General features: G+C 43.3%; 2 protein-coding genes across 3 annotated transcripts; both read left to right on the top strand.

Annotated features, from left to right (window-relative positions):
- The first annotated feature begins 8,176 nt into the window (after positions 1-8,176).
- On the top strand, positions 8,177-63,792 carry HIF1A (hypoxia inducible factor 1 subunit alpha). Of its 2 annotated transcripts, none has more exons than XM_063118189.1 (15): positions 8,177-8,376; positions 37,085-37,275; positions 39,782-39,927; positions 40,063-40,147; positions 43,735-43,847; positions 45,447-45,649; positions 47,623-47,729; positions 49,387-49,534; positions 52,393-52,613; positions 52,803-53,083; positions 53,942-54,067; positions 55,823-56,223; positions 57,741-57,849; positions 60,688-60,814; positions 61,719-63,792. In XM_063118189.1, exons 1-15 carry the CDS (start codon positions 8,330-8,332, stop codon positions 61,868-61,870), a joined length of 2,457 nt encoding a protein of 818 aa, XP_062974259.1. In that variant the 5' UTR covers positions 8,177-8,329; the 3' UTR covers positions 61,871-63,792. The 2 variants fall into 2 exon arrangements, with proteins under 2 accessions (XP_062974259.1, XP_062974257.1); XM_063118187.1 differs by having other exon boundaries at positions 57,738-57,849.
- Positions 63,793-80,501: 16,709 nt separating this feature from the next.
- On the top strand, positions 80,502-91,316 carry SNAPC1 (small nuclear RNA activating complex polypeptide 1). The gene is made up of 10 exons (XM_063147669.1): positions 80,502-80,678; positions 81,800-81,959; positions 83,024-83,164; positions 84,227-84,334; positions 85,833-85,991; positions 86,942-87,010; positions 87,572-87,634; positions 88,686-88,830; positions 89,821-89,922; positions 90,820-91,316. Exons 1-10 carry the CDS (start codon positions 80,551-80,553, stop codon positions 90,852-90,854), a joined length of 1,110 nt encoding a protein of 369 aa, XP_063003739.1. The 5' UTR covers positions 80,502-80,550; the 3' UTR covers positions 90,855-91,316.
- Positions 91,317-121,896: the final 30,580 nt, after the last annotated feature.

Here is a 121,896-nt window from a genome sequence, read left to right as displayed (position 1 = left end):
TTTCCGATGGTCTTAGGAAACTGTATTGACTGAACTATGTCATGTATCATCTTTTGTATTATTAAAGCTATTGTTATGTATTATTTTCATTAGCAAACCATCCCATGACAATGAATCGTGTAGAGAAGAACGAAAATAATTTTATGGTTGGGGGTCACCACAACATGAGGAACTGTATTAAAGTGTCGCGGCATTAGGAAGGTTGAGAACCACTGCACTTGGGTGACTTTGGGCCAGTCACAAACTCTCAGCACAACCTACCTTACAGGGTTGTTGTTGTTGTGAGGATAAAATGGAGAGGAGGAGGAGGAGGATGTACGCCACCTTGGGTTCATTGGAGGGAAAAAAGCAGGATATAAATGCAATAATATGACAACCGTTGTGATGGAGAGGGAATTTCACCAGGTGCTGCATGCATATCAATGATACCTGCTGAAATTCCCTTTTCAGTACAACTGTTAAGGGTACAGGAGCCCTGTCCTCCTTTCCATACGGTCACCCTAAAAGTTTACATATTACTGGCATAAGATTGTACTTTGGCCTGCACCTGTTTATAAAGAGGTAGACTTTTTGTGTACATATTTAATTTTGCTCGAATTTGCAATTATGTTTGTTTAATTATACTTGACATTTCTTTGATACTAAAAAAAAAACTTTATAGTACATTGTTATAGAAGATAGCCTAATTCTTAAAACAACCACCACCACCCTTTATGGGGTTGGACTCGATGGCCTTATAGGCCCCTTCCGACTCTACTATTCTATGAAATAAACTCCTGACTTTGAATTATAGTGAAATCCATTGGTATTCGAGGAATCTGCAGGTCAAGAGCTTTCTAATGAAGTGTGTTTCCTGAGAATCGGTCAACTGGAAGGCAGTCAAAAAAGGATGACCAACTAACTCCCGACTTTGAATTAGTTCTAGTAATTTTCATCCGCACTAGGAGCAGGTCTTTTGTAAAGCTTTGTTGTTGTTGTTTATTCGTTCAGTCGCTTCCGACTCTTCGTGACTTCATGGACCAGCCCACTCCAGAGCTTTCTGTCGGCCGTTGCCACCCCCAGCTCCCCCAAGGCCGAGTCTGTCACCTCCAGAATATCATCCATCCATCTTGCCCTTGGTCGACCCCTCTTCCTTTTGCCTTCCACTTTCCCTAGCATCAGCCTCTTCTCCAGGGTATCCTGTCTTCTCATTATGTGGCCAAAGTGCTTCAGTTTTGCCTTTAATACCATTCCCTCAAGGGAGCAGTCTGGCTTTATTTCCTGGAGTATGGACTGGTTTGATCTTCTTGCAGTCCAAGGCACTCTCAGCATTTTCCTCCAACACCACCATTCAAAAGCATCTATCTTCCTTCGCTCAGCTTTCCTTATGGTCCAGCTCTCGCAGCCATAGGTTACTACGGGGAATACCATTGCTTTAACTATGCGGACCTTTGTTGTCAGTGTGGTGTCTATGCTCTTAACTATTTTATCCAGATTTGTCATTGCTCTCCTCCCAAGAAGTAACCGTCTTCTGATTTCCTGGCTGCAGTCAGTGCCCAGAAATACAAAGTCTGTCACTGTCTTTTGTAAAGCTAATGGGTCTTAATTCCCTCATTCAAGAGCAAGCTGCCCCCAGAACACTTGGTATTACAACAGGGATAGCTCACAATTATATCTTGTTGCTCAGAAAAATCATTTTACCGACTGCAGTTGAGTTCAGAGGGAAGAGGGAAGTCTGAGTGGGTGGCAGATAATGTCAGTGTGCCTGCTAACCAATAGTTCCTGGGGCTTCAGCCCTGTGAGCCCTGCCTCCACTACACCACTCACATAGCTGGGGAGCAATGTTATGCTTGTAAGATCAAAAGCCCTGCAGTCTGTTATTTGGATGAGTGCAAGAACACAAGCTCAGATCTCTGGTATCTCAATCCCGGTGATATTTTCCCCTTCTAATCACAATTTTGCATCAGCAGTCTTCCAGGCGAAAGGTCTGCAGGCTTTCCCCTGACTTTTCCCCACTCACATTTCCTGTCTCCGGTCCTCCTGACCCTGTGCTCTCTTCTAGATGAGTCAGGATCTTGCGTAAGCCATACCTTTAGTCAGGAAGTTTGGCTATATAAGAGAGCAAACTTTGTACATCTTCGGCAGAGGCCAGGAAAAGCCAGTGAGTCATTGCCTGCTGCTTGCATCATGTTTTTACCCCCTTAAAAAGGGCGGGCCAAGCAAGCAGTACATGATTTGGATTTTAAATTTTTTTTTAAGAGGCATGGCAGAAGAGTCCGTGAAAAAGAACATTCAGAGAGTGGAACCAGTAAGGAGAAGTGAAGACGATTCTTTCATTTTCTTTATTCAATGTTTATCCCATCCTACCTCCGAGGAGATCATGGTGGTATATGTAGTTCTATACACACATGCACCTGCACACACCATTCCATCCTCACAACAACCCTGCAAGGAAGGTTAGGCTGAGAGAGAATGACTGGCCCATAGTAGCCCAGTGAGCTTTAGGGTGACCCTATGGAAAGGAGGACAGGGCTCCTGTATCTTTAACGGTTGCATAAGAAAGTGCAAAAGCTGGGTTGCAATTAAACCTCAAAAAAACCAAGATTATGGCAACCAGCTTGATTGATAACTGGCAAATTGAGGGAGAAAATGTGGAGGCAGTGACAGACTTTGTATTTCTGGGCGCAAAGATTACTGCAGACACTGACTGCAGCCAGGAAATCAGAAGACGTTTACTTCTTGGGAGGAGAGCAATGACAAATCTTGATAAAATAGTTAAGAGCAGAGACGCCACACTGACAACAAAGGTCCGCATAGTTAAAGCAATGGTATTCCCCGTAGTAACCTATGGCTGCGAGAGCTGGACCATAAGGAAAGCTGAGCGAAGGAAGATAGATGCTTTTGAACTGTGGTGTTGGAGGAAAATTCTGAGAGTGCCTTGGACTGCAAGAAGATCAAACCAGTCCATACTCCAGGAAATAAAGCCAAACTGCTCACTTGAGGGAATAGTATTAAAGGCAAAACTGAAGTACTTTGACCACATAATGAGAAGACAGGACACCCTGGAGAAGAGGCTGATGCTAGGGAAAGTGGAAGGCAAAAGGAAGAGGGGCCGACCAAGGGCAAGATGGAGGGATGATATTCTGGAGGTGACAGACTTGACCTTGGGGGAGCTAGGGGTGGCGACAGCTGACAGAAAGCTCTGGCGTGGGCTGGTCCATGAAGTCACGAAGAGTCGGAAGCGACTGAACGAATAAACAACAAACATTTGTAGGCATGCAGCACCTGGTGAAATTCCCTCTTCATCCCAACAATTAAAGCTGCAGGAGCCCTGCCCTCTTGACCAGATACAAAACAGGGCTGGGCTCCTGCAGTTTTAACTCTGCTGAAATTCCCCTTGCAATACAACTGTTAAAAGATACAGGAGCCCTGTCTTCCTTTCCCTATGGCCACCCTGTCTTGAAGAGACCCATCAAGTCAGCCCCTGGACAGCAGACTGAGCAGGCACACAGGTCCCCTGGTCACAGGATATGTATTGTATTTCCATTAAAATTATAGCGATTGTTTTGAAATGTTCACCTACGCCAATAAATTAGCACTCACACATTTTATGCTTATCACTGTTCTCTCTTTTCTGGCGATGCATAAATGGCTACCCTACAGGCCATTAGTCCCTCTAGCGCAGTATTGTCTATTCAGAAGTGCAGAGACTGAATGTGGAACCCTCTGCATGCAAAGCGTGTGCTTCAGAAGACAGTGGGGCTCACTTCTGAGGAAGCATGTTCCAGGCCTTGTGTCTTTCACAGCAGCTTGATCTAAAGCCATTAGCAGATGATGGTCCTGCTTAGATCTCCATGGTGTGAAGAACTTCACTTGCTGATTTCTGAAGATTAAACTGTAGTTAAAGGCACAAGAGCAGGCCAGGCCTGATAATTTTCCCACCTGCCTCTCTGCTCCTGAACTGGCAACCCTAGAGACAACCATCCCTGAGCTAGGGTGGCCACGTGTCCTATTTTGCAAAGGACAGTCCTCTGTTTGAACGGCTGGGCTGTCCAAGTCCTGTTCAAAGATAAAACAGTATTTAGCTCCTGGACACAGATTGAGCAGTCACACAGGTCCCCTGATAATAGCCTTCCCTGCTATGGTGAGATGTATTGTATTTGTATTTTAATTATAGCAATTATGTCTAAATTTGCACATATACACACACATTAGCAGATGCAACTGTAATGCAAAGCTCTAGTCTTTTCTCTCTTTTTGGCAGTGCATTTTCTCCTTTGGGATGATGCATATGTGGCCTCCCTCTGCTAAATGATGCCCCTGTTTCCTCAGCTGCAGCAAAAAAACCCGAAAAGTCTTTTTAGGTGGTAAAGGCTAACACATTTATGATGGCATAAGCTTTCCTGGACTACAGCTGTTGGGCTGAATCCAATATTAGTTTAACTTAAGTCGATCTACCCTGAGCAGAACTAACATTGGAGACAATCCTTGGTTTAAAATATTTGCTCTGTCTGTTCCATTCTAGCATGGCAAGATTATGTGTAAACCTGGAGTTGCTTAAGGCAGTGCAGGTGAGTTTAAATGTCTTGCAACAGGCTGCTCTAGTATTTTTGGTTAGAATCGTAGATTTATGTTTATGGAATATTGTTCTTAGGTCCAATGCAGTTTCCCTACATATCATCATATGCAACGTATAGTAAAAACTAGGATGACATAATTGATCTACAGACTCTGAACTACGACCTTAATCTGGAGAACAATTCATAAAAACAGGCAAGGCTTTTATCATGCCATTGCTCAGCCTCATTCATGGAATTTTACAAGCGGTCCTGACGCCGTCTTCTACTCATATCCTTCCAGTATTGTCCCAATTCTTTTTCCATCTTTTTCCTTACTGCAGAAAATCCAGTAAAGAGGGATAGCCGGAATTGCGGCACAATGCCTTCTGAGTGGTAGTGCTAGGAGCCCTCTTCGTGAAAAGAAATAGGAACGGAAAAAGCAATGGGAAAACTTGGGAGGCAGTCTGTGGCAAGCAAATTCATCTGCACATGAATAGCGAAGGATTCGGATTTTGGTTGCCTCTGAGCAGCTGCGTTCACACCAGCTCAGATGGCAGAGGCTTCCAAGGGTCTGTTTACAGTGTGCATGACACATATTTTCTCTTTGCATCTGAGAAAATGCAGCAAACCCTCATTCTGGCTTTTCCTTTCCCTTCTGAAAAACTAAATTCCTTTTGGGATCACTCCCCACCTTGCACTAGAAGTATTTCAGACAGCCGGGGAGGGCCGCTGACCTCCATTAACTCTGTGGAAAGGAACGCTAAGTTATGCTCAGAGATGATGTGTATTGGAAGGATGGCGAGTGTTTATGAGCCTGTGGTTACAGAAGAGCCTAGCAACATCACGGGAAGGATAGGAAGGCTGTGGTGTCAGGATTTATGAGTTGGTGGCTCTCTCTCTCTCCCCCCACCCCCCACTCCCCACTCAGCAAGGTTTTTTTTTGTTTGTTTTTTTTTGGAGAGTTGGAGAGCTTATTGCTTTCCGGCTGTTTGAAAAGGAAGCGTCTCTCAAGCACAGACATGTTTTCAAGTTATTTTCTAGGGAACAGCAGGTTTCTTTAGCACCTTATCAAGATTTCTGCAGCTGTAAAATCAGTAACCGTGGTCAAACTTGCTTACAACCACCACTTTTCATCTGTAATGTGCTGATGCAGAGGGAATGTTTAGCTAGTCACTAAACTTAAGTTTAGTGTGTTCTAGGTCAAACTCTCAATTCCCACAGAACAATAGTGAGGCCCAACAGCCCTGGCCTGTACCCTACATGCATTAAGTGTGTATTCTTGAACATGTGCAGCAGTTCTGTGGCAGGTGATTATGAGCTGATGTGAAAATGACTGGATTAGCGAGTGGTGTCTGTTTTTCCTAGGCCTTGAAGGGGAACATTTGGGATGTGCTTCCTACACACATCAGTGATAGGATCCATGTACTGACGGCAAAACAAACTCTCGCCTTGCACAATGTGCGAAGCAGTACCTGATTTTTCCTATAGAGTGGTTATTCCTATGTAGGAATTGGCCTGGTTTGCACATCACAACCCAGGGTTTTTTTTTTAACCCAGGGTGAGCAAGAATGAGTGACCATGCTGGCTCCCGCCACTCAATCACTCCCAATGCAAGCAGCAGGGGCTAAACACCCAGATACTCTGGGTTGTCTCTCCCCCAACAACCCAGCATTCACAACACTTAATAACCCAAGGATGCAATAGCCCCTCCTGTTTGCAGAGAGAGTGATTGGGTGGCAAAAGTCAATACGCTCACTCTCTCTGGCTACTAGCCCTGATGGCTGTGTGCTATCTCCAGTATTCAAGGCAGTAAGCCTGTGTGCACCAGTTGCTGGGGAACATGGGCGGGAGGGTGCTGTTGCACCATGTCCTGCTTTGTTGGTCCCTGGCCTACAGCTTACCCACAAGCAGGACATGAATGCACCAGCACCCAGCAACTGGTGTATATAGGCTTATTGCCTCTGATAATGGAGGTAGCACATAGCCATCAGGACTAGTAGCCATTGATACTTTCTCCTCCAGGAATTTATCTAACCCCCTTTTAAAGCCATCGAAATTGGCGGCCATCACTACATCTTGTGGTAGTGAGTTCCATAATTCAATTATGCATTGTGTGAAGAAGTGCTTTCTTTTAACTGTCCTGAATATCCCGCCAATCACCCCATTGGGTTCTAGTATTATGAGAGAGGGAGAAAAATGTCTCCCTATCCACATTCTCCACACCATGCATAATTTTGTGCACCTCTAACATTTCTCCCCTTGGCTTCCTTTTTTCCAAGCTAAACAGTCTCAGCTGAAGTAACCTTCCCTCATAGGGGAGATGCTCCAGCCCCTTGACGATTTTATTTGCCCTTTCCCCAGCTCTACTATATCTTTCTAAAGTACGGTGACCAGAACACAGTATTTCAAGTGTGGTCGCACCACGGCAATTTCATTCTCAAGCCATCTGAAGTGGTGGCTGCTGCTACATTTTGTGGCAGTGAATTCCATAGCTGAACTGTGTGAAGAAGTCCTTCCTTTTTATCTGTCCTGAAACCCCACTGGGTCCCAGTATTAAGAAAAAAAAACCTCCTGCGGTTCAGGAGGCGGAAAATGTAATACCTTTTAAATGCCTCCTAAAAACGTATCTTTTTAAACAAACCTTCCCTGATATGTAACTTACTCTGGCTTCACGTGATTTTAAATTGGGTTTTATGGCTTTAGTTGTAAACTGCCCAGAGAGCCTAGGCTGTTGGGCAGTCTAAATATTCAATCAATCAATCAAGAGTGTAGCAAAATGTCCCCCTATGTGAGGGGACTAGTTGGGAAACGTGCACTCTTCACATGCTCAGAAATGCTCTCGCTGCTTGAGGTTGGCCCGGGAGTGCCGAAACTTGGGGCTTCGAAAGGGCCCTCAACGAAACCACGGAGCCCCTTTTCTCACACAAGAATGCGTTATTATAGTGTGACCATATGAAAAGGAGGACAGGGCTCCTGTATCTTTAACAGTTGTATTGAAAAGGAAGTTTCAGCAGGTGTCATTTGTATATTCGGGGAACCTGGTGAAATTCCCTCTTCATCACAACTGTTAAAGCTGCAGGTGCCCTGCCCTCTTTTAAATCTGGCCACTCTAGTATAGCTCCTGCACCTTTAACTGTTGTGATGAAGACGGAATTTCACCAGGTTCTGCATATATGCAAATGACACCTGCTGAAATTCCCTCTTCTATGCAACTGTTAAAGATGCAGGAGCCCTGTCCTCCTTTTCATAGGGTCACCCTAGCTATTATCATTTCTGTGAGAAAAAACGCTCGCGCCCTGGGCTGAGGAGAAGCTGTTTGAAAGACGACGAGGAGGAAGAGGAGATGGAGGCTCGACCGGGCCGCTGGCTGCTTCTCAGCCCCGCACACAGCCCCACACGTGAAGCGGGCGGGGCCCGGCCAAGCCCCCTGTCTCCTGCCGCCTCGCAAGGCCCTGGCGGTTGGCTCGCTGGAGGCAGGCGGCGAGGGGGCCGGGCCGCCAGGCGGCTTCTCACTGGCGCAGGCCGCGCTCGTGACGGGAAGGCGAGGCCTGAGCCGGCCCCGCTTCGGCCCCGCCTGCCTCGGCTCGTCTTTCCCCTTGCCTCCCCGTTCAGCCTGCTCCACTCCCCCTGCCGTGTGACTGCCTGCCTGCCCGCTCGTGAGGCGACTCCGGCCCGCTTTGGAGGAGCTCCTTCCAACCCCCGCCTTCCGCGCGCCTTCCTCCTTGCAGGCCTAGCAAAGCCCGCCGCTCTGTGAGAGCCTCCCACGGCCAGCCGAGCTGGCCTCCTCCGCCATGGAGCCCGGCACGACGACGGGCGGCCCCGTCGTGGAGAAGAAGAGGTAAGAAGGCGGCCCTTCTCCCTCAGACTCATTCGCGGCCTGGGAGCCTTTTCGACATTCGTCTCTCCATCACACCCCCACATTTGTTTGTTTGTTTGGGATTTGGCGAGGAGAAAGGAGTCTTTGACCCCCATTTTATTTTATTTTTAAAAAACAGCCCTCAATTTATTGTGCGTTTTGTCTTGTGCGCGGATTCTCAGCAAGGAAGGAAGCAAACAAAACAGTGTGCGTAAATGTGGGGCAGAGGTGGAAGGAGATCCCCTTTTCTCAGTTTTGCCTCTTTATCGGGCCTTTCTCCGTCTCCACGCGCGCAGCCCAGAGTCGAGGGCAAGGGCTGGTGGTGATTTATAACCCACCATCCCCAAATCTCTCCTCTCCTCTCTCTGAGCTCTTCCCCCGCCTGGACCAGGTTTCTCCCCCCTTCAAGATTTCTGATCTCCATTTGACCCATCTGGGTTTCAAGAAGATGCTTTGCCATTTTGGAAGAAGGGGAGGGGTTGGGGGGTCCTGGAAGACCTCCCCCCTCCATCTGGGAACCCACCTCCAGGGTCTTCTCAACATTGCCTTCACAATCCCCTATTCTTTATGCCCCCCTCTCTTTTTGTTCCTGGCAGCGCCCCCTTTTTTTCTCCCCACCTTCCATCCCTTTCCCTTTATTCTTTCTTTTTCCTTCCTCTGAGATCCCCCCTCCCATTTCTACCTTTGTCCTCCTATTTTAATTTCCCCCCCACCACCATCCTCATCTTTTATTTTATTTTTCACCCTTGTCCTCATCTTTTAATATTTTCCTTCCTCTGCCTTCTTCCTTCACTCCCTCTCTCTTCTCCATCCTTCTTTCTCTCAGGAGAATATTTCACTTCTTCGCCTCCTCCTCCTCCTCCTCCCAACTGTACACGTCGCCATTTTGTGTTGGAGGGGGTTAGGGGGGGTGAGTGGTGAGAGCCTGAAAAATATCAGTATCCAGGAGTTGAAAGTGGAAGGTCCTCTTGACTTGTTGTTAATCATGCAACTTTCCCTTACAATATTAATTTAATCATGCCGGTGATGTTTGTAGCTGCCCTGCCAGAGTGGAGCCCAAACGTTTAAGGTGGTTGATTCTCTACTAACATGTAGGTTTAGGCTGAACATAAAACTTGGCACTGCTGTTGATTTTTGAAATGAGAGGAGACAAGAATTGTGGTCTGTGTGATGTGATGAGCATGTTTCTTAGGCATGCACACAGTGTGGAGTTATGTTCATGTGTCTTAAGCATTTAAAGATGGATATTTAATGGAGATAAGTCTGCCTTGGTCTGGTTTTGATTTAGAAAGAACAGAGTTTTGCTGTGTGCTGTTCTTACAAGTTCTTTGTGAGCAAGCCATAAAGGGGGGGGGAGTCATATTGACGAAGGGTCTAAAAGAACTTTTGGTAAGAGAGATGAAAATATGTTGCTTTTGAGTGACTGCAAATAGAAGGGAAGTAATGTTTTTAAGATTTTTTTTAAAAAAATAGTGGTGGTGTAGAAATAAGTAAAGCAGATAAGAACTGTAAATACCCTTATGTGCTGTAAGTACAACAATGAGCTTTGAGAGGAAAAACAGATGCAAGTATTTATTCAGAAATATGTAGGAAATTGGAGTGTGGAATGTTGGTTTGTATTGTGTATTGAACTCATTGTTTAGGATGGGTGGGAGAATGATAATGGTCCTTTCATTCTAAATGTCCTGGTTAGGTTTCCCTAAAGAAGAGTTCAAATAACTTTTTGAAAATTCCTATTACCATTCTGTAAATAGTTCTTGTTTACTGTAAATATAAGTAGCAAAAGAACTTGGAAATAACAGTTTTAGCTAGAGTGTCCTCCAATGAACTTGTTTGCCCTGTGTGATCAACTGTGATTTTACAGTCATAATCATTTTAGATGCCACTTGTTCTCCTGTATGCTGTAACTGCTTGTGCTGTAGTCGTTCTCCCTTTGCACAGGGTTCTTCCATCTACTGCTTCATTCAATAGTAAAATGAATCACAGAGAATGGAGGACGCTCAGAGAAGGACAGTGTAGCTATTTCTTTTTGACAAGGATACAAGAATTAAGCCCTAGAATTACCTACACATACCCTTTAATTGCTGTTCCCTTTTGGTACTAAGAACTAGTTGGATCTTCCTGTGCTAATGAAATTGGACTTCCCTCCAACCTACTCCTGAAAAAATAATGCTACCCCTTTGGGGGAGAAAATAGTTGTTATGGTATGTTATACTAGCAGTAATTTGTTGGTGTGTAATAAGGTTTGGCACTGTATATTGCAGGCCATTGGGTGGTCTATTTTTAAATTAGACAAAACTCCACCAATCCTTTTTATGGGGGATTAAGTTTCTTAATCTCCCATTGGCAGAAGGCAGTGTTTGTTTATATTGATAGCCAGGCCGTTTTTGTAATTTCAGTAGGTTAAATGAGTTCAAGATATAAAATACCTTGCTATTTAAATAATGGAACTGGATGTGGGTAAAATGCTCGCTGCCCTGTCATATGTTAGTTTGGCATAGAGGATTCTGGTTTTGTACTGAACAGGGCCTGCTTCGTGCATTACGCTTATAAATTATATCTGTAAAAGCTTTTATGTGGTATATGTGCTTGATAACAGTGTGCATTGTACAGGTGTATTCACTGAGGAGTCAAAGTTGGCTGTGGTTCTGTATTGCACGAGCTTCCCCCATGAAGCAATTTTTAGAGGATGTACAAAGAATGTGCAAAACTTGCAAGGATCAAATTATTTATTTATTTATTTATTACATATAAATAGCCGAGGCTCTCCAAGCAGTACACAAAACCATACAAATACAATAAGTATACAATAAATTAAAAGGTAAAAGTACAATATAAAATCAGATAAATTACAGCCCAGGGAAAGCCTGTGTAAAGAGGTACTTTTTAAGGAGGCGTTTAAAAGGTATTACATTTTCCACCTCCTGAACCACATGAGGGAGGGTTTTCCAGAGGGTGGGTGCCCTCCAGATGTTTTGGACTATAATTCCCACCAGCATGGGCAATGATCTGGGATGATGAGGGTTGTAGTCCAAAGCATCTGGAGGACACCAGGTTGGGGAATGCTAAGCTAGGGTATGAGAGAGAACCGTTTGCTGATGTATAGAAACTCTTCCCTGGTTTAGAAGGAATAAGTACATGCCTTACACCTTCAGTCTTTTGAGACCAGTTTGTGTGAAAGCCAAGTGTTGGTAATAAGGGCATTCCCCTTCTGGGTTGTAGTGTGAACACTCACAGTTTGTAACTGAAGAGGTATCTGAGACCAGCTTGCTAGTTATTCATGTAAGGCCTATAGTTACTTACTATGATGGCGGAGAGTTATTTCTACAAATACCGCCCCCCTCATGATATAAACTTGTAAGATAACTACAGAATTCTCAGAAGGAAAACTCTGGGCTGCTTCACCAGGTTCAGAGGCATCACATTAGGTGGGTGCAATCCTATTCACATGAGTGCATTGTGAAACTTGCAAGCTCCTCAGGATCTTGCTTTATTACTTAGTATTTTATTTATATTCTGCCTTTTTTCCTCTTGTGAGGAACCCAAGTTGGCTAACATGCTCCTCCTTTCTATTTTATCCTCACAACAATTCTGTGAGGTAGGTTAGGATGAGAGTCAGGCCGGCCCAAAGTTATCCAGTGAGCTTCATGGCCAAGTGGGACCTTGAACTTGAATCTCCCAAGCCCCAGTCCAAACTGTAAGGACTATACCACACATTCCTTCAGTGCTCCATCTCTCTAACCATTACACCACACTTGGCACATCAATGCCATGTTAAATTGTTATGTGAGATTTCAGACATTGCAGATCTATAATGGAATGATATTTGTATGATGTTACTTCCTCTCTCTCCCCCCCCCCCCCCAGTTCAGGGTAGCTTGTATGTAAAATAGGTTTTTATGGGATAGATATTAGATAGCCTTGCAGGAAGGCAGACTTACTTCCCTGTCCAGGTACTCTCCATCTGCCCCAGCTGCATTGCCAATCAGCCCATGAGTCACAGGCAGCATCTACAAAAGAAGAGTACAGACAAGTGGCGCAGAAGTGCCGAAATGGCGTCAGGAAGGCTAAAGCTGTGAATGAGCTGAGATTAGCGAGGGATGCTAAAAGCAATAAAAAGGCTTTCTTCAGATACGTGAGTAGTAAAAGACAGAGGAAAGAAATGGTGGTTCAGCTGCTTAATGAGGATGGCAAATTGATAACAGATGACAAAGAAAAGGCTGAAGTGCTCAATTCCTACTTTGCCTCGGTCTTCTCCCAAAAGCGGGTCTATGACCCCCCTGGAAAAAGTGAAGCAGAAGTTGAGGGGGCAGGATTGCAGTTTGAGATTGATAAACAAATGGTCAAAGAACACCTAATTTCCTTGAATGAGTTCAAATCTCCAGGGCCCGATGAACTGCATCCAAGAGTAATGAAGGAGCTAGCGGAAGAACTCTCAGAACCTTTGTCTATTATCTTTGCAAAATCATGGAAGACGGGTGAGGTGCCAGATGACTGGAGGAGGGCTAACGTTGTCCCTATCTTCAAAAAGGGCAAAAAGGAGGAACCTGGGAACTACAGACCAGTCAGTCTGACATCCATCCCTGGGAAAATTCTGGAGCAGATTATAAAGAAGTCAATCTGTAAACACCTTGAAACCAATGCAGTGATTACTAGAAGCCAACATGGATTTGTCAGGAACAAATCCTGTCAGACTAATTTGATCTCATTTTTTGATAGGATAACCTCCCTTGTGGACTGTGGGAATGCTGTGGACGTCATATATCTTGACTTCAGCAAAGCTTTTGACAAAGTACCACATGACATTCTGATTAACAAACTAGCTAAAAGTGGGCTAGATGGAACAACTATTAGGTGGATTCACAGTTGGCTACAGAATCGGACTCAAAGAGTACTTATCAATGGAACCTTCTCAAACTGGGGAGAGGCAACGAGTGGGGTGCCGCAGGGCTCAGTCCTGGGCCCAGTGCTCTTCAACATTTTTATTAATGATTTGGACGAGGAGGTGCAGGGAACGCTGATCAAATTTGCAGATGACACCAAATTGGGTGGGATAGCTAATACCCTGGAAGACAGAAACAAACTTCAAAGTGATCTTGATAGGCTGGAGTGCTGGGCTGAAAACAACAGAATGAAATTTAATAGGGATAAATGCCAAGTTCTACATTTAGGGAATAGAAACCAAATGCACAGTTACAAGATGGGGGACACTTGGCTCAGCAATACTACAAACGAGAAAGATCTTGGAATTGTTGTAGATCACAAGCTGAATATGAGCCAACAGTGCGATATGGCTGCAAGAAAGGCAAATACTATTTTGGGCTGCATTAATAGAAGTATAGCTTCCAAATCACGTGAGGTACTGGTTCCTCTCTATTCGGCCCTGGTTAGGCCTCATCTAGAGTATTGCGTCCAGTTCTGGGCTCCACAATTCAAGAAGGATGCAGACAAGCTGGAGCGTGTTCAGAAGAGGGCAACCAGGATGATCAGAGGTCTAGAAACAAAGCCCTATGAAGAGAGACTGAAAGAACTGGGCATGTTTAGCCTGGAGAAGAGAAGATTGAGGGGAGACATGATAGCACTCTTCAAATACTTAAAAGGTTGTCACACAGAGGAGGGCCAGGATCTCTTCTTGATCCTCCCAGAGTGCAGGACACGGAATAATGGGCTCAAGTTAAAGGAAGCCAGATTCCGGCTGGACATCAGGAAAAACTTCCTGACTGTTAGAGCAGTGCGACAATGGAATCAGCTACCTAGGGAGGTTGTGGGCTCTCCCACACTAGAGGCTTTCAAGAGGCAGCTGGACAACCATCTGTCAGGGATGCTTTAGGGTGGATTCCTGCATTGAGCAGGGGGTTGGACTCGATGGCCTTGTAGGCCCCTTCCAACTCTGCTATTCTATGATTCTATGATCTCCATGGGTCAGTAAGGCTCCTTCAGGATTCCACCTTTCTCAGTCTGTTCAGCTCAGGGTTTTTATTTTTAATTTTGCTACTCAGCTTTTTTCACATCACTGCTATCAGAGAAAGGAAGTATGTATGTATGTATTATTGCATTTATATCCTGCCTTTTTTCCTCCAAGGAACCCAAGGCGGCGTACATAATCCTCCTCTCCTTTTTATCCTCACAACAACAACCCTGTGGGTTGGGCTAAGAGTCTGTGACTGGCCCAAAGTGGGCCGAGTGGGGACTAGAACCCGGATCTCCTGACTCCCAGTCCAACACTTTAGCCACTACACCACACTGGCCCGCCTACCAAAAAGATGAGAAGGAAGGGTCAAGCTACAGGTTTCATCGAACATTTCCTTGGGTGATGGATGCTTTGCTTTTTAAACTTTAAATAGCACCTGCAAAGGGGCCTTATCAGGATCAGGAGCATGGCATCGTGGGAAGTGGGAGCTAACTTTTTTCTTTGGTCCTTGGTCCTGGTGAAAATCGCTGGAGCTATTGTTTGTCTTAGGAGGGAAGCTCCAAATGACAACTTCTTCAAATAGCATCTGTGAATGTGTGGAGGCATTCATTGGGACCCTGGTGTGGGGAGGGGATAGTTAATTCTCCCTGCCTTGTGTGCTGCAGTCCCAATCCAGATAGGGCTAGAGATGTGAACCCTACCCCGGAAAAAATCAGGGGGAAAACCTGGTCGTCGTTCCCTTCCCCTGAGGACCGTTTTATTTTCCCTCGAAAAATTAAACCGCTTTGGATTGTGAAATATTTTCTGTTAGAATTTAAGACAAAAAATTATATTGTTACCAGCTTTTACTCTCCCCAATAAGAACACTTATAGAAAGACCAGAAATGTAAAATGTCTGGAAATAATGAAGTCATGGAGAAAATGTTTTTTAATCCTCTCTGAAAGATTCCCAGCATAGTTATTTCTTTTATTACTTATTAAAATTATTGAACTAAAGTATATTTTCCCAACATGTGAATAGAGTCACCAGATAATAATTTTATGAGCAAACTTAAATGATTAATAAAATAACTTTAGGAACAAAAAGGCTAAAACAGCCTACCCCAACTTGGTCTGCTCTGGACAGTGCTCTACATTCCTGACCATTGGCCATGCTGTCTAAAGCAGATGGAAGCTGAAATCCAAAATATCTGGAGGGTACCACATTGGCAAAGGCTGTCTTAAAGCAACAAAGTGAGATTAGATATGTAAAGAGTACTAAAAAAAATAAAAAAATGCTTATTTTAACACCCACACCCACCCACCAAAGAACAGGGGAAAATGGGGTTTTTTTTGCCTCAAAACTTTTGGAAATTTTACCTCTCTTTAGGGCCTGACTTTCAGATGGCATTTAAAAAATAAGCTACAAATTTAACACAGGTTTCCCAACGTGGTGCCCTCCACATGTTTTGGATTATAATTCCCATGCTGGCTGGGGCTGATGGAAATTGTAGTCCAAAACATCTGGATGGCATCAGGTTGTGGAAGGGTGGTTTGGGGTGTGGAAGTAATAGTTATCTTATGACCTCAGGGTTTGACCCTGAAGGTTCAGGTCATCGGTTTTAGATTAGGCTGAAACAACACAGGCAATTCATGATCAGATCTCCCAATATTCATTGAAAAGCTAAACAGCAAGCTAAACGCTGCCCAAATTGGATTAGAGCAGTGCTGGGGTTTTTTCCCTTTCTCCAATCTCTTAATTTAATTTAATTTAATTTTTTTATGTTTTTATACCACCCTATATGAAGCTCTCTGTGAGGTTCACAAAAATATTTCTTGTCCTGTAGAGGGGCAGTTTGGAAGAAGAGATGGATACATTTTTTCATCAGGAAAATGGTATGGTGGAAAGGGTTAATTCCCCCTCCTTTTAAATTCCCATAGGAAAGTCAAGAGAACAGATGATTGATCTCTCACTTCCTGGCCTGGACCAGGATTGTTTGACTGAGATAGCGTCACAATGGCAATTGTACTTTAGCCTAGCTATAACTATAGTTGATACAGGGATCTAATTGCCCTTTCCATAGTAATCCACATCTGAGCCAGACAAAGCCCCAATGTTTACATTTGCCAAAGCAATTTGGGGGGAGGGGCTAACACATATGAGAAGTCGGAAGTGGGGGATGGACAGACCTGTGCACAAGGAGTATCTGACACTATTGGTAAGCAGGGATGTTGTTTCAGCCAAAACACTTTCAGGCTTTCTGCCAAAGGTTTGTCTTTCTTTGCAATAGCTTTCTGTCCTCAGTACATTTCCTTCCTCAGATTTCAGGAAACATCCAGTAGGTGAAAAGAAAATGCACTGATTTCCTTGGAGTCCTGGAGATTGAACTGGTTTGATACTAGGCTCAGTACATGGACTTCTTGAGCCATTCTACTGCTCTCTGTTCTAGCAGTGAAGTGACTGGCCAGATAGATTCCTTTGAGAAGCTTATGAAGTTGTGAAAGTTGATATTGCTACTGCTGCTGCTTCTGCTTCTTCTTCTTCTTCTTCTTCTTCTTCTTCTTCTTCTTCTTCTTCTTCTTCTTCTTCTTCCTCCTCCTCCTCCTCCTCCTCCTCCTCCTCCTCCTCCTCCTCCTCCTCTTCTTCCTCTTCTAACTGTGGCTCTTTTTTAGACTCAAATCTCTTGCACAGGGGGGATACACTGCATATTTAAAACATACTTGCCAAGAGTCTGAACTTACACTAACAGACAAATTCTCGAGAAGAATGAGTATTTCTTGGATTTAAAACCAGCTGTCAGTGCAAGGATCAGGTGTGCAGCAAAATTCTGCGTATGTTACTTGAAGGTCAACCAGTTGAGTTCACAGGACTTAATTTTATGCAAATATGTACAGTATTGCAGTGTTAAAGTGCGAGGATGGAAGATATATTGGTATGCTTAAGAGATAAATACTGATATTTTTAGATCCTAAGCACCAAGGTGCCTGCGATTTCCCAAACTTTTGAATAAAGTCTAATATGAAAATAGGGGAACATGTATTTATTTATTTATTTATTATTTATTTATTTATTACATTTTTATACTGCCCAATAGCTGAAGCTCTCTGGGCAGTTCACAAAAATTAAAAACCATGAAGAGCATAAAAACAACCAACAAATTTAAAACACACATACAAATACAATATAAAAAGCACAACCAGAATAAAACCATGTAGTCAGTAATTGAGTATTGTGAGCCTGTTCAGTTGTAACTTCTTCCTTTTTAATGTTTTAGCTGGAACCATTGACTCTTTTGCATAGTTTATAGACAGGTTTCGGTATATTGTTGACTGGTTTAGTTAACTGAAAGTTCAATCAGTCTATATGAGTCATAACTACAGTGTGGCATAAAGATCTGTCATCTAAAAACATGTGTATGCCTTTATTGGGCTCTGAAGATTTAATGCTGGTGCTTTCTAACTATAGGCAACAAATTGGGAGCCAGAATCAGGAATACAAGCTCCCCTTCCCCCCTTTGTCAGCACTGTTTAACTGAGTTATGGCTAATCAGGATTTACCCTTAAACCAGGATCTGAAAAAAAGCAATTTGAAGTGTGTTTCAGATCCTAGTCAAAATAACCACGATTAAGGGGTAGTGGATGAGATTTTGCCTGGGGAAAAAGTTCACATTCCTAAGGGTGACTTCTGATTTGCTAATTGCTGTTGTCAAAGAATCGGTATTACCTCTGCATTGGAAAGTAACCTGAAATAGTTCATTTGTATTAAAAGCAAACAAAAGTTACACATGTCAAGTCTCATGCTTGAAGTGGTCAAAGATTTTTTTTAGCATGCCATTTTGAATCAGAAATGAGCTTTGGTAATAAGTTTGTTAAGTCTTGTTTTAGAACAGATATTGAATACGAGGTTTTGTTTATCTGTCTGAGATTGTGATAATGGACTCTAATAGAAAGAGGCTTCTATGGTATCATGAGTGTCTGTATTACTTCCAGTATTTCAAATCCAACTGCATTTCAGGTTTTAATTACCAGTATGACTTGTGCAAATCACAAATCAACAAAGACTTCAGTGTTCTCCATCCCTGATAAGAACTTCACTGTATGTGTAAAGCAGTGTGGTTTGAACTAGATCACCCCTGTGTATTCTCCAGAATCTTAGAACAGTTTCTACTCTTTTGAATTTCCATCTGACTTCTAGTTATGTATTTTTGAGCATGAGAGATGAAATCTGTAATTTTTTTGATTTGCTTTTAAATAATTTTCAAACACTCCTTTCAGTATTAATTGCTAACATTAGCATTCTTTTCAAGAGTACTTTTGTTTCGGGAAAGCTACACTAATATATACTAGTTGTGGGTTTGGGCCATGTATGGCTGGGATTCAGAGAACTGTATTAAGTATGTGCCAAGGGTACGGATATGTCTTTTGGATTTATTTATTTAATAAATAAATTAGTAGATACTGCCCCCAATGTCATATCATGAACTGCTTTGGAAAGTCTCCACAATTTCAAAATCGTTTTTCTACATTGTGGAGGGGGGAGTTTTGTTTGAAATCATAAGTTACCTTGGACGTGTGGAACATAAGAAGAGCCATGCTGGATCAGACCAAGGTTCAGGATTCTGATCACACAGTGCCCAACCAGCTGCCTGTGGGAACCCCATAAGTTGAACATGAATGCAGTAGCACCCACCCGGTAGTTTCCCCCAGCAACTGGTATACAGAAGCATACTGCTTCTGATACTGGAGGTAGCACATAGTTACCAAGACTAGTAGCCATTGATAGCTTACCCTCCATAAATTTGTCTAATCCTCTTTTACAGCCATCCAATTTCCAATTACCAGATTGGGTGGTTGTTTGGAACTTGGTTATTACAGATGTTGGTTCTTTGTACACATTAAAATGGGATAATGCCTATTATTATTACTATTATTATTCTTATTATTATTAGTAGTAGTAGTATCTTGCCTTTTGTCCAATACTGGGCCTCAATTATGGTCAAACTGTCTGTGTTTGAGAAACTATAATTTAAGGTGGCTTCTTTCAGGATAAACTGGGCAATAGACAAACTATGAAGCTTCATAGTATGGCCGCCTTGAAGTCCAGTATTGGGCAAAAGGTGGGATGATGATGATGATAATAATAATAATGGTGATTCCTATTTATTTATTATTACATTTATATCCTGCCTTTCTTCCTCTTGAAAGGAAGCCAAAGTGGCTTAAAGGTCCACCTCCAAAACAGCTATTTCAGAGAAGTGGGCTAGTCATCTGAATGTGCCTGGGGCGCATGATCAGAGTGGGGATGGAGACTTGGCAGCAGACAAGACCAAGTGCCCCTGAGATACATGTCAGAGCTGGCTGGAGGACTGAGGGGGAAGGAGAGGGAGAACAATCCATGGTAAGACCAATCGTCTGTCATGCTCACCATGGGTTGTTCTGATGACAACCCACACTGTGAAGCTTATTTTGCATGGTGGGTTGTCGTTTCGTGTGAACTCACCCATCCTTTCCCCCTATTATTTTGAGTTGCAATTTCAGCAACATCTTCCGGGAAGCATCAAATTTGAAGTATTTGTTGGCTATTAAAGGAAACATTGAGGTCTGATAGGCTCTGTCCCAACAACTTTGAGGAGTCGCCTCAGTGGTTGAGCACCATTTTCCTCCCCAGGAAAGCTCCCTGAACCAGGTTTTTCCCATGCTGATAGGGCATTTACCCGGTTGCTGACATCACCAACAGAGGTATGGATTTGGACCAGTGACATGATGGATTCAAATTAGGGCTCATGGTGGGTTTACAAAAAGCTGTACAGAAATAGGGAGAAGTTTTCACCCCTGTTCTAAACAACATTACTTTGTGCAGTGTTCTGTATCAGGATCTTTAAAAAATATTTACTTTTTTAAAATAAGACAAATCCTAAACAACTTGGAGTAGGGTAGCCGCCTCTGATTCAAGTAGGTCGAGAAATGCTGACTGGTTGAAGTAGTTGGTTCAGTTCTCAGATCTCTATTTCCTATCTGTGCAGTGAAACCCTGTTTCCTTTATGGCACTCTCTTTGGTTTGGTTCTAAGGTCATGAGTGACTAGTCCCATGGTATGGGGAGTTTGTAGCATGCCTGGACCAGGAGCAGGATTACTTTTGGGCTTTACTGTAGTAAACTATCCAACACTCTTATATGCCTCTCCTGCAGTGTACTGCTCCTCAGCTCAGTAAACGTGGCATAAAGCTATCCAAGGCACAGCTCCATATGTACTGTATTACACAGAGCAGCACCTTGTGACACACCTACCCAAAAGGTTGGCTATGCTCTGCCCAAATTCTTTTTGGGTAGAGCAAATCCAGTGCCAGGCTTATAGCTACCAAGATACCAGGACCCATAAAAGGGTTTTCCAACCTTTTTGGGCCCATGGTCATATTTGGCATTTTGAAAAAGTGCCCTAGGCACCACCAATCGTAAAAATTGTTCCAATGAAAGATTTCCTTACCTATTTCAAATCTCTCATTCTCGGGGGTTCCTAAAGAACTCTTCTAGTATTTGAAATAATGGCCTGGATAGGTTATTGAGTTCTGGGTTGTCATAATGTGGGAAGCCAGGCCTGCAAACAACCCAGAAAGAAATCCCATGGTTTGTTGTTGTGAATTTTGGGTTTTTTAAACCATGGGTTGTCCTTATGCCAAAACCAAGCATTGTTCATGGGTTGTTTCACCAGGCTACAAAAGCAATGGACAGGAATGATAAAAAACACAACCTACAGCACTGCAAAGGCATTTGAGATATAGGGAAGGAACGGCTGAAGGAGGAGGGAAGCAAACAACCCAGGGATTAAAAATGCAAACCACAGTTTATTTGATAATTTGCCAGATAAACTCTTGGTAGAGCAACAAATTGTGGGTTAACTATGGGTTAAATAAACTATGGGTTATTGTTATGTGCGAACCAAGTTATTATGACCTAGCTGCCATCGTACCATAAAATCTACCTATCTGCTTCCTCCTTTGGGACTGAATCTAGCAATATCTCATTTAAAGACTACAGACATAAAAGAAAATAGGGTACTAGTGAATTGTGAGCCTGATTTCTGAATCCTGTAATGTCCAGAAAATAAATATAGATCTTTACCTTGGCTTGAAGGCACTGAAGCTTGTTTTAATCATTGCATCCAACTCCAGGTAACCAGCTGATCTGATTGTTTTGCTATAAGCTCCTTTGAATTTGTGGGGAAGTGGCCTATAAACATGTTTTAAATAAGAGAATTGTCTTGTTTACAGCACATGTGTTTTGGGAGAGTAGCTTACATTTTGAGATGTTAGGATTGTAGTTAAGACTGGTTCCACTAACCTACTACAGAAAAAAAAAATCCTCCTTTTACGCGGACTGTTTTGAACTAATTGGAACATAGTCTGGGCTTCTGAGCTGCTGTTTTCAGGCATTTTCCTGCACTAATATAATGTTAAGACTTGTTTAACAGGGCAGTACATTTGTTTGTCTATATGAACAATGTTATATTACTGATTGTGTGCCTCTCAAATCACCAAGCTACTTTAACCGTGTAGTTGACTTTAGTGCGATTTGTTGACTTTAGTGTGATTTCTAAGTGATTTTGAGGACTGTAATTTTAAAATGTTAGTGTGTTTGGTGTTGAAAAATTAAAATGTGAACTGTCTGTTCATTAACACTTCATTGTAGCTGCAGTTTGTTGTTTCATTTCGGAATAGAAACGTATAAAATTCACATCCAATGCCTGTGCAGTAGGCAGCCTTAGGATCTGAAGCAACTACAAGGGTGTAGTTCATACACAGATCTTGTAAAAGCCTCCACCTCAGTATATTATTATGCTTTGCTGGCTTGTGGGGAAACTGTGTGATGGGGTCAAGTTTTAAACAGGAATGGTATAATTTAGGCAGGATCTACACTACTGCGTTAAATCGGTTTATAACAGTAGTGACAACTGTTGGGGCACAGGACACACCCCATATACAGTTTTCAAAATGTTTTCAAAGTGTCATACCCTGCTTGGTGTAGATCTGGCCTAAGTCAAACGTAAAGTGGGAAAAGTCCTGGGAAAGAGCATGCCATGAGTGTGAGAATGACAGGAAGTCCAGGCTCCACTTGGCCCACCCAATTTTGAAAGTTCTGGCCTTTTGTTTTGTTCCCAGGCATTCTTTTTTTCTTTTTCTCTCCCCCCCCCCCAAAAAAGTAGCTGCTTGGTGATGTTTCCTGCTGATCATGATAAATGCCTAGCTTTTCTGAGCAAAGACCTTTGCTAGTCTTTGATTTCGTACTGTTTCTCAGGTTAGAACAGGTTACTGTTGTTCTAAGCTTAACAGTGAGTGAAAATAGATTAGCTTTTGTAAAAATTGGCTCCTGTATTTACAAATTATTTTTTTTTATTAAAGAACCCAAGAGCTGCATAACAAGATCTAGAGAATTAAAGCATGGTTTACCTTAAAAGCACAAAATTTGAAAATCAGCTGTTAGCATAAATTATATATATTTATTGCATTTTATATACCGCCCCATAGCTGAAGCTCTCTGGATGGTTTATAAATGCGGCAGGGTCTTGTTATTTATTGATTTACTCTGTACAGCACCATGTGCATTGATGGTGCTATATAAATAAATAATAATAATAATAATAATAATAATAAAAGTTCCTAAATTTTATGCTCAAAGAGTGATCACCTCTTTGTTGTTGGCTCTTTTTCCTGAGTTTTGACACCTGTGAGTAACAGAAGGGTGTTCAAACTAAAATTGGAAGAACTAATGCAGCTTCAACACATTAAATTGTGTTTCTAGGAGGGTCACCAAGGAAAGGATCTTGGGGTTGTGTTTGATATGCGATGAAAATGCTGTTGCAGTGTGTGGCAGTTGTGAAAAAGGTGAATTCCATGTTGGGGATCATGAGGAAAGGAATCAAAAATAGAACTACCAATATTGTAATGCCTAGTTTATACAAACCTATGATGCATTTGGAATACCTTGTACAATTCTTGTCATCACTCTTCAGAAATATATTGTAAAGCTGGAAAAGATGCAGAAAAGAGCAACAAAAATGGTTAAGGGGTTCAGGCAACTCCTCTATGAGGAAAGGTTACACCTTTGGGGCCTTTTTTAGCTTAGAAAATAGGCAATAAATGGGGGATGTGATAGAGGCAATTCCTTCTCAGAATCTAGGGTCACCCGATGAAGCTGAATGGTGTAAGATTCAGGACAAACAAAAGGAAATACTACTTCACATAGTGCACAGTTAAAGTGTGGAATTTGTTACCATAATATGTGTTGATGGCCGGCAATTTGGATGGCTTTAAAAGGGGATTAGAGAAATTCATGGAGGATCAGGCTGTCAATAGCTACTATTCATGATGGTGTTATATTATCTCTAGTATTGGAGGCACCATGCATTGGAATACCAGTTGCTGGGGAGCATGGGGGATGCTTTTGTGTTCATCTTCTGCTTGTGAGCTTTCCATAGGCAGCTGATTGGCCACTGTGGGAACAGAAGGCTGGCCTTTGGTCTACGCCAGATGAGCTCATCTTAAATGATTGAGGTCATTGCTAAGAGAAATTTAAAATTCTCTTCTCTTTCCCAATAAGCATCTTGCTTAGGTCAGAATATCAGCACGGCAATAAAATTTAGCAATTTCATAGTGCTTTTTGAGTGTTTAGAACTCTTTGCATACATTATTACTGTAACCCCTAAAACATTCCTGCTTACTATCACTATCCCCATGTTTCAGATGACTGACTGAGCCAAGAGTGTGACTTGCCTAAGGACCAGCTAATGGGTTTATAGCAGAGGCTGGATTGATACCAAGGACTTCATCATTTACAGCCCAGTCAATACCGTTGACCACATTCTCTGTCTCTTGTACTGATTAGTCTTGGGATGTGCATGAAACAATTGTGCTGTTTTTCTGCAGACATTTGGAATCCCTTGTGTTTCTCCTTTATGAGCTCAACTGCTGCCCCATTCCCTCCCTTTTCCTTTTATCCATCTGCCTCCAAGCTATAAATTGGGACGGCCATGTGTTCTTCTGTTTTTTAACACCCGAGGTGGCTTAAAAACTGGTTCTCTGTCTCTGTCAAATTTGAGAAACTGGAATAGTTTGAGATTGCTTTACGATTCAGAACGTACTCTGATCCGGAATGCACTCTTGCTGATCCAGGAGTGGAAGACCTCCTCAGTACACCAGGGATATATATGAGCTTGAGTTTGTAATTGCTTTGGAAATTATCTGCTAACTTTGCACTCTTCATTTCTGCTGACTCTACCTGGTGACAGCTTTGACAATCTATATTTACTTGCATAATTTAACTTTTGATCTTGGGGACATGTTTCTAGAGTCCTTAACACATGTACACTTAAAGAAAACACTGTGTGCTGGACTTCTTAATTCTACAAAGATCTTCTGAGTAGTCATGTTCTTTTAAGTCCAGCTTTGATATTTCCTTTCCTTTCCTTTTCTTATTTATTTTTGCATTTCTATACTGCCTAGTAGCTGAAGCTCTTCTTCTTCTTCTTCTTCTTCTTCTTCTTCTTCTTCTTCTTCTTCTTCTTATCATAGAATCATAGAATAGCAGAGTTGGAAGGGGCCTACAAGGCCATCGAGTCCAACCCCATGCTCAATGCAGGAATCCACCCTAAAGCATCCCTGACAGATGGTTGTCCAGCTGCCTCTTGAAGGCCTCTAGTGTGGGAGAGCCCACAACCTCCCTAGGTAACTGGTTCCATTGTCATACTGCTCTAACAGTCAGGAAGTTTTTCCTGATGACCAGCTGGAATCTGGCTTCCTTTAACTTGAGCCCGTTATTCCGTGTCCTGCACTTTGGGAGGATCGAGAAGAGATCCTGGCCCTCCTCTGTGTGACAACCTTTTAAGTATTTGAAGAGTGCTCTCATGTCTCCCCTCAATCTTCTCTTCTCCAGGCTAAACATGCCCAGTTCTTTCAGTCTCTCTTCATAGGGCTTTGTTTCTAGACCTCTGATCATCCTGGTTGCCCTCTTCTGAACACGCTCCAGCTTGTCTGCATCCTTCTTGAATTGTGGAGCCCAGAACTGGACACAATACTCTAGATGAGGCCTAACCAGGGCCGAATAGAGAGGAACCAGTACCTCCCGTGATTTGGAAGCTATACTTCTATTAATGCAGCCTAAAATAGCATTTGCCTTTCTTGCAGCCATATTGCACTGTTGGCTCATATTCAGCTTGCAATGTACAACAATTCCAAGATCTTTCTCGTTTGTAGTATTGCTGAGCCAAGTGTCCCCCATCTTGTAACTGTGCATTTGGTTTCTATTCCCTAAATGTAGAACTTGGCATTTATCCCTATTAAATTTCATTCTGTTGTTTTCAGCCCAGCACTCCAGCCTATCAAGATCACTTTGAAGTTTGTTTCTGTCTTCCAGGGTATTAGCTATCCCACCCAATTTTGTGTCATCTGCAAATTTGATCAGCGTTCCCTGCACCTCCTTGTCCAAATCATTAATAAAAATGTTGAAGAGCACTGGGCCCAGGACTGAGCCCTGTGGCACCCCACTCGTTGCTTCTCCCCAGTTTGAGAAGGTTCCATTGATAAGTACTCTTTGAGTCCGATTCTGTAGCCAACTGTGGATCCACCTAATAGTTGTTCCATCCAGCCCACTTTTAGCTAGTTTGTTAATCAGAATGTCATGTGGTACTTTGTCAAAAGCTTTGCTGAAGTCAAGATATATGACGTCCACAGCATTCCCACAGTCCACAAGGGAGGTTATCCTATCAAAAAATGAGAAATTCTTCTTCTTCTTCTTCTTCTTCTTCTTCTTCCTGGGTGTGGGGTGGACTCTATAGTAAACCTTGTACAAACACAAATTGTTGATCACCTTGCGCTACTGCCTTTCCTTAGGAATTTGTGTGTATTTATTGACAACTTCTGATTTCTCTCTATCACATTGTCCAGAATGGATTGTTTGCAGAAGTAGTGGGGCATGCTTGTGTAAATGTTAGGCTTAATATGAATGCATAAATGTGCATGACTCTGGCTAAGACAGTTCTTTGATTTTGATGTTTTTTTAATATTTCAACTCATATTTATTTTTGGCTCTAAATGTAAATTGCATGCATAAGAGACCCAAACTGCCCAGAGAGCTTCAGCTATGGGGCGGCATTAAAATGTAATAAAATAAAAAAATAAAACCCACTGGTACCTGGGGAGGGGATTGGGGCCAGCCCCTCCTTCTTGCCCTTCTTTCTCCAAATGGCCAGATTGCACTTAACCGACCCCTGAAGTTGCATTTGTTTTATCGCCTAGTTTTATGTGCATATCAGTCTCTGTTACAGCAGTATTGCACATTGGGAAATTTTTATTGCAGAGCTTCAGAAGTGAAGTTCACAATCATGTGATAGTGAAGATTGCATATTAAGACTTGGGACAGGAATGGTTATTTTCCCCATGGTAACTCTAGAATGGGAATGGGAAGAGATTCTTCATAGGGCAACAATAAGATAAATGCCCACATCAAATCCGTGTATTGAAATTTTGATACTTGTGTTTTATTATTTTATATTAAATTGTGAGCTGCCCTAAGGGGTGTCAGAATATATGAAAAATTGTGGGAAGGGTCATGAGTTCCTGAAGCTCAAGCAGAGGTGAATGTAACCTTTTAGGTAAATTAATTTGCAATGAAAGGAAACACTTCTGTGACAGCATATAACTATTAAGAAGGTCATTTATAATATTGCTGGAGTTAATACCTCTCAACAATGTTTACATGATCATAGCATTTTCTCATTTGGTAGGAATACTAACTTGAGGTGCAGCAAAGGCTTTTGCTTGATCCAAAGGCTCTTGCAAGGCATGAGTGCAGTTGGAAAGCATTTATACAATGATGGCTTAATTAGCATTGTTGCTGTTCCAGTCATAGTATTAACTCCAAAATCGATAAGACCACCTATGGAATGGGAAAAAATACTATTATACAAACAACGCAAGAGGAAGAAAAATCGCTGTCAGTGCCACTTCTGAACTCTATTTTATGTAATTGATTGCAGTTAAACCATAATACTTCCCTTAAGCCTAAAATGTGATCTATATGATATATAGATCACATTTTAGGCTTAAGAGAATTATTATGGGTGAAAGTCAGTTGACAAAAGCTGTGTGAACTTTTAAGGTTTATATTGCTGTACCAACAAGAGTTAAACAAAATAGATGTTTGCTAGACTGACGAAAGAGCAACCTAGAGCTGAGGTAAAATAGAAAAACAAGAACAGTAAATCTAAGGTGTAAGTTGAACACTGATCACACCCGAGCCCTATCCTCACCAAATGATAACTCATCCCAGGCTACAATTCTGTAAGTGTGCAGAAAAAGCAAAGAATGTGTGCCACTGGAGAAATTCTGTTTTTGGCTTTTTATGGTGGTGGTTATTATAGAGGAAGCTGTGAAGATAGACTTGAAAGTACGATTATGCAATGACTTCTGAATTCTGGAAGCCAGAAAGGTGGTTGGATATGATTTCAGGGCTAGAGGGTAAGGCTTTAGAAATTGGTACAGCTTCTTGTAAGAAGAGGCAAAATCAGTTATACAAAAATGAGAGAGCCTAAAGCTTCTGTGTGTGTGTGTGTGTGTGTGTGTGTGTGTAATGTATAGTGGCTGTAGAATTCAGAGAACCTAGATTACCTTGGCATGAGATGTAGTATTCACAGTCCCGACTATAGGGAGAATGTTGGCATCAAGCTAATATCTTATTTATTCTATGTCCTGTGCTTTCAGTCCTAAAGGGCCCTCAAGGCAGAATAAAACCAAAGTATGAATACCTTTTCTATTTTTGTATTGTGAATAAGCACACTCCAGTTCCTCTGGTCAATAAGCCTGAAGTCATGAGTTACCTTGACAGAGCTCCAAGGCTGTACGAAGTTGTACAAGTCCTGTTGACCTAGTTCTTTGTGTAACTTGGGGGGCTGCCATCCACATTGTTTTTGCAACACAGGAGTGCTCCTGCCTATCAGTTATTATCTCACAAAACATGATGTGCACAGAGTAGTGTATGTTGTCTCCAAGAATGGCATGCGGAGTGATGTATGCAAACACGTAGAAACAGAAATTGCCAAATGATATATGTGCATTTTGGCAGTAGCCAATTCTTTGTTAGCAGCATGCATGTTAACTGTTTCCAGTAAACCCAACAGGGAGTCGTGGGGGGGAAAGCCCAGCATCCAAAAGAGCTTGGATGCTTGCAGCCAAATATTTGCCTGTTTCAAACCAGTATGTAAACTTCACGTTTCCTTCCCTCTGCAGCTCTTGGCATATACTACACTCTCAGCCCATTCTCTTCCTTCCCCTCTGCTTTTTCCCTCCTGACCTTAGTTTGACTATTTACCCCTTCTTTTGGCCTACTGTCTTCTCAAGCCTGGTCTCCTGTCTTTCTATAGCTCTGTTTCTTGTATCCCTCCTCTGTTTGCCCTCCGGCCCTCTTGGATCAGCACATCTTGGCCAATATCAGTCAAAAGATCTTTAGCGCAGTTCAGTCAGGGGCAGCAGGAGGACTCCCTCTGCCCTCTGTGACATTAGGGCAATTCAGCCAATCACTTGTAGAGGCAGATATTGTGCAAGGCAACTCCCAGGGGGGTGGGGAAAGCTCAGGCTGTAGTGTTAATTCTACTATGAAAATTTCCTGTGCTGTCTATGTGGGTTTCCTGGTTATTTATTTATTTATTTAATAGCCGGAGCTCTCTGGGCGGTTCACAAAAATTAAAAAAAATTCAAAGTATAAAACAACAGTATAAAACCATAATATAAAATACAATATAAAAGCTCAACCAGATAAAAACAGCAGCAATGCAAAATTACAAATTTAAAACACCAAGTTAAAATTTATTTATAGACTGTTGAAATGCTGGGAGAATAAAAAGGTTATTTCAGCCATGATGATTAATTCCAGTAATTGATTATAAAATGGCCAAGTTTATCTCTGCCATAAAATGTGTACATATGTATCCTCAAACTCCTCTCCACTTGTCTACAAATAATTGAGACAACGGATATATAATGCAAGTGTAGAGGGTTTTGCTTGACTTATGAAAGTTCATGGGGCTTTCCCTTGTTAGGCAGTTCAGACCTGCTCAAGAAGTAATTGTTACACAGCCTGCCTTCTTGCCAGAAAATCTACATCCTGCCACTGTTTGTCACGCCTTCTCTTAAACTTTGTGCAATAATAATTTTCTGAATAGGCTTAATAGTAGGCTTTGGAATTAAATATTTCATTGGCTGAAGCAAAAAAAAAAGTGTGTTGTTTTCATTGTAGTCTGGTGGGAGTGGCAGTTCATTACATCAGAATTAATTTGGACACAATCTACTTGGTGCTGCTACTCAACTCCAGCTCATTTCAGTGGATGTTGCTTCATTTCCTTCTTGAAACAGATGGGTTGTATATCCAGCCCAACAGCAGTGGTTATTGGTGGATTTGTCCTTTGTTTATAACAACACATGATATCTTAGCCTTTTTTTTAATAGTAAATTTTGAGTGTTCAAAGGTACTTGGTAATTTTTTCAACCCTGTAAGGTAAGTTCTGCATAGTTATCCCCACATTGCAGATGAACATAATCCATGCTATCAGATCAAAGGCCCAACTATTTTACATTTTCTAGACCATGAAGGCAACAGCCCTCTTTTTAGCCTGGTTCACATATAATGCTAACATGATTTGGGTGGTTGAATTCTAGGTGATTGTAATGTGTGAATGCAGATGTGCTAACAGACCATGGTTTGTCTGACCCAAAAAGAGAATGCATAGTTTGTTACTGGGTTGTGAACTCTGGGCTGTTTAAACCATGGGTGGTTGTTAAGTGTGAACTCAGAACCATGGGTTGTTCATGGGTAGTTTCACCAGGCTAATGTGGTGGTAGGGAAGAGACGTAAAAAAAAACCCAGTCCCACTACCGGTACTACATCGTTGCAAAGGGATTTGAGATATAGAGAAGGAGTGGGAGATGGAGAAGGAAAATAACCCAGGAATTGAGAAAACAAACCATGGCTTGTTTAATCTGCTGCCAGACAAACCCTGAGTACAACAACAAACTATGGGTTAAATAAATAATAGGTTAGCATTATGTACAGACTAGGCCACTGACTTGGTTTGTATGACACAACAATCCACCATGGGTTAATTTATATGCATGGGCCATCACGACATGTCGGGAGCCCACAAGTGCCCTGCTGCAAAGTTGTGCAAAGCTAGATGGCTTTGCACAACATGGTAAAGCTGTCATTGCCACGTCCTTACAATCACTGTGGCTTAATCATGCCATGGTGGCTTGTTTAAGCCATGACATGTGTTGGGCATGGTTTGAAAAATCACTGCCTGGGCATGGCTTGTTGTGTTGTCTGGACCCAAGTGGCATGGCTTGTTGTAGGCCTAAACAATCTTAGAATAATCCATGAGTTGTTGGATCGTGTGAACCGGTGGCCCACTGTCTGTTCTGTACTGACTGGCATTATGTGGTATATTGCATCTGAAGCTGGAGGTTTCATAGAACCATTGTGGTTAATAGGAGTTGGGAGATCTGTCCCCGATGAATTTCCCTAATCCCCTTTTTAAATCATCTAAGCTAATGGTCATTGACACCTCTTATGTCACTGACTTCTATACATTAATTGTGCATTGAATGAAGAACTAGTGAGGCAGCGGCGGGGGAAGGTTTGCCTAAGTGAATTCTTTGCAAGATTTGAACTGGGGATGTCCAGATTTGCTGTGCAGTCTCTTATCCACTATGGTATTGTAGCTTTAATTTGGAGAAAAGAAGATGATCAAACTGTGGCTGAAATGTTAGGCCTAGATTCAGAGAAGTGAGCCAACCTGTACCTAAATTGATGCTCTGCACTATGACCAAAGTTGTTTTTCTATGATATGTCTAGAGCTGTACTGAATTGTAATGGGATTCTTTTTGTTTTGTTCTTTTGTGTGTGTAGGGGTGTGTGTGTGTGTGTGTGTGTGTGTGTGTGTGTGTGTGTGTGTGAAGTTTCCTCTTAAAGGCCAGCATTTTCGGAAAGACTCCTTTTGTTGCAAAATTGTGCCCCCTTTGCCTCTCTTGGCTTTGCCAAGGGGGCTCAAACTATAAATTGGCTCCTTTACAGTTGCCACCTTAAAGAGGGTGAAGTGAACACTTTCACCCTTGTTCAGCGTTTCCCTTCCCCCAGATGTTGCAGAAATTGTGTGTGTGTGGGGGAAGCTTTTCATTTGAGGTGGAAGACTTTGTAAAAGCGCCCCCCCCGCCCCATTACGGCTCAATACTAGATGTGCACAGCAAGTAAACAAGCATGTTTGCCTCTTCGTGTATAATTGGGGGAAATACCCCCCCCCCCCAGCAAAACCAAAATAAACATTAATTTTCAGAATCATTATTTGGACAACTGGTGCTTCCCCCCCCAAAAAAAAACCCCCCAAATTTCCAAAAGAGATTCTGTTGAGGTAAGGTTTCGCTCTTGTTTTTTCACACCTACTGTGGTTTTTCAAGAAACCCCAATGTTGCTCGTAATTACCACAAGTTTGGTAAATTGTAGAAGACAAATTATTAAGAAAGGAATGCAGATGGGGATGTTACAAGATATAAAACTTCTTTTAAAAAGAGCTGTTTTTACACATTGCCTTTATTTAGAAAAGAAAACGTGGAAGGTAAGACCCTACAACAGCAGAGGGGGGCCCCCTCCCCAAAGAGAGATCTCTGAATGGGGTTTCAGAGGAATCTTGTTAAGCCATGCATGAGGCATTTATATTCAAAGGGCATAACTGCTCAATTTCTCCATGAGTAAGTCATCTGAGAATAGTGTCTTTAAAAAATTACCCTACAAGGAAGGCTTTAAGCAGCTGTGAAATGCAAACTGTATTGGGTAAGAACTCTTAAGTGGAAAAAATTAGCTTAACCTTGCAAATTCATGATGTGAAGATGGTGCTTGTCCCTTACTTCTCTTTCCTCCACTGTTTCTGCTTTCAGACTTTGCATCTCAGTGTACTAGTGTCACTTTGTTACCTTCTCTCTGCCCACCAATGTGGTGGGGCTATCCCAGTTACCTGCCTGGGACTTATAGCAGGATAGAGCCATGATAACACTGCAGTGTTCATCTGATGAGGCCCTGTTTCCAGTGCTATTGTCTTCAAGGGCTGGGCTGGTGACAACAAGGTGTCTTTTGCTGTGGCCTATCTCTGTAGAATTCCTTCCAAGGGAGATCCAATCACCTCCTTGCAGGCTTTTAAGGAGACATAAAGAAATATTTTTTTTCTCAGAAGGCCTTCAATCTATCTCTCTATATAAAACGCTTAGGTATGTTTCTGTAAAGGCTTCAGCTGATACAGGTTGCTAAGCCCCTCGCCTGACTCCTCCGGGCTTTCCAAGGTAATCCTACCCCCTTTCTGCCTCTTCGCTCCCCCCCCCCCCACGAAGGGGACAGTGCCACGGTCCGGAGCATGAGTGAGGCACGGCCGGGGCCCTTGGTGGCCAGGTGGGAGGCCGCTCGCCTGCTGCAAGCCCAGGCCCCGGCCTAATCTCATGCGAAATGGGCGGGCGTCCCAAGTCTGACAGGAACCCCGGGTAGAGGTGAACACCTGCTCCCCCTCCCCCCCGACCTCCCTGCCCCCCCAGGTCTGCCAGACGCCACTGTATCGGCGGCCTCCAAGCAGCCCGTGCCCCCGCGATGATATTTAATTAATAAACTTTGAGATATGCTACAACAGCGTATGTTACGCCAGGTACAGCTAGTTTAAATTATTTTGATAAGGATTGTCATGATTTTGGCACTTCTGTTGGGTTTTAGCAGTTAGTACTTTTAACACTTTTAAAACTTTGGTACTTTTTTGTGCTTGAATCCTGCTATGGGTAAAATCTCATATTTCCTTCTCTCCAGAGCAGATTTGGAGGGCATATAGTGGGTGGCAGGGGAAGGGGGAATTGCTTCTTCCCCATTCTGCAAGCAGAAGTAATTTCAACAATGGGATGGACTAATTGGATAGAACCCTGGGTATTTTTGCTATATTTTTTGTCAACTGCCTTGGGGTCCTTGATTTAGCACAGAAATGCAGCTTAAAATTGTTAAAATAGTGTGCAGTGCTATGAAGACTATGTGTTTGTGCTCTTTTCTCCTTTCTAGCCTAAGAATCCCTAGCACTTGCAGAGTTAGAAGGGGAAATCTGTGATATGGCTGTCATGGCATGCAGGGCAGTGCTATGGTGGCTATACCTTCAGCTCCATCCCTGCTGCTGGTTGCAAATGGTCCCCTGGAGGCAGTCATTACTCACCAGAGGAGACTAGCCAAATGCTGAATTGCACTACTGTGAAGTAGTTGGTGTTTTCAGCAGCGGGAAAGAATCTAGCAAATTGAAAATGCAGCTGATCATTCTAGGAAGACTGTTTCCTCAGTGAGGATGTCTACTACTAGATCTTTCTATGTCACTTGCTTCCAAGAAATGAGAGAGCATTTAATGTATGGCTTTCAAAGACATAACACGTCAGAGTAACTGCTCTCTTGTTTAATGTCCCTCCTCTTCTCTCCCCTCCATGCTTTCACTGAACTTGAAAAACAGAGCCTTTGCAGTTAATAACACTGCTGTTTCCTTTTCATGTGAATGCAGCTTAAGAGATAACAAATAGAAAGCAGGCAAGTGAAAAGAGGAAGTGGTCTTGGGACAACAGAAATACTTTCTGAGGTCTGTTTTGTCAGATTTCTGCAGAAGACTTGGTGGAAGTTGCTCTGCAGTTCTGGTCTTTACAAATGAGCTCAACCTAGTAGGGCTGTTTCCTGAGGATACCTAATTCCACCCTCACCCCCTTTACTGGAGTTGGTCCTAGTCAGTGTCTCATAGGAATGATGTTTATAATGTGTTTAATGGGTGTGTGTGTGTGTGTGTGTCATTTTCACAATGAAGTACTTGCATTTGGATATGTGTTACAACATTATGTGGATTACAATTCAGTGTTATCTGGAGCTGCGTGAGCCAAATCCCAGGTCATTTTCATATATCATAACTGTTATTTTTAATAGCATTTTAAAGAAAATACGGACCTTAGTGGACATATTGCACATATTCTTCCATAGTCTGATTCTGAAATTGTTAACTTTGTTGTGGCAGACATAAACCAGTTCTTGAAAGTAGGGTTTTAAAAAGCGAATCAAAACAATTATTGTTATTATCTTCTACAATAGTAGTAAAACACAGTGGCTACAATAGTAGTAAAACTTCTACAGTAGTAGTAAAACATGTGAACCCATCATGGGTTAGCGTGTTGTTTGAATGTTGGGCATTTTCCGCAAGGTGTGTTAACATGTTATCTGAACTCAGTGCATTTTCTGCAGGGTGGGTTATCATGTCTGAACGCAGCAAGTTTTCTGCAGGGTGGCTTGTTAGCCATGTAGTGTGGTTTATTTTTCTTGAACAAGCTTAACTCTGAATTTAACTCGTGTTTAACCAATAGTGTCAGGGTTTGGACATCATTTAGCAACCCCTGATCAACCTGATCAGGTTGAACATTCAAAAAGGCTGGAGAAGGCGCCACTGCAATTTGTGGGTTAATTCACCCACATGCGAAGAACCCCAGTGTGTCCAGCTCCAACATATGTGTACATTTGGTTCAAAGCTTTGCTGTATCAAACTAAGGACTATTCCAACCCTTGTGAAACCAGGTTGGTTCACTAGTGAGTAATATGTATATGTTCCAGTCTTAACAAAGGAGGAAATGTCTAATTGTTTACAGAATTGTTGACTAATACTTCATGTTGTCCCAAGGACAAATTTGACAAACAATTCTGTTGAATAGCACTTTTTATTTTTATTTATTTGGTAGCTGCTGATTGGTGCTACAAATAGGGGTTAACTTTTTTAAATTGAAATATTTATATGCCACTCCTAGGATTGATTTCAGAGTGATTTACAGTCACATAAAACACAATACGTATAAAGCAAATAGGCAAATGTCTAATAAAGAGTGTCTAAAATGTCTAGCTAATACAGTAGAGCTTGGTGACACATTGCCTTGAACTTGACCAGACTGAACACACCCTTCAATTCCAATCTCCAACCTAGCCTCACTTTTAATTTGATTATGTGTTATCCATTTTCTTAGTTCTTCTTTGTTGCAACCCAGGTTATTTTTTTTAATTTTTTGCTCACAAATTGAAGCCAAATGCACTAAATAATCATCTGACCCAAATTGGGGACCTCTTTAAGGATGGTACCAATTGCAAGAGGGAGAGCCAGTGTGACGTAGTGCTTAGAGTGTTGGACTGGGAATCGGGAGATCTGGGTTCTAGTCCCAACTTGGCCATGGAAACCCACTGGGTGACTTTGGGCCAGTCACAGACTCTCAGCCCAACCTACCTCACAGGGTTGTTGTTGTGAGGATAAAATGGAGAGGAGGAGGATTATGTATGCCACCTTGGGTTCCTTGAAGGAAAAAAGGCGGGATATAAATGTAATAAATAAAAATACTCCCACTGCAGCAGTTTAAGTGTGTCTTAAATGACTCAGGAGGCAGAATATCTACCCAACCCGTTTCTTACAGATAGTTTATACTGGGAAATCTGTTTATGAGTTTCTAATCTCTGTGGGTTTACAAATACTATTTTGCAAATAAGGAGCTCCCCCTGGCTGTGGTACGCAAACCCTTGCTTTGGATTAGTCCAATTAAAGTGTGTGGGATCATTAACAGTAACTGCTTCAAGAACTGTAGCATCTTTCCAGGCCAGGTTTAGGATAAGAAGTGATATGCCTCCCCCAATCCCCGCCTCCCCCAATCCCTACCTCCCTATGTGCTCTCCCAGTTCCCTCCCTGGTTTCCTGTTTGTCAGCAAACCAGAATAGTTTCTAATTCTGGTTTGTAGGCTGGCTTTGCACAGATCGTAATTTTCCCTTTTCAGATGCCATGGCAAGTTATGATTTGATCAAACCAGATAGTCAGGGAGAAAATTAGTGCATGGGGGGGGAAGGAGATAATTCATTGGGTAGTCTCAAGGATTAGGCACAAACGGCTGGAATTTGGCTTTACTGATACCTGTGAATCAAAACATTATGTTATAAGCCAAGAGGTTTGTTTAGATAGATATATTTTTCCTGGTTCTCCCCCCACCCCATTTTTGTGTATTTATAATTCTAAAATGCTCTCATTATGACACCAGTGTTGCTAACTGTTGTTTAAAATGGATACTGTTTTATACTATTGTTTTAATATTTTTTGATGGTTTTAAATTTTGTATACTTTTTAACGTTCACTGTTTTTAATTTTTGTAAACCACCCAGAGAGCTTCGGCTATGGGGCGTTATATAAATTTAATAAATAAATAAATAAATAAACAAACTGTTGCCAAGTTTGTACACATCCAATAGGCTAAAATGAGCCTTTCCTAGATACTGGTCCTGAGTGTTGCCAAACACAACTTGTTCAGAAGCTTGAAGAATGATTATTTAAAGTCAAGGGACAGATGTGTGTTTTTGGTTAGAAGCAGTTCTGTGGAGATGGGCATAAGCTCCCCGTTTGCAGTGTCGGTCAGCGAATAAGAGACTGTGTGCAAATGTTGTGTGTCTATAAGAGTACTATGTGAATGGCAGGTGTGATTAGATTGTGTGTATGTGAATAGGGGCAGGTGGGTATGAAGGGGGGAATTAACATGGAAGTATCCAGCAACAACTTGTTACAGGTCTCCGCTTGTGACTTCTGATTATGTTCTCTAGTAGGTCATCCGCGATGGCTGTCAAACATACAATTATTATGTAATATTGTTAGTATTGTTCAATCACATATATGGGTCTGAATATTAATGTTTAACTTTATTCCTATAGGATTAGCTCAGAACGCAGAAAAGAGAAATCTAGAGATGCAGCCAGATGCCGGAGGAGTAAAGAGTCGGAGGTATTCTATGAGCTTTCTCACCAGTTGCCTCTTCCCCATCATGTGAGCGCACATCTTGACAAGGCCTCCATTATGAGGCTAACGATCAGTTACCTGCGCATGAGAAAGCTGCTTGATGCAGGTGAGTGTTTTCAGGGGCAGATAAGTGTAAAGGCATCTGAATATGGGTGAAAAGTAAGCTTCGCAATGGTCAGCAAATAAACATGTTGTTCTCTGGGTTGCAATGATCTGAAACTGCATCATTTCCTAGCAGCTTATCGCCCCCTCCTCTGGCTCAGGGAGGTAATTTCTTCTTTTAAAAAAATGGAGGGGGAGATAAAGAGCTTTATCTCACACTAGTGGAGCTCAAAGGTTAAGCTAGCTGGCCTCTTCCGCTTGTCTCTTGTTACCACCAGTATCACACTCCAAGAAAAGTGAACATTGCCTCTACAAAATGCTGGTTTCTAGAAGAGGTAAACTAAAACCTGCACTATTTTGTTAAAGGTTTTTAGCGACACCATTCTTTTGGAGTGTAATTTGTTTGCAGGCATTACCTGGCCTATTCAACTCTGTGTTTGCACCATATTTGCTTAGGTATATTTTTTATATGTCAGCCTCTGACATAACTTATATAATCTGCTTATTAGCATTTAATACTTGATGTGCAGTCATCATTAAATCTGCTCACCCTGGCGAGTGTGGTGCCATCCACTGATGCAGCTAGCCTTCCCCACAACTTTGAAGCTGAAGAAGTGGGCTTGAATTGGGTAGTTTTATGGTGAGCCGTGATCCTTCCTCAGCTCCAAAGTAGGGAGAAGTGAGCATTGGGTTCTTCTTACTGGCCAATTTGGGGCTTGGCCAGGAAGCCTAGCCTAAGGTTTCAGGTCCCTTTTGATTTCCTGAAAGGTTCAGGGTATGGTTTTAAGACACATGATACCCCAACCTTACTGAAGTTAAGCAGGCCTGAGTTTAGTCAGTGGCTGGATAGGAGACCATCTGGGAGTCCTGAGTACAGTTCCTTAAGTTCCTTAGAGGAAAGGCAGGATTTCAGTGTCATGCTAAAACCCTGCTCTTTTACATGTCTTTAGGTGAGAGAGCCAAGTATTTGTGTGTATTTGCCCAATCTCATCTGATTGAGCAAGTAGTTAATGAGGTGCAGACTTCTTCCTGAGAATTCTGTGTTACTGAAAGCTCTCTGGGGTAGCATAGGTGGCCATTACTTCTTAAATTTATTTATTTACAAAATGGAGAACAGACATCCTAGTGGTATTGTCAATATCAGTCCATATGTCTTCATTTTTTAAAATAAACTGGTTCTTCTGTTATCCTTCACAAATCTTTACTAGGTTAGTAAGTTTTACTAGAGCAGTGCTTATCCCAGATTCTTGAGTGTCGAGGCTATAATTGTTGTTTTTAACTCAACTAATGGGATCTTTCACTGCAACCGCAATGCAATCAATTCAGAGTCATGATATTTACGTAACTATTTCAGTTGTGTGGGTCACTGAGAATTGTATGGTGAATGTGCAAAAATATTAGTGATTGTGTTTATTCCTGTAGCACGTCCATTTTGTCTGTTCAGTGTGTACAATCCCCAAAGTTATTGTTTTTGAATTCCAACTTTTATACCCTGCTTTTCCCCTCTAAAAAGGGAGTTACACAAAGCAGTTCACAAAATATAAAAGGGGCATAAAAACAACAATTCACCATTAAAACACAACTAACAGAGTATATAGCATTAAAGTAGCAAAAATATAGAACTAACAAATTAAATTAAGCAACAACAGAATCAAAAGCTTGTTTAAAGACATGTATTCAATTGCCAGTAAACAATAGAGAGGAAGATAACTTAAACCAGGAGTAGGCTACGTGGTGTTTGTGCGCACCTTTCTTGACACCCACTAAGGTGCCCTACTCCTCCCAGCTTCAAAAACAAATTAACACATTTTCTTCCTGGCAGCTGAGATCACTTCTCCTGCTGTTGCTATCTCCATTTCTCATGAATGCCTCCTGGCTATTTGTTGGAACTTAGAAACATTCTTTGGAAATGAAGATAGCAGGCAGCTGCAGAACAGTATTTTCCTCTGCAGCGCTCCCAGGGACTAAGAAAAAGAAGGGGGAAATTAAAAAGTCACTGAAAACTGTAGGTTACAAGGAGTTGTTTAATGTCTTGTGGTTCAGACATCACCTCTACCTTCTACAAAGTCATTTGTTAGGTTACTTGTCCTTTGTGACTAGCCACGCCTCCCACGGCAGCCATTTTGTGGTGGTGCCATCAACAGTTATCTGTTGATTAAGGGAATTTGGAAATACCAATTTTCTGGCACTAGAATTTTTAATTTCGTTGGTCTGAAAGTTGTTAAGTGAGGCTGTGTCTGCTTGTAGGTTTTAGAGGTTTGACTTGATATTGTAACCTGTCTGATGAGTCTTCTGGTTAGGGTGCCGTAAAAGCTGCATAAATAAAATCCCCAGTGAAGCTTTTATGTAGGTTCTGTTAGCTCACATGTTTAATCAGCACCAAGTTTCCATCTTGAATTTATTTAATCAATATTGGTGTATTGTTTTTGCATAATTATGACTGGAGTCAAACAGTAAGCCTGAATATCGATGACATTCCACATTTGTCTAATCCATATTGGCTCTTCTAGGTGACCTGGAGGCAGAAGCTGAAATGGAGACACAGTTAAATTGCTTTTACTTGAAAGCTCTTGATGGCTTTGTCATGGTTCTCTCAGAGGATGGCGACATGGTTTTCATGTCTGAAAATGTGAACAAGTGTATGGGACTCACACAGGTATGAAATAAGCAATTCTTCCCACTGCTCTAGCCAAAGTCCCACCAATTTAAAAGTGCTGAACTTGGATTGTGTCCAGTGTTTTCTCTACTGTAAATACGCTCTGCTAGGCTAAGCTTTCTCTTTCTTTTACAGTTTGAGCTGACTGGACACAGTGTGTTTGATTTCACTCATCCGTGTGACCACGAAGAGATGAGAGAGATGCTCACACACCGGAATGGTAAGAGAGAAATGTTCTGGCTTTTGATTTCAGGCCAGATGGCTGCTCCTTAATCATCGGACTGTTTGCTACTACACCTAATTGTTTTAATTGGTTTTTACTGCTTTTTAATTCTATACTGGTTTTAGCTTGATTAATGGTTTAATTTATTTTTTGCTGTGTATATTTATTGTTTTATATTATTTGTACAATTTTATCTGTACACTGCCCTGAGATCCCAGTGATGTTTTCATAAATAAATAAATAAAATATCTGCTTGATTAATTTAATCAAGTTATCTAAATCAACTCTGCAGCACGGAAGTCTACTTTTTAAACGTTTTAAACTGCTTGTTGTATTTTTCTGATTATTGTAAGCTGCATTGTGAGGGTTTGTATCCTGAAAGGCAGGATTTTAATAAATATAATTTATTTAATTGTTAATAATTTTATTCAGTAGAAACTAAGGTCCCGTTCACATACTCACCCAGTCAAGGATCCTCTTTTTGCATGATGGTGAAATAGCCCAGCCTCTGCAGCAGCCTTCCCCAACCTGGTGCCCACCAGATGTGTTGGACTACAACTCCCAGCATTCCCCCCAGCATGCCAAGGCGAATAAAAAAGTCTTTAACAGGTGTTATATGTTGATTTATAACACCTGTCTTATGGATATTTAATTTATGGCCACTAGTTTTATTGTATAATTGACTGTATTGCCCTAATTTATATTTGCATTGGAAACCACCTGGATGTGTTTGTTTATTACATTTCTGTACCGGCCAATAGCCGAAACTCTCTGGGTTGTTCACAACAATTAAAACTATAAAATACAAGATGATGAAATAAAATTTAAAAGTTTAAAATTAATAATAACAAATAATAAATAATCAAATAGAAGCCAACAGCGGTGCAAAGATTTAAAATACAATACCATGTTTAAAACAGAAACTGACAAATTAAATTGCCTAGGAAAATGAAAGCGCTGAGGTCAGCACAATGCAGGCGCCAGGCGATCCTCTCTGGGAAGCTCATTCTGCAGTGGGAGTGCCAACAGAGAAAAAGCCCTCTTCTTAGTAGCCACCCACCTCTCTTCCTTTGGTGGAGGCTCCAGGAGAAGGCCTGCTGAGGCTGAGCTTAGCGTCCGGCCAGAGTATATGGGAGGAGACGACCCTTCAGGTAAACTAGCCCCAAGCTGTAGGGCTTTGAATGTTAATACCAGCACTTCAAATCGGGCCCAGAAATGGACTGGCAGCTAGTGTAGATGAAAAACTATTGGCATAATATGATCCTGCTGCTGTATTTTGAATCAGCTGAAGTTTCCAGACTGTTTTCGAAATCACCCCCTCATTTAATGCATTGCAGTAGAACATGAATAACTGTAGGTAGGATATCTCTATCCAGATAAGCCAGTGTGGTGTAGTGGCTAAGGTGTTGGACTGGGAGTTTGGAGATCCGGGTTCTAGTCCCCACTCGGCCATGGAAACCCACTGGGTAACTTTGGGCCAGTCACATACTCTCAGCCCAACCTACCTCACAGGTTTGTTGTTGTGAGGATAACATCATCATCATCATACATTTATTTGTTACCCGCCTCTCCCTCTGGATCGAGGCGGGGTACAATAGAAATGCAAATGCCATAAAATACATATAATTAAAACAAAACTAATACATTATTAAAAGCAGCACATTATTAAAAGGCATATTTAAATTTAACTGGGTAGGCCTGCCGGAAGAGATAAGTCTTTTACAGCTTTCTTAAAATCCGGAAGACTGTTAAGTTGACAAATCTCTCCCTGCAGTTGACAAATCTCTCCCAGCATGGAGAGGAGGAGGATTATGTACGCCACCTTGGGTTCCTTGGAGGAAAAAAACCGAGATATAAATTAATAATAATAATAATAACAACAACAACAACAACGCAGTTGGTATATCAGCCTAAGCTGATAAAAGGTACTCCATGCCAACTGTGCCTCTAGTGACAGTAATGGATCCAAGAGCACCCCAAGCTATGAGCCCGATCCTTTAAAAGGAGTGTGACCCTCTCCAGAACAGGTCAAACATCACTTATACATGAGAGGTTATATAAAAATATTTGTAGATAGAAAAAACTAACTAAACAAATAACATTGTGATATCAGTGCTCCACATGCAACATTTTTTACTCATAGTCCCAACTGACATAACTTTCTTCTCCAAAAATGGATTGGGGGAGTTTACATGGCCCTGTGGCCAAAGAAGATCCTTGGACTGTTGTTGAGCATGTGATCCAGCTTTGACTATGTAAAATGTCTGGCGATAGTAAGTCTTCCCTGCCTGTTTCTGCACCAGCAAGTCAATCACTTGAGATGCAGAACTACTGTTAATGTTAATACAACAGTGGATATATAGGAATGTAACAGGACCAACAAGCTATTCTTCAGAGTTTCTGTGGATCACAAATGTAATAGGACCAATGTGCTATACTTGCTTCTCCAAGGATATTGATGCTGCAGTTACTTCAGCACAAACTCAGTTGTGCAGCATTACAACAGTACTTACTTACTGATCACTTTGTAGTGCTGGAAACACGGAGCAGTTATGAGTCATGTGTACTGTTGTGGCCTACTTGAATTTCTCAATTCTGCAAAGCAGTTTATCTTAATGCTAGATCTGTTTTCTGTATGTTCTTGAGAAGAACATTAAGTACATCTTGAATATAAACCGAATCTGGTCTGACTTGCCCCTGGGTTTGTTTGCTTCCCGTTAATTAAGAGAGTGTGAGTATGGCAAGCCAAATTCTCCCTCTCTTGTTGAGGTTTGCAGGGAGACCTACCTGCCAAAACAAAACCTTGATATTAATCTGTTAATCCACTGTCTTTGGTGCTGTCCCCACCATATCCTGTAAACTCTTTTTTTTTTTTATCGTGAGCATCTGTCTCCCAGAACATTTATTGCTTCTAAGTTAATTGTAACCTTTTCTGAAGGTAGCATAGTAATTGTTACCATCAGCTTCCAATGCAACAGTGCCAAAGCTGAGTGCTTCAGCTTTTTTTAATGGGATACACTGCTGATGGGGGTGGGGGCATTCCATGATATTTTCTTGGCTCTGGCAGTGATTAAAATATTAAAGTAGGGGCAGTGTTTTGAACTCTGCTTATATCCTTAATTGTTACTCACTGCATTCATGCAGAACTGTAAGTTGGGATTCTGGAGAAGTCTGGCTTACCATGAGGAAGTTGCATGCTGATATACACAGGCTTGGGTCCTCCTGCCAGCGGGAGAGGCTTAGCATGTCATCCAGACACAGGACCCTGACCTGCTGCTGCCTTTACAAGCCAGGATTTGTTCAGGGAAGAACAAACATACTAAGTTTCTGATTCCTGGTTATTTTAACTGGACCTGCTGGTGGGAGGAGCTAAACAGAAGGATACCAGGCATGTAGTTTGTTTACTGTAAGCCAGGCTTCTCCAGAATCTCGGCGTACCATTCTGTGAGACACATGGCCACTGTTTCTTGTGGCAGAGCGCAACAAGACAATTTGGGTGGGAAAACGTATTGTGCTTCATTTGCTGGCTCCTGTGCTCAGGATTGTGTGAAGTGATAAATATCTGTTATACTCTCTTGCATTAGGTCCTGTGAAAAAGGGAAAAGAACAGAATACAGAACGCAGCTTTTTCCTCAGAATGAAGTGTACGTTGACCAGCAGAGGAAGGACTGTCAATATAAAGTCTGCCACATGGAAGGTAATCCTCCCCGTGATCTGAAAGCAATAGCTTTTTAAGTAGAATGGTTGGTGTCCAGACTTGTTTGAGTGCAGTCAGTCATGTGAACCGTCCAGAGAGCAAATGTAATAAAATAAATAAATATACAAGTGAGCGTTTCAGGAGTATCAAAGTAACACTTCTGAAAGAGGGTAAGAGAGAACAATAGTAATCACACCGCAAGTTGAGCACATCTTGTGCTCATTAATACACTGCTTTTGACTATTTTGGGTAATTAAAATTTTGCAACTACTCTTCAGTAACCTTCTTGTCACCTCTGCCCTAAACTTTGGCTTGGTCCCAGCCTCAACTCTGTGCACTGTATGCCAGATGTGGGGTTTCAGGGTGGATGTTTCCAATCTCAGTGTTCTTCTTAAAGTCGCTCTGCTTGGATTCGCCTTCCCCAATCTGGCAACCTACAGATATTTTGGACTTCAGCTCCTGTCAGCCCCAGCCAGCATGGTCAATGGTCAGGAATGCTGGGAGTTGTAGTGCAGTGCATCTGAAGGGTAGATCTACACAGGCACAGGAATGTGTACGTCACTTCCAGTTTATATCAGTTGCTTTTTGGCAAGCATGCTCCATGTTAAGTTTGCATTTGGAGAGTGTGCCACTCCAGCTCTATTGAGCTGTGAATCACAAGCACACACAGGTGCATGCACAAACAGCATTGGAAAAGCAGGCAGGAGCACATGCCAAATCCAGATCCATTGATCCTCCTACTCCTGACTTAGCGTGCCACAAACCACTACTGCTCTTTCCATTTCTGGCACCTGTGACAGGTGAAAGGCGCTCCATGGCATATAGTATTTCATCATTTTATACAGAATTCTCTTTCTCAAGCTTTCCATCAGGGTACAGCAGAGGAAAAGAAGGGGAAATAGATTCTATTGGCTTTGCTGAGAAGCCCCATTGCCTCTGGCAACTGACACCTAGCAGCACCTGTTCTGTCAGGCTGCAACAGAGAGACCATTTCTTTTTGGCTTCTCTTCTCCCTGAACTGTTATGATCCCAGCAGGTTGGCCTAAGAACTACCATGTATGTATTTATTTATTTATTACATTTTTATACCGCCCAATAGCCGAAGCTCTCTGGGCGGTTCACGAAAATTAAAACCATCATAAAACAACCAACATGTTAAAAGCACAATTACAAAATACAGTATAAAAAGCACAACCAGGATAAAACCACGCAGCAAAATTGATGTAAGATTAAAATACAGAGTTAGAACAGTAAAATTTAAATTTAAGTTAAAATTAAGTGTTAAAATACTGAGAGAATAAAAAGGTCCTCAGCTGGCGACGAAAGGAGTACAGTGTAGGCGCCAGGCGGACCTCTCTGGGGAGCTCATTCCACAGCCAGGGTGCCACAGCGGAGAAAGTAACTTTAGGAATTATTGCCTTATTTTCCTCTACCCTCCTCCTCACTTTTTTTCGTGTGCTTTTTTGATTGGAAGGCAGGAACTCTTTTTTGGTGTTTTTTTTTAATTTATCTGTAAGCTGCTGTAGGAGAACGTTTGGTTGAAGACTGAATAAACCAATAACCAGTCTTTCTCTCCCCCCCCCCCCCCCAACACCCCAGGTACTTCACTGCACAGGGCACATTCGTGTCTACGACAATTGCAACAATCAGACAGTGTGTGGGTATAAAAAGCCTCCCATGACATGTTTGGTGTTAATCTGTGAACCTATTCCTCATCCGTCAAATATCGAAGTCCCCTTGGACAGCAAGACGTTCCTCAGCCGCCACAGCCTTGACATGAAATTTTCGTACTGTGATGAAAGGTAAAGCTCGTGGTGGTGGTGGGAAAATGAGTGATGCCTTACTTTTCCAGTTGGTTTCCTATAAATGATCACAGTGAGGCCTGTGTGTGGTTACTGACCTAGGAATAGAGGAAGATGCCTTATACTGTGTCAGCCCACCTAGCCCAGTATTGTTGACACTGACTGGCAGCTGCTCTAGTTTCAGGCAGGTTTTTTTTCCAGTCCTACCTTGAGATTCCAGGGATTGAACCTGGGGCCTTCTACATGCAATCAGAGGCTCTACCACTGAGCTGTGGCCCTTCTCTTAACCTGTTGCATTCTTATTTCCTTCACGTTTCTTTCGAAAGTTCAACTATTTGGTCAGTAATGTGAATTCATGCACATCCTTAATTTCTGCAGCATTTGGAAAGTTGATGATACAAATACTTTCCAGATGAATTACATGATGGACACGGCATTTTTGAAATGGTTGCACCATTTCCTAAGCATATAACCCAAATCAAGCAAATATTATTGTATCACATCAGAGAGCATCTTACACATCAGGGACGGAATCTGTTAGAACAGCCTTCCTCAACCTGGGGCGCTCCAGATGTGTTGGACTGCATCTCCCAGAATGCCCCAACTGGGGCATTCTGGGAGTTGTAGTCCAACACATCTGGAGCGCCCCAGGTTGAGGAAGGCTGTGTTAGAAGCTGAACAGAAGCATTATGGGTACATTTCTGTCTTTAGAAGAGGGGTGATATTACTTGATTTGAGCACTATTTTCTCTGTGTCCTGAACTGATATTCTGTGCAATACTGCCATCAAGTGGCTGGAAAAAAAACAAGCTATTTGAGTTAATAACTCTAAAAGAAGGTGCTTCTAAATAGTGAGTGTTCAACTTGGAGCAGACGGGTTTCTACTGTGAATGCTAATGGCATTTAATGTGTTTTTAGTGGATCTTCTTAAAACAAGCACTGGAAACAGTTTACCTTAAAAATATAAAATCATGTAATTCACAACATCATGAAAAAGCCTAACAATTATAAAATGAAGTCAATGATAAAATAGATTCTAGGGTCAGGATTTTGTGTTTATGTACATCACTTTGAGTGCCTTCAAGCAATAAGGGAATGAATGAATGAATACATATATTTAAAAACACAATAACTCATCTTGCCTCAAAGTAACAGCTACATTTATGTGGTATTCTGGCCATGCAATTATTTCAGTCTCCTTCCAAATAGCATCTACTTGCTCAATCCACTTGTGGAACTTTTCTTGAAGAGGCTGCGAGCTGCGGTATGATGGGAGTATTGAAACATTTACTGATTGGTTCCCTGCATGGTAATGCCAATTTGGGCAGACTTCAGCACATTTGAAAGCAAGCTAAAACTGGTAGCATGAACTGGACTTGAGTCATGCTTGGATTCCCAGACTTAGAACTGCTGCGTACAGTGTTAGATTTCTGTTTGATGTGACTTCGAGGTGAATGTCTACAATGACAAAAATAATAATTTGGGAGGGAGACATACCTGCGCATGTTACTGAGCCAGACATGAGTATGTTGAGAATCTAGGAACACCTTGATTATCAGTGTCTAATTAGTAGATAAGTGCCTCCTAGTCCCCCTTTTTTTTAAAAAATGAGTTATTTACAGGGCGTGCTCATTTCATATGGGAAGTGACCTTAGTTCACCTTCCTTTTCTTAACAGCCACATGCCACTTAGGGCACTATCTTTAGATAGAAAAAAGTCCTACAACTCCCATCTGGCTGAGGAATGCTGCTAATTGTAGGAGTGTTTTCTGTATAAATTGTAGGACTGTTTTCTGTATTTTTAACTTGCATCCGAGGTAGTAATAATGATGATGTGTGTTGGCTGCAGTGGTTAACAGGCTGCTGTGGTTTTTCTTGCAGCCGTTTGTCCTTATGAAGCACTTGCCTTTATAGATAATGTATATTTCTAGATATTATTAATAAAGTTAACAGCCGTCTCCTCTCTTGTATAAAGAATTACAGAACTGATAGGGTACGATCCCGAAGAGCTATTAGGCCGCTCCATATATGAATACTATCACGCCCTGGACTCTGATCATCTGACAAAAACACATCATGACAGTAAGTTGGCGGGGGAAATTAGAAATGGGTCAGTTATTGAAAGCTGAATTGCACTTAGAGATGTAAAATTTCCGGAAATTTTGAAGACATGGGGAAAAAACGTTTTTGCTGGAAAATACCGAAAATTTTCAAGAAAAATGGAAATAATGCAATATTAGCACTTTTTTACTGATTGAAAATTACTTTACTTTAGTAACGTAAAATGTAATTATGTCCAAGTTGGTTTGGCATAAAATTATTGCATTTTTGTATTTCTGGGCGCAAAGATTACTGCAGACGCTGACTGCAGTCAGGAAATCAGAAGACGTTGACTTCTTGGGAGGAGAGCAATGACAAATCTTGATAAAATAGTTAAGAGCAGAGACACCACACTGACAACAAAGGTCCGCATAGTTAAAGCAATGGTATTCCCCGTAGTAACCTATGGCTGCGAGAGCTGGACCATAAGGAAAGCTGAGCGAAGGAAGATAGATGCTTTTGAACTGTGGTGTTGGAGGAAAATTCTGAGAGTGCCTTGGACTGCAAGAAGATCAAACCAGTCCATACTCCAGGAAATAAAGCCAGACTGCTCACTTGAGGGAATGGTATTAAAGGCAAAACTGAAGTCCTTTGGCCACATAATGAGAAGACAGGATACCCTGGAGAAGAGGCTGATGCTAGGGAAAGTGGAAGGCAAAAGGAAGAGGGGCCGACCAAGGGCAAGATGGATGGATGATATTCTGGAGGTGACAGACTTGAACTTGTGGGAGCTAGGGGTGGCGACAGCTGACAGAAAGCTCTGGCGTGGGCTGGTCCATGAAGTCACGAAGAGTCGGAAGTGACTGAACAAATAAACAACAACATATTAAAAGTACGGTGTAGTCAAACAATTATTACAAATTTAATTTACTTTTTTACTTTTTTTGGTAACAAATGGAGCTACAAGCTCCTGAACTGTTAGGAACCTCTTTGGTTCTGCCAGTTTATGAGGAGCAGGCAAATATATATATATAAAACAACAGAAGAAACCACCAACACTAGTAACAAAGAAAATTATTTATGTTTCCGCTAGTCTTCCAGTGTCAAGACATAAAGCCCCCGTTCCTATAAAAAGAACTGAGAAAAAGGGGAACCAAGATTCATTGAATATGCATGAAATTTAATCAGACTCATTTTCTGACCTATATCTATCAGAATTAGTTTCCATCTCTGCTTCAGTGGCAGTGCCCCCTAGAGGCAGAAATGCATCTTCCTCTTGCATTTGAGAGTTGTAGTCTCAGTTTGCAACCTAGGACTTGCTTGTCCTTGGTGCACAGACATTGTAGTAATCTGATACTGTACAGTTTTTAGAAATCATTTGGAGAAGTAAATATCTGAACACCTTGTCTTAAACATTTTATTCATCATGCTAAAATAAAACATCCCGTAATCCGTTTTTTCTCCATTTTTTTTCAATTTTTCAGAAAAAAACCAAAAGAGGCTTTGGAAAAAAATTGGTTTTTTTTCTAATTTTTCCGAGGGTTTTCCGGGCCTTCACATCTCTATTAGTGATACATATTGTGTGTGTGTGTGTGTGTATAGTGAGCGCATTGTGCTGAATATTACTCACATTTTCACTGTGAACATTTTTAGACACTGCTTAGCTGCATAAATAACGTGGGTCTCTTTCTGCTTCCAGTGTTCGCTAAAGGGCAAGTGACCACCGGACAGTACAGAATGCTTGCCAAGCAAGGGGGCTACGTCTGGGTTGAGACTCAAGCGACTGTCATATACAACACTAAGAATTCCCAGCCACAGTGTATAGTGTGTGTGAACTACGTCTTGAGGTGAGCTTGGCTGTTAGGTAGGGGTGCTTTACTTCAGGGCCAAAGATCATCAACCAGGTTTTAGTGACCTCGATGTGCCTGGACACTCTGGCTTCTTGTGGAATAGCTGCTATTTACTTTGTCTTTGATGAGAGGGTATCGCCTTTGCTACCAACATTCTCTCCTTCAGTTTTAAGAGAAACAGTGAAAACCATTACGTGAATGCGTAATGCATAAAACTGCTGTTGTGTGTATTGTCCATTCTCATACAATGTTATCAGAGATGTCCGTAAATGGAAATTGCTAACAAGACTGATGCCCGATCTACTTTGCCCCATTGATTACCTGATCAAGCTCAATAACACACACATATACAGTATATCCAATGGACTTCCGCTTGTGCTATGGGACTTTCCCTTCCTCTCCTTCCCCATACCCTTTCCCTGCCTACGATCTGCTCCAAAGAGGTCTGTAGAGCAGATTTGGGGAGGCACAGGGAAGGCTCCAAGGGGAATCCGTTCCGTCAGCAGTGTCTGTTCTGTTGGATACAGTCCCCAGTTTTGATTCCGCTGCACACTTTTGGGACACATATACTTAAGGTCTCAAGTTAATCTGAATCATGCTGTGTGTATATTAAAAAATAAGCCTAGATTCTTGCTCTTCCTACACTATTTTTATTTATTTATTTATTACATTTTTATCCCGCCCAATAGCCGAAGCTCTCTGGGCAGTTCACAAAAATTAAAACCATGAAAAGCATAATAAAACAACCAACAGTCTGAAAACACAAATACAAAATACAATATAAAAAACGCAACCAGGGTAAAACCACACAGCAAAAATTGATATAGGTTAAAGTATGGAATTAAAACAGCAAAGTTTAAATTTAAGTTAAATTAGGTGTTAAAATACTGAGAAAATAAAAAGGTCTTCAGCTGGCGACGGAAGGAGTACACTGTAGGCGCCAAGCAAACCTCTCTGGTCGCTAGCATTTAGGCAGGCCTTGAAGATCTTTCTGTCCATGGCTGCCTTTAATTGATACCATAGCTTATGCCTCCAGAGGAGCTTCACAAAATAATCTATACATCTGTTTTGATGGGATTACTTTTCAGTCTTAATTTGTGCCTCGCTACTTTTTTTGTACGTCACTTTGCGAGGGTGCCCACTGAAAGTGGCTTTAAAATACTTGAAATAAAGGTGTTCCAATTCCATTGCTGTCCCCTGTGCAGATTCCTATATGTGGTTTAGTAGCCCTGTTCCATCGTTGGCGCAACCAGCAGAGCTAGCCATTCCAGGGAGTGTGTCTCGCACACGTGTGTGCAGGTGTGCCATCCATAGCACTTTATCTCTGTGTGATGCAACTTACGCTCTGGAGCACAAGTCACTTGCAGTGTGCAGGGAGGGAGGGCTTAATGGAGGCACAAGGAGCCCTGCACAGTCCTCTCATTTCCTCTAATGACCTGGTGCATTGTGTGTAATAACCGTGTGTGTGTGCGTGTGTGTTGGGAGCAGGTGGAAAAAGGAATCCTGCATGGGACCCCTGTGGGAATTTTGTGTGTCTACAGTGCTGTGCATGATATCTTCCCAATGATATTTTCATGCAGAAGAACAGTTCATAGAAGGGCGCAAAGAAAAATGTGTATTAATAAATGGAACCCAATGTGTGTTATGCCATATTTAACCCTTCATCATGGCCGGCTATTTCAAACAAGTACAATTCTTTTTACAGTTCTATTAGACTTGATATTTTACACTGCAAAAATTGTACGCTGCTTGTAATCTTCTGTCTTGTAATAAATATTTTTAATCTATAAAACAAAATAGAGACAGTAAGCTTACAAAACATGTACATGAATGCAATTTTGAGTCCAGTGCGACTGACTAATTCAGCACAGGCTCCCTTGATGCGAGCCATGTGGCCTGACATGTTATGTTTTGCTTACGACTTCATATTTTCTCAGACTTGTTCTCATATTGTATTAGTCTGGGGAGCATTCTTCTTGCCATGCTACTAATGGCACATGCAGCCCAATTCTCTCTCCGTGACCTTAGCTAGACCTACCTTCTATCCCACGACGGAGGAGGGAAGATCCCGCGTTGTGATTAACGCGAGATCCCTCCTCCGCTTACACGTAAGGCGTGACGACCTCAGGAGGAGAGGCGTCGCGCCTGCCTTTTATTTTTTTTAAAAGACAGAGCGCATAAATGGTCATGCGCAAAGGTAAGGGGTTTTTTAAATTTAAAATTAATTTCCCCGGCTCCGTGTGAGTAATCGCGTGGAGCTGGATCAAGCAGCGGCAGTGGGCCCAAAGTGGAGGGCGAGATCCCGGGGCAAGGGAGGGATCATCCCTCCCTGATCCCTGGATCCCCTGTGTGTCATGTGGACGCACAGGGATGATCCCGGGGTTTGCCCCGGGATTTCGCCCGGTCTAGCTAAGGCCTCTGTGTGTGTGTGTTCACGGCTTTGTTCAGGCTTATTCCCAAGTAAGTGCTGGAGTGGTTTTTGTTAACTCTGTTCTGGAGAGTCCTAGGGTTCCTCAGTGAGAAACTGAGTAATGGTGGATAGGTTTCCTGAAAGATCCACCACTGAGGTTTATTCCCTGCTATCCACAGCCATGGGGGAATGTTGGATATGTTCTAACGTGCAGAGTGATGTCAAAGTGCAATTGGTCTGGCAAGATCTTTATATGGTCTAAGTTTGACCTCTATAGCACACTTCAGGATTCTCAGCAGTGACCAGGGGCCCTGTGGCAGATCCTGGGGGTGGGCAGTCTTCAGCAGGAAAGAGTTCCGTGAAGTACTGAAAGCCACTGTGTGATAAAATGGGCATTACAGGCCAGTAACCGCGCTCTAACATTTCCTTCTCTGCTTTTCTGCAGTGGTGTTGTTGAAGGGGACTTGATTTTTTCGCTCCAGCAAACTGAGTGTATGTTGAAACCGGTGGATTCACCTGAGATTGGAGTGATCAAAATCCTTGACAGTCCTGAACAGGAAGACAGCAGCATCCTCTTCGAGAAACTTAAGAAGGAACCAGATGCGTTAACCTACCTTGCTCCTGCGGCTGGAGACACCATAATAGCATTAGATTTCGGCAGTGATGGTGGGTGTGCATTTAGTGCAAAGAACCTGCTGATGAGTAAAGTTAGCTATAAAGTATGTTTTAAAAAAAACAAAACCCAATCTGCATGTTTTATCGGATGCCCTCGGTATCTGGTGCATTTTAATGAGGCCCTTGAAATGCGATACAACACTTCTTACTTAGGTCGATGATTTCTTTTAATTTTTGTAGAGTCTGATGAGCAACAGTTTGATGACGTTCCTTTGTATAACGATGTAATGCTCCCCTCATCCAGTGAGAAATTGCAGAGTATAAATTTGGCAATGTCCCCACTACCTGCTTCTGAAGCTACAAAGCCGCTCCGTAGCAGTGCTGACCCAGCACTCAATAGAGAGGTGGTGTCCAAGCTGGAGCCCAGCACAGAGCCCTTGGACCTTGCTTTCTCCGTCCGTCGGACGCAAGACCAGCCAGCCACTCCTTCCGATGGAAGCACCACCCAAAGCTCACCTGAGGTCAGTCGTCTGATAATCTGTGGCAGACCTGCAATATTCAACTGATTCTGACCTGTGAATAAAAGATTCGGTTCCAGTTTTAAGTCGTTGATAGCTTTGTATCCTTGTATCCTTGAATTCTTCCACGAAGCTTAAAGTAGTGTTCTTGGGAGTTACCCTATTTTGTCCTTGCAACAGTTCTGTGAGATAGAGCAGAGAGAGAGAGAGAGAGAGATTGGCCCAGCCTCTTCTAGTGAGCTTCCATGTTGAGTGGGTATTCAGATCTAGGTTGTCTGTATCTAGATCCAGCAATACAGCCAGTTCCCACACTACTTGTCCATCAGAAATCTTTTCTTTTTCAGCCAGAGGTGCGATAGCAATTTTGACTGTTCTGGATCAGCATAGAAGCTGAAGACTGATAAGGTCTAGAATGGGTCAGGTGATACCTCCCCCCACCCCACTTCATTTGACTCATCTGAGTTGACAGGTTAATTTGCATTTTGAGTTGTACAAGAATTCTCCATCGGACAACTTGCTACCTGCTCTACCAGTGGTCAAATGAAAGGTATCCCTAGATAACTTTCTGGGTTCTGTCCTTCAAACAAAAGGGTTTTTTTTGCGGGGGAGAGATTTGAGAAGTGATTGTGAATTTATTTATTTTTTACTTTAAGTGTGTCTTTAAATTTGTCTTGAGTTTTAGCAAGCCAGCTACAATCTAGTACTTCTATCACGCCTCATCCTAATTGTAGGAAACTCTTAACGTTTAAAATTTGGGGGAAATCTATGAATATAGGTACCACTTATTTCTATTGCATGAAATCAAGTTCATTACAGTTGGGTGAACGTTTTACTGAATAGAAATGTGTATTGTCTTCACAGCCCAGTAGTCCTCCCAATGACTATTGCTTTGATGTGGATAATGACATAGCCAGTGGGTTCAAACTGGAGCTGGTGGAAAAGCTATTTGCAATAGACCCAGAGTCAAAGATCCCGTACTCTATGCAGGTGAGCACATTAGCTAAAACTTGACATGAGATTTCTAGGCCGCTATGGTGGCATGGCAGAGGACACATTACTGTTGGCAGTTCCTAATGTGTGCAGTGTTGCTTAACAATGTTTTGGGCATAACTTCTCTGACACTAATCTGCATCACTTTTGACTGAGGGTGAAGGGAATAAAACATCATGGCTGTGATCCAGAACTGAGCACTGTCCATGTGTGCGCTGAACCTTTTCAGAGTGTTTTACTTCTTGATACATCCCATGGCTGTGCAGCCAATTTCTTCTTTAAATTTCCCATGTTTAAAAAGCAGGGCTGAGATTTGGTGCAGGAAGATTAGGAAAACCTCAGGTTAGTTGGTTGGTGGGTTGCTTATTTACTTTAAAATGTATACACTCCATAACCACGGGCAGCTAATACCTATATAAAATAACAGTAAAACCATTGTATCAGGTGCATGTATATAGTAGCCTAGCTCTGCAAGCCCCTCAAAGCTATGTTGCTCACCATCTTTCAGTAACCATAACAAGGTCTGAAGAAGCTGTGGCAAAACACATTTAAGAAACCGGAGGCCTGTTACATCTTACTTTGCTCAGCAACTGTATGACACATTTATGAATCTGCTTTGTGTAACTTGTTACTATGGCCTTAGCTAGACCTACCTTATAATCCAGGACGGAGGAGGGAAGATCTCGCATTGTGTTTAACGCGAGATCCCTCCTCCGTTTACACATGAGGCGCAACGACCTCAGGAAGAGAGGCGTCGCGCCCGCCATTTTTTATTTTTTAAAGGAGAAGCAGCGCATGAACGCTCGTGTGCTGAAGGTAAGTGGTTTTTTTTAATTTAATTTCGTTTCCCCACTCCCCCCACCCTAACCCCGATGGGTGCAGTGCTCCTGGCTCCGCGTGAGTAATCGTGCAGAGCTGGGTCAAACCACAGCAACGGGCCACACGTTCTGCGGTCTTGGGCTCACCATGGAAAAACCGGGCCCAAAGTGTAGGGCTCTATCCTGGGGCAAGAGAGGGATCATCCCTCCCTGATCCCGGGATCCCCTGTGCGTCATGTGGACGCACAGGGACGATCCCGGAGTTTGCCCCGTGATAAAGCCTGGTCTAGCTAAGGTCTATATATGCATACGTGTACACTTACATTAATTATACCCTGCTATCGTGTCGTAAAAAAATCTTTTACCCCATTGAATATTTTTGGTGCCGTTGTGTGCCGTTCGGCATTGTTTTTCTGGTGCTTATTGCAACTGTTGCCTCTGTTCTGCGTTTTCGCTCACCATCTTCATTCGTTTCACTGGGTCTCCCACATAAGAGCCTCGTGTGGCGCAGAGCGGTAAAGCAGCAGTTTCTGCAGCTGAAACTCTCCCCACGGCCTGAGTTCGATCCCAGCAGAAGCTGGTTTCAGGCAGCCGGGTTGAGTCGACTCAGCCTTCCATCCTCCCGAGGTCGGTAAAATGAGTACCCAGTTAGCTGGGGGAAAGGTAATAATGGCCGGGGAAGGCAACGGCAAACCACCCCGCTATAAGGCCTGCCAAGAAAACGTCAGCGAAAGCTGGTGTCCCTCCAAGAGTCAGTAATGACAGTGCTTGCATGAGAGGTTCCTTTCCTTTCCTTTCCCACATAAGGCTTTACAAAGCAGCAGTTCTTGGTGGACGTCAGCCCTAATTGCAAATTAACAATCACTGCAGTGTTGATTTTTCTTCTGCCAAATCGTGCAATTAAATATCCTTGTGTTGTTTTTTTACATTTCAGGAAACTGATTTAGATTTGGAAATGTTAGCACCCTATATCCCCATGGATGATGATTTCCAGTTACGTTCCTTTGACCAGCTTTCTCCACTGGAGAGCAGTTCTGCCAGCTCTGCCAGCTCTCCTTCCAACGTGGCCACGGTCACGGAATTTCATCCTGCTCCATTGTCGCCGCCTGCTACAGACAAGATAAAGCCAGTGACAATCAAACATGAGGATGACTTGAAGGCACTTGTAGCTCCTGTTCACATCACCGTGGACAGCAACAGTGCTCCAGCATCACCCTATACGGAGAATCCCAGTCGAACTGCATCCCCGGTCAGAGCAGGAAAAGGCACAATAGAGCAGAAAGAGAAACCGAGTCCAGGAGCACCAAACTTATTGACAGTCACGTTGGGTAAAAGGTAGATTTAAATAATATGGGCCTATTTGATCTTAAAACCAGTCATGTAATATATGCAATTACAAAGAGGGGAGCAATTAATTTATTATTTTATTTTATTGCATTTTTATACCACCCAATAGCCGAAGCCCCTTGGGCGGTTGTGTATGCTGTACTTCTGTTCAGCAAGGAATTGTAGCAAGGCTTTTGTTTGAGCTGCTTTTGTGTGTGTGTGTGTTTACACACATGCCCAGTTCCTGGCTTTTACAATGCTTTTATCATCTCTACGTCACATTCTCCTGCACAGAATGTTTTTATAATCCCTCAAGGTGGTTATTGTTTCCCGTTTACAGTTGGGGAACTGAGGCTCATGATAAAGAGTGACTTGCCCAAGCTGCCCACCAAATTTAGAGCAGGGCTGAGACTTGGAACCTAGAGATTCTAGGTCCGGCTCTGATGCTCTTAACACATGGTAATTGCTACCCTCACCCTCTTTCTCCCCTGTCTAATATTTTGTCCATTCCCAAAGCTGAACAATTTCCCAATGTGGTACAGAGATTATAGTTCAGTTTTTGAGTCATATGCAAACAGTCACACTCCCTCTGACATTCGGTTTTGTATTGTGAACCTGTAGCAGGTGATTACCATGAGGCTGGATGCTACAGAAACATGACTCCAGTTCCACTCTAAACACATGGGAGCAGGAAAAGACAGGAGATGCGAGGGCTGGCTGAGCATGGAAAGTGGAGCAGGGAGAACAGGTTGAAGGGAAGCTAAACCAATAGGGAGTGGGTTGTGTTTTGACTACACCCGATGGAGGCATGTACATCTGAAGTGCTGACTTGATCTCTGGTCCCTCTAAATGTGCTCTCTCTCTCTGTCTCTCTCTCTCTCTCTCTCTCTCTCTCTCTCTCTCTCTCTCTCTCATACACACACACACTGCCCTACACCATTTTAGCACAATCCTAAAATTCAGTGGCTATTTGGTGATAAGGAAAGACACTCTTCTCCATTTTGCTTCACGTGTACCAGGGTTCTATGGACCTAACACCCAGGGAGCTCACATTTTTGCAAAAGAGCATTGTGGAACTTCCTTTTATCTGAAAGATGACACATAGGCCATGGCTAGACCAGGCCTATATCCTGGGATCATCCCTGTACATCCGAATGACACACAGGGGATACCAGGAGCAGGCAGAGACGACCCCTCCATTTGCCTGGGATAATCCTTAGGTCTAGCTAAGGCCATATATGCCATTTATTTTAACATGAGACAGTTCTTCTAACGTAAGGCAGAAGCCAGAGCGTGTAGCTTAGTAGTAAAGCACAATCTTTGTGTGCCAAAAGTCCTAGGTTCAATTCCCAACATCTCCAGGTAAGGCTGGAAAAATTCCTGCCTGAATTCCTGAAGAGAGGGCTAGTTAGAGTGCCAGTCAATGGTCTAGATGGACCAATGGTCTAATATAAGGCAGCTTCCTATGTTCCTGTATGTGGATTGGGAGTAGAAATTAAACTGTCTGAATCTATTTTCCTCAGTAGATCAACTACAGTGAATGAAGAAATCAATCCAAAGTTAATAGCGCTACAAAATATTCAGAGGAAACGAAAGATGGAACAAGATGGCTTGCTTTTCCAAGCAGTGGGAATTGTAAGTTTTCAAAGATTCCTCTCTCCTGCCTGGTTTTAATTGAGGGTGTTATATCTTCTTAAATTTGGCATTTTTCTGACGTCGTCAAATTGTCATTACAATTGGGTCACAGTCCACCGTGAAGTTCTCCACTGAAATGAAAAGGAGCCGCCCAAAAGCAGACACCATACATGCTTCCACCACACAACACACCCTTTTTAGTGTGAAGAACTGCTGCTATTTAAAAACAAGTCTGAATATGCCCTCTCTGCACACAGAAGACTCAATCGTTTTTTATTTAACGTACACCTGCCTCTATTCTAAAACTGGATGGCCTATCGGTAGCCATCATTTTTTTTTCCAGACCACAGGCTGCAGAGTTTAGTGCAGGTTCTGCACTAAAGTCCATATTGCCTAGTGGACTCAAAGGCTTCAAAAGGTATGGACAAGGTCATCAATTTGTGCATGTGCACGCACAAAGAACAAATGCACTTCCTGAAAGAGCTCCTTAACGTGCTGTTTGACATAGAAATACACACAGAAATGTTATTTTCCCTAAGTGAAACGGAGCAAACATTTTAGCAGCACCATGACAAGCTGGAGGGCAACCAGGATGATCAGGGGTCTGGAAATAAAGCCCTATGAAGAGAGACTGAAAGAACTGGGCATGTTTAGCCTGGAGAAGAGAAGATTGAGGGGAGACATGATAGCACTCTTCAAATACTTAAAAGGTTATCACACAGAGGAGGGCCAGGATCTCTTCTTGATCCTCCCAGAGTGCAGGACACGGAATAACGGGCTCAAGTTAAAGGAAGCCAGATTCCAGCTGGACATCAGGAAAAGCTTCCTGACTGTTAGAGCAGTACAAGAATGGAATCAGTTACCTAGGGAGGTTGTGGCCTCTCCCACACTAGAGGCCTTCAAGATGCAGCTGGACAACCATCTGTCAGGGATGCTTTAGGGTGGATTCCTGCATTGAGCAGGGGGTTGGACTCGATGGCCTTGTAGGCCCCTTCCAACTCTGCTATTCTATGATTCTATGATTAAATTTAGATTAGGGCCATGGCAGTGGTGGTGATAGGGAATGCAGATAAAATTGCTTTTTTGGGGTGGGGTGGGGTGTTCTAGCTACGAAGTACCAAAAAGTTAAAAATTAGTTTGCAAACAAGCTGATTTTGACACTTTTGTTACTCTGTAGCTAATACAGTTGACATTTTTAAAACTTAGAAACATTTTTTAAAAGAAATTCAGCACTTGCAAATGGTGTGTGGCCTGTGCAGGACCCCTGAGTTGCTTGGCTGTTCTTCAATGTAAAAGGCTTTAAGCACTTTTTAAAGAGTTGTTAAAAATACCCCCCTCCCCCTTTATCACTGGCTTTTGACTGTCAGGCTGTACCACTTGGGTGTAATGTTCATAGCATTTTCATGTGCTTGGTTTTTTAAAAAAACTTTGTTTATTCTTTGTATATTTGTATTTTGATCATTGCCTCATGCCATGAACCTGTGGGGTAAGGGAATAAACTAGAGACATTAAATAATGAAGTGCAATATAGCAAACATAGAACGCTCATGCCTAATGCAGGTCTCCTGTAGTGGTCTTTTTTTAAAAAAAAGTTGTGCTGATAAGCTTGCAATAGGAAAAGGAATTCATTTTGACAACGAACTTCAGTGGCTTTTGGATTCACCCCTAAACTGTTGGTTTTAATATCAATGGTGGTGTTTATGTAGAAGTCCTTTAAAATTTCCCTTGCTGGAAATTGCTCAGGTGTCCAGTGGATGTCTTATGCATATCCACATGAAAGATGGTTCTCGGAGCACAGGGCCCTCCTTCTATGTATACTGTTGAGGATGGTAACTGTAGGATCAAGTTGGAACCACTCAGCCTGCATAATGAGATTCATGGTTCTGCCTTTTGCACGTTTGTATCTTGAGAGAACAATTCTCTTATTAGTTCAACACTTTAGAAATATAGGTGTTCCTCTTTAACGTAAGTACTACAGCAATTCCCAATTGCTTCTCCCCGGCCTTAACCTACTGGAATGCGTCCTGTAGAACAAGGGCTGGCAGACTTCAGGCTTTGCATGCTCTCCTTCCAGAACCTTGTGGTCCATCAATTGGAGCCAGCCTCAAAATGGTGTGTTGAAGCCAGGTACAGTCACCAGTTGTGTCTCATGAGCCATGCCTTGGGTTACCTTGAATTTACAAAAACAAATCCGTGTCTTAGTTACTATGGATCAGGGATTCTAACATCAAAACCCTTAAAATTCGCCAGGAGGAATATACAAAAATGTGGCCCAATGTGGCCCATTTTGCAGTTGAGGAATACTAAGGCTGAGAGCAGCGATGAAGCCAGTTAAACAGGGCAGATACTTCTTGCCAATTTCATCCAGCAAACATCCCTATGTGGATGGCTGGGGAACACTGACTGCTAGGTTCTATGCATTTTTACTTGGGAGTGAGTCCCAACTAAATGTGCTTAAAGTTGTGTTCTGAGGCTCCAAAATAAGCAGCACTCAAGGGTCAGGTGGAAACGTCATGCTGTGTCCTGAAGTTTGGAAGATGGGAAATGAACCAGGAATTGCTTGAAAGATGGTCAGTCTTCTTTCCCCTCATATACTTCACTGTTGAAGTCTCATCAAATTAAATAAAATTTGCTTGGCACCATTCCATTGGATTGCAGTGGGGTTTGCCCAGAAAGTGTTTCCTTGCTGTCTCAAAGATTTTCTTGTTTGCAGGACACTTGCTTTTAAAATAAGAGCCTTTTTTCCCCACATAGTAGTTGATTAACGTCTTCTCAATAGTATGTTTATGTAATATCTCTGGGATTACATTAAATAAAACTTCCTGTGTGTGTTTGAAGGGCACATTACTGGCACAGTCAGGTTCTCCTGGAACAAATGTCTCCCTGGCCTGGAAGCGTGTAAAAGGATGTAAACCTAATGGACAGAATGAGGTGGCAGCGAAAACAGTCATTTTATTACCATCAGGTCAGTGTCTCTGTGTGTACTGAACTAATATTGCAGTGTTCATGAAGTCGTGCCTGTAAAGCAAGTCAGGTCAGGTGCTCTCCCTTTCTTTCACTCTGACTTGTGCAAACCTCCCAAATGCCAGGGAGCTTCCATTCGTCTGGAAGGGGTCCCAGAAGGCGGAACAGACTGTATGCCCCTTGAAGGAAAGAATAGTGACTTCTGTATTCTCCATAAAAGATTGAAGGAAATCCGAAGCAGCGTAGCGGGAGGAGAGTAATGGAACGAGCCATTCCTGAAGGGAGAGCTATTGAGGGAGCCTTTTTATGTGTATGTGAGGGCTGGACTCAGGTGTCTTGGAATGGGAGTTAGAGAATGGGAGGCTAGGATCTCGCAGCCATTCCTTATCTGTTTGATTACTAATTCATATGTCCAGATGTGCTTTATATTGAAAAGAATAACGGTAAAGTTCTGCACTCAGATTTTGGGCCTAGAAAAGCTGGATTCTGCCACCTCTGAAAATGTGCATATTGGGTGGGTGGGTGGGTGGGGGAGCAGCCCTTTTCTCTCTCTTTTTGTTTTGTTTTACTATTTGGCTAGTTATGGGTAGGGCAAACTCCAGGACTGACTGCTAGAAATCTTATTCAGACGTTCCTCTCGCTTCAGATTACATAAAACATTGACCACACCCTTTTCCAAGTTGCCTTTTCATAGCCTTAAGTGACAGAAACATGCTTCTGTGCTTGTTTTCTCTACTCCCCCAGAAAATGGCAGCATACCCGGAGATCTAGTTATCAGGTGCCATTATTGAAATCTTTAGCACATCTAATGTGACTTGTACTTTCAGTTGCCAAATCAACATACTTAGGAATACTTCTGTGTGTGTGTTTGTGCAAATAACATACATTCCCTTTTCCCCTTTCAGATATAGCAAGTAAACTTCTAGGGCAATCGATGGACGAGAAGGGACTACCACAACTTACCAGCTACGACTGTGAAGTGAATGCTCCCATACAAGGCAACCGAAATCTGCTACAAGGCGAAGAATTGCTCAAAGCCCTGGATCAAGTCAACTGAGCATTTTTCTCCCCTTCACAATTGTTCTTTTTTTCTTGGACACTGGTGACTCACCACCTAAAAGCAGTCTATTTATATTTTCTATATCTGATTTTAGAAGCCTGGCTACAAATACTGCACTAATTCAGTTAGTTTGTGGTTCTGACCCCTTTTCTACTTTGGACAATCTCTTACGTAAAGAGCGTTGGGTTTTTTTTTTCTTTTTCTTTTTTTAACAACAGTAACTCAGCTAATGGGTGCATTTTTGGTACTTAAACAATCAAAGTCCAGTACATTTAGAACACGCTTGCAATGGCAGCTTTGAAGTAGGCACCTTTTTTTAAAGAAGTATTTATTTTTTATGTTGAGCTGGAGTTTGTCACTGAGGAAATTTCTATCAAATGATACATCACAACAGTAAAACTGTCTGAGCCTTCCATAGTGTGATTGCAGCCACACTTGAAGGCAACTTGTGCTCTGTTGCTGGATTGATGTTCAGATAAATTTTTACTTAACTTTTTTTTAAAAAAACAAACAAAGAAACATTGCTTTGCAGCAGTACATTTGTAGCCACAATCGCACAATCTATTTTCTTAAATAAAAAACAAAATGCCAGCAGTTCTTAATGCAATATATTCTGCATTTATAAAGCTAGTTTTTAAGGAGAACATTTTTCCCCTTTTCGGTTTTGCTTTTTTTTTTTTAAAAAAAAAAATTATGTTTATTGCCTGTGAAATCATGTAGAACAGCCTTCCTCAACCTGGGGCGCTCCAGATGTGTTGGACTGCATCTCCCAGAATGCCCCAGCCAGCTGGCTGGGGCATTCTGGGAGTTGTAGTCCAACACATCTGGAGCGCCCCAGGTTGAGGAAGGCTGATGTAGAAGTTTTGGAGTAACGTTGTTTTTTGGTCACGTTGTACTACGAGAGGGTTTTTAAATGCTGTGTTAATGTCCAAGTGGGGTTAGGGGGAAAGGAAGGGTTTGATCTCAAGAGGCTAGCAACGTCGGGGGGATTTTAGTTCAGGAAAAAAGATGACGGGGGGGGGTGTTCATAAAATTATAAACAGTTGTGGAGAAAGCAAATATTTTTCTCTTTTGCAATACTAGAAATTGGGTTCACCCAATAAAGTTGATTTTCAGCATAGGAAACCCACCCCCCGCATGCACACAGTTTTTCACATAGCGCATTAATTCATTGCTACCATGTGGAGACGGCCACTGGCTTTTAAAAAGAATAAAGGATAAGGCTATTTGCCACGATCGCTGAATGGACCCTCCGCGTCTAGAGGCAGCGTGCGAGTTTGCCAGGGGCCAAAGAACAGGGGAAGGGCTTCGGGCCCCGCTTGCGGTCTTCCTAGAAGCATCTGGCTGGACTAGATGACTCCTTGGCCTGATCCAGCACGGCTCTTCTTCTGTAATTTATGTGGATAAATTCTCTTTTAATTGAAAGTTAAAGAGGTTTTTGACGTTTCAGTTGCTTTGCCAGCTCAGAGAGAATTCTCCCCCTGCCTATAGCTGTGAAAAGTTCATGCTAATATTGTGCATCTAATAATTAAATGTTCCAGTTACCTATTTGGTAGAGGTGATATTTCAAGCCAATCATAAAACATCCTGCCTTGTTAGCAGAGTTGCCTAGTTTCATCACTGAGTTGCTTGGTAATATTTGATGTTTTGGTTTTTATGCACCTTGTTGCTATTAACATCCATGTGTTTTATTTTGTTTTATTATTTTATTATATTTTTTTGTTAACGATAGATTTCAGGTACACTGAATATATTTTAGGAACCTTTTTTATTTAGGGAATATGTCACAAAACATCTTATTTTCCTTCTCTGTGCTGTATAATAATTCCCCCCCTCCACTCATTCTTTTTTCCTCTTTTGTGGTTGGATCTAACACTAACTGTACTTTTATTACATCAATAAACTATACGTGGACCAGGCCTGCAACAAAGTGTTGTATTTACAGATGACACTGAATTTCAAGTGTTTGCAGTGATTCTTTGGAAGAGGTTCACGCAATTTTGCCTACAGCTCACAATTCAAGTCTACTGTGGCCACAGCTAGACCTAAGGTTTATCCTGGGATCATCCAGGGTTCGCCCCTGCCAGAGCACCGGATCCCCTATGTGTCACCTAGATGAACAGGTTTGACCCCTGGACGATCCAGGGATAAACCTTAGGTCTAGCTATGGCCTGTGTTACCATAAAGTTGCTTGGAGTGCATTGAGGAGTGATAGGTAGGGTTGGGTGGACTCACCTGTGCTTGTAGCCGCACGCCCCCGCTTGTGCAAGTCTCTTCTGAGCATTTGTGCCTTTTATCTTTGCGTCACTGGGGCCTTTAAGGTCGCCATGGTGTGTGTGTGTGTGTGTGTGTGTGTGTGTGTGTGTGTGCAGTTTATGGAGGCACCAGAAATTGTGCATCCCACTCACCCACCCCCTGTCCTAACTGGGTCCGGGAGGCTGGACTTGGTGTGTGTGCGTTCTGTCGGATTCCTGGGCCTAGTCGGGCGCTTGCGACATCCCAAGTGATAGATCTGGGGGGTGAATCAGTCTGACATGTGCATGTTCATCCTAAGATGTTGAAGGAATTCGCATTGTTTTTAACTTTTGTAAACCACCCAGAGAGCTTCGGCTATGGGGCAGTATATAAATGTAATAAATAAATAAATGTGGTCTGAGGGTTGGCAGAACATTGTTCTTTAAGTGCAATCCTTTATGTGTCTACTTGGAAGAAGGCTCCGTGGAATTCAGTGGAACTTACTCCCAGGTAAATGTGTATAGGGTTGCAGTCTTAGACAGGGCAAATTTAGAACATAGCCTCTAGGTCATGGGTGGGGAATGTGTGGCTGCCCAAATGTTGGACTGCATCTCCCATCAGTCCTAACCAGCATAGCCAATTGTGAGGGATGATGGGAGTTGTAGTCTCAACAGCTGGAAGATCACATGTTCCCCATAGTTAAACTATGGAATTCACTACCACAAGATGTGACGGCCACCGATTTGGATGGCTTTAAAAGGGGGTTGGATAAATTCCTAGAGGAGAAGGCTGTCAATGGCTACTAGTCCAGGTGGCTAGGTGCTACCTCCAGTGTCAGAGGCAGGAAGGCAATATAACCAGTTGCTGGGGAACATGGGTGGGAGGGTGCTGTTGCACCGCATCCTGCTTGTGGGTCCCTGGTGGACAGAGTGCCGTACTAGATGGACCTTTGGTCAGATCCAGCATGGCTCTTACATTCTTATGCTTTTCAACCCATTGTGCAGTGTATGCATTTCCATACAGGAATGAAATTCTCGTTCATACCTAAAACAAAATCTGATTCTGTCACTGAGCGGACGATGGAACGAAAGATGCCTGATTATCCAGAAAAACATAGATGGAAAGGGATTTAACAAAGCCCATATTGGAGACTAGTTTCAGCTACATCTCTGCAGTTAAGAGGCAGACTGTTTGTGTAGGTAGCAAAAAAGGGTGTGTGGGTGTAGGTAGCAGAAAGGCATTGCTAACTTTGTGCATGCTCCAAGTCACAGACTGCCAATCAATGTGCTGCTATCTGGAGCTGGTTCTTACATTACAGTTGCAAGCAGGACATGTCTTGTGACTTGATAACTGCCTCAGAGTGGCTATAACCTGAGGAATCTGCTCGGGAGGTTCTGTGCCACACAACCAGTGTAGTTCAGAAAGAACGCAATCTGCACACACACAATCCAAATTCTGCAACCTCTAAACTTTGCCTAATCTGATTTTGCTAGTTTGAGGGGAAAACAAGGTACTATCAAGTTTCATTAGAAATTTCCTCAGGCAGAGATTTCACTAGGTACGGTCCAAACACTTGCAAACATCTTTATGGCCACAGTGGCTAGAAACATGGTTTGGAGAATTACTTTTTAAGGAAGAAAGTGTAGGAAGCCATGCTCTCTGTCCAATAACACATTCTGTGCTCCCTAATGAATTGCAGTGTTCACATAATAGAAGATACTGTGAAAGTCTGTGATGGGCAAGTAAGCACAATAGCATTAAGAATACCAATGGGATTCTCCTGTATATCCAGCCAGATTTTGGACATAGATAGTTCCTATGTTTGTCTTACAGTGGTAGCACACTACAAAAAAATATAGGGAACATTTTTTTGGAAAGGCAAAAACCTTTCACCAAGGATACCTTTTTCACATGCCAAGAAGCCTTTTACACTGTTTTAAAAGAAATTCATGTAGATTTAACATGCTTGTATGTAGGTCTAAATTTAACTATGCTGTTTTAACAAACTGATTATACTGTGAACTGGTAAGAGAACTTCTACATAACTAGCAAATTAAAAGCACATTTTATGATATGATGTCTTGTTGATATTAGCTGTTCTAGATGCAGAAAATTATCTAAGTGCAATCCTATAGATGTGTACTCAGAAGTAAGTCCCACTAAGTTCAATGGGGCTTACTCCCAGGTAAATGGGTATATGGTTACACAGTTAATTGGTTTTAACAAATTGTGGCATGGCAATTTATTTATTTATTTATTGCATTTTTATACCGCCCAATAGCCGAAGCTCTCTGGGCAGTTCACACATGAACCTTACAATAATTGAAAAGAAAACTTATATACAGTTTGATATGATAGACAGATATCCAAGACCCTTAATCATTTTAGAGGCCACAGAACATATGGGATCTCTGTCATCTGAAATGATTTAACATCCTATCATGTCTTTCCACATTCTTGTTTAGAGAAGCCGTAAACTGATTGATGAATCTTTATTGTGACAATTCAATTCAATTGAGTTATCTTGTCATTTTGTTTTAGATACCTTTTCAGATACTTTTCTTATTACCTTTCCTCCCAAGGTACGTATCCCTCCCAGTCCATTAGAAAAGTTCAGCTAAACCAGGAGAAATGACAAGAGAGAAATGTGGACTCACTTAAGTTTGATCACCATATCAGAGAAGCAAGTAACCTATCTAATTCTACAAGCCAGACTATGAATCGCTGTTCATATTTAACCACCTTGGCACTGATCTACCCGCCCGCAAAGGAGAAAAGCCTTTCTCTGCTTTAAATAGCTGTTATAAGAACAGAAGAGCCATGGTGGATTAAACCAAAGGTCCGTCTCATCCAGCATTCTGTTCACATAGTGGCCAACCCCTCTCTCTCACACAAACAGCTGTTGACAAGGAACCACAAGTAGAACATGAGTACAAGAGCAATCCTGTACCCCAGCAACTGGTGCACACAGGCTTACTGCCTCTGATCCTGGAAGTAGCATATAGCCATCAGGACTAGTAGCCATCGATAGTCTTCTCCCCCAGGAATTTTCCCAATCCCTTTTAAAGCTGTCTAAATTGGTGGCCATCACTACATCTTTAACTGTGTGGTTTGTGAAGAAATCCTTTCTTTTATATATCCTGAACGTCCAACCAGTCAGCTTCATGGGATGATACCACCTTGTTCTGGAATTACGTGAGGGAGAAAAAGTCTCCTTATCCATTTTCCCCACACACCATGCATCGTTTTATACACTTCTACTATGTCTTGCCATACATGCCTTTTCCCAAAGCTAAACAGTCCCAGACAGTGTAACCTTTCGTCGTAGGGTGAGTTAGTTGCGCCAGCCCTTTGCTCATTTTAGCTGCCCTTTTCTGCACCATTTCCAAAGTTCAGTATACCCTTTTAGGTGAGAGGACTAGAATGGCACACCGTATTCCAAGTGTAGTCACACCATAGTCACATCTGGTTTCCAATTAGTGCCCAGTCAGCTGCCTCCAGAAACCCCTTTTGCTTGTCCCTAATAAAGTATTAGGGTATAAAAATGTAATAAATAAATAAATAAATAAATAAATAAATATTCAGAGATAGACATAAAGAGGTTCGATTTAGCTATGAAGGGGAATAGCCATTGATTGACCTGTGCTTCATGAATTTGTCTAATCCTGCTTTAACAGCAACGGTTGTACCTGCCCAAATTCCCTCTTCTCTTAAACTTAAAAATATACAAGATTTTTTTTTAGGTCCTCTGCCACCCTAAAAGCGTTTCATTCCCAGTCCCCAAGAGCCCAAAGATGTACTTACCTGTGCTGGAGAGAAAGCCAGTTTTCTCTGGAGCCTTCCAAAACTTCCCACCTCGGCTACACAGTAATCCTTCCAGGCTGGGACGTGTGAGAGCGTCCCCTCCCAGCCGCTCGCAGTCACGCCGTAGTTAGGAATATGCCTTGTCGTGTTGCCCTAGTCGGAGCTGAGGATGCTTTTCCCGGATGCAGGAGGGAGATGCAAATGAGTCAGACGTTTAGGCGGCTCCCAGCCAATCCGCTCAGCCGGGCCACGCCCATTCTACGTGCGGTTCAGCACCCGAGACAGAGCTACAAGCGCCCTCGCCACCACTCCCTCCCTCTCTGCATCAGCGAAAACGCTGCTAGCCTCCTACGTGTGTGTTGGCATGTTTTAGTTGAGTTTCATGGGATTGCTTGGGACAACGGAGTCACCTCTTGCTGACCCCTCCTCCTGGGGGTTTGCTCAGGAGGGACCTGCAGGGCTGCATGTCTGTTTATATTTATTTCAAGCATCCGTTTTTATTTATTCATCCATTTACATGCCATGTACCGTAGCTTTAAAAAATATCCCTAATCAGTTTACAAAATCACAAATTAAATGAACCTCATAATAAATACTAAAGCTCCTGAGTTTAAAAAAAACGTTTAAAATATTTTAAACCAAAACTAAAAACACAGTAAAGACTATTTACTGATTTATTGTATTTCTATACCACCCAATAGCTGAAGCTCTCTGGGCGGTTCAAAAAAGTTAAAAACCATCCAATACGAATCAAAGTATAAAACAACAGTAAAAAAAAAAAAACAATATAAAAGCACAACCAGGATAAAACGGAGCAGCAATGGAGAGATTTATATGTTTACATGACATTTTTAAAACAATGAAATCAATAAAATTGTGCAATCAAAAACAAAAAAGACGAACAACTCTTTGTCTTGGAGAAGCTGATTCTGTTTCTTCTCCTCTCAGGGCAAGATGAGAGTCTGCATGCCAGTGGTGCTACCCACCACTGGGTCTTCGGTACTGGTGCAGGTCTACAGTGCCCATAAAGTGCCTCATCAGGACACCATCTCTGTGGTTCATTGAGCCTGCAATGGGGCAGAGAGAGGTCTTAACCCCATACAAGTCCTGGGCACAACATGTATCAGAGGAGTGAAAAAGGCTACGTCGCATCAAACTGGAAGCCCTGCACCTTATTTTAATTAGGGCTGTACACGGACCACCCCCACCCCCAATCCGCTTCTCATCCAGATCAGCAACTTCTGGATCGGGTTCGCTCCTCTTCGCAGCGATCGGCCTATGGTCCACTCCGCTCCGCTGCGGAACTCTGGATCCGAATTGGAGCTCCGTGTTTCCCCCCCATAGGCTTGCATTGAAATTCACACGCCTATAACTTTTTTTCCTGTTAACATTGTTGTTGTTTATTCGTTCAGTCGCTTCCGACTCTTCGTGACTTCATGGACCAGCCCACGCCAGAGCTCTCTGTCAGCTGTCGCCACCCCTAGCTCCCCCAAGGTCGAGTCCGTCACCTCCAGAATATCCTCCATCCATCTTGCCCTTGGTCAGCCCCTCTTCCTTTTGCCTTCCACTTTCCCTAGTATCAGCCTCTTCTCCAGGGTATCCTGTCTTCTCATTATGTGGCCAAAGTACTTCAGTTTTGGCTTTAGTATCATTCCCTCAAGTGAGCAGTCTGGCTTTATTTCCTGGAGTATGGACTGGTTTGATCTTCTTGCAGTCCAAGGCACTCTCAGAATTTTCCTCCAACACCACAGTTCAAAAGCGTCTATCTTCCTTCGCTCAGCCTTCCTTATGGTCCAGCTCTCGCAGCCATAGGCTACTATGGCGAATACCATTGCTTTAACTATGTGGACCGTTGTTGTCAGTGTGATGACTTTGCTCTTAACTATTTTATCAAGATTTGTCATTGCTCTCCTCCCAAGAAGTGAGCGTCTTCTGATTTCCTGACTGCAGTCAGCGTCTGCAGTCATCTTTGCACCCAGAAATACAAAGTCTGTCACTGCCTCCATGTTTTCTCCCTCTATTTGCCAGTTATCAATCAAGCTGGTTGCCATAATCTTGGGTTTTTTGAGGTTTAACTGCAACCCAGCTTTTGCACTTTCTTCTTTCACCTTTGTCATAAGGCTCCTCAGCTCCTCCTCGCTTTCAGCCATCAAAGTAGTAACATCTGCATATCTGAGATTGTTAATGTTTCTTCCCGCGATTTTAACTCCAGCCTTGGATTCATCAAGCCCAGCACGTCGCATGATGTGTTCTGCGTACAAGTTGAATAGGTAGGGTGAGAATATATAACCCTGACGTACTCCTTTCCCAATCTTAAACCAGTCCGTTGTTCCGTGGTCTGTTCTTACCGTTGCTACTTGTTCGTTATACAGATTCCTCAGGAGGCAGACAAGATGACTTGGTATCCCCATACCACCAAGAACCTACCACAATTTGTTATGATCCACACAGTCAAAGGTTTTAGAATAATCAATAAAACAGAAATAGATGTTTTTCTGGAACTCCCTGGCTTTCTCCATTATCCAGCGGATATTGGCAATTTGGTCTCTAGTTCCTCTGCCTTTTCTAACCCAGCTTTTACATCTGGCAATTCTCGCTCCATGAATTGCTGGAGTCTATTTATTTATTTATTTATTTATTTATTTACTAGCTGTACCCTGCCACATGTTGCTGTGGCTCAGTCTGGTTAAATTGAAAATAAAGAAAAGACAAAGTGGATGTTTCTAATATGTTTAATTTCACAATGCTTGTGGATATACAATATTTTTAGTTGTTCCATTGTCTGTGTAGATACAGAGATTGTCTGGTTTGCCGACTCTAGAACACGCAACATATAATTGTCCATGTGAGAAGCAATCTGTGTCTAGATCTAAACCGCACAATTCTAAAGATTGGCCCTGAGCTTTGTTGATGGTGATTGCAAACGCCAATCGAATTGGGAATTGCAATCTCTTAAATTGAAATGGCATATCTGTTGGAATCATAGGAATGCAAGGAATGAGGACATCTTCACCTTTGAAAGCTCCTGTCAAGATTGTTCCTTCTACGACGTTGCTCAGTAATTTTTTTACTGCAAGCCGCGTGCCGTTGCAAAGTTTTGGCTGGTTGATATTTCACAACATGATAATTGGCATGCCGATTTTCAATTGCAGTACGTGCAGTGGCATCCCTGGCAGATCGAGTGAATTCAAAAATTCTGTTGGATAATTAACCGCTTCATCTGCTTCCACAACAGTGTCGATGGACTTGTATGTGACTGCCTCGCTTTGAATGTTAGATTGAATAATATTGTTAAGTTCGTAGACGTTTTTGTTCTTGGCCGCAAGAATAGCTCGTTCACTCAGCCAATCGTGATTCTTATAATTGGTTTGAATATTTGGAAATACTTTTTCAACCAATTCTTCTTTTGACGTCACTAAATTACAGAAGTTATGAGGTAATAAAATTCGTCCTGAGGTCAGATCAACTGGCACCTTTCCGTTCCCAATTTCCAGCAATTGACGTGAGAATATCTCAGCTGATTGATCGTTTTGCAGCTGGACACGCATATTTGTAGTTAATTTTAACGTCTTTACGTGTTGCCACAAAGTAGAGTATTTCAGGCAAGCATTTATTTCGTCCGCTGGTGTTGATCGAGGAATTACAGGTAATGTTTGCCTGAAATCTCCTGCAAGCAATATTAATGTGTTCCCAAATGGTCTGATGTTTCCACGCAAATCTTGCAATGATCTATCAAGAGCCTCGAGTGATTTTTTGTGTGCCATTGTGCATTCATCCCAAACAATAAGTTTGCATTTTTGTAATATTTTTCCCATGCTGGATGCTTTGGAAATGTTGCACGTGGGAGTTATTGGGGTTATGTTGGTTTATATTTACAACCTTATTTAGTTATTGCCAGACTGGGCTTCTGGCCAATAACCTTATAGCAGAGTTTTGCAACGGTTTCCAGCAAAGTCAGCATAGACACAGATTAAGACTGAGACTTTCAGTAGGTTTAAACAAACCTTTACTGGCATATAAAAATATAATTTAGTTATGGCAATCACAAATACAAATACTTACATACGGTCAGTCAATACAGCACTGATACATCTGATGGAGTGATCATTTCTGAGTGATCATTTCTGAGTGATACATGTACATGGGAATACATTTCTTTTTATAGGCTAACTGTACAGTGATGCAACTGCTTGCAATCCCTGAATTGAAACAATCAAGTTACCAATTATTCAATCATGACATCAATGTCCAGGTGCAATGTTGACCTTTAAGTTTTCTGCTGAGTCTTCTGATTCCTCCAGCTCCTCAGCAATTAGTAAATCCATGGAAACATAACCAGAATCCTAATCCAGGATTCCAATTCAATGAATTGTATGTTTAATGGCAATTTCAAAGCGGAATGAGCAGTTCTTCCACCAGGTAGCAATGTCGCAGCTATTCCGGATGACGCAAGAGCTAAGGCTATGTCATTTTGGGATCGAATTGCTGCCAGAATCAATCTAATTAGGAACGTTTTACCAGTTCCTCCTGGCGCATCTCAGAAGAAGATTTCTCCAATCCCGTTATTGATGGTTTTCATTATTTGATCGTAAATGCGTTTTTGCTCAAGCGTCAGCTTAGGAATATTTGATTGCACATATGACAAAAGATCATCCGTGTTGTAATTTTGTTCACGACGCAATTCTACATCGAACGAAGCAGCAACAGTTCGATTTGGTGATGGCATTCCCAATTGATTGAGAACTTTGTTTACGATTTCTAAGCACAAATCTTCAATCATTATCAACGCTTCGTTGTAGATTTCTGGTGTGAAATCCATGTTTATATTTGAATTTTCTTTGCGTATTCGATGGAGAATATCTTCAGCCATGTCCGATTTATATTCCTCCCATAACTCTGTTTGAGATGAAGGAGAGCAGGCGGTCAATATGATTGCAAACAATGCACGAATTTGATTTGGATGTGACGTGTTGCACGCGTCATTAATGCATACATCCCAGTGTCGGTCGTTCTCCAATAAATTCAGAGCTTGACATGCACTGCGGAAAGTGGCATGTGTAACGCTGTTGACAATTCTCAATTGATGGAAAGGCGTTGGACCGGGCACATTTACCAACAGCATGCGAAGAAAGAAGCATTCATCTTGATTGGGATGCACGGTGTACAGTCTGCCTATCGTTGTTTCTTTGAATATGCCAGGTTGTCCGTCGACTCGCTGTCCTCATTTGCGTCGTTGAAATGATTTTCTACTTGCATTCCATGTGTAATACGTAGGCACTTCCGAATACAGCAGTGGTTTTGCAAATGCATCATTTTGACATAACGTGAAGAAACCAGTTAACGTTGTAGCCGGTGGATTCAGGGCTATTTTTTCCACATTTGCAGCTGTGAAATAAACGCATTGTCCATTTTCTAGATGTACTGCTAAGTGAACAACAGCTGGACTTCGTTCATGTATGGGAAATGATAGAATTCGCCATACAGCTTCATTGCTGCTTATGTATCTTCCAGCCTGATACTGTGCTATTTCATCGATATGTATGACTGCATTCCTATCACTTATTTCTGTTTGCACACCAAAAACTGCCATGTCACTGCCTTTATTCACATACTTACAAATGTATTTTATTGATTTTACAGAGTTACAGTATTCCACGTTTATGTGCACTTTGTATGTTTTTGATAGCAAAGGCGAATATGGAACAACCCACGGTTATCTACTTCGATGTCACCATTTCACATTTTTATGGTTGCTAATTTTCCGCCATCTTCTGCTGATCTTCGTCTGTATAAAGGATATCCATCGTTTCCTGTAACTGTGTTGGATACTAATGCTCGAGGATATCGCTTAGAACATTTTCCGTCTATCATGCATGGTGAATTTGGATTCAGTGTACCGCAAGGTCCATGTATCATATTTTTCGTCACAACTTCATGCAAATCCTTATCGACGTCGGCATCTGGTATTTCAGCGCATATTACACTGTCAATTTCATTTGAAGTGATTTTGTTTTTGAGCCAGATTAGTATATGTGCGTGTGGCAATCCTCTCTTTTGCCATTCCACTGAGTACATCCAGCAGTGCACAGACCCAAGCACTTCATGTTTTACCATGAAATCCATCAGCGATTTCAGCTTCTGTCTGAAAACACGTCATGCCTATCCACCGGCGATTGGCCAGGAAGTAAGAGCTGTTGTATATCGTCCCAAGCTGGATTGCATGTGAATGTAATGAATAGGTCTGGACGGCCGTAGTGACGAACATACGCAATTTCATCTTGAGCGTACTCATGCATATGACGTGGACTGCCTGTATATGAAGATGGCAAAATCGCTAGTCTTCCAGCGTTAGTTGTATTTCCGTCATTTACAACTGCATCTCGCAAATGAATGTATTCTTCTGAGTGAAGCTTGGTCTGATTTAAACGGATGAATATCAAACATTCTGTTTCTATTTTTGCATACATATCTATGATGTATTGGTGAAACAATTGACGGCATTTCAAAATGTGATTGTCTTCATTTTCTCGAATCATTAATCGGTATGAATAATAGTTCATTGCGCTGCATTTCATATCTGTTTCTTCGCCACTGACTGGATTTATCATCTTAACGTTGAAGTGATATCCATCGGCACCATCCCAAAAAATGATTGGATATTGCAGGGCATCGTAGCATTGATGAGTTTCTGCAATTTTTTTCAATTGATTGTTTTTCCGATGAATAACAATATCTCTAGGTTGAAATTGATCTCCGACTATAACAATTGCCACTTCGTCTATAGTTGGAGCATTGAATCTTCGCACATGTTCTCCAGCAGGCGTTTTGTCAGCATGAATAACAATCTTGTGTGTATCAGATGGCATCATGTCAATTGCGGTTTTGAACAAATGTACTAAATTGTTTTTTTCGTAAAGTAGCTGTTGCAGTTTTGAAACGATGGACCTTTTTATGCCGGTATAAATTCCGCAGCGTGCATTCAATTCATCATTGCCATCACCAATGAAATACATTTGTAGGAATTTATGTTGACTATCTTGAAACGGAAGGAAGGAGCCGGCTTTATGATAAATTTGTCCTTTGACTTTGAAAGTTGGCATAAATGGAGCTGTGATGATTTCTGCGCCGAATGACATCATTTGGAAGCATGAGTTGTATTTCCTGATGTTAGATAGGAAATGCTTTGATTCTGCGGTATATCCGGCAAGCAAAGTTTGTAATGGCTCTGGTGGTTCTCCAAGTTGAGGCAATTTAATTTTTCCAGCGCAACACATTCCTTTTGTTTCTCCATTAAATTTAAGAGCCTTGCAATAAGGACACACTTCAGTCATAGTGCCGATGAGAACATGCCGCCTCAAACTATAATCATCAGCTGGGTTGTACCGGAATGCAAGGCGATTGTAATCGTGTGATTGTTTACCATGGAGTCGTGTTTGACGCTGATGTGCTGTTTCTCGTTGACGTCTTTCAGCCGCTCTCAGCCTGTCGCGTTCATTCTGTTGAGAACAAAGCAGATCTGAAGCTGTAGAACGCGATTGCCGTGCTCGCAATCGTGCATCCTCAAGTCTGGCTGAACGTTGCTTGGCTGGTTCCTTGGCACGTATTTGAGGCATTCTTTTTCTTTTTTTCTCGTTTGCTGATGCCCGTTCTTCCTCAGTCTGATTTGCAATTTCTCGTCGCAGTGCTTCCGCTCTGCGAGTACGACGACCTAAGTGTGATCTTCTGTGAGGCATTATTTGGATGAAGTAAAGCAAATTGTTTGGTTTTTAAAAAAGGATGTTTTTACGGTGAGGAGGTTAGCAGAAACTCCTGGCAGTTACCTTTCTTCAGAATGTGTAACTGTCACAGGAGTGACATCTATATTCACTCAGCCAATTGTGAGAGAACATGCAAATAAGAGAGAAGGCAGAGGCAGTGGATTGGCCTACTGGTTGGCGACGTCACAATGATCAGCACGACTGGTTTTGAGGAGGCCTATTTCTTCGATTTTAAGACCAACTTTTGTCCCCATTTAGAACATAGTTACATAACAACGCTCGCATATTCGAATGCAACATTGTGTCAAAATTTCAAAGCAATCGGTGAAGAACTTTCGGAGATATAACGTCTGTTTCGAACGAACATTTACATTTTTATTTATATAGATTAAACTTATATACCGCTCCCATAGCCAGGGCTCTCTGGGCGGTTTACAGAAATTCTAAAATTGAGGTAAAAACAAGTGTACAAAATTTAAAACTCTAAAACACAGAACATACACACATAAAACATTAAAAACTAATTTAAAAACTAAACATGTGGGCAATTAGGATGTGCCGCCATATGCCTGGGCAAAGAGGAAAGTCTTAACCTGGTGCCGGAAAGATAGCAGCGTTGGCGCCAGGCGAGCCTTTGCAGGATCTTGAGCATTACCTTACTGGCATGTGAAATAAGTGCCACTGTCCGATAGTTTGAACATTCTTTAGTATTTCCCTTTTTTGGTATGGGGATATAAGTTGATTTTTTTCCAATCTGATGGCCATTCTTGTGTTTTCCAAATTTGCTGGCATATGGCATGCATCACCTTGACAGCATCATCTTGCAAGATTTTAAATAGTTTGGCTGGGATACCATCTTCTCCTGCTGCCTTGTTATTACTAATGCTTCTTAAGGCCCATTCAACTTCACTCTTCAGGATGTCTGGCTCTAACTCACTGACCACACCGTCTGACCTATCCCCGATATTATTATCCTTCCTATACAGATCTTCCGTATATTCTTGCTACCTTTTCTTGATCTCTTCTGTTTCCCACTTTTTCTGGGAGTAAATGCAACACACACCATCCCTCATACCTCATCTTGGGTGATGCGTTTGTCCAAGTCTCCCCCTTCTCTCTCTCTCTCTCTCCTCACACATAAGCCTTTCTTCAACTTTTCTTATGTCTCTCTCGTAGCGATGACAGAGGCAGGTGCACCCAGGTGACTTGTGGCTATTGCTGCTTGTGTGAGACCTGTGAGACCCTGAGGCTGCCTTCTTCTGAAGCTGCCACCAAGTGAGCACATCCTCCCCAGCAATGGGCTGAGCTACTACTGTGATGTCACAAACAGGCTTACGTGCCAGGGCTGCAAAAGTTGACTGCAGTGAGCCCACCTCAACCACAGATTAAGCTTTATTTCTTATATTTATTTCACACCTTTTCCCCTGCCAAGATCCCAAGGCGGTTTCATAATCCTCATCCTCCTCTCCATTTTCATGCTCACAACAACCCTGTGACGTAGATTAGGCTGAGTATCACCGACTGCTCCAAAGTCACCCAGTCAGCTTCATGACTGAGTGGGGTCTTGAACCCAGGTCTCCTGAGTCCCAGACCAACACTCTGACCACTAGGCCACACCGGCTCTCAATGCCATCACCTCAGAAGCCCTGAGGTTGCCCTCCTCTGAAGCTGGCAGTTGACAAGTTAGCAAGGCCTTTTAATCCACTGACTGATGTCACAATAGGCCAGAAGGCAAAGCTGGAAGGAGGCAGTTGCCAGGGCCCACTGCTGTGCTGATATCTGCTCCCCCCAACATCAAGTAGCATTGACCATTTAAAAATACCCACAATGCCCCGGAGTGAGACTATATCACAGGTACATCATGGAACTGCACCAAAACAGGAAGGGGCCCATTAGCTTAGGGATGGAGCATTTCAGGACCTTAGGGCCAAATCTGGCCTTTCAAGAGTGCCAATCTCTGGCTCTCGCCACATGACCCACCCTTACCTAGCCCCCCATCCCTACCCAACAATCTTTTGGTGGTTTCCTGCCTTTTGTGCAATTTTCCCACCATTGAAAAAGGTTGAAATGCTCCTGTGAAGGCTTAGATACTGGCAGTAAGAGTCTTAAGTAAAACATGCTGATATATATATATATATATATATATATATATATATATTTGGTATTTTTGTCCCTGACACTTTGGCCTCAGCCTTTTTGCTTTGCCCCCTCCCCTGGATTTTGTCTCCCCCTTCCACCCATGTTCCTCAGCAACTGGTGCACACAGGCTTACTGCCTCGAATACTGGAGATAGCACACAACCATCAGGGCTAGTAGCCATTGATAGCCTTTGCCTCCAGAAATTTATCTAACTCCCTTTTAAAACCATCCAAATCAGTGGCCATCACTACGGGCTGGTTCAGACAACACGCTGAACGATGCTGCTTGACCACAAAATGGTCAATGGAATGCATTGTATTCCCTTAACCATTTTGTGGTTAAGCAGCATGGTTCAGCGTGTTGTCTGAACCAGGCCTACATCTTGTGGTAGCGAGTTCCATAATTTAACTATGTGCTGTGTGAAGAAGTCCTTCCTTTTATTTGTCTTGGATCTCCTGCCAATCAGCTTCATGGGATGACCCCGGGTTCTAGTATTTTGAGAGAGGGAGAAAAAAGCCTCCCTATCCACATTCTCCACACCATGCATAATTTTGTACACCTCTATCACGTCTCCCCTTAGCCTCCTTTTTTCCAAGCTAAGCAATCCCATTTGATGTAACCTTCCCTCGTAGGGGAGAGGCTCCAGCCCCTTAATCATTTTAGTTGCCCTTTTCTGCACTTTTTCCAGCTCCATAATATCCTTTTTTAGGTGTGGTGACCAGAACTGTACACAGTATTCTAAGTGTGGGCGCGCCATAGATTTGTATAAGGGCAGTATGATAACGGGCAGTTTCATTCTCAATTCCTTTCATTATGCCTAACATTGTGTTTGCCTTCTTTACAGCGGCTGCACACTGGGTGGACATTTTCATGGAGCTGTCCACCACAACCCCAAGACCTCTTTCTTGTTCAGTCACCGCCAGCTCAGATCCCATTAGGTTATACTTGAAGTTGGGGTTTTTCTGCTCTTCTTTCAGTTGAGGCAGGGTGAGCGGTGGTTGTCTGGCCTTCAGTAAACGGGGAAACTGCCACAGCCACTATGTTGAGGGCACCGAAATCTCCACCAGAGAGCCTAATGTGGCAACGTTCTAGTCCTCTCTAAGGATCATTGAGAGGAATTTCTCAATTAACAGTGGGGTGGAGGGAACTTGGAGTAGGGCAGAGATTATGTATTTTCATAAAGAGGTTACCAAGCGATTAGCTCGCACTTCCCATTGACGCAAGAGAAGGGATGAAAGTTATTCCCATTCTTCCCCCTCCGCTTCAGATTCCTCCTCACCTGATTATGATATATCTTTGCGGGGAAAGAGCAAGAAGGTGTAAAGCCAGGCGCCTGCTGGCATTAACTTTCTGGCCATGGTGCTAGGTGACATTATGGAATGGGAAAGGCTCCTGCTGTTCCTACTGACATTCACATTGGGACTTCTCTTTCTCACCAGACCAGTGATCTTCATCACAAAGGCAGCCCCCTGGTTGCACCACAGATACAAGCAGTGGAAGAGGGAATTGGTACCTGATTTAGAGGTGATTTGCAAAGTACTGGTCAAAGTACTTTGACCAGATAGAAAAGAGGGCAGGGCTCCTGCAGCTTTAACTGTCGTGATGAAGAGGGAATTTCAGCAGGTGCTGCATGCATACAGGTGACACCTGCTGAAATTCCTTTTTCTATGTAAACTGTTAAAGGTACAGGAGCCCTGTCTCCCTTTCCATAGGGTCACCCTGAGTATTGCTGCTTCCCTCTCAGCAAAGGGAGTCCTTTGCAAATGCAGGCTCTTAGCTGGCGGGGGCCCTGTGCTTGCAAAGGCTCTCATCTCCCTGCTAGGGAGGCAAGCGGCTGCAACCCCCTGGCTGCTTGGTTGTAGGGTGACCATATGAAAAGGAGGACAGGGCTCCTGTATCTTTAACAATAATGTAGAAAAGGGAATTGCAGCAGGTGTCAATTGAAGTGGGTGAAATTCCCTCTCCATCACAACAGTTAAAGCTACACTAGCTATAGTAGAGTGGCCAGATGCAAAAGAGGGCAGGGCTTCTGCAGCTTTAACTGAGTTGATGAAGAGGGAATTTCACCCTCTTCAATTGACACCTGCTGAAATTCCCTTTTCTACATTATAGTTAAAGATACAGGAGGCCTGTCCTCCTTTTCATATGGTCACCCTACTTGGTTGGGTCGAGTGTTTTGCAAGCTCAAATCACGCTGGACATGCAAGAGGGAAACCCTGCTTCTCCCACTCGCATTAGAAAATTCTTTGCAATTCTCCCCCTTCCTGCGAAAGTAGGGCTCAGGGTTCGGCACAGCACCAGGGAAGGAAATTACCAGAAGGGGGAAAAATGCTACTGCCCTCCAATTCTGTACCATATTAGAAAAAGTAATTTCATTCTGCGTTTAGGAGAGAAAAAACATCCACCTTTTAACACCGTTTTCCATGGAGCCAAAAGCAACCAGTGGGAGAGAAGAGAAGACTCAGACGGGGCGGAGCCAGTAGCCAAGTTGTGGCTCTGATTGGCTAGACCCGCCCACTTCTCTTCGTTGGCCCCGTCGTCTTGCACTAACTCTTAAAAGGGCCATGAACAGAGACTGTCCCTTACGACGGGCGAGTACGAGGCCTGCTTTGACGTCGGCAACGAGGAGGGGTTAACCGGGTCCCCTACTCGGCGCCGTGGTTCTCTCGCGCACGCGTAGTGGGTGGGGGAATCAGTGTTGCGAGGCGGCCAAGGAGCGGGTCGCCTTCGTCGCCGCGGGCCATGAGCGGCTGGCCGGGCCTGAGGACGGACTGCGAGGCGCTGCTCAGCCGGTTCCAGGAGGCCGAGAGCGTCCGCTACGAGGACTTCGCTTCGCTCTGGAGGCAGCACCGCTTCCACACCATTTTCTAGTGGGTGACCGTGGGCCCCTCCTCAGAGGGCGCCTCGGTGGGGGTGGGGGAGGGGTAGAGTGCCTAATGGGGTGAGGGAGGAGTGGTCTCTCATGGGGTGGGGGAGGGGCAGTGTGGGGTGGGGGAGGGTCAGGGTGCCTAATGAGGTGAGGAAGGGGTAGTCCTTCATAGGGTGGGGGAGGGTCAGGGTCCCTCACGGGGTGGGGGAGGGGCGGTCCCTCACGGGGTGGGGGAAGGGTAGAGTGCCTAATGGGGTGGGGGAGAGTCGGTCCCTCATAGGGTGGGGGAGGGTCAGGGTGCCTAATGGGGTGAAGGAGGGGCAGTCCCTCATAGGGTGGGGGAGGGTCAGGGTGTCTAATGGAGTGGGGGAGGGGCGGTCCCTCACTGGGTGAGGGAGGGGCAACTAAAACGATCAAGGGTCTGCAACATCTCCCCTGTAAGGGAAGGTTACAACAGCTGGGATTGTTCAGCTTTGGGGAAAAAGGAGGCTAAGGGGGGACATGATAGAGGTGTACAAAATCATGCATAGTGTGGAAAATGTGGATAGGGGGACATTTTTTCTCCCTCTCCCAAAATACCAGAACCCAAAGGGATCAATCCCATGAAGCTGATGGGTGGGAGATATTCAGGACAGATAAAAGGAAGGACTTCTTCACACAGCGCAGAGTTAAACTATGGAACTCACTACCACAAGATGTAGTGATGGCCACCTATTTGGATGGCTTTAAAAGGAGGTTGGCTAAATTCCTGGAGGTGAAGGCTGTTAATGGCTGCTAGTCCTGATGGCCATGTGCAACCACCATTGTCAGAGGCAGTACACCTACATACACTAGTTGCTGGGGAACATGGGTGGGAGGGTGCTGTTACACCATGTGCTGCTTGTTGGTTTCCCTTGGGCAGTAGGTTGGCCTCTGTGAACATAATGCTGAGCTAGATGGACCCTTGGTGGCTCATGTTATGTTCTTGTGAGTGCTGCCCAGGCACCCTTTTCTGTGCTGTTACCTCCTTTTCTATCATTAATAATGTGGATTCCTGTTTAGTATTTTCTTGCATTTAAAACTGATGAGGTTTGACACACATCATGCTATATCTTGTTTTTGTGGCGATCTTGTTTTGTCTAGTGGTAAAATAAGGACTCCAGAGCAGATTAAGTTCACCAAAGAAGCTTTAGCTCTGGTATGGTCGTATTTCCTGCCTCCGTACACTTTCCAGATCCGAGTTGGTGCCCTTTATCTTCTATATGGCTTGTACAATACACAACTGTGTCAGCCAAAGGAAAAGGTAAATTATGCCTCCGCCTGTTTGCTTTCGACCCCTTGTCACCTACAGTTGTTTTTAATTTTATGTTGTTGTAACGGATGTACAACATTCTTGGGGGGGTTTAAAAGAAAGGTAATGTAGTAGATAAGAGTGTGAGCCAGAAAGTCAGAAATGTTTTTTTAAAGACGATCTTAAGACATTTAATAATAACATGAAGATAATACTGGCCTAATTTATAGGGTTGTTCTAAACATTGAGGTAACATATGTGAAAGATGCTGAATACTCAAAAAGCATTATTTGCAAGCATGTGTCTGTTTAAATCAGTAGTTTAAAAAAACTATTGGGATACACTTATGAAGATGGTTGTAGTTATCAGTGGCCAGTAGAGGTCGTTTCCTTTCAGGCATCTGAAAGAGAGGATCACAAATGGAATTGCGTGAAGTTATACTGTGTAGAGGGTGAGGATTATGTTTTGTTGATGAATGCCATGACCTAATTTTGCATTTGTTCTGTCTTTGTGCTGATCCAGTGCTCGTATATTCCACTGTCCGTGTGGAGCGTGTGTATCCTGCTCCATTCGCTTAAATGTAGCTGAGTTTGCGCACGCTTTTGGCTATAGCTCTTTTTAAAAAAGTAGATTGTTTAGGCCTCTGTGCCCTCTAAAAATTGTTGCAACAGATGGCTCAGTGTAAACTGTACATGGCGCTTCGTTCTCATTTTCACTGAGATGGAAATGAGTGTCTGGACTGTACCACTTCAGATTACAGTAGGGGTAGAGGGGTATCACGTGATGTAATGCTCCTTCTTACTATACATTCATTCTACACAAAAAACTAGCACATCTTGCAGAAGGCTAGTGAGAACCTTCCTTTCTAATCTAGTTTTGTATATGCAGGGATCCCCTGCATTCTTAAGTGATACAGTTCAGCTTTGCTGTCTCCGTGAGAACGAAGTCTTAATTGTATGTACTTATATGCCACTGTTACAGTTTGCCTCTTTCCTTCCATTAGCAACATGAGGTGGATAGATGCTTTGCAATTACTGACTTGAGTTCAAAGAACTGTCTGTGTGTTTCCATTTCAGATCAGGGTTGCACTCAAAGATTGGCCTGAAGTCAGTAAATTCCAGCACGAGTTGTTAGATGCACAGCATTATGATGCAGCATATATCTTCAGAACGCTCCGGATGGACAAAGCATTCTTCTTCACAGCAATGCCCAAATTTGTGAGTTACTAAATCCAGATGAACAGAATCCACCATGGCTTTACATCAGGGGATGGGGAACTGTTTCAGTGCTGGGGGCCAGATTGCCTCCTAGGATGACAGAGGGTCGGCCTCTCCTTACTAAAGCCTTTCCCTTCCCTAAAGCCACATGCATTGACATCGGTTTCCCAACTCAGTGCTGTAGAAAGCCACCCCATTCCATACCACTGAGATAGGGAAACCCCAGCAGGGTTAGGCCTTGGAGAAAAACTGGCAGGCTGCATGGACATCCCCCAAGGGTTGGAGGTTCCCCATCCCTGCTTTTCTTTTTTGTAAACTTCACATAGGCACTGATGGAAATATGGACATATCTCTTACATGCACACACCCGGTATTTCCTTTGTAATACTAAGAGTATTACTAAGGGTGGGGGAGTATTTGTAAGGGAAGGCTGACAGGAGGGTATACAGTGCTTGATCCTTCTGCGCCTGATTCCCTCCCCCCCCCCCTTTTCCCTGGGCAAATGTCTTGTCATTTGGTTTTATCCTGGTTGTGCTTTTTATACTGTATTTTGTAATTGTGCTTTTAACATATTGGTTGTTTTATTATGGTTTTAACTTTTGTGAACCGCCCAGAGAGCTTCGGCTATTGGGCAGTATAAAAATGCAATAAATAAATAAAATAAATAAATAAATAAATTAAATGCTTTCCGAGGTGCTGAACCTGGAAGGGAATTTATCTGGGAGACATAGCTGCGTTCAAAAAATATACAAAACAACAGTGTAGGACACATTAACTGAACTGTATTTTCAAGAGTTGTTCAGTAATAGGACTTGGATGTTTTCAGCTGTGTTAGGAGTCAGATAAACTTGATGGTGAATATTTACTGCTGTCTGACGCCAGTTTCTATGCTATGGAAATGCACACTTTATTGAGACTGAGATAAGCAGTGCACTTAGTAGTAACATAGTTCTTATGATGCAAGAATGTTTGAAACTTCAGTGGCATTTCACTTAAGTTGGTAAATTTGAACACCCACAACATTTTCCTTTCATTTTGACACCAATGTGACTCTTTCTCTAGCTTTCCTTTAGGACTAAAAAGAACATGCCTAATAGGATTGAGATGAAGAGTGAATTCAGGGATCCAAGTGACCGTGTTGCCATGCTTAACCCAGCTGACTTCTTAGAGGTATAATGACATCTTGCTCTAACATGACCACTAATGTTGTACAACAGCATATTTCGGATAGCCTACCCAGCCTTTTAACCTTGTCCTGTTACAAGGGTTGATTTGTAGCAAGAACTTTGTAGCAAGACTTGATTTGTAGCCAGTGTGGTGTAGTGGCTAAGGTGTTGGACTGAGAGTCAGGAGATCCGAGTTCTAGTCCCCACTCAGCCATGGAAACCCACTGGGTGGCTTTGGGCCAGTCACAGACTCTCAGCCCAACCAACCTCACAGGGTTGGAAATGGAGAGGAGGAGGATTATGTACGCCACCTTGGGTTCCTTGGAGGAAAAAAGACAGGATATAAATGCAATAATAACATAAAATAAATAATTGGGCAGGGGGGTGGACTCGATAGCCTTGTAGGCCCCTTCCAACTCTGATATTTTATGATTCTATGAAAATCACCCCAGTACCCACCAACCCTTCACTGCCCAGGAACATGTTCTAACTTGAAGCTTTGGTGTAACACACATTAAAATATGTGGATGTTTTATACAATGGGTGTAATACATTTAAGAAACACCTATAACATCCACATATGTTAATGTGTGACGTTGCTAAAAATGTCCTTCGCCTGAATGTTATATCTTAACAATACATACAGAGCCCCATGGAACAGAAACGGCATTTCCTTGTTTTCATGGTTCAATATGTTAATTCTGGAGATAACCCAATCTCACATAGCCTTTTCCTTTTTAAATGCCTCCCCCACCCCCTGTGTGTGCCATAAAACCACTACAATGACCTGGTGCAGGCATACGGTTCTTGATCTGCTAGTCATGCTTAGGATATTTGGAGCATGCCATGGGTTGATGTGTCCCCTACTATTCCCTTGTACAAATTTCCCTTCTTCCCTTTCATAGTTTGCTTTATTTTACTTAGAATACTTCTAGATTGACACTGCCCACTCAGTGAGCACTCAAGGCGATGTACAAATAAAAACAATTTGATAAAATACATAAACTACAGAAATCTGAACAATTTTTAATGGGATAAGACCAACGTCTTGACTAGTAGTCTACAACTAGTAAAGAGGAAGCTAGACTAAACTCCAGGGGGAGCAAGTTCCACAAGTCTTTGTGTGACTTGACAAAGGGCCCTCTCTTGAGTACCCACCTTTCTGTAGAAGTTGGGCCACATAACTTTAAACCATGGTGTATAGCATCACATCTGCATTAGAGCTAACCATGATTATCCTTGTACCCAGAATTTAAAACTTGGGGTTTGAAGTCCCACCCTGCTCCTCCCCACATGCTTCTGGGCTAGGAAAGTAAGATTTTTATGTCTGCTCCAGGCTGCTGGTAAAGGTGTTTGCTGCAATAGAACCCCATTCATTATGAAATCTGATAGATGTTTCTACCAATATTTTTGTTCTAGATTAGTGCTCTAAAGCTGTTCTTAAAGCCATAAACGCAGCCATAAATGCAGTCTTTGCCACATGCATATTTTTCCACTTTAAGGAAACAAAGAATGTTCATGACCATTATCAAAAAATGAAGTGTCTGATCTCCATGGATCAATCCCAACCAGACAAGGCTCTCAATCTGATAAAAGATGACTTCATAGTAAATTTCAAGGATATCGTTTTGGAATATCAGCGATGGCAGAAGAATAAAGTGGTAAGTCATTGCAAGTTTTTTGTTTGCCAATTGATGTTGTATAGGTGATTTGAAAGCTTTTCCCCACTTTGAAGTCAGTTCCGGCTACATATTTCTCTTATTTAAAGAAATACTGGCTTTAGCAAGTTTCTAGGTGAAGAGTTGCACAATGGGGGCCATCTCTGAAAATGCTGCTTCATGCACCCTCGATTTTCAGCCCAGGTTCAAGGATGACCTTGGTGATGGGCTGCAGCAGACATGTGCCCTCTTCTAGAGATCTATAGTACACATTCCTATTAAGTAGCAGGGGCTGAAAGATCAATTCTTCCATTGGAAAGAGTGCTGAAGATGTTGCAGGCAAGGGGAGCTCTGTTTAGAATAGACATCTGGATCGGAGTGATTTGTCTTTTAGATATGTGGTACACATATGGTTCACCTCTAACTTTATGGAATCCTGGAATACTTGTGATGCATGAAAAAAAGTTTTCTGTCATCCCTCTGAGCTGTATTAAACAGGACAATAGTAAACAAACAGCTAATTTCATGTGGGCACAGAATTTTGAATCTGCTCATAGCCTTTCTTAAGGGTGAATCTGAATTAAAATGAAGGAAAGAGTTGACTTTTCTTTGGCAAATTTATCTTAAATTATAATGGCATCTGGGACTTGGATAGAGAAAATATAGATGAGAAAATATAGATGCAGAACAGTTTGAACTGGTGCAGAATGTATGTGCCAGAGGCAAACCTGGTCTAGATATACAGATGTTATTGATAGATGATGCTGTGTGTGAGGTGGGGGAAGAGCGAGTTCCCATGCCGATGGGACACCCAGTTCACTAGCTGTGTGCTCATAGCCATGTGTCCTGCGCAATGTTACCTTGACATCCCTGTGCATCTTCTGATTTGAGTGTACTACTTGCACATAATCTCCCAGGAGGATTCATGATGAAATGTTAATCTGCTCTTCCAGGAACCATCCTTGGCTACTATGGGTGAAGAAGTGATGAATGAAAATGAAGCATCTTCACAGGAGTCAGAAGTAAGGAAATACTGTGATGCATGAAATCAAGGGGCAGCTGATTTATATGCTTGAACCAACATTGTTGTCTCATGCAATATAGCCTAGCATAAAAGTCCTTCATCCTCCTCCTTGGTTTAGGTCTGTAGCCCACAACCAGAAATGTAGGAAATAACCTGGGGGGAAAAACTAGCCCCTTCCATGGTTACCTGCATGACAATTGCCGCAAGCCAGTTGTGTGGACTACAGAGTTGTCCTTGTGTCTACCCCTGCCGCTGTGTATGCAAAAGCACCCTTCAGCTCTGGACTGCCGGCACAGGTGCTGGACTACCTGTCCCTAGTACAAAAACTGTCTGGGCAGTTTGTTAAGACAAAGCAATTCAGTTTGCAGATAAGAGTGATTGACATCTAGCAGTTTTACTTGAAATGACAAACAAAAAACCCTCAACTTAGTTTTTTTCACTTGATATGGATAGCTTTCTGTAACTTTTTTTACATGTGAAAACAATCTTGGGGAGTAAACAAAATAGCAGTTGAGAAGAAAAAACACAGGTAATATTAGTGGTCTCTTTTCCTCCCCAGGGATCTGGAAGAGCCAGAGCACTAGCTGACATCAAATCTAGGTCGTACTCTGCAGTTGCCCCGGTAAGTGTGTGAAGACTGCTGTCGATGGACCCATGGTCTGATCTAGCATGGCTCTTATTGTGTTCTCATGAATCTAGACTGAAATGCACGTCTGCTACATCCTAGACTGAAATGCAGGGCTCACTACATTCTCCACTATTTTGTATGATGAAGAATTATGCCTTTTACTATACTTGATTATTCTGATTTCTTTCCTTGTATGTATGTTAATGTATGTACTCTATTCTTATTTGCATCCCCCACAAAAAGGCCTGTGTTACTGAATTAAATGTAATGAAAAAGTCCTGCATTCTGAGTTTGCACTCTTCCACAGGCAGAAGTTGGTCCTAATAAGAAGAACCTACTGTAGTTAGTTGGGGTTTGCATAAGTCTTATCGTCTTGTCATATGAGTGCATTGTAAAACAACCTGCAACTCTTTTCTAAAAATTACCTAGGCGGGTTAAGTGCATTGCATGATCATTGTGTCAGGCAAGCAAACTGCAGCACTGGCAAATAAGAATTTAAAACGCAACAGCAAAGATCTAGCTTCTGTTACTCAGTGACGGAGGGCAAAGTAGACAAGTTGTTGAAGATTTGTGATTGGATCTCTGACATCTCTTTCAAAGCTTTAAAACAGCCATGAGGAAAATGGGATAATTAGATTGGGATTGTGGTAGAAGTTTAGCCCTTTCCTCTCTACCGTTTTCCTAGATAAAATTACATCCCCCTTCCCCCAAAAAGCAGTAACATGATTCAATATTTCATGCCCAAGTGAAATCACAATTTAATAGCTAGTGGTTAATGGAAGCTGTTTTTTTTTTCTGGTGCCATATGATTTAATTCCTGACTTGATTTGGCTAGATAGGTGATCATTCTTATTATTATTATCTGCTAGTGAATATGACGTATGATGACATTACAGGTGGCAGAATTAAATAATGACCAAGATCCAGTAGTTAATTTGATTGCTATCTTGTTTTTTTGAAATAATGTTAATGTTTGTGCCTCCTACTCACATTATGTTTTCCTTGTTGCTTAATTTATTTGTCTGTATTAAAAAAAACTTTTTAGGCTTCCAAGTCAAGACGTCATCGGCAAGTTAAGCTAGAATCCTCTGAATCCGGGTCAGATCGTGGGAAAACTGTATCACCTAGAGCTAAAAGAGCCAGAAAAAGGTTACAGCCACTGAGGAAGAATGAAACTCTGCGAAACAGAGGTAGCTAGCATAATGGAAGTGTGGTGGGGGAAATTCCTTGCCAGCTCTTGTATTATATTCACCGTAATTTGTGGACTTGGTATGTGGGCCTCACTGAGCAATTGCTAGGAGAGGTGCAAAATCCTCCCATCAAGATCCCTTCTTCTCTTAAACCAGTGTTGTTTGTTAGTTTATTTATTTATTACATTTATATATCGCCCCATAGCTGAAGTTCTCTGGGCGCTTTACAAAGGTTAAAAACAGTGAACGTTAAAAACAAATATATGAAAATTTAAAACCATCAAAAGCATAAAACCAACAATACCCATTTAAAACAACTATTCTGGGGTCAGAATAGTTGTTTTGAAATGGGTAGGAGAAATCTTTCCACCACCACCCCGATTGCCGCAAATGGGCTTGGAAACTGGGGCGGCTGGAAGGATTTCTCCTGCAGCTCGATGTTGAAATGTCAAGCTGCAGGAGAAATCCTTCCACCCCCATCCCCCAATTGGATGGGCTTGGAAATTGGGGTAGGTGGAGGCTTGGCTTTTAAAGCTGCAGGAGAAATCCTTCCACCCACCCACCCCAATTTCCACAAATGGGCTTCGGAACGGAAGTCCATTTGTGAAAATCGGGGGTGGGGGCGGGAAGGATTTCTCCTGAGGCTTGGCTTTTAAAGTCAACAGTTGACTATTTAAGCAATGGTTGACTATTGTGTTGTCCGAACCCAGCTGAAGAGTTCTAAAATGACACAAAGCTTCTACTAAGCGCTATGAAATATACTGAAATGTTGGTCCAAGATCCATTGCAGTGACTCTCTTCCTATTTAACAGAAGACTAGAAGGAACAGGACATAGGAACACCTGTGTAACCAGCTGCTGATTATGCAAAAATTCTAGCAGTGTATAATGGAAAGGCATCCTGCAAAATATACTGGCAAAGTCATAATCTAACTTGGATATGGAGCTGAATTGGAAACAATTTCTCTTTAATTTCCTATCATCTTTGCAGGGACGTTGCAAGTGATAAAGGAGCAAGGTGCTGAGACCCTGAGTATGCCTGTGATTGCAGAGGATGATGCTGAAGGACAAGATGACCATTCTAGTGATGAAGGTAGTGTCTTTACACATTAGACAGATGTTGTGGGACAGGAAGTGCAAAGTCACTCCTGTTTTCCCACTTCTGGTGTCACCTCCACAAGGAGATGCGTGAGCTGTCCTGCACCTGTATCAGAAATATCTCCCCATATGGAAGTTCTCCCCTCAAGCATTGGAAGACAATGGTCTGCCACTGAACAATGGGTTTTCCTCCTCAGTTACTCACTTTCCTCTACTTTCAGGTTGTAAACTTTCCTCTACTTTCAGGTTGTAAATAGTGGTTGCTATTCATGATGGCTACATGTTACCTCCAGGATTGGGGGTAATATGGAGCTGAGTGCCAGTTGGTGACAAACAATAACAGGAGATGGCTCTTGTCCTCAATGTCCTGCTTGTGGACTTCCCAGAGGCACCTTGTTGGCTTCTGCCTGATCCAGCAGGGTCTTCTTAGGTTCTTTGGTTCCTGGCTGGGGCAAAAAAAATGCAGTCTTGGGTTTTCCATTCCTTAGTTTTACTTTTGCCACTACATATCCAGGGATCAAGAGACTGTCCTTTATTTATCTGTGTACAAAGTGCTGTACAGTAATGATCTCATTCATCCTTGTAATGGCTCTTTGGGAAAGGTTGTTAATATCTCACTGTATAGATATGGGAACCAGGGCTGGAGAATAGTATTGACTGCTCCAAGTCCACGAATAGGCGTAGTGTATTGTCCTTCTCACTCCCACTCCCTTCAACCCTAGCTGCCACTAGGTTTCTTAATTTATATGAAGGATGTTCGTCAACTGGCATTTATAAGTGCAATTACCTGAAACTACTAACCAATTGGTCAATGTTGTCCTAAAAACTTTAAAAGAAATCTATTTTGTTTAAGCTCTGCTTTCTTCTCTTTTCCTTGCTGTATACTTTTCAGATTTCATACCCACCAAGAGGAAAAGGACTCATTAAGAATTTATCCAAATGGAAAATGTCATGTTTAATTTGTTTGTGTGGAAGAAATGTGTCCCCAGCCAACGGACGAGGTCGCCCAGGTGGCTCAAAGCCACATTGTAAAACTATATATATGTCTGCAGTCATGAGGCACAAAGGCAAAAAAGGACTGCCGTGGAATGCTTCGATTGAGGAAAATATATTTTATGATGCAGCATAGATTTATGTGCTGCAGAAGGAATTTCATCCTCCTATGGCTTTATAAAGGCTGAGAAGCTGTTTATGTTTGCGATTTGTAAAATTGTAATGGATAACTCATTCACGTTTAAAATAGATTTTTGAAAGAACACATTTTTTACCATGTTAATTAAATGGAAAACTCTGTTGTACTTGTCCTCATGCGTAGCAGTAATTATTGATTTGTAAAATCAGTGATTATGTAAGATAGATATATTCATTAAATTATTGTTCTTTTTGCAACTTTGTACATGTCCATGACATCCTCGCTTGCATACCTACGGTTGTGCTTTGTGAACCTAAGGTTGGTGTTTTCGGTAGCAGTCTTTTTTTTTTTAAAAAAAAAAAAACCTCACCAAAACCTCTGATCAAAATGCTGAAATTCTTACGATGCAGGCGGCTTAAGACACTTGCCTGCACTCTTGAAGATTGTGGAGTTTGATCTTTGCATATTCTTGCACAAAGCTGTGGGAAGAGGTTTGTTAGAAATGCTGAACAGTGGCCTAGCTTGGACATGATGCTAAATCAAAGTGCCTCCCAGAGGAGATAGGAAGCATCTGCTTCCAGGTTTAAACTAACTGAAGTTTGTCATCAGTGATGACTGATACCCATGCAGGCTAGTGGAGTAGATGAGACCAACCATCCCCCACAAAATTTTTTCCTCCCCCTGCCAAAATCAGGCTGCAATGGAAACACAACCCCTCCCTGACAAATTACCCCCCCCCAATCATACACCCCAAGCTCAATGCAAATACAAGTCCCCTGAAAAAGCACAGACAAAAAACCAGGGTACAATATATACATAATGCCCCTGCCCTCAGCGTATCAATGGAACCCAGGCTGCAATGTCAGCAGTGCCTGTGCCCCAAATCTCCAACACCCTCCAGCTGCAATGAATCATAGAATCATAGAATAGTAGAGTTGGAAGGGGCCTACAAGGCCATCGAGTCCAACCCCCTGCTCAATGCAGGAATCCACCCTAAAGCCTCCCCGACAGATGCTTGTCCAGCTGCCTCTTGAAGGCCTCTAGTATGGGAGAGCCCACAACCTCCCTAGGTAACTGGTTCCTTTGTCGTACTGCTCTAACAGTCAGGAAGTTTTTCCTGATGTCCAGCTGGAATCGTGCTTCCGTGTCCTGCACTTTGGGAGGATCGAGAAGAGATCCCGGCCCTCCTCTGTGTGACAACCTTTTAAGTATTTGAAGAGTGCTATCATGAACCCCCTCCCCAAAATCCAGGCTGCTAAATGTAAATACAACATAACCCAAAAGTTACAAGGGGGAAAAAAGTCAGGCTTTGCAAACATGCCTACTTCTCTAGCCTCACACTTGCTGGCTGCTCTGTGCTATAGCCTCAGCTATTGAAATCCCGGCCACGGAAGTTCAAGAAATACAGCAACACAGAAACAGCATTGGCAAGAGGGCATTGTTAAGCACCACTCCACCAAGGCACAAAACTTGGAAAAGGCTGTGTCCTGATACTTGACCAATCCATCAAATGGGAATACTGCGGCACATTGGCTTCTGATGCCCTTCCAGAAATATTTTTTACACTGGAAATTAAAGGTTTTGAGGTGAGTTACCTACAGGAAGCTTGATGTATATGCAGCACCACCAGCAGCCCTCACTTTGGCCACCAAACCAGACCTGTGGCAGGTAAGTTAGTGCTTCTATAAAGTGGGGGAAAGGGGAGAGAGAAGGTAGAATGGGGCATAGCTGGTGGGATACACGGGACTCTGGGAAGTCATTGCCCTGCTCACACCTAGCAAGAATCATAGAATAGCACAGTTGGGAAGGGGCCTACAAGGCCATCGAGTCCAACCCCCTGCTCAGTGCAGGAAGCCTCCCCTTGTCATGATATCTGGCCCAACCAATGGTTTATTTAAGCAAGCCAAGATCAAACCATGACTTCTTCCCTGGCTTGTTTCAATAAACTATAGCTTTACAAACTACAGTTTGCGCCTGCCAAATTTATCGATTTATAACAATTAATTTAATCCCAGAAGTGGAGAGAGTAGCATTATTATTATGTGAGCAAGCGCACAGTACTAAACATGTTTAAAGTTGCATCTGAACTGGGCCAGTTGCTGGATGTGGTGGTAACTATTCAAACAAAATTTCTAGAACTGCTGCGTGTTGGTCATGCTGGCTTGCTTTGGACTGCCTTCTCAGCAATGCAGAGGTTTGTCATAAACTTAATAACTACACAGATAAGGAGTTTGTTCTTTCTGCATAGACATTTTTTCTTAGTCTAGCTTTTTCTAGAGTGCTGAATGTGTTTTTTCTCATACTGTGCAGCTTTTGAGCCTGCAGCAGGCCCATCCTGGAGTTTCTGCTCTTTTTCCAAGTAGCAACATTCCTGAAATAATCTGGAGCTATATTGTGTAGGAAAAGCATAGGCAAATCAGGGTGCAGCAGAGGGAGCAAAGGGAAGGACCCCCACCAGCTCTGCAAGGAAACCACCTTCATCAGGTTCCTTCTTTTGCTCAACTATCACCATGCAGCAGCCATTACTTCACCCACCAGAGAATGCCAACTGACCAACGAGGGATTGCAGTGGCAGCAGGAGAGAAAGGACTCTTTATTTTGACAGTATCTCAGAAATTTCCCAATTGCTGTCATTGAGGGGGACAACAGAACCACCTGCTGGCCTTCAAGAAAGCCTCCACAAGGAGCGTCTGGTCATTGATTCTGGACTTGGTGTGGGCAGCCAGAACAACTCCCACCCACTAGGAATCACAGAAGCAGGGGAAGGATAGTTATTCGCTGCTTCAAGATCAGCAAATTATACCAGTATAACAGAGCCAACCAATGTGAAGACCTCTGCAATGTCTGCAGCTTTATTTGCCTGTATTATAATCTTGTAAAGAGACAGTGCGGTATAGCAGTTAGGGTGTTGGCCCAGGACGCGGGAGGTCTGGTTCTACTCCCTACTCAGCCAGGAAGCTCACTGAGTGATTTTGGGCCAGCCAGTGACTCTCAGCCTCACCTATCTCACAGGGTTGTTGTTGTGAGGATAAAAGGGAGGGGAGGGTCATGTATGCCGGCATAGGCTCCTTGGGGGAAAGTGAGTTAAAAATGCAACAAATAATTGGATGAACCACCTTAAGTGTTTCCAGATAGTGGGAGCCTAGAACTACCAAGTCACCTTGTCTGCCTCCTGAGGAATCTGTATAACGAACAAGTAGCAACGGTAAGAACAGACCACGGAACAACGGACTGGTTTAAGATTGGGAAAGGAGTACGGCAGGGTTGCATACTCTCACCTTACCTATTCAACTTGTATGCAGAACACATCATGCGACGTGCTGGGCTTGACGAATCCAAGGCTGGAGTTAAAATTGCAGGAAGAAACATTAACAACCTCAGATATGCAGATGACACCACTTTGATGGCTGAAAGCGAGGAGGAGCTGAGGAGCCTTATGACAAAGGTGAAAGAAGAAAGTGCAAAAGCCGGGTTGCAGTTAAACCTCAAAAAAACCAAGATTATGGCAACCAGCTTGATTGATAACTGGCAAATAGAGGGAGAAAACGTGGAGGCAGTGACAGACTTTGTATTTCTGGGCGCAAAGATGACTGCAGACGCTGACTGCAGCCAGGAAATCAGAAGACGTTTACTTCTTGGGAGGAGAGCAATGACAAATCTTGATAAAATAGTTAAGAGCAGAGACACCACACTGACAACAAAGGTCCGCATAGTTAAAGCAATGGTATTCCCCGTAGTAACCTATGGCTGCGAGAGCTGGACCATAAGGAAGGCTGAGCGAAGGAAGATAGATGCTTTTGAACTGTGGTGTTGGAGGAAAATTCTGAGAGTGCCGTGGACTGCAAGAAGATCAAACCAGTCCATACTCCAGGAAATAAAGCCAGACTGCTCCCTTGAGGGAATGGTATTAAAGGCAAAACTGAAGTACTTTGGCCACATAATGAGAAGACAGGATACCCTGGAGAAGAGGCTGATGCTAGGGAAAGTGGAAGGCAAAAGGAAGAGGGGCCGACCAAGGGCAAGATGGATGGATGATATTCTGGAGGGGACAGACTTGACCTTGGGGGAGCTGGGGGTGGCGACAGCCGACAGAAAGCTCTGGCGTGGGTTGGTCCATGAAGTCACGAAGAGTCGGAAGCGACTGAACGAATAAACAACAGAAAGAACTACTGATCAAAAGGCGTTGTGCAGTTCCCACCTTTTTCTCTTTCAGGGACTTTCTGCGGTAAGAGTAAAGATAGTGTACAAAATTATGCATGGTGTGGAGAAGGTGGATAGGGGGACATTTTGCTCCCTCTCATATAATAGTAGAATCCAGTGGGGCCATCCCATAAAGCTGATTGTTGGGAGATTCAGGACAGATAAAAGGAAGAAAGTCTTCACATGGTTCATAGCTAAACTATGGAATTCACTACCACAAGATGTGAATTTTTGTGGACCACCCAGAGAGCTCTGGCTATTGGGCGGTATAGAAATGAAATGAAACAAATAAATAAATAAATGATGGGCATTAATTTGGAAGGCTTTCAAAGGGGGTTGGATAAGTTCCTGGAGGAGAAGGCTATCAATGGCTGCTATCCCTGATGGGTATGTGCTACTTCCAGTATCAGAGGCATAAGCCTATATACACCAGTTGCTGGGGAACATGGGTGGGAGGGTGCTGTTGCACCATGTCCAGCCTTGATGGTCCCTGGACGGTGGCTGGTTGGCCCCTGTGTGAACAGAGTGCTGGACTAGATGGACCCTCGGTCTGATCCAGCAGGGCTCTTCTTGTGTTCTTTTGGAAGGTGCTGTGGGAAGACACCTGGGGCCTTACCACTAGAAGACTTCAGGTGTTTGCTTAGGTTTCCCAAACTAATCCTCACTGTCCGAAGGTATTGTAAAGCAATTCCTTAATTATTTCTCCCCAGCCCCTTAACGGATAATACAGAAGAAACGAGGGGGAAAACACGGGAAAGTTAGGCGTGGACGCCGCCCGCGACGCCATGGGACACCGCGGTGTAAAATTTCCGTGACTGAAGCCAGGCCATAGCGCAGCAAAAGCCTCATCTGGACGCGCCTCTTGCCACGGATTGGTGCCCTGAACGGCGGGCGGAAAAAAATCCCTTGAAATGAAGCAAAGCAGCAGATGCGCGCGGGGCGGGTGGGGCAGGCCCGATTCCCGGCAGGCCAGCAACGCAGGCCCACACGTGCCCCGGGCCCAGGAGGCTCCTCCGGCGCGCGCGCCCTCGCCGGGGCGGCGGCGGCGGGGGGGCTTCTTTGGCGCACACGCGCGCGCCGGAGAGCCGCGTCCTGACGAGCGCCAGGGCGCGCGCGTCGAGCCAGCCGAGCCGCCCCTCCGCTCCCTGAGGCGCTGCAAGGCGGAGGAATGGGCTGAAGCAGGCAGCGGCTGCAAGCGCGGCTAGAGCGGGAGGCTGACTGAGGGGGGCCGGCGGCTGCGGAGAACCCCGCGTGGAGAAGCCCCGGGCGCAGGAGCAGCGATGGCCACGGACAGTAAGTGGGCGCCTTGCGGGTTTGCGCAGCCTCGGGGTGGGTCGGGGGGCTCCGTCCGTCCCTCCCTCCCTCCGTCCGTCCGTCCCTCCGTCTTTCGAGGCCCACCTGCGCCGCCGCCTCTCCCCTCCCTGCCCTCACCTGCCTTCCATCCCCTCTCTGCATTCCGCATTGGCAGCCTCCCTCCTTGCCCAGGCTGGTAGTTGGAGCCAGAGGCTCTAGGCAGACCCCCCCTCCCCCCCAAAAATCCTTGTTCCCTGGCCTTAGGGTGCCCCCCCCGTGAATCACCCCCAAAATGAAGACCAGAGAGGGTCCTGCTTTGTGTAACACTTGCAGCTGCTATTTGATAAGCATAGAAGCAAATTTGGAAAGAAGGGCTGTAATTTAAATAGGAATGCAGTACGTTTCACCCTAGTGTGGAAGGCGGTGCCCAGGTGCCCGGCTCAGTTTGCTGTCCAGGTGTTGTTGTTGAGGGACGACTTCAAGGCCCTTTAGCTCACCCTTCTGACGGGTTCGTTGTCTTAATCCATCTTTGTCTTTAAACCAGACTTGGAGTGATGGAGAATGTTTTCAGGTAGAGGATGCCTCCAAAACACAGAACTGTCCACTTTAAAAGAGGTCATGTGGCCATCCTAAAACCAGGGCTTAGGTTACAACGGTTCCATTGGTGGTGAGCCCCCAAAGCTACAAGTTAGAACACGTTCCTGGGCAGTGAAGGGTTGGTGGGTACTGGGGTGTTTTTATTTATTTTATTTTATTATTGCATTTATATCCTGCCTTTTTTCCTCCAAGGAACCCAAGGTAGCGTACACAATCCTCCTCCTCCTCCATTTTATCCTCACAACAACAACCCTGTGAGGTAGGCTGGGCTGAGAGTCTGTGACTGGCCCAAAGTCACCCAGTGGGTTTCCATTGCCAAGTGAGGACTAGAACCCGGATCTCTTGACTCCGAGTCCAACACTTTAGCCGCTACACCACATCGCCCACCCAGGCTGGCAATTGGCTCGCCTCACCAGGAAGGGCTATAAAGGCTTCTTGTTCCTTTGCATGCCTAGGATTGCACCCTTAAATAGAAATACAGTGCATCTCACCATAGTGTGGAAAAACCTAACCAGGTGGCCGGTGTGCTGTCTGCTGTTCCAGGTGCTATTGATGGGCAACTTCAAGGCCTACCTCTCTCTTTGGATGGCTCTTCATCTTTAAACCAGAACTGGATTTGGTAGCTCTTCAAATAAAGGATGTCGTCAAAAGAGAAGCAGCCCTTCAAACAGAGGACTGTCCTCTGTAAAAGAGGATACCTGGCCACCATACGCATGGGTTTCTGGCAGCCTTCCCCAACCAGGTGCCCTCCAGATATTTTTTGATGACAACTCCCATAATTCCTAACAATTGGCTGTTCTGTCTGGGACTGAGAGGGGTGTAGCCTGAAACATCCAGAGGGTCCCAGGTTGTGGAAGGGTGGTCTTCAGCATAGGGTGACCATATGAAAAGGAGGACAGGGCTCCTGTATCTTTAACAGTTGCATTGAAAAGGGAATTTCTGCAGGGGTCATTTGTATATATGGGGAACCTGGTGAAATTTCCTCTTCATCACAACAGTTAAAGTTGCAGGTGCCCTGCCCTCTTTTAAATCTGGTCACTCTACTATAGCTCCTGCACCTTTAACTGCTGTGATGAAGAGGAAATTTCACCAGGTTCTCCATATATACAAATGATACCTGCTGAAATTCCCCTTTCTATACAACTGTTAAAGATACAGGAGCCCTGTCTTCCTTTTCATATGGTCACCCTACTTCAGCATAAGATGTGCTGAGGAGTTGTGGGGTGGGGGTGGGGGGCAGTGGAGGAAGGCTTCCCTCCATGGAGTTGAGATAGAGACCATTTTATGTAATGCTGTGGACAAACAACAACAACAAATGTTTATATATTGCTGTTGTTCCCCGTCTCAATCCAAGTGGAGAGGTGGGTAAGAAATAAATTGTTGTTGTTGTTGTTGTTATTATTATTATATCGTTTTAGAACATTCAAACTCTTTCTGTACATTTTCTCAGTAATCTGGAATAGCTGCCCCTGTTGGTTGGTTTAGATCAATCTTCCCTAATCTGGGCTAGATCTACACTACGGCTTTATAGCGGTATTGAAGTGCACTGATAACTGTTGGGGCACAACCCATGTTCCATATACCGCTTTCATAGTGTTATATGCTGTTTTTTATTCCACATTTGTAATGATTAGACACAAGGTGTAGTTCTGGAACTGGTGTCTTCCAAATGTTTTGGATAATAACTCCCATCAGCCCCAGCCAGCATAGCCATTGATCAGGGTTGATGGGAGTTGCAGTTGAAAACATCTGGAAGGCATTAGGTTGGAGAGGGCTAGGTCATATAGAATCAGTGCACTTCCTTCACCAACATGCAATGAAGTGTAGAATGCATATATACTTATTTGTGTGTGCATATTTGGAGGAGGAATCCTCCTTAACTATACTGATGGTATTGGTCAGCCTTTCCCAATCTGGTGCCCTTCAGTTGTGCTGGACTACAACTCCCATCATCCAACACAGCCAACTGGTTGGAAATTATTGGAATTGTAGCCCAACACATCTGGAGTACAAGTTGGGGGAAGGTTAATTGATATAGTTCAATTCGAGGGTGCTATAGTGTCACTTTGGAGTATGAGCCCCTAGACAACTTTGCTACTTTTTATGTATTGTATTTATTTTCTGGTTTTCTTCCACCATAGAACTCAAGAGGGTATCTGTTGAATATCCAGGCAGTGGATAGGGTGACATTTTTCTTCCTATCTCATAATACTAAAAACGGTGGTCATTCCATTCCATGGAAGGAGATTCAGGACAGATCAAAGGAAGCACATAGTCAAACTGTGGAATTCGCCACCACAAGGTGGAGTGGTGGCCACCAATTTGGATGGCTTTAAAAAGCAATTGGCCAAATCACTGGAAGAGAAGGCTATCAATGGCTACTAGTCCTGATGGCCATCTGCTACCTCCAGTATCAGAGGCAATACGCCTACAACAGTTGCTGCGGATCACGGGTGGGAAAGTGCACTCGTGTCCTGGTTGTGGGCATCTGGTTGGTCACTCTGGGAAAAAAATGCTGGAGTAGATGGACACTTGGTCTGATCCAGCATCAGGGCTCTTCTTACGTTCTTCTATCCAGGTACTGACCTGAGATGAACTTTAGCAAGGTGGTTGCATCGTATTATTGTTAATTGATTTCTACCCTGGCTTTCTACATAGTATTTAAGGTGGCTTTAGAGCAGCAAAAGTAATAAAATAACATTACAATAATGTTTAAATATTAAAAAAAGATTACAAACAAATTTTAAAAGAAATAAAATGGATTAAAGCCCCATCAGCAGCAAGCATCAAATCCTGTCTAACGACAGTGATGTGGAAAAGTCCTTTGATGTAGAGTTGTCTTCAGTGCTTTTCTAAAAATGAACAGCGATGGAGCCTACTGTGTGTGTGTGTAGAAATTAAAACACATTTAGGGCGCAATCCTAAACTGGTTTGGGCGTACTGGGAGTTGTAGGACTTATTCTTATTTAAATATGCATAGGGTTGTGCCCTTAGGTGTTACATGATGTAGAAATCTTTTTTAGAATACTGAAAACTGTGGACACATTCATTAATTTTAGCAACCCAAAGAACTGTGTATGATATGCTGACAACCACTCATCTATTTCAACAGAGTTTAACTTTTTTCCACGGAGGATGTTGGGCCATTTTTGGTTTCACTACCTCTGCTTATTATTTCCATTTCACTCGGAGATGTATATGGATTTCACTGACATATAGGTTGTATTCTCTCACATTCTAGGGATAATCATTTGAAAAACATTTCAATTTTCAAACTGCTAGGCTTGCCTAAGGCCATAGCGAGACAGGGCTTTATCCCATGGCAAACCCCGGGATCATCCCTGTGCATTCACATGACGCACAGCGGATCCCTGGATCAGGGAGGGATGATTCATTAATTCATATCTTGCGATATGGCCCTACGCTTTAGGCCTGTTTTTCCATGGTCTCTGGATGATCCCGAGACTGCAGAAAGTATGGCCCACCGTCATGGTTTGTCCTGGCTCCTCACGGTTACTTGCGAGGAGCTGGGACCCGCGCTCCTCAGGAGCTCTGTGCCCATCAGGGTGGGGGAGCGGGAAGATGTTTTTTAAAATAAAAAAAACACTTACCATTTGCACATGAGCGTTTGTGCGCGCCTTCCTCTTTAAAACAAAACAAAAAACAATATGGCGGGCGTAATGTCCTCTCCCTCCATGGTTTTCGTGTGCTGCGTGTAAACGGGGAGATCTTGCGATAAAAATATCGCGAGATCTTCACCCCTCCGTCACGCTAGTCCGGTAGGTCTAGCTGAGGCCTAATATTATATTTGAAACTGGCATCCATTCGTTGTACGAATAAACTTATGAAATGGAAGATTTTCCCGCAGAAAAATTAAGCACTGCCCCACGTCACTGCCCCACTCTGCTGACTACATGGAAATGGGAATTTAGCCAGGCATTGCTCTTTGCTCGCCCACCGAGTTTCTTTTCTTTGCATCCCCTTCCTCACCCTGACTTGTGTTCACAACTTGCTTCCGCATCTCTCCATAAGTTTACCTGCAGATTTCACTCTTCGGCCTGAGGTTTTGCACCCCTGGTTTAGCAGGAATCAAGTGGGATGGTGCTTGCGGGAAGCATTTAGATCCAACTGTGTAATTGCATCTGTTGAACTGTTGGTACATAGCTTGCCAAGAACAAGGGTGTGCTTTTAACACCCTACCTTGGATATGGGGAAAATATGCTTATGGGTCCTGCAGGGGAAAGGCTTGTGAGCAAGGTGGAAGGGAGCCTGTTGCAGGAAAGTTTTTGGAAAGCACCAGTGAGAGTCTCTTAGGGCCTTCTTAGATGAGGGTTTAGCCTGGTGCGAGGCCCGGGCTCCCTGCTGTGTGTGCAGATGACGCACAGGGGATCCCAGGGTCAGGCTGGGCTAAACCCTCCCTTGACCCGGGATAACCGGATCCACTACTGGCCTGGTTTTTCCGCAGCCCTGGGCTGAGCAAAGTCTAGCTGGTTCTGCGGCTTTTCCCGGCTGCTTGCTTACTCGCGAGTAGCCGGGAGAAGCCGCTGTGCCCATTGGGCTGGGGGCAAGGAAATCGCAGGGGGGGGGAGTGATGGGGGCCAGGGGGAAAAGAGCGGAACTGGCAGGAGAGATGGGGGGGGAAGAGCGGAGCCAGGGTGGGGAGATTGCGGCCGGGGTGGTGATAGAGGGGGCATTGGACATGGCGAGCGGGGGGGGGGGGGTTCGGGCAAGCGGGGGGGGGGGGCATCAGACATCGTGGGGGGAAATCGGGGGCGGGGGGGAGCGGGGAACCCTTTATTTTTTAAAAAAGCCACTTACCTTTTCGTTGGTGCACTCCTGCGCACATGGCCCCTTTAACTGTTTTTAAAAAATGCAGGACGCGACGGGGCTTTCCTTTCCCCGTCGCGTCTGACGTCTGGATAGGCGCGACGGCCCATGCTAATTGTAGCACGGGCTCGCTGCGCCTGAAGGCCGGATTTAAAGGTAGGTCTAGCAAGGCCCTCTGCCTCTTAAGTGGTTTTGGTTTCACGTTGCTCTTCACTCATATCTCTGTGGACTGTGAGGGTGGAGTGGTGCAACAAACAAGGATTAAGCAAGGATACTGAGTTCAGATGCAATGACAAACCACAGTTAATGGAAGCCGAGAGTCAGATTGCCACTTCAAACTATGCTTACAAGCTGAGTTTTGTTGGCCCCAAACAAACAATAGCGTCTGAGCCTGGTTGGGTTTGGACATGCAAACAAGGCAGAGTTAAGCTAAACAAACAATGATTTAGCATTGTGTTCAAATCAAGCCAGTGTCTGAATCCTTTGAAAACAAATATTTATCATTATTCAAGAAAGCTATCAAGACTGATCTCTTCCGGCAGGCCTATCCAGTGGAATTTTAGGATGCTTTTAGGATGTTTTTTTTTTAACAGTGTATACTATGGGGTTAGGGTTTAATATATTTTATGCTTCCTGTGTTCCCTGCCTCGATCTAATCGGAGAGGCGGGTGCGAAATTATTTATTTATTTATTGCATTTCTATACCGCCCTATAGCTGAAGCTCTCTGGGCGCTTCACAAAAGTTAAAATCATCTAATACAGTTCAAAATATAAAACAGACAACAGTGTAAAACAAACAACAGTATAAAAACACAAATCCATCAGATACAATAGTGGGTTGTGCACTCAGAATATTTCATCTTTTATGCTGTCCACAGCTGCACTGCATCCAATAGATTTTGTTTTATGATGGCAAAGATTTCTTTCACTATTGATGTAGGTCTGGTTCGCACACAACAACAACCCAGGTTTTTTAAAACCCTGAGTTGTTGTGAACGAGCCTGCATTCTACTCCCTGTTTTGCATTCTGCCTGGCTCCTCCTGCCTGCTAAACAATCCAGGATTCCATTCTTGAGTTGTTTAGCCTGATGTCCGAACTCAGAACTCTTGCTTGTCTCTCCCCTGACAAGCTAGAGTTGGAAGCCAGAGTTAAACAGTGTGACTCTCTGTCCTGCTGTCCTCTCCCCGAAGCCCCCTTGTCAAAAATTGAGGAGGGTCCCCCAGAGAATGGGGATGATGGGAGTTATAGTCTTAATGCATCAGGAGGGCACTAAGTTGTAGTGCCCTCCTGATGTGGCAAACAGTGTGGGTTTATCTTGCATCCTTATGCTGTTTAGTTATTGTTGCATACTCCGCCTGAGAATATCAATACTGATTTTAGTACGTGTCTGTGTGTTTTATATTGTATTTGTTTGTTGTTGTTTTTGTAAGCTGCTTTGAATATTATTTTAAAAAGAAAAGCGGGATATAAATATTATGGCTGGAATTCTGTGTACACTTACTTGGGAGTAGTCCAATGAGGTTTAGTAGGATATGCTTCTAAGTTAAACATGCATAGGATTGCCCTCCATCTATACTAGAACTACATCAGTTGATAACAAGGAAACTACATCAATTGATAAGTAAGGACATTTTGGATGCCATATCAGAGGTAATGATGTAGACCAGCCTTGCCCAAAGTTGTGCCCTCTAAATGTATTGCACTACAATCCCCATCGTCCGTGGCTTGCCTGTTGGGGATGATGGGAGCTGTAGTTTGTTTTAATTTTTAATTTTTTGGGGAAAAGGCAGGATACAAATTGATGAATTAAATACATAGTCCCACACATCTGGAGGGCACCAGGTTGGGTGCCCAAGAAAGGCTGCACTGCCTGATAACTTCTTTTCCTTAGTGCTGTCAGATTCCCTTTCTGGAGATGGAGGGGCGTGCCACAATTTACATGGCAAACATTTACATGGCTGGTTCCCTAGACATATGTAAAGGAACATATTAAAGCAGCCTTTCTCAACCTGAGGCGCTCCAGATGTGTTGGACTACAGCTCCCAGAATGCCCCAGCCAGCTCTGCTGGCTGGGGCATTCTGGGAGATGCAGTCCAACACATCTGGAGCGCCCCAGGTTGAGAAAGGCTGTATTAAAGGAAGCCAGATTCCAGCTGGACATCAGGAAAAACTTCCTGACTGTTAGAGCAGTACGACAATGGAATCAATGACCTAGGGAGGTTGTGGGCTCTCCCACACTGGAGGCCTTCAAGAGGCAGCTGGACAACCCTCTGTCAGGGATGCTTTAGGGTGGATTCCTGCCTTGAGCAGGGGGTTGGACTTGATGGCCTTGTAGGCCCCTTCCAACTCTACTATTCTATGATTCTATGTACTTGGACATTTAAAGATGCACATATTTCATCCACAGCTGATGTGTTTGTTGTGGAGCTTATTCTTCTGTTCTTCCTTCTCCCACATTTTTCTCAAGCTGTTCTTTGTGGGCGTGCAACTTGTCCCTGAAATGTGGAGCAGCAGAAGAATGAGTTGCAGGCACTCCAGCGTGCCATGCAAAGCCACATGAATGGATGCTTATAAAGGAGTTGGTCCACTAGCTGGGAGGGGTCCAACCTTCTCCTTGAATCAGAGCCCTTTGCAGCCTGCAGCTCTTGCATAGTCATTGGGAGTTGATCCATAGAATCATAGAATAGTAGAGTTGGAAGGGGCCTATGAGGCCATGGAGTCCAACCCCCTGCTCAGTGCAGGAATTCATCCTAAAGCATCCCTGACAGATGGCTGTCCAGCTGCCTCTTGAATAGGGTGACCATATGGAAAGGAGGACAGGGCTCCTGTATCTTTAACAGTTGTATTGAAAAGGGAATTTCAGCAGGCGTCATTTGTATGCCTGCAGGAGCCCTGGTGAAATTTCCTCTTCAGCGCGACAGTTAAAGCTGGAGGTGCCCTGCCCTCTTTTCAATCTGGTCACTCTAGTAAAGCTCCTGCAGCTTTAACTGTTGTGATGAAGAGGGAATTTCACCAGGTTCTTCATATAGGCAAATGACCCCTACTAAAATTCCCTTTTCTATGCAACTGTTAAAGATACAGGAGCCCTGTCCTCCTTTTCATATGGTCACCCTATGCAGTACTTCGAAACTGTCTCTTGTCATCTTTCTCTCAGACTGTCTCGAGTAGATCCCTAAGGAAAGATGAAGTTGCACACGGCAAAACCCCAAATGGCATTTGGGATTCACAGAGCTTTTATCAGAGCTGTGGGCAAATTAGGTCAGGACTTAAATTATTGAACGTTCTCACAATTCCTCTCTCTCTTAAAGTTGGAGCTGTTTCTCAAGTGTAGCTGATGAGCAAAATAAATCATGCTTAAGATTTTTACGGCTCAGTCCAAACCGTGTTCTACTGTAAGTAAGTTTCATTGATTTTTTACCTGGATGGACTTCCAAGTATGCAGGCTTCGGCTTGCAGTCCTTTAGCCCAATTTTAACCAAGAGGAAGTAAACTTGGAGAAAGGGCTGTAAGTCAGTTCTAGAGCATCTGTTTGATGATCTCTATGAATGCTTATGATTGATTAAAACCTCTGAGCTCGATATTATCTTAATTATTGGTGCTGTGTGGGGTTGTTTGCATTTGTGGCTATGAAGAGCCACATGTTTAAATAAATGTCAGTTTCTGTGTTTCCAATTGGAGCTTTCTCCTCTCTAATTGCAGTTTTTGCATTGTGTAGTAATCAGACTTTTAAACAAGGGGAGGACAACCTCTTCTTTGGAATTGTTTTCAGCTGAAATGTGTACTAATTTGGTACATGCCTTCAAAATGGCAAATGAATTGACTGAACAGATAGTTGGCAATTACAAATTACATTGTGAGTTTTGGAGTCTTATAAAGGTTTGTTAGCAGTTCTAAATTTATAGCTTGGTTTTGTGTGTGTGTGCAAATGAGACTGAGGCCACAGCTAGATGGGGCGAAATCCCCAGGCGATCCCTGGGATCGTCCCTGTGCATCCACATGATGCACAGGGGATCCCGGGATCAGGGAGGGATGATCCCTTCCTTACCCTGGGATCTCGCCCTACCCTTTAGGCCCGGTTTTTTCGCTGTCTCAGGCTGAGCCCGAGACCGCAGAATGTGTGGCCAGGCGTCGCGGTTTGTCCCAGCTCCTCGTGGTTACTCGTGAGGAGCTGGGACCTGCGCACAGGGCGCAGAGCTCCTCAGGAGCACTGCACTCATCGGGGAAGGGAAATTAAGTCTTTTTAAACAACAACAACAACAACACGTATCTTTTGCGCACAAGCACTTGTGCGCATCTTCTCCTTTAATAAAAAGAAAACAAAATGACAGGCACGACGCCTCTCTCTCTGAGGTCATCGCACGCTGCGTGTAAATAGAGGGGGAATCTTGTGATAAAAACATCGCGGGATCTTCACCCCTCCGTCGCGCAATAACAGGTAGGTCTAGCTAAGGCCTGGTTTAACCATTATACCAAATACTTTACTATGGGGTGGGCAAATCTCCAGGTTTGTGGGGTCTACATTGGGGTGTTGTTGTTTTTACTAGAACCCCAAAGGCCACCAATTGGAGTCAGTTGTAAAATAAAGGTGGGGCAGATCAATCTGTTTACGTATCATGACAGCCCACCGTAGTTTAATTTGCCCATGGAGGCTGTCACATTGTGCTGGACATATGTGGGTACCATTTTTACATGGTCCCCATGGGCCATAGCTTGACGTGTTGTGCAAACCCAGGTGTCAGCGGTCATTTGAGGCTTAGACAATCCTCAAAAAGCCCTAAAACAAGCCATGGGTTATTTGAGGGTTGTCCAATCCTCAAATAATCCCTGGCACTTGGGTTTGCATGACATGGCAAGCCACGGCAATGGGCTGTAGTGTAAGGCAAAACCGATGGTAAGACAAAACCGATGTTGTCATTTTGGTTTTAAACTAAAGCTTGAGCAGTGCAGAAAATTTTGAAAGTGCGCAAAAGTTCACAGCTCAAGTTTAAGAACATAAGAAGTGTCATGCTGGATCAGACCAAGGGTCCATCTAGTCCAGCACTTTGTTCACACAGTGGCCAATCAGCTGTCAGCCAGGGACCCACAAGCAGGACATGGTTCAACAGCACCCTCCCATCCATGTTCCCCAGCCACGGGTGCACACAGACTTACTGCCTTGGATACTGGAAGTAGCACATAATCATCATGGGAGAGGGGGGAAAATATCTCCTTCCAGCAAGTCTCTTCACCACTTTAGCTTGGCATATGAGAAATGGCAGCATGCTGTGGACAACTTGCCATCTCTAATATCACTGGTTGTTGCCCATGACTTTTGAGAAACTGTGTTCCATCAAGCACTCACAATCGCAATTCTCCCAAATGGGGCTAAACAAATTGGTAGTCCCAAGAGAACTGCTGTTTTGGTTATTGGACACGGAATAATGGGCTCAAGTTCCAGGAAGCCAGATTCCAGCTGGACATCAGGAAAAACTTCCTGACTGTTAGAGCAGTACGACAATGGAACCAATGACCTAGGGAGGTGGTGGGCTCTCCTGCACTAGAGGCCTTCAAGATGTATGCTGGATAGCCATCTGTCAGGGATACTTTAATGTGGATTCTGCATTGAACAGGGGGTTGGACTCGATGGCTTTGTAGGCCCCTTCCAACTCTACTATTTTATCATTCTATGAATCTATTAAGTTAATTTGTGCTAGAATTGCCTGGACACGGCATAGAGACTGAAATAGTTTTACTTAGCAGGGACAGCTTGTGGTGGGGGTTCAAAATCTGTCATTTTCCTTGTGTACAGGAGGACTGCATTGGAATCCAAAACTGCTTATGTAGAGAGTATTAAATACTTTTATATAACAAATTTCAAAGTACTTCATGTACATTATCTCAGGAACTGTTAGCGGGTGGTTCATCTGTCCGGTGAGGTGATGTTTGCCCTGTCCTGGACGGGGTTGCACTCTCCCTAAAGGATCGGGTCCGTAGTTTGGGGGTGCTCTTGGATCCAGAATTGTTACTTGAGGCACAGGTGAACTCAGTGGCAAAGAGCACCTTTTATCAGCTTAAGTTGATATACTAACTACGCCCTTATCTGGACAGAGATAGCCTAGCTACAGTTATCCATGCTTTGATAACCTCTTGCTTGGATTACTGCAATGCATTATACGTGGGGCTGCCTTTGAAAATGGTCCGGAAGCTTCAGCTGGTACAAAATAGGGCAGCCCGTTTACTAACAGGGACTGGCCGGCGAGATCACATTATGCAAGTCCTTTTCCAGCTTCATTGGCTGCCAGTCCAGGTCTGGGCCTGATTCAGTGTCCTGGTATTGACATTTAAAGCCCTAAACGGTTTGGGGCCAGGTTATTTGAAGGAATGCCTCCTCCCATATGTACCTGCCCGGACCCTAAGGTCATCCTCAGGGGTCCTTCTCCGTGAGCCCCTGCCAAAGGAAGTGAGGCAGGTGGCTACTAGAAGGAGGGCTTTCTCCGCTGTGGCACCCCGGTTGTGGAATGAGCTCCCCAGAGAGGTCCGCCTGGCGCCTACACTGTACTCCTTTCGTCGCCAGCTGAAGACCTTTATATTCTCTCAATATTTTAACACTTAATTTTAACTTAAATTTAAATCTTACTGTTTTAACTCTGTATTTTAATCTTATATCAATTTTGCTGCGTGGTTTTATCCTGGTTGTGCTTTTTATACTGTATTTTGTAATTGTGCTTTTAACCTGTTGGTTGTTTTATTATGGTTTTAATTTTTGTGAACCGCCCAGAGAGCTTCGGCTATTGGGCGGTATAAAAATGCAATAAATAAATAAATAAATAAATATTGTTAAATCACAAATGAGTTGGTTGTAGTTTATGTAATACTGTACAAAGTAATACAAAGTCTTATCGTTTTGCTTTTTAAAGAGTCTTGTACTTTTGAAGCTAAAATGCCCATCTGTTTTTCATTGCTATTTTTCATTGTGTTTGGTGGCGACCCAAGAGAGGGCCTTCTCAGTGGCTGCTCCCTGGCTGTGGAACTCCCTCCCAAGGGAGGCTAGGTTTGTTCCCCTTTTGACGTCATTCTGCTGGCAGGCAAAGACCACTTTATTTAAGAACGCCTTTAGCCTGTAAGTGGGTCTCTGCCAAGATCAGGGTTGTTCTCCCTAGTGTGGGGAGTTGGGTTTTGGGGGCTGAATTGGATTCAGAGACTGAAGCAGAAGCAGAACCAGAAGTACATCAGCCAAGACAGGAAACGGGGGAGGAGATTCTCAAAGATGCTTCAGGAGTCAGAAATGAATCTTCTCGGGAGCTTATTGGACAAGACAGTCAGGCTCAGAGATCATCTCTTCCACCCCCCTGGAAACTCAGTCTCTGTCAGAGGGGCAGGGAACACTGGAGTTAATAGATCCCAGAGTCAAGCGGGTGGAGTTGAGAGGAGGTGGTCCACTAGGGTAGTCACTTACGTGAGGTTTCTACTCAACTTCCCTGAAGGAGGGATTCAGTAAAAACCTGTTGGTGCTGTGGAGAAAGTGTCCATTTTAGTTGATAGGCAACTTCCTTGCTTTGTTAGGCAAATTAAGCTTAGAGGATAGTTTGTAGGATTCACATTCTCCTCAGGTATGAAGAGACATCTGTTTACTGAATAAAGCTTTGTAGATTATACAGCACACCTCTTTATTGTCTCCCATCTCAGTGGGAGGGTTTGGAATCACAATAGTCTGGTGATCTGGGTGCTATTTTTAATCCTCCTCCTATAATTGTTATGTTTTTATTGCGTTTAATGTATTGTTTTAATCAATTTTAATTGGTTCTGTAAGCTGCCCTGAGTGCCATTTCTTAGTACAAAGATGGGGTCCAAATACAAAAATAAATAAATTGCTCCTGTAGCTGTGTAATTCTCATGAAAATTTATTTATTTATTTATTTATTGCACTTATATACCGCTCCCATAGCCAGAGCTCTCTGGGTGGTTTACAGAGATTCTAAAATTGAGATAAAAACAAGTATACAAAATTTAAAATTCTAAAACACAGAACATACACACATAAAGCATTAAAAGCCGTTAAAAAACTAAACATGTGGGTGATTAAGATGTGCCGCCATATGCCTGGGCAAAGAGGAAAGTCTTAACCTGGCGCCGGAAAGATAGCAGCGTTGGTGCCAGGCGAGCCTCGTCAGGGCATAGTTTGGGGGCCACCACCGAAAAGGCCCTATCCCTTGTTGCCACACTCCGAGCCTCTCTCGGAGTAGGCACCCGGAGGAGGACCTTAGATGTTGAACGTAGTGACCGGGTATATTCACGTCGGGAGAGGCGTTCCATCAGGTATTGTGGTCCCAAGCCGTGTAAGGCTTTATAGGTCAAAACCAGCACCTTGAATTGGGCTCGGAAACATACAGGCAGCCAGTGCAAGCAGACCAGAGCAGGTGTTATATGTTAATCTACTTTAAAGTTGGCTAGAAATCGGAGGGGATTGGTGTACAATCATGTCAGCCATGTATTGGCTGACATGATTGTACACCAGCATCCCCAAATCAGGTGCCTTCCAGACCCCCGTGCTGTATGCAGGATGATGGGAATTGGGGAAGGCTGGTGTACAATATGGGTCCTTCTTTGTCACGTTTTGGAATGACAAATTTTATGATAATATAAGTCATTATGCTTTTTTGTCAAGCTTGTAATCAGGGAAATGATATCACTCTGGGCTCATCTACACCAAGCTGGATATTCCACTATGAAAGCGGTATATAAAAGGCAGGAGCCACACAACTGCTTTATAGTAGTATTGAAGTGCACTGACAACTGTTGGGGCCCATGACACATCTACACCAAGCAGGATATAACACTGTGAAAGTGGTATGAAAGCGGAATATGTTATGTGTCAACGGGTCCCAACAGTTGTCAGTGCACTTCAGTACCACTATAAAGCAGTAGTGTGGCTCTTGCCTTTTATATGCCACTTTCATACCGCTTTCGTAGTGGAATATCCTGCTTGGTGTAGATGATCCCTCCGTGTACTAGCTATGTCATAATAAAAAGCAGCCAGAGCCAAATCTCCATCACCCTGGAAAAATGCAAATGCTATTTTGGGCTGCATTAATAGAAGCATAGCTTCCAAATTGCACGAGGTACTGGTTCCCCTCTATTCGGCCCTGGTTAGTCCTCATCTTGAGTATTGCGTCTAGTTCTGGGCACCACTCTTCAAGAAGGATGCAGAGAAGCTGGAGCGTGTTCAGAGGAAGGCAACCAGGATGATCAGGGTTCGGGAAACAAAGCCCTATGAAGAGAGACTGAAAGAACTGGGCATGTTTAGCCCTTGAGAAGAGAACACTGAGGGAAGACTTAATAGCGCTCTTTAAATACTTATTATTTATTTATTTATTTATTTATTTATTTATTTATATAGCACCACCGGTGTACATGGTGCTGTACAGAGTACTTGAAATGTTGTTACTCAGAGGAGGGTCAGGATCACTTCTTGATCCTTCCAGAGTGCAGGACATGGAATAATGGGCTGAAGTTACAGGAAGCCAGATTCTGGCTGGACATCAGAAAAAACTTCCTGACTGTTAGAGCAGTATGACAATGGAACCAATGACCTAGGGAGGTGGTGGGCTCTCCCACCCTAGAGGCCTTCAAGAGACAGCTGGGCAGCCATCTGTCAGGAATGCTTTCTATACTGCCCAATAGCTGAAGCTCTCTCTCTAGTTAGTTCTGTTTTGTTTGAATCGCTCCCTAATGTCTGCTAATCAGGGTGCTTGATGATAACTCAAAAGACTGGGTAGCTACATTCCTTTTCTGCTGTATAGCTTACATCGGGGGTGTTGAAACTCTTCCATTTCAGAGAAGCTCTTGGGGGCCACATTCCAGTGGTGGGCGGGGCTGAATTCAAAAGGGGGTGGAGCCAAAATACCAGGCTGTTGTAGCTTAAAGCTCTTACTGCCAATAAATAAGCCTTAGAAGAGGCATTTCAAGCTTTTAGAATGGGGAAAATCTTGCGCAGAAGCTGGGAAGCTATGAAATAATCGATGGGTGGGGTTAAGAGAAGAGAAACCTCGCAGGACTGCCAGGAGGGTTGGATTTGGCCTCAGAACCTGTGGTTTCACACTCCTGGGTTACATGAATCACTTTAGCCAGCTTTGGAGGCAGGGCTGGCCCTAGGATGAGAAGTGCCTTTGGTGCCCTGCTCCCTGTGGGCAGTTTTGCACCCAGAGAACTTATGCGGCGTGTTGTGGGTGTGATGTCCATCAAGAATGACATTGCTCAAAACCTTGATCTCCCAGCCGCTGTGTACAGTTTGCACAAGCCAGAGTCCGGAAAGCTGCATTCTGGGCAGTGGCAGTGTACTATGCAGTACACCAGGGAGCTGTCTATATGTGCTTAAGGCCCCGCGGTGGCTAAGAATTTGCGCTGTGTCAGCTATATGACGTAGCTGCAGATTTGCAGCCACCGCAGGGCTTTTCTGCAAAGCTGCACAGTAAAAAAAATTCAGGGATTTACCCCAACTGTTTTTGGTGGAAGCGAGTTCACCTCAGCTGTTCTGTCGTCTGATCTTGCTCCAGCGGTGGTCCTGGCAAAAAGTGCCCGGCGATTTGTCACCAGAAGCCAGGAAGAGGGTGAGGGGCTACCTCCAGGACTTGGATGACCGCTGGAAACCCCGCACTCCCTCTTTGATGTGGGGATTACCCAATCCTACCCCGGGTAAGTGAAACCGTGGGGTTTTGGAGGAACGCCTCCTCCCATATGTACCTGCCCGGACCTTAAGATCATCTACAGGGGCCCTTCTCCATGAGCCCCTGCCAAAGGAAGTGAGGCAGGTGGCTACTAGGAGGAGGGCTTTTTCCTCTGTGGCACCCCGGTTGTGGAATGAGCTCCCCAGAGAGGTCCGCCTGGCGCCTACACTGTACTCCTTTTGTCGCCAGCTGAAGACCTTTTTATTCACCCAGTATTTTAACACTTAATTTTAAATTAAATTTAAATTTTACTGTTTTAACTCTGTATTTTAATCTTATATCAATTTTGCTGCGTGGTTTTTATCCTGGTTGTGCTTTCTATACTGTATTTTGTATTTGTGCTTTTAACCTGTTGGTTGTTTTATTATGGTTTTAATTTTTGTGAACCGCCCAGAGAGCTTTGGCTATTGGGCGGTATAAAAATGTAATAAATAAATAAATAAATAAATAAACCTGGAGCCAACTCAGCACCATGAAGATATACCCCAGAACTATCACATGTTTTACTTATAATATTTTTCTTTTGTAGCAGTTCCTACCTTTTGGCAAGCATTCTTTATTTTAGAACATCCGTTATTTTATCTTTCAAAATAATAAAGAAAAGTTATAAATAAGAAATGAACCGCCCAGAGAGCTTCGGCTATTGGGCGGTATAAAAATGTAATAAATAAATAAATAAATAAATATCCAGCTGACTTCTTACAGCTTACGCCTTTTTAAATTATGATTTAATACGGTGGTGATCGTGTTTACCATATTTGAAGTGCTAAGTGCTTGGTAACGTTGCCACAAAGCAAACCTGGGTTCCACTGGTTTTTACCCAGCACAAATGACATCGGAGTGGAACTTGAAAAAGAAAAATACTTCCAAGCTAGTTGAAGAAAGATCATTATTGTAGTTCATAGCCGAACTATCTGTAGAACCTTGAAAGAAAAGTTACAGACGCTTGCTTTTTTCCACCCTGGGTCAGTGCAGACAATACATTAAAAAAACAAAACACAGCCACTGAGATGCGCTTGAGATGCGCATCAGCTGAGCTTGGTGCCTCCCTCAGCTTAGTGCCCTGGGGGACTGTGGCGTTACAGCCCACAAGTCAGTTCCCAAATGTATGTCTGCAGTTTGTAAGTCTGTGGTTTTTAGAATGTTGGCCTGAGTGGGCGGAGTTAGAATGTCTTGGGAGAGCGGGGAGGAGTGACATATAAGGGAATGACTGAGGGTATTGTGAAGGGACTTGCTAGGTACTCTTAGGGTCTTTAGTGCTCTCTGTGTTTAGGGTACTTAAGTTCTGGGAAATTTGAGGGTCAGTGTAGTGAGTGGTGTCTTTAGAGTGTGGTGTGCATGTAGTTGATGTATATTAATCAATACTGATAATAAAGAAAGTTCAAGAGTGATTGTGTGAGAAAAAGGAAAGCGCGTATGTGAGTGAGTGAAAGGGTTGTATGACAGGTTTCAAAAAGGTTTTTAAATGGTTTATTTGAAACAAAGCTTGTGTACTTTTGAAAATAAATTTTGATTGTTTTGTTTTTAAACTACCACAAAAATCCCACGTGTCTGTTTGGCATTTATCATCTAAGGTTTACACATTTAGCACCCACTCTGACAATCATTCACCTCAGCACATATAACTCACAGTGTTTTATTTTATATATTAAAATCCTTCTCCATTTTAAACCCCATTCTCGACATAGTTTGGAGGAAGGTGGTTTTTATCCCTTGCCTCAGGCGTATCAAGCGGTGGTGCTTGGCTTGAGCAGGGAGTAGCCTCGGCCGGGTCTGGTGTTCAGAGCCTGTGTCGTGGCAGGGACTGCCCAGTTCAGCCAACTGTAACACCGGCCCTGCTTGGAAGCTTCTCTACTAACACAAACTTCAGATGTAATTCTTGCTAGGAGGAGAGAACTATTGCACTGATCCTGTGCGGATGGAGTGATGTAGAAGATCATCAACCACTTCCAAAGCGCCTATGGCTTGCGGCACCCAGGATAGGCAGTCTATGCATGGGCTTTTTTGTGACTCTACTGGTTTTTCCGCCTTTATTTTCCTTATAGTGGTTTAAACAGGAGGGGAAATGCTTACGTCAGCCTCACCAGCAGCAGCCTTGGGAGGTGAATGGAAAGGCCTTGTTTCCAGCAGATTCGAAGCCTGCCTCTGACCTGGAAAGATAACATCCAGACACCTGTGACATCAAAGCAGCTCAGCCAATAGCTAGAGAAGTCTTATGACATGGTTGGTAAAAGCTAGTTGGAGTTTATTTGGGGTTTTTGGGGGGCACTTTTTGTGATTACTTTTGCAGACCAGCAAAACTGCATTTTTTCTAGGAACTATGCACATTCTACGTTTTGATTTTAGATCAATGGTGATCACGTTAAGTGCCTGTCATGGTCTAGGAACTTGAACCCTTGTCCTTAGAACATCCTGACCTCTCAACCTCAGAAGAGGAAGCTCCTGAGAGAGCTGTTCATGGAGAAGACTTGGTTACTGAAAGGAATCATGAGGCTTCCACCTCCTTAGGAACTACCTCCCCAGGAAGGCTCCAGGAAAGTGCCCCCTTGCATCCAGAACAGATTGCATTGCCATCCTTGGATTCTAGCCTTATTAACACAAGCACACTACTGCCACACTGGAGGCAGCACTAACCAGCCTAAAAGAAACCAAACTTCTACTTAAGGCTTAGTCATGACCTGCTGCTTGTTGGAGCACATACAGACAAGCTTGTCTGGCTTCTACCACCTCTTGGGACTCTCCGTGGGTGCTGTCCTATTCTCATTTCTGCCTCCCTGGCAAACAAGTCTTGACCAAGACATTGGTGCAAGCCCAATCCATAGTGGACACCTTGTAACCCGGGCCTCACTACTGCACAATGACACTAAGCGATAGCCACCACAGAGACAGAACAGAAAAGTGCCTTAAAATATCAACTGCATGGGATTGGAAATACGATGTAAATCTCAAAGTATCTGACTTCACAGCTAGTCTCTAGAGGGCAGTAGAAGACTCTACCAGTTTCTATTAAAATATGCATCTCCTTAGCACTGTGGCAAATTCCTTGCCTGCCTGGGCTTAACAGGTATTTGTGTTTTTAGATTGTTGGTTGTTTTATTACGTTCTTCATGGTTTTAATTTTTCTGAACCGCCCAGAGAGCTTCGGCTATTGGGCGGTATAAAATGTAATAAATAAATAAATAAAATAAAAAGAACAACAAGAACTGTAACTAGAAGTTCTAAGCTGCACCTCTACCAGGTATTTGTGCTTTTAAACTGTTGGTTGTTTTATTATGGGCGATATAAAAATGTAATAAATAAATAAATTCAAGGGTGTCCTGGTATGGCCAAAACTCAAATACAAATATTTTGCTATCTAACTTCTGAATAAGAGGAATTTGGGACATAGCTTGGTGGATGGGCAGGATGAGCAACTCACCTGATTGTGTGTCCTGTTCTCTCTTCTTCTCCATTTTGTCCAAATTGATCTTGCGCCTTTCCATTGGACGGCCTGTACACCTCCTTACTGATAGTGACTCTCTCCAGAATTGATGAAGACACAGCTGGTGGGGTTGGCATAGGACTTCTGCCCCCACCGACTGTCGAGCCCTCGCGGTCTCCTTTATTCTAAGGAAGGAGACCATGAGGACTTGACAGCCAGCAGGGGGCAGGCATCGCCCGCCATCTGGTGGTTGCCATTTTGCACAGAATAGCAGCTCAACCTCTTCCAGTAAGGGGATGTTTTGTAAAGAGCCCCTTCACGCAACGCTCCCTTCCCAGAAGAGGCTGAGATGCCATTTTGCAGAAATGGCAGCTCACAACGAGGATGGGCTGCTCCTGGGTGCTCAGTGACTAGGGCCGTCCATGCCCTGTGGCTCAGTGTGTGGGGTCTATGTGGGTGGACATGGGGGAGTCTGCTGGACTCCCAGACCCTAGTGGATGCTTGCGACATCCATATTCATAAGTAAGGTAAGCTCAAGAACCCAGAAACTCACACACAGAAGGACGCAGACAAGCTGGAGCGTGTTCAGAGGAGGGCAGCCAGGATGCTCAGGGGTCTGGAAACAAAGCCCTATGAAGAGAGACTGAAAGAACTGGGCATGTTTAGCCTGGAGAAGAGAAGATGGAGGGGAGACATGATAGCACTCTTCAAATACTTAAAAGGTTGTCCCACAGAGGAGGGCCAGGATCTCTTCTCGATCCTCCCAGAGTGCAGGACACGGAATAATGGGCTCAAGTTAAAGGAAGCCAGATTCCAGCTGGACATCAGGAAAACTTCCTAGCTGTTAGAGCAGTACGACAATGGAACCAATAGTCATTGGCTCTCCCACACTAGAGGCCTTCAAGAGGCAGCTGGACAACCATCCGTCAGGGATGCTTTAGGGTGGATTCCTGCATTGAGCAGGGGGTTGGACTCAATGGCCTTGTAGGCCCCTTCCAACTCTGCTATTCTATGATTCTACCTGAGAATTTCCCTGACATTTTATTCTCTTTTGATATTTTTTTTAAAGAAGAATTTCTTAAATAGGAAGAAGACCCCATAACAACCGGCTACGCTTTAAAAAGGTATGTGGAAACGCTGTCCACCTCCCTAAGGAGAAAGTTATCTGATATTCTACCCCTCCCTGTGAAAGAGGACAAAAAATAAAAATAAAAAACATGCCTCTTTTTCAGGGAAATAAAAAGTTCCCAAAAATAGGGGGCAGGATTTGGCATAGCACTATACACTCGGGCTGCTTGTTATGTGTCCTTGTGGCAGGGAGCCATGACCTGTCCCAAAAACCTGGCAGGTGTGCTTGTATGTGTTGTTGCATGTTAACGCATTTACATTTCGCAGGGGCATGTTAAAAGGGGCTAACCGTTAATTAAAGCAAGCTGTTAAAGCCCTTTTTAATCCTCTCCGCATGTTCCCAATTCATCGAATTTTAACTTAGACCCATATTTACCTTTGTGACTTCCTTTGTGGGCGATCCAAAAACATAATGTGGGAATTGACACAATACTTTGAAAATTGTGGGGATTACACAGTTCCGATCTTGCAGTTCCTAGGAGTTTTATTGTACCAGCGCAAAGACATTCTATGAATCTAGGGATTTTTTTAAAGCTCCTTCAAGTTACAGCGTCGTACCGCTAGAGGGGGGATGTGTTGTTTCTTTTCTTTTTCGGTGCCTTCTGCATTTGGGATTTGGGTGATTCAATGTTGAGGTTAGACCTGCTACACTCCTTGTAAGGATATGTGAAGCAATCATCAGGAAGTCAGGCACTTTACTCCTGATCCTCTAGGGATCGCAGGCCTCCTCCCTTGGTATATTTGGTGGTTACACTCTAGTAGCCTGTCTGGTCAAGGTTGGTTGGTGTTTCCCGTAAATTACAGGAATAAAGAATAAGAAATGCACAATCCCATGATGTCAGTAATCACGGGCGAGTTCCTTGCTGAGAGCAACCATCTCTCTCTCTCTCTCTCTGCAACAGAGAAAGCTTTTATGTGCCCAGCATAAACATCTTTGTATTGATTGCAAGTGGCAGAACGAGCGCCTTACGTTGTTTAAAACAAAAATCAATGGACTTTGGCGCAGGAGGGCCCCTAAACGTAGCATTAAAGTGACTTGACAAGACGTTACTCATTGAGGGATGAAGAGAAAGGGGAATAGTATTTGCCCAAGAGCTACAGGAAGTAGAGATGTTGTTGTTGCTGAGGATTGAAACAAAGCCATAAATGTTATTTTGTACTTCCCACCATTTGGAGAAGTGGGTAGTCCAGAGGTGGCTTTATAAGGCTTGTTTCTTGGAAGAGCGTACGGTAGGTTCTGATAGTTTTGTCTGTGCTGGTTATACGATGCAGCCACGGATTCGCTGCCACTGTGGGGCAAGGAGACGATGAAGTGTGGTGGAAAAGCTGGGGACTTGCCCCGACTATTCCTGCTTGAGTGAGGTCAGCGTGGCTCTTTCGCTGTCTGTCCTTGCTGCGGCACTGTGCCAGGGTGGGTGGGATGTCGTTCCCGGCAGAAGGTGGCCTTCATTGGTTGCAGGAAGCTAGGCAAGGGGGAGGGGATGGGACCGGCGAACCTAATGGCCGCTGGAACTCCCGTGCTGCCTCCCTTTGTCTAGATAACTCATTGCCACCCAGCAGCAGCGTTAACACAGGGTTTGGCGGCAGAATGGTACCAACCAGGCGCCATAAAGACAGGGCCCAGATCCCATCCGAATCCCACTGGTGGCTTGGATTAACTGATTCTTTAAGGAGTTACTGCCCAGAGAGTCCTGCAACAATGCAATCCCATCATACTGTGGTTTGTGGCTGACTTTCTGCATTACCTGCTTATCTGCCATTTCCTTCATTTTCTTCTGTCTCTTGTGAAACTGACAAGGTCAAGAGCAACCTTTGTCAGTTTCACTGGTGCTGCCTTCCTTCCTTCATCCTCTCTCCAAACTCCTTTGAAACTGTCAAGGGTAGAAGAAAGTCATGTCCATTTCAAGGAATGCCACACTATCACCAATCCTTAGTTCCAAAGTACCTACATATCCTACTGAAGGAAAAAAGACTGAAATTGACAGTTTTCCCTCAATCTTGCAAGTTTCACTGAGACTAAAAAAGAGGTGAAAATGCAAATAATTGAAGAGCATTTTCTTCTTCAAGAAGGCATGTGTGATACTGTGGTTTACATCCTCTCTTGTGTTGGTGGTGAAAGAGGTAGAGCTGGTGCAAATGCAAATGCAATCACTTTTGCCTACAGTGTCCCAATCATCTCTTCTCTCAGGATAAAAGAGGCCTTTTAAAATAATCTTGAATAGATAGGAAAACTGCTGCACAGTAGATGTCGCTTGTGACCTTCCATGGGCGTCTCTTCTGTATGCGGTTTGCTGTTGGTTGCTGTTTCTCTCAAGAAAAACAACCTATACTGCCATCGAAACATTATCAGGGTATTCAGAGATGTAACTGCTTTTTTTTGTGGAATGCATCCAGAGTCCAAGAGCTGCAAGACTCTTGGTAGATAGTGTAGTTCTATTATAGAGAGAATAAGAAAATAAGTATGGCTGGATCAGACCAAGGTTCACTGTTCTCACAGTGGCCAACCAGCTGCCCACGGGAAACCCATGAGCAGGACATGAGTGTAACAGCACCCTCCCACCCATATTCCCCAGCAACTGGTGTATATAGGCATACTGACTCTGACACTGGAGATAGCACCCAACCATCAGGGCTAGTAGCCATTGACAGCTTTCTCCTCCATGAATTTATCCAACCCGCTTTTAAAGCCATCCAAATTGGTGGCCATCACCACATCTTGTGGTAGCGAATTGCATAGTTGAACTATGCGCGGTGTCAAGATGTCCTTCCTTTTATCTGTCCCGAATCCCCTGCCGATCAGCTTCATGGGATTGATTCCATTGTATTCTAGTATTATGGCTGTATTGTGAAAATGTCCTGCATCTAATGTATTGACATTCCATATCCTTCCCCTCTTCTACCATCTTTTAAAACATTTGAAAATGGTTGGTATGTACCCTCCTTCAGGCCAGTGTGCCACACTGCAGCTAAAAATACAATGCCATGTGGCAGATTCTCCCATGTGATACGTTTGTGAGATGCTGGTGAATGTATTCTCTGCATTACATTGTCAGCTTCCATGGCAGCACTGCATGCATTGGCATTTGAGAGGGACTGATTTGGTGGTTGGCACCAGATACTGTCACTTATGTATGGAGCTGCCGCAATGTGATGGCCATAACATTTAAATTTTTGTATATTGTTTTAAAGTGTTTTTATCCTATGTAAACTGCCCAGACAGCCTTGGCTATGGGGCGGTATACAAATGTAATAAACAACAACATCATAGTTATCGATCTTTGGTTGTCTTTTTCTCTAGGATAAACACACATCGTTCCTTCTGCCTTCCTTCATTAGATTTTGGGCACTCAGTTCATTGTGTTTGAAATAGTTAATAATATTGAGCTGAATATTGTCTGAACACTTTTGGTGTGAAAGGTTCTGTTGCCCTCTTCTCAATGTTTACCATTTTTGTGCCTGTTTGCTGGTGCCTGTCTTAGTTGGTGCCTTAGCTGCACTTAGCTGGTGCATCTTCTCTCCATTAACTAGTGCTCATAGTTCGGGGAGATCATTCCATAATTGGGGGCCACCACTGAAAAGGCTTCCCACAGTTTAACTATCCTCTCTGTGAAGAAGTTCTTCCTTTTCTTTGTCCTGAATCTCCCACTGATCAGCTTCTCGCTATCCACTTTTTCCACACCATGTGTAATTTTGTACACTTCTACTACGTCCCCCTCTCAGTTGCCTTCCTCACCCCCTAAACTAAGCAATCCCAGACATTGTTAACTTCCCTCATATGTGAGTTGCTCCAAGCCCTTGATCGTTTTAGTGGCCTTTTTCTGCACCTAACTCCCATCTCCTCCAGCTTTTTCTACGTGTCTTGGGCAGCCTTTAGCATTTTTCACAAAATAAGACATTGTAGTATTCCTACAAGCCTTCGTGTATCAAGGTGAGAGCAAAACTTGCTGAGGTCTGTTTTTATACGTTTTGTTTTCAACTCTGCTCGTGGGCTAATTAAAATCCAGTACTTTTTTGTCAAAAGGTGTTCCTTACTCAAGTCTGTTCGTCAGCCTTTAACTAAATTGTAAATATCTTCTTTTCTTTGCCCTCTTAAATGTCAAGCTGTTTAAAAAAACCTGTACATTGATCTTCACATAAACCTTTGCACTCTGGGTTTTTTAAATATTATTATTATTATTATTATATTATTTTATTATTTTAAAAAACAAACAAACATCCTTTCACCAGAGAATTACTGAGGGGGTGGTTACCCTGGCAACACGATTTTGCTTCCAGTTCAACGGAACACTTGAGAGTTTCACGGGTTCATTGCACGTATCAGCCAATCAGAGCCCGGGAAACACTACCGATTTCTCCTTCAGAGCACTATAAAAAGGGTCTGTTGCCAAGGTGTCTCTGTGAGATTAAATGCATGTCTTGTGGATTGATTTCCTATTCGTTCTTCTGAAGGTATTGAAGGCTCAGTCTGGCCTCCCTCCAAAAGAGACAGATGTGCCATATAAACGGCTGCATTTATCTTTCCTCGCTTTTTAAAAATGTGCAAGCCAGCCAGATCTCTCAGCGAACATGTAAGTGCTTTAAAAACAAAAATTCAGAAGGTACAAGCAGGTCAAACAAGTTCCACTTCCACAGCCTGTGTGATTTAATTTATGCATTTGCGACACTTA

Source organism: Elgaria multicarinata, chromosome 2 (assembly GCF_023053635.1).
Source record: "Elgaria multicarinata webbii isolate HBS135686 ecotype San Diego chromosome 2, rElgMul1.1.pri, whole genome shotgun sequence".
NCBI lineage: Eukaryota > Metazoa > Chordata > Lepidosauria > Squamata > Anguidae > Elgaria > Elgaria multicarinata.
The sequence above is the reverse complement of the archived record's forward strand: the minus strand, read 5'-3'. Positions and strand labels throughout refer to the sequence as shown.

What these genes read in the sequence shown, in the direction of transcription:
- HIF1A (XM_063118187.1), top strand. Translation starts at nt 8,330, where the DNA reads ATGGAGCCCGGCACGACGACGGGCGGCCCCGTCGTGGAGAAGAAGAG. An exon ending in ACAGTCACGTTGGGTAAAAG is followed by an intron (nt 56,224 to 57,737) that starts GTAGATTTAAAT and finishes TATTTTCCTCAG; the next exon opens with TAGATCAACTACAGTGAATG. An exon ending in AGTCATTTTATTACCATCAG is followed by an intron (nt 60,815 to 61,718) that starts GTCAGTGTCTCT and finishes TTCCCCTTTCAG; the next exon opens with ATATAGCAAGTAAACTTCTA.
- SNAPC1 (XM_063147669.1), top strand. Translation starts at nt 80,551, where the DNA reads ATGAGCGGCTGGCCGGGCCTGAGGACGGACTGCGAGGCGCTGCTCAGC. An exon ending in GATGGCAGAAGAATAAAGTG is followed by an intron (nt 85,992 to 86,941) that starts GTAAGTCATTGC and finishes CTGCTCTTCCAG; the next exon opens with GAACCATCCTTGGCTACTAT. An exon ending in CATCTTCACAGGAGTCAGAA is followed by an intron (nt 87,011 to 87,571) that starts GTAAGGAAATAC and finishes TTTCCTCCCCAG; the next exon opens with GGATCTGGAAGAGCCAGAGC.